Below are 144,179 nucleotides of genomic sequence, written 5' to 3'. Positions count from 1 at the left end.
GCGCACAATAACTGGCGCATCCCTGCTGATTTGCAGGGATGCGCCAGTTATTGTAAATATGCCCCTATATATTTAAAAAAAAATCCTGGACCATCTGTTGCACTCAGCAAAGAAACCCATAGTGTACATGTAAACCTCGGCCCATATTTAAGGTTTTGTGTCGCCCTTGCACCGTGCAAGGGGACACAAGGGCACCACAGAACATACATGGGATGTATCAAGCTATGAACTGCACCTTGCGTGGCCCTGAGTGGCTTGATAAATCTAGAGTAACACACGGCAGCGCAAATCGCTTCCTTGCGTTACTCTACGGCAGGAAGGCGTGCATGGGTGGAGCGGGTTGTTCACATGTATCCACCCATGGATGCTGACACATTCTCAGATTTATCAACATTGGTAGATTTAGGAATACATCAGAAATATACCCCTCACCATCAGAGGCGCTCAAGGAGAAGTATCTTTATTTCTCCTCGTGGTTTCCACACTTAGAAAGAGGAAAATGTCTCTGAGGATTGCTTTTGAGCAGAAAGGGCCCCTTCCTGCATAGAAACAACCCTGCCTGAATGGCAAGCACCCTTGCAACGTAAGACAAGGGTGCCTGCTTTGGTGCTAGGCAGTCAAAGGTGCGCCAGCACTAGGAAAGGACAGAAATGTTCTGTATAATGGTAAAATACAGCACATTCATGCCCATTTCCTTTCATGCAGCACATTGCATGACTTTTCGATAACTATGGCCCCCCTGTATTTAATTGTATCTTTTCAATGTCAAATGTGTCATCAATAGATGGTAGCTTAGTAGCTGACAAGCTTAACTACACTTCTCCAAATGCCACATTCCAGCCTTACCAGAAAGGTGTGCCAATTTTGCTAACTCCCTGTGCTCCGTTTTATCAACAGACACAACATGGCATGCAGCAGGCATAGCACAGGGATGTGTGCATCAAGCATTCCACACTCCCATGCCTAGGACGGCAGTGGATATGGCATGCATTCAACATGCTCATTAAAAGTATGCCGCAATCAGTCTTTTTGTGTGCCAGTGAGTACAGGGGTTGGAAATCTTTTTTTAGTGCGTCCGATACACATGCTAGACAATATTTTCCTATATAAGCCTGGGCACAAAGTTCAAGAGAATGGTGCTGAAGGGAAGCTATGTCAAAAAAGGTGAAGGGCAAGAAACCCAGATAAACAGAAGGCCTCCACAAAAGGGAGTTTGTGGCACGAAAGGCTATGGTGGTGGCCAAACTGGTCAATGGTTTTCAAAGTTCCCTACACAGCTAGGAGTCATTTAAACTGACCAACCTACTGGCACTGCATCAATTGTGTCAAGAGGATGTCAGACCCACATCTGCAAAGGGATGAAGGAGCAATTGGCAAGTAAACATTCTAGTAACAGTAGGATTTGTATGACTGGCACAAGGGTGTTTAGAATGGCAGTAATCAGGAGACCATACGATAACTATGGCAATATTATGCCGTCGGTCTTAAGGATGGCAGGATGGGTGGCATGTGATGTGGTGTTACTTGGGATCCTAAACGGTGGGCCAGCTAGGGAGGCAAATGGATCGAGACTAATTTGGATATAGCTGGGTCCAACCTGAGGTGGCATGGTGTGCAGATTAACAATGGATTGGGATGAGGCCCAAGTGTTTACCAGTGGCTGAGATCAATTCAATCATTCCATCCATCAATGTTTTATATACTACTTGTCTCACCCTAAGTGGGACAGGTATGCTCAGATGTGGGTTCCATGCACACTACGTCACTGGAACCAAGCTGTACCTACTGATGAGCCCATAACTAGAGAGAAACCAGTCCTGGGTTGCTTGTGTTCCGGTTCAGCGAGGATCTGGCTTGGCAGTTTGGCTGAACTGCTCCGATTGGAGCAGGGTTGAGACATATATACATCTAGCTGGGTCCAAACTGAGGTGGCATGGCGTACGAATAATGATTTATTGGGATGTGGCTCGAGTGATTGCCAATGGCTGAGATTAATTCAAACATTCCATCCATCTCTGTTTTCTATACATATTGTGTTGTCCTAACTGGGGCGGGTATGCCCAGATGTGGGTCTTCCGCAGACTGTGTCACTGGAACCAAGCTGTACCCAGCTGATGATCCTATAACTAGGGTGAAATCAGTCCTGAGTCGCTTGTGTTTCAGTTCATTGAGGACCTGGCTTGGCAGTTCGGGCTGGACTGTTCTGATTGGAGTATGGTCAAGCCTAAATTGCATGTAGCTAGGACTAAGCTGAGGGGCATGGTGTGCATAATAATGATGGATTGGGATGCGGCCCCAAGTGATTACCAGTGGCTGAGATTAATTCAAGCATTCCATCCATCACTGTTTTGTATACTACTTGTGTCGGTCTTGTGTCTCACCAGACACTCCCTGCACCTTTATTTCATGGTTGCAGGTTCCTGTTTCCCCCTTTGTCATGTTTTTTCCTGTCTTTCTCTCCCCCCTCCTTTCCCTCTTGTGTGTTCTCGCATTTTTGCTCTGGGTCAAAGCCTGATGAGGAAAACTAAGTGACGGTGCCCAAAGATTAGTGCTGGTGGGCCTCAACTGTAACCACCCCCTCACATTAAGAACTGATTTTGTGGCTGCGAGTATCATATTACAATTGTTAATAAGCTGTGGCTGTAGAACTCCCAAAAATAACTACTTGTCTAGGTATGTGAATGGAAGGGGTTTGGATTCAGTGATCTGAGTGGCCTGAGTGCAAAGGTTCAAAGCACTATTTCTAACTGCCTAAAACTGAAGATCCATACTGGAGAGTAGTTATAGAAGAATGTGAGATGGGCTCTCTTTTCAATGATTGTGCTCAAACTCTCCCACCAGCAAAACATCCACACATTTTGTTCACAAACATTTTGTTCGTAGACCTTATGAACCAAAAGGTGACAGGTAGTGGTATCTAAAACTCCTTAACAAACAACTTACTAAATACGTAAATACATTCATTTTACTGCTATGGTCAGAAGCATTTTCCTGGTCCTCTGGTAAGAGGCCATGCCGTCTGTTGAGGTGATTGTATGTTCCCAGTGTGGCATATACAGGGCCGGACTGGGAACCCAAAGCCAACCTGGAAATTTTCTGGGACCAGCCTCTGGGGAAAGAGTGGCCTGGCCCCGGGAGGTTGGAAATGCTTGCTTGCTTCTTTTGTTTTGATACTTGGGGCTGATATTGCAGCACCCATGCAGAACCGGCCCCCAGTAACAAAATCGGCCCCCACCGTTGCAAAACCGGCCTCCATCCTTCCAGTATCCCGGGGAAACACCCAATGTCCAGTATGGCCAGTCCGGCCCTGGGCATATATGGCAGACATCAATGAGAATGAAAGGGACACTCCAGTTTTATTTCTGTGATCTTGTAGCTGCACCTCAGCAGACACTGCAGCTGAAGGGTGTGAGACAAATGGGGCAGCCTACATTTGCTATTTATGGTACATTGGCGCTCTAAAAAAACTGTAGCACCACGCTGTGCAAATAAACAAAAACTCTATAGTGCAGAGTTTACAAAGCGTCGCAATGATGTCATCGGTGGTGCTAGGGACAACAAAAGGATCCTCACGTGCACATTCCTATGCAATGGCAACTAGCAAAGGATAAGGCATGTAAAATGTTGCATATTTTAGAAACACATAACATGTTGTAGCTGAGAGTATCATGCAATAATGCGCTTGCCCGTTTGAGTTTGGTTTGCTTTACAGTAGGAGTTTGATATTTGATATTTGTGATATTTGTGGGGTATTTGTAGAGCGCGACGTTCGCTCCGGAGGGAGCATCTTGGCGCTTGGGAACCTAAATGAACCAATCAAGGAGGGCTAGATGGAAGCTTTGGAGTAATCGTCCGGGAGATTAAAGATCCATGTCTTTAGCAGCTTTCTAAAGGGTTTTTCCTGGGTTTGTTGTCTGAGGGTTTTGGGCAGTTTGTTCCAAGCTTTAGATGCAAGGAAGCTGAGGGTCTTCTCACCCTTCGTTTTCAGATTGTATTTCGGGAGAAGAATGAGGTTGTCATCGGTTGACAAGGTCATGCATAGCCTGACCTTGTCTTTAGGTCAAATCCTTTTGCGCTGGCAACTCTAAGTTACGCCCCTCTGCTAAAAATGATACAAAGAATTGGTCTGAGCAATCCATGGCTTTGTGGTCATGTCAAATTTTGAATGAGAAAGATGATTGCCACTGCTTTTGAGCCTCTTTGGATTGCACACTGAAGTGTGATGTCACATGCACAGTAATGGAAAGCTGTGATATATTTGGGCTATAGCAGCTCCTTATGGTCTGATCATCAGGTGATCATCTCCACCTTGTGGTTGTTCCGGATGTTGTGTCACATGTTTGGGAACAACCAGTTCTTTAATGATCTTTGGACTTCGAGGTGGTTGTGGAGGTTCCATATTCTTTCTGTGAGTGAGTTTAAGAACATGCCCATTTATACCAAGTATGATACAACAACGAGGTGAGACTTTCGTAATATAGGTGTGGCCAGAAACAGCACCAGTGGGATCTGGGGTTCCTTTGCTGGTAGTTGGTGTGCAGTTTGAGTTGCAAGGACATCAGCCCAGTGCTACGATGGCCCGATGGGCAACACGGACAGTCTTAAATAAAGCAAATTTAAGACTGTCCATAGTGATGACAGATGTAGATGTGTAGAAGTTGTCTGTATGACACATTCTGTTATACTGGAACTTGCAGAAATGAAAGGTAATGGCCCTTTAAAAAATTCTGTGGCCATCATCTTAAAGAAACAGGAGCCAGTCTATGCTGGCTCATACCCTGTGTCAAAACCCAAGGTTTTCGAAAAATACAACACAGGGTTCACATATTGAAGAAGGAGGATTTTGGTCTTTTCATTTACTTGTGGAAAGGGTGAGGCCAGGATCCATGGTCCTTCACAGAGTGTGGAAACAGATGGTGGTTTTCCAAGTTTTTGATGGAAGAGCAATCAGGTGGTGGGGGTTGGCATTATTTAGAGTCCACCTATACTCGGAGTGCTTATTGTTAGGTTGAGTGTAGCGAGGCATGTAGTATCTCCTCTCTGGGATTAATCACGCCTCTTGCCCCCCATTTCTTTCTTTTGCCTGCTTGTATGAATTCATTTGGGTTCATTGGACAATTATTACATGTGTCCCTCCTTTCTGTGGGTGGTTCCTCTCTCTGGCGACTGGCCCTGTTGCAAGTATTATTGGTCCTTTGTAATCATGTTACGTTTTTGGCACTTTTTTTTTCGTTGGAGTTTCTGTCGGTGAACCCCGACGGTGGGAGCTTTATGTAATGGTTTGGTTTGCATTAAACCTTTGTTGCTGCATTGGTTTGATCCGCGAAAATTCGGGGAAACCGACAGTGGGATGCTCCGCATTATTCCTACATCAGTGTGGCACATCTCTTTATCTTTAAACATGGTGGTCTCAACAGAACATACAGGGCTGTGCACACTGCTGCAGATTAAAAAATACGGCTCTCACTATTGGGGAGAGTCTTGGTTAGATTGGTGTGTGTTTCATTCTGCCCCCCCCCCCCCGTAGTCCTAATTTGCGACCTCTGCTTTCCGGTTGGTCAGTCTGGGGTGTATGAACAATTTTAGGGGCATCTGCCTCTTCTCCTCCACAAGATATGTGTACCTCTCTGGTACTTTACCCATAAGAAGGTAAAACACAGAAGTACTGTGCTACCATTTGGTATTCAGACAGAATATCGAGTTGGAAATATTGTGACAGAAATATCAACAGCAAGAATATTGTGGTCAAGAGTATCGAATTTAAGGTAAGAAATATAGATTAAAAAAATATAAAAGTCATTAATATAGTTTGCAAAAATATAGTTGTTTAAAATATCAATTTTTTAATTAGTGTTATGCATTTTAGTTTATATTTTAAATGTGTGTGTTTTTTTTTGTATAAGTATTGCTTATGTTTTTTAATATATGTGTTACTTTTTTTGTCGTTATCAATATTATTTTATTTAAATTGTGGGTTTAAAGGGGAATAGGGTGGGAAGTAATTTATTTATAAATAAATTAATGATTATTTTTCATTTGTTATTGTTTATTCAATTGCGATTTTACAGTGTTAATTGTGGGAAGTAATTTAGTTGTAAATAATTATTAATTGGTTGTTAATTTATACTAATTCATTGATAATTAATTATGGCCTTTGTGTAATGTATTTTTGATGCGGGTTGTTGGGTTTATAGAAGTAAAGGGTGGGAAGTAATTTATTTTTGATGAATTAATAATTAGTTGTTAATTTTTATTAATTAATTGATTGAAAATTAATTATGGAAATTGTGCAATTAATATCAGGTGTGGGTCTTAAAGGAGTAACGGGTGATAAGTAATTGTGTTTAATTAATTAATGATTAGTTGTTAATTTATGTTAATTCATTGATTGTAAATTAAATATGTAAATTGAGTAATTCATTTTAGATGTGGTGTGTGGGGTTTATAGGGGTAAAGGGTGGGAAGGAACATTTTGTTTCATTAATTAATAATTAGTTGATCATTAATATGAATTAATTAATTGATATTTAATTAAGGTAATTGTTTTCATTTTATTGTGTGTGGGTTTTAACTTTTATAGGAGCAAAGGGTGGGGAGTAATTACATTTTACTTACTTTATAATTAGTTGCTAAATACTATTAGGTTTTTTTAATTGAAAATAAGTTTTAATTGTGTAATTAATTTTTTTGCAGTTCAATTTTAGCTGTGGTTTGAGGGGGTCATAGGGGTAAAGTGTGGGGAGTATATACATTTCTATGAGTTTTGATTTGCTTTTTTAAATACTAATATTTCTTTAATTGGTAATTAATTATGTTAATTATGTAAGTACATTATATATATATGTACATTTTTAAAATGATAAAAATAAATTAGAATTAATAGTTTAATAATTGTATTAAAGTAAATATATATATTTATTTATTATTATGTATATGTGTTTAACCTTTTTAATTAAGTTTAGTTGCTATATTTGTTAAAATGAATATTACATCTACTTCATTTTTTAAAATTAATTTTATTATTTCATATATTTAATATTTATTATTTTATTTTATATTTAAATGAAAATCGATATTTTATACAGCTATATTTTTTACATCTATATTTTTCTCTCGATATTTTTGTATTTACCTGTGTAAGTATAGGGAGTCGATATTTTAGAATTCTATATTTTTTACATCTATATTTTTTACATTGATATTCTGTCAGTGAACCCTACCATTTATTTTGAAAGAGATACGGTCTTTATGTTTATACTAAATAGCATTCTGAAAGGAAACACGTAATGTTCACGTTTGACCAAGTTGGCTAGTTGTACTGAGAACGCCCACAGTATTAAAAAAACGTTCACTACACTCTCTAACGCCCTGCACTCACCCTGGTTTCGCTTCGATAAAGCCCCTGCCGCCATTCTTCGTACCACAATGAAAACATGATCCCGGAAGTGCTTCTTTCCCCTCTAGGATATGTTTGCACTAAAGTGGGCTCGGTGCACGGGTACAGCACAGCAGGATATGTTTGCCCATGATGCCAGCACTTTCTCGGAATCACAAGGCTGAGCACTTTGGAGGACCCACCTGCTGCTGCACCATCTCCTGGACAACGTTTCAAAACACTTTCCTGCGTCTGCTCTGAATAGCAGGGGAGGGCAGATACCCGCATAGCACTCCCACAGTCTAAAGGCATATTCCCCAACTAGTGATTATGATTATTGTAAAAATATTGTTTGCAAATCGGCACATATTAAACTTGGTTTACTGTTTTATATTGTTAGTAATTCGCTTCCTAATTGACACCTGGGTGACAGACGGCTTGCATATTGAAACAAGAACTGGGCCCAGTTTTAGAAAGGTGACCAGTTGCTATAGAAACCGCCCTGGGCCCAACAAAGTTGTTTTTTAAGTTTCTGGTGACATTAACAGGAAGCTTTCTCCGGGTCTAGCCAGCACTCAACTCTTTACTCTTCCTAAAGTGTATCAGTCGTATGATTTTGGACCCACTTGACTCTTTACTCCTCCTGAAGAGAATCAGCCCTGTGATTTTGGACACACGGGTTAGCCTTCACTCTTATCAGTGCTCAGCCCAGTGCATGAGAATAGGGCCAAAACGTTTTCTTGGTAACATGCTTTTCTTTTGTTTTGCGTGACCTCAATACAAAAGCATTGAACCTCTTTGAACAAACACAAGTTACATTACAGAGGCTCACATTCAAATAATTATTTTTCGAACAATAAATTGGAACATAACCTCGACTGCAAACAGTGCCAGACTGCAAATCTATCTGATCAGTAAAAAGGGAAAGGTAAGAGGCACACTTTAGTAAAGACTTTAATTCCCCAATTTGTAGATTAAGCTAACATAACCAATCCCTTAGGGACCCTTCCGGTTCCTAGAAAGCACACAACTTTATACAGCAATGCTCCTAGAGGCAGGTGCCTGACCTACCAGTCCTGAGTGAATGTTGTGGAGGCTTCACCCGAGATCAAAGATGACAGCTGGTGCAAAAGGCACCATTAGCTTGGGGGAGAGTCCGGCCCCCAAAGAGCCAAATTCGCTGCTTGTCCGAGATATGTTTGGCTATCAGTGACTGCTGCCTTTACCAAGGATTTCCCCACACCATGGCAGACAAAGACACGCTATCTTTTAGCGAAAATCACATTCAGAATTTAATAGACTCCTCTCCCTTCGCCAATATGACACTCAGCACCACTGCCAAACAGCAGAATGAATCAGACAGACTATTAAGATTGCAGAAAAAACATGTAAGAACAGAGTTGCACGGGCATTTCCTCCTGAGGCACCTCATGGGAGGCACCATCCCTTAGGGTCTACAGGTGAAAAATGTCCCTGTAATCTTTATCGAAGACACAGAGTACAAAAGAGGTTTCAGCTTTATAAACACAAAGTGTAGTCGGGACCTGATGGTCCATACTATAGGCTTGTTAAAAAGGAGTAACTGTGACAAAGTCCTTTATACCAGCAACTGCTGGCTTTATTAGCGGTCATAGATTGACTTTGCTCCTCTCATTCCATTCATTTTCATTCGTGCTTCACTTGTTATTTTCACTGGTACAGAGTTAATGTCTTCAATGCACATGTCTATATTTTGTTCTGTTCAAACGAATGTATTGTTTTCATGTGGGAGGTATTTGATGTAGACACTTGACTTATTCTTTGGTCTATTTTCATTTGATTCTTCACTGCTAAGTCGGAAATACACTTGTGTAGATAGATTTGTAAAAATGTGTTGTAAATATGTTATGTAGATATTTGTCTTTCTCTGCCCAAAATTACCCTTTTTTGAAAAATCATTGAATAAATATGAAATAAACGGTATAAATAAAAGTACCTTGTCGATCTTGACAGATAGCGGTTTCGACACTCCTTAAGTGTGGATGTAAATGTAGGTGGCCAGGCACTTTCATGTGTTTTCTCATTTAAATAGGGTCCAGCCTGCCCACCTGTCCTCGAGGGCCTGACTCCTTAGGTTTCCCAAATTTACCAAAGAACCAGGCATTTGAAACAGTTTAAAGCCTCAGCAATATAATAAGTAATTCTGTATTCACTGCAGTAAAAATCACATTAGAAATGCAAAATCAGTTAGTGGGCTTCCATTAAAGGTAACTTACAGCAGTTTCTAGGTCTTTTGAGGTGCTTCTCTCTAATCAGAAGTGGGTAGTTTCCGATATTTATCTCTTTACATGGACCTTATTCCTTGGTTTCATTTGTGAGAAATTGTCACCCAAGGTGTCAACATTTGGAACTACAATGTCACTCATAAACGCAATTAGCACTTGGAAATGTCACACGTAATCTGGAAACTTGGCAGGCATGTGGGCTTGATTTCTGATATTTATGTTTCCCTCATCTTCAGTACTTTGTTTTCCTCACGACAAAGTGTCACTCATAGTCGTTGAATGCCACTCACAATTACTCAGAAATTATTCAAATGTCACACATAAGCATTCTGAAACCTTGACAGCCATGGGACTGGTAAGCTTTACTCTATTACACTCAACTGTTTGGCCACAAACCGGTCTGAACTTTGGTCATGTGTTTTAGGTAATGTAAATGTATTTATATAGCGCAAATCACCGACACGGTATCTAAGCGCTTGCTTAGGGAACCCGTCCTGGTATTCCCCTGTGAGATACCCCTGCAGGGTATCCACAAGGTGAAAGCCAGGCATCCCGCCGCGAGGGGCCGTAGTGGAGATTAAGCAAGCTATTGCCCAGAGTCGCAGAGTGTGACCCCGTGAGCCGAGTAGGCACCGGAGCGAGAATTATCGAGTCCGTGGAATTTTAGAGCCCGAGACCCACCTGAGGCGGGGAATCGAACCCTGGTCCACGGCCGATCTCACCTTCCGGGTCTGCCGCCTCTAACCACTGAGCCACACTTCTCCAAGTGAACTCTGACATGAACCAATGTACTCCCAGATTAGGTACGTGCAGTGTGCATCAAGGGAGTCAACCCTCTCTGCTTTGAGTAGATTCAACATCATTTACTCGTTCAGTCTTCTGAGCATGGCCATTGCTCTGACTGTAATACCTTCCTTTTGACTCCTGGAGCATTGCCTGTGCATTCTGTTGGAGTAGGGGGAGGGAAGTTGCAGCCCTGTGGGAACCCCCTCAAATGTGCTCCCGTTTTGACCAGCCTTCTTATTTTTGTTTGGGCCAAGGCTTGGCCTGATATTTGGTACAATTTCTCTGTGCATGACCCCATTTTTAATTTGGCTTCTATTCTGTCTTCAATCGTTGTGCGGCAGAACCAAGAGCTGGGTAAAGCCGTGTCTATCTTGAAAGAGAACACCATATTATTTTTGGGCCTTACAGAATTCCTGGGAGTATATCTTGTGCGTTAAGGTGATCTGGCACTGTGAGCTTTTTAGGTTTCAGGCAAGCATGTATTCCTGAATCACACTGCATGACCCATGCTGCATGGCTGCTCACTTACAAGGTCCCAAAGGCGAGACCTATTGGCTATGCCAATGCTTGTGTATCAGACGAGAAACTAGGAGCCCGAGGGTGCCGCAGCTGCATTCATGTTACACCTCCTACAGTGGGTGATCACCTTTAAAGGTGGAGGCCCGCTCCAGTCTGTAGAGGAATGCGAAGACAGCACTTCAAAGATGGGAGAGGATTGCTCTCTGAGAATGAATTCTACGACATAAAGACAAAATGGTTTACAAGTTGTCTTGAAAGAATCATTGGTTACACATTGTGATAAATGGCATTTGATTTATCGAAAAACCTTGGCCTCACACCCAGGATAGTTATTCCCAGCTGTGTGGATAGCCTTGGAAGGGAGTGGTTAAGAACACCCAATCCACACTATTCCACACCATTCACCTGCAGACTAACATCGCACACAAAAACATGAAAACGCTTGCTGTCCTTGATGCCAAATCTTCATTCCTTGCACGGTGGCTTGAAGTCATTTCTTAGGGCTTCTGAGAGCTATGTAACAAGCCTTCCATGAAAGATTTACAGGTTGGTTTGGTAAACTGTCTTCCAATTCTCAACTAGAGGGGCAGGGTACTTTAAAGCTTATGGAAGTTACTAATCAAGCCTTTTTGTCACAGATGTTCCAGCAGATAGGAGAACCGAAAGGCACCAATATCACAGTAAAATGGCTCATAATGTCCCTTGTGACCAGGTGATAAGGTGACATATTGCAGAATACGAACCAAACTCGGCATATTTATGCTAAAGTTTCTCTTTATAATGTTTACAACACTTATTTTTGTACTTATTTCTAAGTTATGGTTTTGTGTCACATGCAATATATAAACTAAAATTTATTTCATAACAATTAAAGCCTTTATACCCTGATTATTTTGACACAAGAAATATATTTGTAATTGTTTGATAAATACTAAAATAGTTTTTTTATGGAGTCAATTTCAATTATATAAGCTTGCCATGAAGTAATAGCCGCTTGTTGGAACTGGCAATTTCTGGTTTGTTGAGACAATGCCCTAGCCTACCACTTCCGTCAGTGGTGGGTGATTACACTCACTGTATAACCTGTGCTCACCCTTGGGTAGCTTGCCACTGAGCAGTTAGGCTTATCACAGAGGCAATGTGTAAAGCATTGGCACAGCACTCACTCACAATAAATGCAATTAGCATCACAAAAAAGACCGCACGTAATGTATGTGTAACATTTGTATTTAACACACACAATTATCAACACAACATGAACATAATGTATTTCTGGGCATACGTCACACTTGGAAATATTACTAGCGGTATTAGGCCCAACCATGTTGAAATGACATCGGTAGTGTGCACACTTGGGAAAGATCTTTTTCTAAACCCCCCAGCAGATTTGTGCAATGCAAGACGTTGTCAAACCTAGGCCCACTGTGGCAATTCTTAAAATTCAATACCACGCAGTTATAGGGTGCACCCCAGGTCACAATAATATCAGAAATATGTACTTGTAAGTGATTATAAAACTGTGGGCCGAGGCTGCATAGATAAAACCAATGTTAAATGTAGCGTTCTTCTGGCAAGAAATCAGCGTGTAAGTCAACACTGCTGGACAGTGTCGTTAATCAGAGGCGGTCTGCAGACTGCCACTCCCACACACACACACATATACACCTATTCTGCACCAATATATGGTGCAACGGATATCAGGCAGTTCCGTACGGAACATGCTTGCACACATGTGCACACAGGACTGTAGTGCGGTGTAACTGATATATCCGGCAGGTCATTTGATATCACACTACAGACCCCGTGGGCCCAAGCCTCGGTCCATCCTCTAACTCACCTCCACCAGCATTTGCTCATGGATTGGAGATAACCAGCCCTCCCCCGGATGCAAGGCCGCACGTGGCTGAAGTCACTCTTTTTTTTTAAAGTTCAATAGAAGTTTATTAATCATAATATATAAGGTATCAATAGATAATACAATAAATAGACAATAAAAGAATTATGGGAAAAAACGGGGAGGAAAGGGGAAGCAGGGGAAGAAAAGTCAGAATGTCCTTTATAATTGAGGAAATAACAACAAACATACCATGGGCATTAATAAATAAAAAGGAGGAACATAATGATTATACAACAGAGCAAATACAAATGAAAGTATGCAGGTAAAAAAAAAAAAATGTTGAAAAAGAAAGGAAATGACATGGGCATCATGGAGGTTTGGAAACCTCCTGCTGAGCAGGTCGTGGACAAAATGAACGAGTAGTACAAGTATCTAAATACACCATAACAGGAAGCCATAGGTCTACACGTTTGGCTGCCATCTGGGCGGGAAAGACAAAAGCAGTATCAAGCCTATGATTATGACATACATTATTCCACCATGCTTTGAAAGAAATAGTAGAGGCAGTCTTCCAATTAAGAGTAATTTGTTGAAATGCAACAGCCAGTAACAAATCAACAATACGAACATTGAGATCAGTGTCGTCCCAACAAGGGGAAAGACTCCCCAGAAAAAGATGAGTGGTAGATAAGGGAATACAGGTACGGAAAATGACATTAATTTGAACCCAGACCTGTAACCAAAAAGCATGTACACGCTGGCAGAGAAACAACATATGAAACAGGGTGGCATTAGGCAGGGAGCAAGACCAACAAACATCCGGAGTAGTAGAGAATCGCTTGTTAAGGGTAGAAGGAGAGTGGAGCATTCGGTTGTAGATGAAAAACATGGATTGCGTCAAAGACGCCGCCCTGGATGTTTTACGAACCTTTGTCCAAATTTTGTCCCAAAAGGGAACCGGCCATGATACAGAAAGGTCATGTTCCCACTGCTCCTCCACTCTAGACTTGGGCCGGGGATCTGTGTGTGCATGAAGATGTTTGTAAAGAGTAGAGGCTTTAGGAGTAGCTCGTAAGGTAGAATGAAGTTGAAGAGTAAGGTGAGGAGAAAGAGGGGAAAGTGGAGATGATGCCTGCGCGAGTGTTGTGTAGACCTCCATGACCGCTGCCTTAAGTAAGAGATATTTGGGAGCAAAGGATAGGGGTAAAGCAAAGGCAGAGCATAGGATGGGAAAAGGTAAAAAGGTGGAGTGTGAGAAGAGTTGTGAAATCCAGAGCAATCCTTTGGACCTCCAAGATTTCCAGTAAAAAGGTTTACCACGAATTAAAAGGTACTTGTTATGCCAAATAGTGGATGAGAGAAAATCTGCAACAGTCGTAGGAGGGGGAGGATTAGAGGATAAAAGGAGTTTGACAGTAAATTTATGAATGAGAGTAGGAATCGAGGAGGGTTTGCGTGAGAAAGAGATATATTCAGCGAAGGAGAAAGGGGAAAGGAAGAAGCGCTCGACCTTAGTCCACAAAGGGCAAGGTGAAGCAGGGTCTAGTAACCAAAAGGAGGCTTGACGTAGCAAAAAGGCTTTCTGGTAGGCTGGGAAATCTGGAAAGTTAACTCCACCTTCAGAAGCGGGACGAATGAGCCTAGCAAGGGACATTCTGGGCCTTTTGTTTTGCCAGAGAAAGGAGGAAAGGACCGAATTAATTTTCTTTAAAAATTTGTCTGGGATAGGGACAGGGATATTAGAAATTGTGTATAGAATGATGGGGGATAACATCATCTTAATGGTATCTAAACAACCCCACCAAGAGAGGAAGAGAGGGTGCCACCTAGCTGTAAGATCAGATATTTTCTGAATACATTTAGACAAGCACAGGGAGACGGTGTCGGGATGGAAGGGGTGATGTGCAAACCTAAATATTTAATGTGGGAGGGACTCCAGGCAAAGGTGGAGGTGTTGAAATCAGGTTTAAAGGTGAACTTTGTCAAGGGTAGAATTTCACATTTATCGTTTTATCGCCAGAAATTAAAGAATAGTTCCGCACCTCCTCCAAGAAAGCAGGGATGGAGGTACTGGGATTCGAAATAAAGAGCAAAATATCATCGGCGTAGGCAGCAAGTTTAACGGAAGACTCTGCAGTCTGAAATCCGTGAATGTCGGGATTCTGGCGGAGCTTGGACAGGAAAGGTTCTAAGGCGAGATTGAAAAGGAAAGGGGAGAGGGGGAAGCCTTGGCAAACTCCTCTACCAAGGTCAAAGTAAGGGAAAATTTGACCGTTTGCATAAACTGCGGCTCGTGGGTGAGAGTACAGTAATGAGACTAGGGAAACAAATTTAGGACCAAATCCAAACCAACCGAGAGTGTGAAAGAGATAAGTCCACTCGACCCTATCAAACGCCTTCTCGGCATCCAGGGCTATCACTGCAAGGGAATGGTTGAAATGGGATGATTTTGACAAGATGTTAAATAAAAGTCTGGTGTTGTCAGTGATAAAACGACCTTTAAAAAAACCAAATTGCTCTTCGCCCAAGAGATCAGGAAGCAAATGGTCCAGCCTGATCGCCAAAGACTTAGCGAAGAGTTCATAGTCAATGTTGACAAGGGAAATGGGCCTGTAATTCTTGCAGTACTGCACATCTTTTCCGGGTTTAGGTATTAAACAGATGTGTGCGTTGGAAAAGGTCCCGGAAGAGGCACCTGATACAACAAAAGTGTGAAGAAGGGAGTGCAATTTGGGAATCAACAGCTTGGAGAGGTGAAGATCGAACTCCACAGTGAAACGGTCTGGTCCGGGGGCTTTATTGAGTTTGAGACGGTGGAGCGCAGTAAGCAATTCTTTCTGTGAGATGTCAGTCTCTAAAGAAGAAAGATCAAGAGGAAAGTGTGCAGGCTTTTGGATAGTCGAGAAAGAATGTGTGAGAGAGTGGAGGGAAGGTTGGGTGTCTGAGGTATATAAAGTTTCATAGAAGTGAGAGAATGTAGCAAGGATATCGGCATCTTTATGCTGTAAGCGAGCACTGGTGTCAAAAACAGATTAAATATTCATCTTATTATGCTTGACCTTTAAATAATTGGCAAGGAGTTTTCCAGCTTTATTCCTACCACCGTAAAACTTAGCACCTGATTTAAGCAAATTTAAGGAAGCATCTTCTGTAGACTTTTCATTATATTTAATCTTAGCTGCAACCAAAGCTGTCAGACTATCTTGAGAATAAGAAGTGAAATAGGCGTGTTCCAATTGCTTAATGTCATGAAGGAGATTTTTTGTGAATTGGCGAGCAGTCCTGCGTTTCTTTGCGACATAACCAATAATGAAATTGCGTGCAGCTGCTTTGAAGGCGTCCCAAACAGTATGTTTCGAAATGGGTGGGACATCATTAAACAAGAAAAATTCATAAAAAAAGGCAGCAAAGGAAGAGGAAAATTTGGGATCCAAGAGGAGAAACGCCATCTCCTAGGCCCTTCAACCTTAGGGATCACGTCAAGGCTGACTACAACAGGGCATGATCCGAGAGTAAGATTGGACCAATTTCGGCCGTAGTAAGGGTTTGTGCAAGGTTATGGGAAACAAATATGTAGTCAATCCGCAATTGGGATCTGTGGAACGGAGAATAGAAGGTAAACTCCCTCAAGGATGGATTACAAAGTCTCCAAGAATCAACAAGTTTATGCTGGGATATGGCTTGGGTAAAAAGTTTGTGCGATTTAGTGGGGACATACGTGGCATCAGATTTTCTATCTATAAATGGATCTAGGGGTTGGTTACAGTCCCCAGCAAGGATAAGATTGTCATCCATGAATTGGGCGATACGTGGAGAGAATTCAGCCCAAAAAAGGGGTTCGCCATTGGTGGGTCCATATACATTAAGCAGAGAGATTGAAACACCTCTGAGTGATAGTCTGACATGTGTCCATCTACCATTAGTATCTGATTCCTGGGAAAGGACTGTAAAGGGAAGAGACCTGCGGCATAAAATTGCAACACCATTGCGTTTACCGTCACCCTGCGAATAAAAGACTTCACCTACCCATCCTCTTCTAAGCTTAGCAGACTCTATATCAGAAAGATGGGTTTCTTGGAGGAACGCAACATCAACATTCAATTTGGCAAGGTGCGATAGAATGCGTTGCCGCTTAATTGGGGAATTTATACCCTTGATATTCCATGAAACTATATTCAAGGACATAGCATGTACATTAAATTAATAAATGCACGTAAAATGGAACAAGAATAGCAACCCATGAATAAGAACAAATAGAGAAAAGAGAAATGCCCAATAGAAAAGAGGAAGAGAACAAGAAAGAAAAAATTGACTAAAAAGGAATAATGCGCAAGAAGAGAGGGTAAAATAGAAAGCAGAGAAAGAATCAGGAAAGTCAAAATAAAACAAGAGATAAAATAAAGAAAAATACAACCTGAGGTAAGCATAAGAAAAAGGAAGAGGGGGAAGAGAAAGAGGAGAGAGAGAAGGAGAAAAGGAATAAAAAACTTGTAAGTAAAAACATCAGCCATGAATAAACAAGGGAGAAAAGAGACAAGAGAGAAAAAACAAATCAGAACAAAACAACTGAGGGAAGAAGCAAGTAGAGAACATACCTACAAAAGGAAAAAACGAGAAGGAACCGGGGAGGGTTAGGGCCACACGGGTGAGGGGACACATCCAGGGTCAGCTCGACGGGAAACCAGGGAGACACCTTAGAGTAGGGAAAATGTCCTGCAAGGGCAAGAAGAAAGAACAAAAAGGTGAACCATGGACAAAGGTAGGAACTAAAAGAAAAACGTCAACAAACGTTAATGCATTCTAGAACAAGAACAGGAAAGGTAACAAGAGATTATAGAAGTAAGGAACAACAAAGTGCAACTATCTTATGGAAAAACAGGCAAGAAAACAACTGGCAAAATAACAACTCAGCCAGGGGCAGAGGAAGATGACCCAGAGGCATCCATGGCAGAAGTCTTGTGAGCGTTAATAAAGCTTTGCAAGCGTACTGGGTCTTCATAGGTGGTGGTCTTGTAGTTGAAGGTGACTTTAAACAAACAGGGATGATAGAGGCCATATCTTGCACCCATTGAACGCAGATCATCTCTCAAATTCAAGAAGGCTTTTCGGCGGTTTGCAGTAGCTTTCGCATAATCCTGGGCAAAAAACAAAGTAGATCCGGACCATGACAACTTGGGGGCCGCTTTGGCGGCCGCCAGAACCTTCAGGAGATCTGTGTACTCCAGGAAATAAAGGATGACGCCTCTCGGTCTTTGTGAGGAAGAAGCCATCGAGGACAAACGCCCTAGCCGGTGAGCACGTTGTATATTAAGAGCGGTTCCTTCTGGAAGGCGAAGCAGTTTAGGAAGAAAGGAGGTAAAGAGGGCAATTGGATCTGAACCCTCAAGACCTTCCACCAGGCTGTAGATGTGAAGATTATTGCGTCTATTTCTGTTTTCTAACTCCTCCACCTGCCTCTGAACATTGGACACTTGGGCATTTAGGTTAGTCACTGTGGAGCAGGTTTCCTGGAGAGACGCAACCGAATGTTCAACAGTGGAGACTCTCGTGTCAATCTGTGACCAGTTATCAGAGAGCGCCTGGAGTTTGACATTGGTTTCTTCCATGAAGGGACGCAAGGTCCTAATTTCCTCCAAGAAAGGCCGGAAGGATCTTATCTCATCCAACAAGAGTTCCATAAAAACGCCCGAGGATCTTTTGGGTGGTGAGAGGGGATCCTTTTTTAGTCTCTTGACGTTGGTTTTCACCGGAACCGGTTGAGATGATTCCATCACTGTATAAGAGCCAGATGAGGCAAGAGAGTCCTCTATTTTGGAATAAGCTGAAAAAACTTTAGAGTTTTTCACATAAGCAGGCTTAGTGGTAGAGGGCAGGCGCAATGAAAACTTAAGCCTACCCATAAAGAGGATACCAGAGTGCAGCAATCACCAAATATATGCTAGGTGCCCAAAGGAGAAATAATAAGAAAGCAGGCACTCAAAAGCTTCTGCAGGCAAAGGAAGAATCACTATGTGCGTGAGGAAGAAAGTCCACTTGTAGTCAAGAGCAGCTCAATAGTAAAAGTATCCAACGCACACAAACGCTGGATAGCAAAGTAGACGAGGCTAGGATGCACAACGCAGGAATGACGGCACAACCATGAACCAGGCACAGGCAGAGGCAAGTGCATACACCTGAATGTAAACGCGAAGTCAGGAGTAATGAAAAAAGGCAACCTGTGTGAACACAAGTATAGTGCTTGAATATGTCCAATGCCATAAAAAGCTAAAGAGGCATAAATAACAGTGGTAACAGAACCAAGGGCGGGCGAGGTCCCATAAGAGCAGTAGTGGCAACCAGCTCAAATGAAGTTAGCTGAGATATGACCAAAAATAACTTAAAACTCTGCCTTCATAACATAATAAAGTAGGTGGGTCTTAGTTCACCCTATAAGTAACAGGGACATGAGCTTTGCCAGCATAGTCAAAACGAGTATTGAGCAGCTTCCACATACCTCCTCAGAGCCGCAAATGCGATCCAGCATGCAAAGTTGAAGGCAAGCAGCCTCACAAAATGGCGGCTAAGGTTTTCTGTGAGGTGATGCGAAGTGGGGCAGCAGAAGGCAAGCAAGAGGATAAAATGCCTTAATTATTAGGGGACAAAGTCAGGAGCAAACGCAGGCATTAATGAGGCATGGAGCGTGCACAGTACCGTGGAGGCTGCTGAACACCGGCAGATGAGAAAAGCGCTAACGAGTGCACTGGCAAACAAAATGGCGGCCGCGACATCGGCCGCTTCTCTGGCACACACTCCGGCAAAGTTCTCCGTCGGAAAAGCACGGAAAGCAGGTCAAAGCATCACCGCAGTATCCTGAAGTGTTCCGGTGAGGTGCTACGACGTTTAGGCAGGAAAAGTCGAAGCAGAATAGGTGAGCTCCCTGGGACCGCTGAGGAGCTTCACCCCAGCGCCGCCATAACCGACGAGCGCCAAGCCACGCCCCTCGGCTGAAGTCACTCTTAATCAGGGTCCCAGAGAGAAGGTAGTGGGAGGTAGCAGGACTAATTAGGAGTCAGTCATGAATTGGGGGTTTGGCCACCACTCGGGAAGTTCACCCACAGGATACAGTGCAGAAGGGGTCTGAGGGCAATAGTAGGTCACTGAAAAGTGTTCCTCAAGATGCCTTCTGACACCAGAATAAGTTCTGCGAAGGATGGTGGGAACACAAAGTCTCTTAACCGCTTCTGATCATTCTTAGAAGCGTCCCTTCAACCCTGTCAGTCAATCTCAATACCCAGGGCTAATCGGGGCATCAATTACCTGGCTGCATGATGTATTCCTGCCCAGGTGAAAAGAGGGCAGTCGGTCTGCCGCTCTGAGGGCCCAAAAGGGAGCAATCGATGAATGGGGATTGTAGGTTGGGAGCCTCTCAGAATAAAAAGGGGCACCCCATCAGGCACGCGTCGAACAGAGTAGCACTCAGGCAATCCAGGCACAACATCTGGTGCAGGGTGATAAGAGCTGCACCAGACAATTCTTGTCTCACACAATTAGGAGTTACAAGCTTTGTACCGCCCTGGAAATTAGGCATAACGTCCAGTGTGCATTGAGAACAGTCGCACCAGATAATACCGGCCACACACAAGGAAGAGTTGCAGATTCCGTATCTCCCTCAAAATGAGTCACAACGCGTTGATACTGGTCGTACCATGCAATTCCAGTCATACACACAGGCACAAGTTCAGCAGTGCCACGTGAGGTAGAATGAGGCACCACTACGGGTGCACCCTCATCTCCGAGGGTCGCAACCTGTGGATCGAACACCACATGCAATGAGCATACACTCAGAATGTCACACGAGAGAGATGTGGTATGATCAACGAAGCGGGCCACACAGGATCCTGCAACTGGTGAATCCGCTCACCTCAAACAAGATACTTATGTGTGCTGAGGTCCCCGTGATGCTGGGGTCCCACTACTTAGAAGTGGGCAATGCTTTGGAGCTCTGCACAAGGCAATCCAGTCTCCAGGCATAATTCTTAGTTCCGTGCACATGAAGTCAGGCCCGGACTGGCCATTGTGGGCACCGGGCAATCCCCCGGTGCGCCGCAAGGGTGGGGGCCGGTTTTGGACCCTTGGAGGCCGTTTTTGTTACAGGGCCGTTTTTGCTGCAAAATCGTCCGAAAACCGGCCCCGGCAAAGATCTCGGGCTCAAAATGCATTGGGTATAAGATAAAGAGCCCACTCTGATGTAGGAATGACCTTTACGTGTCACTGTAAAAAACCTGGATGGGTATGCAGGAGGCAAAGGAAAAAGTTGAATAAAGAATAAAGGAAAATCTTGCTGTCTCCGCAGTGATTATATAAGCTTGAAAGATGGGAGGAATAAGCAATAAGCATGTGTAGGAAGGGCCTGCACACTTTCCCACTGCATTTACAGTGAGAAAGTGCCCAGAAGCCCTAAGGTCACAATAAGAGAATCAGCAAAATATATGAGAAGAGCCAACCCCCCTAGGTAGGAAAAATGCACATGGGGGTTCTTTATGACCCGCATGTGTACATACCTAGCTTCGCACCTACTGTGGGCTGCACCCCTCAGGACTTTCCCTAGGGATTCTCTGGTGATAGTGAAAGGCCCACTCAGTATTGGCTAATGAGTGAAAAAGACCACCCTGAGCATACATGCTTGACAGGCTATTCTGGTGGGTTGCACAATTAGTGCTGCATCCCATTACTAGCCAGTGCAATACCCACCCTTGGTAAGTGATGGATCTTTTTACAGGGCACTCACAGGTACAACACTTAAACCAATCAAGTAAACACCCCTTCCTGGCATGTGTAGGAAGCATGCACACGCTTTGCCACTGGAGTACAGTGGGAAAGTGTCCAGCGTCCTAAGTCCACGAACAGAGATTTAGCAAAAACCTGTAGGGCAAAAAGCAAAAAGTTCATGGAAATCCCCTAAGAAGAGCCATGTTCAACACAGCTCATTCCCATATTTTCATAAACTTTTTAAATGTGAAACCTGTTTATACACAAATTCCATCATTTGCTGTATATGGGCATTGTATAAATTATTACTAAATGCAGCCCCTTTTAATGTTTAACAAGTAATTATTTACAGATCTGGGGATTTGGAAACCCCTACAGACTATGATGCATTATTCACATGGACGCGGAGCCCTGTGTAGGAAGCTCATGCTTTCACCATGCAATGCTTTTGGCTGGCAAAAGGGCTCAGTAGGCCCAAAGAAGATCCAAGGTCCAGACCCACAGCAGGTGTTATTATAAGGAAGTCAGCTAAATGGAATGTGAGTGCAAAGGGGATTGCTTTCCACCAAGTTGAGGTACCTTTTTAAATTCTGTGGAAAACTGAGCAACTAACAGGATTAGTAAGGGTTCCAATCTGGATACAATGGACCCAGTTTCCAGTGTGTGCGGTTCACTATGAAAAATCATATGACAACTATTAAATACAAGGTGAAGAATAGGCAAAGGTAACCATAAAAACAGAATATTCTTCTTAAAGATCAATTTTTGTAGTTATGGTCTGGGTCCTATAGCCACCTGGAGGAGAAATAGGGCCGCTCTTGCAGACCTAGATTATCCCTCATAGTAATAGATTTTTTTGGGACACAGCCAGCATTAAAATATATACATTGGTAATGTTTTATTTAAATAATTACGCTATAGTATATTGTATTGCTACCTTTAATGCTATTTTCGTAACATTCACACGAGCTTGCTTTCATGAAATTTCCCCCGAATTAATAAGTGCTGAATAGGTATTTAAGGACACAATATTTCAACAACAAAGTCAAGCTCCTGTGCTGTGGAAAATGCTGGCTGAGGAGATTGCAGAGGTGAAAGCAAAAAAACATCTTCGCCGGTCCCTGTGCATCCCCACTGAGAGATTTATACGCCAGCGGGGGCCTCGGCTTCAAAGGTTGTCGCTCTCCTAGCCTTCAGCCTTCTGAGGACGGAGTGAGAAAAAATGAGAAATTGCTTAAACTGAATTTTACAACGTCATGGATTTCATTTTAGGTTATCCTGTACATTGACGTGCACCGACCGAAGCTCAACACCTCCGAATGAGAGAGGAAGATGTGGGCCTTATTTGTTTGCTACAGCCCACCTGGCACATCTGGAAATTTCACCTCGTTACGGAAACACATAATTTCCAAGGCCTGAGGCCAGGGTGGCCAGATCAAGAAAGCCAAACACAAACATAGAAGTAGGACTACACCTTTACATCGACCGAGGGCCGTAGACACACTTAACTGACAATGTTCACCAACATGGAAAACAAGGACAACAAGATACTTAGGGGGATTAAACGCAACGTTTAAACACAGTGCCGCCATCTGTGTTAAATAAATCGCTTTTTCTAGGTGCTGCTCACTAATTCTGAAGTGGAAGACATTAACAGGAAATAATCGGTCTGCTGAATTCTGTTCATGCCATTGGCTCCCTGCCCCACCCCAAAAATAAATTACCCTATGAGTGTGAGGTATGGTTAGCAGTCCAGCGGTGATTTTTTTTATGAGGCTTTTTTTTATACACAGCATGAAAGCTCAGTTTTATTCTTAAATAAATGAAGGCAAAATATTTTTCGACCATGGGAGCATTTCGCAAACTGTTATCCTATCTTTTTTAAATGTTTTATTGTATTATATTTACTAATATCAAAAAGAAGTAAGACTAAATGAAGCATGTTTAGAACATTGAAGGTAACACATTGCATGTAAGACTTATTGAACATTAAGCTCATAGCATATGAAGAACGTTACTAACCAAAAATCTGAGGTTTCAGAATGAGTATCTATGACACATAACCAAAACACGATTACGTTACTCCAGGTAAGTTAAATATGCAACGCCTTAAAAGGAGATCATAGGGGGTCATTTTAGATCTTGGCGGAAAGACAACATTGGTATAAATTGGTGATACTGCTACCCTAGAAGACTCAGGCATCCCCATTTCTGTTTAGTAGGGTGAAGCACTGGGTTTGGAAGCTGGCTCTGCTGAGGTAAACCAATGTCCTTACAGCCTGTGGGACACATGGTGATCATGTTGCAGTGACTCTCGCCTCCCTCAGTATAGGACGACCATCAGTAGGCATCCAGAGGTGGCTGGTAAGTGTACACATCGGTGGGGTGGGCAACTAAGTGGTGGGTGGGTGGGTGCATGCAGGCAAGGCAAGTGGCAAATAATAAAAAATAAAGTCAATTACCTGCTTACTGCACATCCAACGTCCTCCTCTGACCCTCTTCTTTCAGCTCTGCGGGCTCCAGCCTCCAGGAAATTTCAATAAACAATCCTGGTGCTACTCTCACCAACATGAAAACAGCACCAGGATTGGCTGGAACATCCTGGCTGGTCCTCCTCTGTCCCTCTTCTGTCAGCTCTGTGGGCGCCAGCGTCAAGGAAACTCCAATAAACAATCCTGGCACTACTCTCACCAACATGAAAACAGCACCAGGATTGGCTGGAAAGTACTGGCTGGATGCTCCTTCAGTCCTTTTAGGCTTGTGCTTGGTCTCTACCCACCTGTCTGAGCTTCAAAGTGCGCATGCCATTTTGGCCAGGGCAAGTCAAAGTGACATGCGCACTTTGGAGTGTCGAGTCAGGCCTGCTTCAGACCTCCTCTGCTGCCAATCATCAGCAGAGGAGGACATGCCCCTGTTTCTCCCAGCTGGAGGCAAGCTGGCAGCTGATGCACGCTAAACGTAAAAAATAAAATGGCAATGAAATCATATCATTGCCATTTTATTTTTCATGTTTGGCGCTGCTGCAGTGGGCGTGGGAAGCAAACCAAGGAGATGATGGACGGAGCACTGAAACTTTTCAGACACTCACCCCCAGTCACTGATTTGCGTTGAATCCATCATCATTCTTTAGCTCACTTAGCCACCTCAGTTCAGACCCAGCTATATGCAAATCAGTCTTGACCCTGTGCCGCATGGGAACATTCCAGCCGCCTGAACTGCCAAGCCAGGTCTTCCCTGAACCGGAAACAAGCATCCTGAGACTGAGTTCTGGGTAACACCCTTCATCAGCCAGACTAGCTTGAATCCAGTGGCAAAGTGAACAAGGGACCCACGTCTGGGCATACTCTGCCAACTTAGGACAAACAAAGGAAACACAATGAGATGATGGACGGAGCGCTGAAACTTTTCAGACACTCACCCCCAGTCACAGATCTTCGTTGAATCCATCATCATTCTTTAGCTTACTTCGCCACCTCAGTTCAGACCCAGCTATATGCAACTCAGTCTTGACCCTGTGCCTCATGGGAACAGTCCTGCCTGAACTGCCAATCCATGTCTTCCCTGAACCGGAAACAAGCATCCTGGGACTGGTTTCTGGGTAACACCCTTCATCAGCCAGGCTAGCTTGAATCCAGTGGCAAAGTGAGCAAGGGACCCACGTCTGGGCATACCCTGCTAACTTAGGGCAAACAAAGCAAACACAAGGAGACACCCCACCCTCACAAAGAAACCGCTGCTGTAGGTATCCAAATCCTTGATGGTCAAGCAGGGTATGGCAGTCCTGGGTAGGGAAAGGCACAATGGTCTCGACACACAGTGAGAAAATTCCATGGGGTCAATTCACAAAGGGCCTCTGCACTCGTGGCGGAGGCCCCACAGTCATGGCGGATGCGGTGGTCCTGCCAGGTGTGTGGGGCCCCGGCCACAACTGCGGCACCTCTACCACAAGTGTGGAGGGTCTTTGTGAAGTGGGCTGCCTGTGAGTAAGGGCCATTGTTGTTTTAATGTTCTGAAAACAAATTAATGTTTTCGAAGTTTGTTTTCAGAAAACAAAAATCTTTGTTAAGCAGGTGCATCAGATATATTGCTTTCTTGGCAAAAGACGAGTGCCTTTAGACAGGTTACTGCAGCGGTGGGCCATCTGCCAGGTTCTAAATGATCCCGTATGTATTTTCCAGCAACACAGATCTACCTGTCACGGAGCAAATGTATTGTCTACCTTTGAAATTCATGTGCTGCACCACATTTATATGCAGAATCTACCCCCACTCGAGAGGCCTCATTAGTGATGACCTACGGGTCTTCTTGGGGCCATGAAAAAACACCTCATGCATAAGCCTCTGTTGCAAAATGAAATAATACGTTCCCCAGGACATAGGAATAGTTAAGGGAGTTAGGTATTAACAGTGTTTCTCTTTTGGGAAAGCCTCCCGTTCAAAGCAAGAGAGGTCCTGAGCAGTGCTTAATTTGAGCCAGTGGTTTCCAGTGCTCAACACACCAACACTTTTCTTGAGCACCAGCTAAGGACACACTTATTTACATGATTTGCCCAGACTCACAGGAGCCAATGCTTAGGCTTGAACATAGATCCTCAGCTCTGAAGTCGGCAGCTCTGGCCATTACACCTCACCCAGCTTTCATGGTTAGTTGTTGTGTCATGTAGTTCCTATAAACTTATATAGGATCTGCGCGCTTAGACAACATACACAGCAGGCTTGGTGTCCAAACTGATTCTGGACACCCCCACCGAGTACGTCAGCCTGTATACCAGCGAGCTCACAGTGCCACTAGAAACCCCTCTTACCAAGGAGAGAATAGTTCTTGGCAACTATCAGACAAGACAACCCTGATCCTGATAAGGCTGGGCTGTTTTTGTGTGGAGCAATAACAGCTACCATTATCTGTCCATCTATTCTAGTTTTTGAACAAGTGATTGCAGCTACGGAGCGGTACGTACTGCCCACTATGTGGCTTCATCAACCAATGAATTCCCTTCAACGTGAACGTCATCATGTTGATGACTCAGCGTGTGTACCACATGAGCTCTTGGTAGTTTGTTTCTCAGCTACTTGTTCCCAAACCATTGTATGCTTTATTGTGCCACCCTTTGAGTCCTTAAACACATTTTGACCCCAGTAGTGAAGATATTCGTTGTATGACTGAACACAATGAAATGAATCACAGGCAATGAGTGTGGGGAATTCCTGATCCATAGTTAGTGCCAGTAAGAAGGCTTTTAATTCTGCCAGCTGAGCCGTGCAGTGTCCTAGAGACTGTGTCTTTGTATCACTGGGATGGAACTTGCCTTTCCGCATACAACCTTGTACAATCGCACAAGTGGTGCTGTATTGTTGTTTACTCCCTATGGCCGGCTGAGCAGATACATCAGTGTAAATAATAAATTCATACTGATCTAGAGGTGTGTTTTCATTTGGCAGAGGATTTTCTTCATATTGCAGGAATGCTTGTGTTTTTAGCCATGGATCATATCTGTATTCTACATCCATTGCAGTGAGAGAATTAGCCCATTTTATCCATCCTGGATGCAGAGCTTTAGCATTAGGAATGCTGGACTTTGTAACAGCCTCTAGAGCTGGTACTGGAGTTTGCACAATTATGCATTTTCCCTGAGCCAGTGCTCTTTCTTTCGCTACAGCGGTCTGTACTGCTTTCAGAATTTGTTCTGTAGATGTAAAACGCATTTCCATGTTTGTGTACAAATGTGATTTGTATGCTATGGGTACCGTTTCGCCTTCATTGAAGGTTAGGTAAGTATACCCGGATTAACCCGCTACAAAGCGGATCACCAATTTGCGTATGTTTACACTTGTCTGCAAGTGTTCCGAAGCTATCATGTCAACTTATAGGGAACAAAGGATATCTGTGTGTTCCTGGGTCCATTGCGTAACCGAGAAATCAGGTCTTATTAAGTTGTAAGAAGGTTGTACTCTTTCTGCGTAATCCCAAATGTGTGTTCTGCCAACATTTTAAAATCCCAATGTGGATTGTAAGTTTTTTAAAGATTTAGGAGGTTGTAGCAGCACGCACTTTTCTCAGAATTTAGCTGCCAGGCTTTTACCTTCACTTGATAACTCCTATTCCAAAAAGAGGATATTGAGGTGGGCTATTTTTGATTTTTTAAAGTTGAATTTGTAGCCCTAATTGGGGAACCCTGAAATGATGTTGCTCACCTTGGTCAAGTGTTCCTTTAAATCATCATCCATCAGATAAATATCATCTACATAGGACAATACCTCTTCATCCAATTTCTGAAGTAACTCTGTAATCCTAGCACTGAACAACCTGGGTCTACAAAATTGACGCTGGAAACATAACACAGAGAATATGGTCAAATGCCTACTTTCAGGCGCTATGTTTTGGCAGAAGAATCCATTTGAAATGTCTAGTGTTGTCTTGTATTTTTTCCGCACAATGTTATTCATTAATGCGCCACTATGTGCATTCTGAACTGCAAATGTTTTAGTGCATGTGTTCAGATGTCTGTAATCTAAAACCAGCCGATATGAATTATCGGGTTTCATTACGGGAAACAAAGGATTATTCATTGAGGTGGTACACTCTGGTATTCAAGTTGATCTAAGACCTGCCTGACCTGTTTTTAGGTCTCGTCCTTTACCATTCCGAAGGAATGGGAAATGGCGAGAATTCAAGTGCTCGAACTGATTGTCAAACCACCGCATTTTTTCGTGGCGTTTTCTTCGAGTGCACGTGGCCACAGGCACGCGCTTTTGGCCCATACACTTTCATGGCCATCTGTTCCTCAATGTCCCTCCCACCATTCGTTTGATCTTGCCGCGAGTTCAGGCTAATGGCCCTCCCCCCTCCCCCAGTACAGAGCGCGCATCGCGGCCGCACAGCACATCAAAGGGCTTCTCCCAGCGTGTGCTGTGCGGCTTCTCCTCCCCTAATTATGTGGCCGGCCGTACTTGTGTTTCCCGGCCGCTTCCCGGCCGCTCTTGTATTTAATTAGCAGCAGCAGCATTTCTCCTGCGCCAGGCCACATCAAAGGCTCTGTGCCACTTTCACCCACACAGCAACACTTACAGACACGCAACGCCACTCACACCCATGCAAGCCCACTATCATCCACGCAACACCACACTCACCCACGCAACGCCACTCACCCAAGCAACACCACTCACACACGCAACGCAACTCATCCACGCAACCCCACTCATCCACGCAACCCCACTCATCCACGCAACGCCACTCACACACGAAACGCCCCTCACACACGCAACGCCACTCACCCACACAACGCCACTCACCCACGCAACGCCACTCATCCACGCAACGCCACTCACACACGCAACGCCACTCACACACGCAACGCCACTCACACACGCAATGCCACTCACACACGCAACGCCACTCACACACGCAACGCCACTCACACACGCAATGCCACTCACACACGCAATGCCACTCACACACGCAACGCCACTCACACACGCAATGCCACTCACACACGCAACGCCACTCACACCCACGCAAGCCCACTATCATCCACGCAACACCACACTCACCCACGCAACGCCACTCACCCAAGCAACGCCACTCACCCAAGCAACACCACTCACACACGCAACGCAACTCATCCACGCAACCCCACTCATCCACGCAACCCCACTCATCCACGCAACCCCACTCATCCACGCAACCCCACTCATCCACGCAACCCCACTCACACACGCAGCGCCACTCACACACACAACGCCACTCACACACGCAACGCCACTCACACACGCAACGCCACTCACACACGCAACGCCACTCACACACGCAATGCCACTCACACACGCAACGCCACTCACACACGCAACCCCACTCACACACGCAACCCCACTCATCCACGCAACCCCACTCATCCACGCAACGCCACTCACACACGCAACGCCACTCACACATTGTGGGTGCAGATTGTGGGTGCAGATTGTGGGTGCAGATTGTGGGTGCAGATTGTGGGTGCAGATTCAGAGTGCAGATTGTGGGTGCAGATTGTGGGTGCAGATTGTGGGTGCAGATTGTGGGTGCAGATTCAGAGTGCAGATTGTGGGTGCAGATTCAGAGTGCAGATTGTGGGTGCAGATTCAGAGTGCAGATTGTGGGTGCAGATTCAGAGTGCAGATTGTGGGTGCAGATTGTGGGTGCAGATTGTGGGTGCAGATTGTGGGTGCAGATTGTGGGTGCAGATTCAGAGTGCAGATTGTGGGTGCAGATTCAGAGTGCAGATTGTGGGTGCAGATTCAGAGTGCAGATTGTGGGTGCAGATTCAGAGTGCAGATTGTGGGTGCAGATTCAGGGTGCAGATTGTGGGTGCAGATTGTGGGTGCAGATTGTGGGTGCAGATTCAGGGTGCAGATTCAGGGTGCAGATTCAGGGTGCAGATTCAGGGTGCAGATTGTGGGTGCAGATTGTGGGTGCAGATTGTGGGTGCAGATTCAGAGTGCAGATTCAGAGTGCTGATTCAGAGTGCAGATTCAGAGTGCAGATTGTGGGTGCAGATTCAGAGAAAACTCAGCAGCACCACCACCATTGCAATGCAATAGGTCTCGTTTTAACGCAAATTTAAGCTATAGGCCTTGTAAATGACAAAGCCTTTTATTTATGTTCCAAAAACCAGAACGCAAAAATAAAGGGCATTATCATTTATTATTATTATTATTATTATATAAAATTTATAATGCGCTCAGTTACCCAGGGGCATCCCGGCGCAGTACAGAACAAGAAGAAGCGCACTTTATCACTACACTGGAAACAAATAGGTCTTCAGAAGTTTCCTAAAAGGTAGGATCTTAGGCTCTGAACGGATCTTAAAAGGAAGGGAGTTCCACAGTGCCGCCACTTGCACTGAGAACCGCCTCCCCCCAGAGCGAGCTGTCTTTACTCTGGTTTACTGCAAGAGATGTCTTTGGTCCGACCGCAGTAGACGTGTGGGCTTATAGGGACGAACCATGGGGGCAAGGAGCGGAGGGCCCTTACCATGAAGAATTTTATGGGCCGTACACAGCGCCTTAAATTTCACCCGTTCCCTAACGGGAAGCCAATGAAGCATTTTCAAGGCCGGGGCAGCTGAATGTCTTCTGGGGACATCCATCAACACTCTAGCAGCTGCATTTTGTACCTGTTGGAGGGTCTTCAGAGTTCCTTCGGGGGCACCAAGAAACACCACGTTCCCATAATCAAGCCTCGACAAGATTAAGCCACGAATCAAGAGCTTCCTCGCTAAATCAGGGAGCAGTGGCAAAACCTTGCGAGCTGACCGAAGCAGGCCGAAGCACACCCCTGCGGTCTTCCTGGCGTGAGTCCTCAGGGACAAGTCTTCCTCCAGCCATATTCCCAAGGTTTTGATCTCCTTCTTGGGAGATGGAGGATCACCCAGAGACCGGGGCCAGCAGCTAGTAATAATAGAGGGACTGGACTTTCCCAGGAGCATCAGCTCAGTTTTCTCCCCGTTCAGCTTGAGGGCGGAGTGGGACATCCAACGATGAACATTGGCAAGGCAGTCATGAAGGACTTCAGGTTGTTCCGCCAACTGGGTAAGCCCCACAACCAGCTGTGTATCATCAGCATAGCTGATGATCTTGACTCCTGAAGGGGCGACCACTCTTTCAAGCGGAGTCATATAGGTATTAAATAAGGTAGGGCTCAAAGATGAGCCCTGCGGAACTCCACATTGAAGAGGGAACCTGGCTGACTGCTCTCCCCCTTCCCATACTTGGTAACAACGATTAGAGAGGAAGGATTCGAGCCATTTCAACGCCAGCCCTGTCACGCCAACCTCTGACAGTCGTTGGAGGAGCACCTGATGACTTACGGTGTCAAAGGCAGCACTCAAGTCCAGGAGGATCACTGCCACTGATCCTCCTGAATCAAGAATGCTCCTAGCTTCCTCCACCACAGCCAGTAAAGCTGTATCTGTTCCCTGACCAGGGCGGAAGCCCATCTGGGAGTCTCCCAGGAGATGCTGGGACTCAAGATGGTGGGAAAGCTGACGATTGACCAACTTTTCGGCAATTTTAGAAAAGCCGGGCAGAAGTGAAATCGGCCTATAGTTGGCCAAGTTAGTAGAGTCTAAACCTGGTTTCTTCAGTAATGCCTTTACCACCGCCTCTTTCCATCTCTGAGGTACTGTGCCCTGAGAAAGTGAGAGATTAATGAGATCCGACAGCGGGGAGGACAAAGAGTCTGCCACTAATTTAAGATATTTCATGGGCACTGGGTCGCTAGGGGACCCACTCTTCATCCCCTTCAAGACGTTTGTGACCTCTTCCTCTGAGAAGGGGCCAAAGGAGGTTAACTCAACAGGGCATATTGCCGGTCTAAGGTACAGCTCCGGATGTTGGGAGGTCGTCGGCAGAGAGAGTAGGATCTTGTCTATTTTCGAGTGAAAAAAACCCGCAAGTTCTTCACATTTTTCCTGGGGGTTATTGTGAACAACTGGGGGGACAGGGGCCTTCAAGAGTTCCTTAAAATTTTTAAAAGATTCCCCTGGACAGTTGCTTGCTTTCTCGATCCTATCACTGAAGAAGCTCCTTTTGGCATTCTTCAGCGCATTTTTGTATTTCCTCATCGCTCTCTTGTAATCTGATCTAAAGTCTTCCGTCTGCTTCCTTCTCCATGCACGTTCTAATCTCTTGCAAAGAGTTCTAAGAATCCTGAGTTCGGGGGAGTACCAGGGGGCAGAGCCCACTCTTCTTTTTCTAATAGGCCTTCTCTTTTTGGGAATTAGTGAATCCAAAGAATTTGTCAACCAATTCCCTATATGTTGATCAGCGGTAATGGGATCTGTGGCAGGAGGAGGACAAGTTCTAGATAATTCTGCCACCCAAGTATCCACTGGCAGCCTCGACCAGAGTCGTTCCACTATGTGCTGCCTAGGGACAGGGTTTATCCACTTCCCCAGCTGCCATCTAAAAGAGACTAAGTAATGATCAGTCCAGGGAAGCGCTAGCAGCTGGAGGGCTAGCAAGTTCTCAAAATTAGCAAAAACCACATCCAACTGATGACCCCTCTGATGGGTGCTACCGACATTTACAATCTGAAGATCTAGTGCAGCCAGCGTACTTTGAAGGTCTCTTGCTACATTATCAGAGGGATCGTCAAAATGTAAATTGAGGTCCCCAAGGACAACAAAATTGGAGGATGCGGCAGCCAATGGTATCACTGCCTCCATAAAGGAGTCTACAAAATTACCTAACGTTGCGGGAGGCCGGTACACCAGTAGGCCAGATAAAGAGATGGTAGAGGATATGCGTATGGAAAACTGACAGCTTTCCGAGTTTATAATGCAGCAGTCTTTTGCTTTACATACATAATCATCTCTGTATATTATAGCCACTCCTCCGCCTCTTCCATCCGGCCTGTCCAGGTGATACATAATATATCGCGAAGGAAGGGCTTTAATAATATCTGGATCTGAACTGAAGTCCAGCCAAGTTTCCGTAAGGAACAGGGCATCCAGATTATGATCTAAAATCATACAATACAATGCTAATAGTTCAGACTCGCGTTATTGCGAGACCTATTGCATTTCCAATGCTTGTTTTTGCTTCCTTTTTTATTGGGTACTCTCTCTGTGGAACTGGATTAGTTTTTACTGGGATTATATGGTGAGGTGACTCAGTATCCCACACAGTATGGGTGTGATAAAGTGCTGGATCAAGGGCTACGGTCCACTCCCGTGCATATGGATGTTTTAAGTAAATCGGAACGTGGTCAGAAAAAGATGGTAAAATTACTGTTTCTCACTTTGGGCAACTCCCAACAATTGCAGGCGGCCAATCTTGTTCAGCTAGTAAGATGTCCTAGCCAAAAGTCAAGTTCTCCCAAAAGAGACCTTTAACTTGTCTGGGTTTGTCCCCCTCCATTTGGAGTGTTATTTCATGTAACCTATGTGGGGCACTTACCCTCTTATCAGGTGTTTCCAACATGCTGTACCCATTCAACTCTGCTGTCACCAGAAATTCCATCAGGTATTGTTACTTCTGCTGCACTGTCTGGCATTGTCAGACCTCATTCCCTGTTCCGAAGTTTTTAAATCGAGGTTTAAATTGTGGCCTGTTTCTTTTTTTGAAGAATAGCTTGAAGGGCTTAGCGTGTCTCTTGAATTCATACGCTCTTCTTGCCTGTATTCTGACCGTCCTTCTCTCTCTGAGTTTCTTGGTGAACCCTGAAAGGAACAGGAAGAACATGTATCAGTATCCTGATACCTGTCAGGTTTTCTTATATTATCTCTATTCCTAAGATCATACCTCTTTTCAGAGGGCTCCTGTTGAGGGCGACCCACTCCTGGACTGAGATCTATTTTTTTTTAATTGCTATTATCTCATTTCTTCTAAGAAGAATCATGGGCTTGTTTTGTCTTTTCCTTCTCAGGAGCACTTAATTAGTTGAGGTTGTGATGCCCCAGCTCCCAAACTATCTCTACCTAATTCAGCATAGGTTTTTGCAATAATTTTAGGTAATACACGTTCCTGTTGTAAAGGAGTGAATTCCCTCAGGCGTTGGCGTATTGCCACAGCTTCTGCCTCCCCTTTAATATTTGCTAATATTATAGATGACACCTGGGAAAATTGCCTAGCAATTTCATCTCCAAGTTCAGAGCAGGTTCTGCTCCATACTCAGTCTGTATTTGTATTAATACGTCTGGTATTGCTGCTAATGATGGGACACTATGAGTTCTGGTATATATGGCACCGAAAACTGTACCCAAGTGGTACAATCCTCTATCTGGGGGGCTATCCCCATTGGCAAGCACATTGTTAGCATTCTGTGATTTTCTTGAGGGCTGGTGTGTGGAAATACCACCTCTAGCTATGTTATTTTCGGAGCTATCCAGAATGGCATTTGTACCCGTTTAGTGAGCATTTTACCCATAACGGGTGTGTAGCGTTTGTGGTGTAATTTTAGTTGCAATTCCTTGAATGGGTCCTGCTTGTGTTGCTTTTGTTGGCTGAATCGTGAGTGTCCTCATCACAAACTGCATTAAGTTTCTGTAAAGTTTTATTATTTCTTTATGAAGTGGACCTAAGTCTGCTACTGGCATTGTGTCAATGTCTGGATGCATTGTGTAAGCCGCAAGGACAAGCCCAGTGGCTCCATCTCTCCTGAGCTGACCCAGTCTTGCTTCATTTATTGTATGGCGAATGGCTCCTTTAAACCGGTTTATGTGCTCCTGGTAGGTGAGCAGAATTTCAATGTCCTCATATGAACTGTATTCGTCTGGCGGTTCTTCTTCAGTATAAGAATGAAATGTATGCGTTTGTGCATCTGCTGGCGTGAATGTAAACCCTGAATAGAATACCTCTGTTCTATAGCGACCCTTGACCCCACCAGGTAGGTCGCTTCCCCTCAGCACAGCACTGCCTGTGTCTCCCTGCCCCAGCTGCCGTTGCTGAGGAAGTTCGAGGCCCTCCACTACCCACAGGCTACCACCTGAGCCTCATCCCTGGTGGCCAGTGGTAGGCCGTTGGTAGGTTTGTTCATCCTCCGCTTTATTGCTATTATTGTATTGCCTGTATTTTCATTGTTGTGTCTCTGACTGCTGTTGTCTGTCTTCCCCCGCTGCCTGTACGTGGTCCTTGCCCATTTTTCTTCCCTCTGTTCCCCTCTCTGTCCCCGTGCTCTCTCTGCACAGACTTTCCTTCTGTACCCCTCGCTGCCCCTGTGTCTCTGCCCGGTTTTCCCTTCTGCTCCCCTCGCTGCCCCCGTGCCTCTCTGCCCATTCTGCCTTCTGTTCTTAGCTGCCCCTGTATTTCTGTGTTCTACATTTTGACGGTGTGCCACTCGTTTTTCTGGTATTTCTGTGCCCTTTTGCCTTCTGTGCCACTCGTTTTTCCCTCATTTTTGTGTCCCTTTTGCCTTCTGTTCCACTCGTTGTTTGTGCCCGTCTGCCTTCTGTGCCACTTGTTTTTTCCCCTCGTTTTGTGCCCCCTTTGCTTTCGATTCCACTCGTTTTTGTGCCCTTCTGCCCTTGTTCCACTCGTTTTTTTGTGCCCTTTTGCTCTCTGTGCCACTCGTTTTCCCTCGTTTTTGTGCCCCTTTTGTTTTCTGTTCCACTTGTTTTTTGTGCCCTTCTGCCTTCTGTTTCACTCATATTTTGTGCCCTTCTGCCCTCTGTTCCACTCATTTTTGTGTGCCCTTCTGCCCTCTGTGCCACTCATTTTCACCTTGTTTTTGTGCCCCTTTTGCCTTCTGTTCCACTCGTTTTTTGTGCCCCTCTGTTCCACTCATTTTTTTGTCCCCTTCTGCCCTCGTTTTTACCGTCATTTCTGTGCCCCTTTTGCCTTCTGTTCCACTTGTTTTTTGTGCCCTTTTTCCTTCTGTGGTACTTGTTTTTGCCTCGATTTTGTGCCCCTTTTTCCTTCTGTTACTTTTGTTGTCCCACACCACCCTCGCTGCTGCGTCCCCTGCAGCCCACCCCCTGACAGCCCACTACCCATTCCCTGCCCCCGCCTCCAGCCTTCCAGCTGCTCCTACCTCCCACCTCCCCGTATATGCCGGTCACTGCGCGGCCGCGCCACTAGCGTGCCGAAGGCGCACCTGAGGCAAGCCTGTCTGCGCCCGTCCGCGTCTGGACCACGCCCAGCACCAGAACCCCTGGCCCCCGCACCCGCCACGATGACCGCCGCCACTATGACGCCAGCACTCTGCACGCTCTCAACTCCGGACGGAGCCACACCTGCTTCAAGGCCGCCCCGAAACGCACACACAGCCCCTTCACCTGCCGGAGCTGCAGCTACACCAGCCTCAGAGCCGACGAAACACCCACCAAGAAAGACCCCAACCACCTCCAATGCATACTACTGAACACCCGCTCCGCACGCAAGCATGCCGTTGAACTCTGGAAACTGCTCGACACAACATCCCCGGACGTCACCTTCCTGACAAAGACCTGGTTTAACGACTCCTCCTCATCCGACATCGCCTTAGCCATCCCAGAGGGCTACAAGATCACCCGCAGAGACCGCACCAACGGAGTCAGAGGAGGAATCGCCATCATCCACAAGAACAGCATCAGGGTCTCGACTAGCACCGACGACGCGCTCAGCACCGCCGAACACATGCATTTCCAGATCCACACAGACCCTAACTCCACCCTCAGAGGCACCCTCGTCTACTGACCCCCCGGACCCCACCCCCAGTTTAGCGACTCCATTGCCGACTTGATCAGCACGCACGCCCTGACCTCCACCAACTACATCCTCCTCGGAGACCTAAACTTTCACCTTGAGAACAACAACAACAACAACTCCAGGACCCTGTTCGATAACCTCGCCAACCTCGGACTGAAGCAACTCGTCACAACACCCACCCACTCCGCTGGCCACACGCTCAACCCCGTCTCCTCCTCAAGCCCGCACGTCTCCGTCGGCCACACCACCGAACTCCTCTGGACCAACCACTGCTGCATCCACTTCGCCTTCCAGAAGCCCACCACACACCACCGACTACACTCAACCCACTCTCAGCCCACCCTCCCAAACCCTCCAACACGGACGACGCTGCCCACAGCCTCAGATGCTGGATCGAGGACTGTGCCAACACCCTCGCCCCAATGAAGAAACCCCCTCACAGAGACACCAGCAAGAGGGCCAGTTGGTTCACCCCAGAACTCCTAGCCTCCAAGCAAGCTTGCCGGAAACTAGAGAAGAAATGGCACAGTGAACAAACTCTGGACAGCCACGCAGCACACAAGGACGCCGTCGTGACCACCACCACCTCATCAGGGCTGCCGAGAGGACCTCCTTCAAAGACCGCCTCGACAACAATGCACACAATAGCAAGGAGCTCTTCAACATCATGAAGGAACTCTCCAACCCCAGCTCCAACACCAACGACATCCCGCCGACGCAAGCCCTGTGCGACTACCTCGCCACCTTCTTCCACCGCAAGATAGCAGACATCCACAACAACTTCAACACCCAGACAGCCCCAACAGACAGCAACACAACTGACCCTCTGCACACCATCGACCATGACCCCCTGCAAGCCTAGGCCAGCGTGAGCATCGATGACACCATCAAGACCATGCGCACAATCCACTCCGGCTCTCCGTCAGTCCCATTCCCGCACCACATCTTCAACAGAGGAAGCAGCTCCATCGCACCCCACCTGTGCAATGTCATCAATCTCTCCCTCGAGACCGCGACCTTCCCAGAGATCTGGAAACACGCCGAGATCAACACCCTCCTCAAAAAACCTAAGGCAGACCCAAGAGACGTCAAGAACTTCTGGCCCATCTCTCTGCTCCCCTTCCCAGCCAAGGTCATCGAGAAAACCGTCAACAGACAGCTAACCTGATACCTCGAAGAAAACAGAATCCGGGACCCTTCCCAGTCAGGGTTCCGCAGCAACGACAGCACCGAGACTGCCCTCATCGCCGCCACCGATGACATCAGGACCCTTCTGGACAACAGCGAGACCACAGCCCTCATCCTCCTAGACCTCTCTTCCGCCTTCGACACCATCTGCCACCGCACACTACGCGCACGCCTCCACGCTGCAGGGATCCGAGACAAGGTTCTGGATTGGACCACCTCCTTCCTCTCCGGCAGAACCCAGAGCGTCCGCCTCCCCCCATTCTGTTCCAAAGCCCCCGAGATCATCTGCGGCGTACCCCAGGGATCCTCCCTCTGCCCGACGCTGTTCAACATTTACATGGCCCCGCTCACACACGTAGCCCGACAGCACGACCTCAACATAATCTCCTATGCCGACGACACTCAGCTGATCCTCTCCCTCACCAAGGACCCCATCACCGCCAAAGCCAACCACCACGAAGGAATGAAGGCAGTTGCCGACTGGATGAAGACTAGCCATATGTAGCTGAACTCAGACAAGATGGCTCCAACCCCTCAGCCTGGGACGACTCCTGGTGGCCGACGGTACTGGGGACAGCCCCGACACCGACCGACCATGCACGCAACCTGGGAATAATCCTCGACTCAACGCTCTCAATGACCAAGTAAGCCAACGCCGTCTCCACCTCCTGCTTCAACACCCTCTGCATGCTCCGCAAGATCTACCAATGGATCCCGACAGATACAAGAAAGACAGTCACCCAGGCCCTCGTCAGCAACAGGCTTGACTATGGAAAGGCCCTCTATGCGGTAGCCGCGACCAAGCTCATCAAATGACTACAACGCATCCAAACTGCCTCGGCACAACTGATCCTCGACGTACCACGCCACGGCCACATCACACTCCACCTGAGAAACCTGCACTGGCTCCCCGTCAACAAGAGGATATCCTTCAAGCTCCTCACCCATGCACACAAGGCACTCCACAAGACCAGCCCCGCCTACCTCAACAGACGGCGCTCCTTCTACATCCCCAACCACCAGCTACGCTCTGCCGACCTCTCACTCGCCACCGTCCCGCGCATCCGAAGAACAACCACCGTTGGGAGATCCTTCTCCCACCTCGCCGCCAAGACATGGAACACCCCCCCACTGAGCCTACGACAGACCCAAGACCTGCTGACCTTCAGGAGGATACTCAAGACCTGGCTGTTCGATCAGTAGCGCCCCCCACCCCAGCGCCTTAAGACCCTCGCAGGTATGTAGTGCACTTTACAAATGATTGATTGATATGATTCATGAGCCTCAATCACGAAAGCTACTGTCCCACCTCTAGCTGGGAAATTGCATTCAGCTAATTTTAGGGAAAGGGCAGTTGTAACATTTTTGGAAATGTTAATTTCCCCTTCTTCTACCTGAAAAGACAAGAGATAAGGTTTTATGCACAATAGGAACTGTTTGTCCCTCAAGCTTGATAAACCTACAGCAAATAAATAGGAATTTAGCCTGCTCAGCTGTGGCAGGATAGTTCCCTTCTCACTTCAGACATCCCTGAAGTAATGTGAGTCGGGCTCTCGGAGAAAGCACAACTGAACTACTCAGATTTTACTGTTAAATAAGTGCCAAAACCAAAGTTGGGTGCCATGTCGTGTAGTTCCTATAAACTATATAGGATCTGCGCGTTTAGACAACATACACTGCGGGCTTGGTCTCCAAACTGATTCTGGACACCCCCACCGAGTATGTTGGCCTGTATAGCAGCTAGCTCTCAGTGCCACTAGAAACCTCTCTTACCAAGGAGAGAACAGTTCTTGGCAACTATCGAACATGACAACCCTGATCCCTCAGAATCATGAAAACATTGCTAATAGTCGCTCAGTCATTCGTTCTCACTTTGTCTCGGAGAGAGATACACAGAATAAACGGTGGGGAAGTTTCTCAATAAGTATGTATTGAACCAGCGTCATTCTAGTGTAAAATAGATGTGCTGAAACAACCATTAGACAGTAACAGATATAAATGATTATAAGCACTAGCGGAGAAAACCCTAGGTCCTTTAGTCATCACCTCAACTAGGTAAAAGATCAGACCTAAGAACCGTTATGTAGTGAAATATGAGGACAATGCAGGTGAAAGGTGCATTTAGTACCTAAGCCGATATTGGGGTACCTATACGGAACATAACAGTTGGTTCCATTTTAGGCAGAGCTACCAGGAGAAATAGACTGGTGCAAGCTGCCCCTATTTTTTATTAAATTACCCACTGGTCCTGAGGTATGATGGATAGGCGCCTTACATAACATTTTGCCACCCATCTACTCAGGGTTCAAGTGGTAGTGAGTTGGTGATTAATACGATGCAAACCGAGAGCTATCCACCACTTGGCACTGCATGCCAGAAAGAGGTTTACAGAAATAGTAACCTCTCTGCACTTCCAAAGGCCTGGAAAAATCACCTTAAATTGTTCTGCAGAGCTCAGTGTGTGAAGGGCAAGAAGTAATGTAGACACTGACAGCTCCTGGATGCTCAGGGCGCTCAGTAGGCCCAAAGGCAATCCCAAACCTCTTAGTATAGTGTACCTCCCCATTGCCATTATATTATTAGCTTTCTCTGGTTTTCAGTTTCATAGCAAGGGTGGCTCGGACCCTAATGCAAGCAAAGTAATAAGTTGTCACATCACTCGATGTTTCTGAATCCCTTGAAGAAGTTTGTTCTTGGTTTCACAACCGGTAATGTTTCACCTATTTCCAAGATCTTAATATATTTTCAATCAATCAATCAATCATGCCATTTGTATAGCGCACTACTCACCCGGGAGGGTCTCAAGGCGCTTGGGGGGAGGGGTATGCTACTGCTCGAACAGCCAGGTCTTGAGTTGTTTCCCGAAGGCAAGATGGTCCTGGGTCAGCCGAAGGTGGATGGGGAGGGAGTTCCAAGTCTTGGCAGCCAGGTAAGAGAAGGATCTTCCTCCGGCGGTGGCTCTTCGGATGCGTGGTACGGCTGCGAGGGCGAGGCTGGTGGACCATAGCTGGCGGGTGGGCGTGTAGAAGGTCAGGCGGTCAGGCGGTCGTTGAGGTACTTGGGGCCCAGGTCGTGGAGAGACTTGTGTGCATGGGTGAGGAGCCGGAACGTGATCCTCTTGTCGACGGGGAGCCAGTGCAGGTTCCTCAGGCTGGAGATGTGGCTGCGTCGGGGGACATCCAAGATGAGTCGGGCGGAGGCGTTCTGGATGCGCTGGAGTCTTTTCTGTAGCTTGGCTGTGGTTCTGGCATAGAGGGCGTTTCCGTAGTCCAGTCGGCTGGTGACGAGTGCCTGGGTGACAGTCTTCCTGGTCTCGGTCGGGATCCAGCGGAAGATCTTGCGAAGCATACGCAGGGTGTTGATGCACGATGAGGAGACGGCGATGACTTGTCTGGTCATCGAGAGGGAGGGGTCCAGGATGAAGCCCAGGTTGCGTGCGTGGTCGGTTGGCTTGGGTGCGGTGCCCAGGGCTGGGGGCCACCAGGAGTCGTCCCAGGTGGAGGGCGAAGATCCCAGGATGAGGACTTCTGTCTTGTCCGAGTTCAGTTTCAGGCGGCTGTCCTTCATCCACTCGGCGACGTCTTTCATCCCTTCGTGTAGGCAGGTTCTGGCGGTGTCGGGGTCTCTGGTGAGGGAGAGGATCAGCTGGGTGTCGTCGGCGTAGGAGATGATGTTGAGGTTGTGCTGGCGTGCGATGGCTGCGAGAGGTTTCATGTAGATGTTGAAGAGGGTGGGGCTGAGTGAAGATCCTTGCGGGACGCCGCAGATGACTTCGGTGGCCTCGGAGCGAAACGGGGTGTTCTTCCGGCGAGGAACGAGATGGAACGAGATGATCCACTCCAGTGCCTTCTCTTGGATACCGATGTTGCTGAGGTGCTGGACTAGGGTGCGGTGGCAGACCGTGTCGAACGCAGCGGAGAGGTCCAGGAGGATGAGGGCCACTGTTTCCCCCTTGTCGAGCAGGGTCCGGATGTCGTCGTCCATGAAAAGGGACGCATTTAAAGCATTTTGAGCTGTTAATATTGGCGGAAAACAGAAGGAATTTATTGCTAAATATATAAATGTTTTAAAAAAAATACTGGATGTATTTGTATTTATGTTTTTGTACAGTGCTTTATCACCCTTTCTTGGGTACCATAATGCAAAAACCCAAAGATTCGTAAAAAATGCACAAAACTACCCAAGTACCCACAGGCTATTAGGTTTATTGGCATAGTCAGGTTTTTAATAGCCTCCTGAACGTTACTTACATATGTTCAGAATGGAGATAAAAAGCTGGATATTCCATCTCGCTGCAGCTTGAATCGAAAAGCTTTGTCTCATACAGATTTTAGATGGGATTTTTGGATTGTGAAAAGATCTTAGTGTACAGAAGTTATGATATTGCCCAAAATGAATGGCAAATGGTGAGCTGTTGGGACAATAAAAGATTTTGGTCCTCATGTATTTACTTTTGGCGAAGGACAGGGCCACAAGCCTTCCTGCTGCTCTGCCCTACATCAAAAGAAAAGGTCAGGAATGCGTAGTATCTATGAGATACAGCGCAGTCCTTTCCTCTTTTACTGCACTGGTGCTCAAATGTCTGCCTAGCGCCAATGCAGGCACACTTGCACTGTCTTGCAAGGGTGCTTGTGTTGAAATCAGGTTGTTTTTGTGCAGTAAGGGACACCTTCCTTCACAAAAACAATGTTTACTCCACCCTTGAGGAGGCATAGGATTTTGACACATTCCCACGTTCACAGCATGTTGTAAATCTGGGAATGTGTCAAATGCCATCGGTCTTACCTGGAAACAACCACGTAACGCTCATGGCATGCCTCCCTTTGCTTCACACCATTTCTACAAGGTCATGAAAAGCTATGGAGGGTGGCTTGACACGGCCTCATAGATATTGCTTTGCAGTGTGTGCTGCAGGAGCATAATTAAAAGTGAAATTCCGGTGGAGCAATGGGCTTGCAAAAGGGAATACGGGGCATATTTACAAGATGATTGCTCTACCTGTTCCGTTGGCGCAATGCCCTGCATCATATTCACAAAGTGGCATTAAACCACTTTTTGTGGCTTAACGTCGCTTTGTAAATATTGTACCTTTTCCCGCTGGTACTTGCATTAAAGGGTCACACAATGGGGGTTGCTGTGGCCGTTCCACCTCAACACCTATTGGTTTTTGGCGCTGCCCCAAGGAGGTGTAAATCTTAGGCAAAGTTAAAAACTAATGCCAAGCAATAGCAGGTGTTGGAATGGTGCAACAAGGGGAAATGCTTTGATTTCCCCTTGTTTTTGCTTTTTCTATGTGTTCTGCATTCTGCAACACACATAGAAAGAGCAAAATGCCATTAATCATTGTTTATGTGCAGGAAGGTGTCCCATTATGCACATAAAAAATCATTAAATAATGACTTGCTACTCCTATGTGTGCTGCAGAATTCAGCACATATAGAAGTAACAAATTGCCATTATTGATTGTTTATGTGCAGGTAGGGACACCTTCCTGTACATAAATGATCATTCCCTGCAATGCATCACCCTTGCACTATGGCTCATGGGTGTCTGTGTTGGCACTAGGCAGCTATTTTTAGCAGCAGTGCTAGGGAAAACAGAGACGTGCGCCGTATTGTTGTAATTAAGGTGCATCCCTGCGTTTTGGAAATGTGGGAGCATGACGCTGCAAAATGTTCTGTAGCTCCGCTCTCCATAATTTTGTTGCAAAAACGCCCCTATGTTCCTTCACCAGAAGCCAACATAGATAAAAAAGAACAGGGAAGATTTTTCCCAAAGTTGATGCAGATATTCAGTTTGACTGTATAAATCCAGATCAACTACAATTTGTTAATCAAACAAGAGGGCAAACCCAGGTAAATAGCATTCCACAAATCTAAACGAGAGGACAGAAAAGCATTCAGATTTAAAATTGTTTCGGCCGGACCAAAAAATATAAACACATGCCTCAGCAAGTGGAGTTGGAAAACACAATATTTCACCACCTCTCATTACTGCTGCACTGCTAGATTTAGAATTGAGTACATTTTTATTCTGAAATTGTTTGTCACTTTCACTGGGACAAGGCTGGACACAGTGAGGAAGGCCAGCATGAAGCATTCAGAAATTCAGTTTTTAATGAGCATAACATCACAGTCTTGCTTCCATTCAGTTTGAGAGCATTTATGCTGATCCTTCACTGAACCTTCAAAAGGCATTCATGCAATGTTGGCTGTCACAGTCAAAGGGTCACCTTCAAATATGATGATAATTTGAGTATCATCTGTGTATAGAAAGAAGTTAAACCCAGAAGACTCAATAAGGTGAGCAGAATGAATACAATAAAGGTTAAAAAGAAGTGGGATAAGATGGAACCCTGAGGCACCCCTCAGGGACAATGTCTTTCTTGGGACTCAAAGGAGGCCTGGCCATCCGGAAAGATCTCTGGAATAGATAGCCTGCAATCCAGAGTAATGCCTGGGCAGTAATGCTCTTTTTTTTGTGAAACAACAACGGTCCATGCAAAAGAATTATATGCAAAGCAATGAATATAGACTGAATCAGTTCTATATTTGGGGCGACATGTCCAGCCGGACAGAGGTCTTCAATTTTTTACTCAATTGAAATTTTCTTATACACAGGAATACCTTCAACAATTCACCAGTGTGGGGCACAAGCCTGTACCCAAACACAGTCAGATCAGTACAAAAGGTAAACAGAGGAAAAGAGCAGGGCTTTTCAAGGCAAAAGCAGCGACTTCTGTAAAGTTTTGAGTGTACAGAAATATCAGTTAAACACCATTACATATAACATATAAATCAAGCATTTGTATATGGTGTACAATAAGTCGACGGCGTTTCGGTCCCACTACTTAGTCATGGGGACCATCATCAGGACATTTATATTTGCCTTTAACATTATAAGCCTCTAATGCCGGGGGGGGGGAAGAGAAAGGGTTACCCCGGTCGGTGCGGGCAAGGGCTAAGGAATGGAGGCCTGGGGAAGCAACCCAGAGTCGGGCGCTATTGAGTTGGGCCGCGCTTCATTGATTAAAATCCGCGGTACCAGGAGAAGACCGGTTCAGTCGGTAGTAGAATCTATTTCCTGGTTTGCAGTAATGCTCAGCTCAGAAAGCCTGGCTCAAGGAATGCTGTGATTGAATGATTTGAAGGCAACTGTAAGAGATAACAAGCATTTGCAATGCAGTAAGTCTCGCATTTACGCAAGTTTATGCTATTGGCATTGTAAATGACATTGGTTTTTATTTAGGTTTTAAAAACCAAAACATAAATAAAAGGCATTGTCATTTACAATGCCAATAGCTCAAACTTGTGTAAATGCGTGACCTATTGCAATGCAAATGCTTGTTCTTCATTATCACATCTGAGAGCACTGACAGATATGTATGTCCAGGGTAGGGGGTAAGCAGCACAAAAACCTTTCTGTTTTATTTAATAGCCTACAATTCTTCACCACCTACAATAGGAACATAGGCTACATTTAGGGTGTATATGACAACTGACTTGCCTCTTGGTTAACTAAGGGCATTGTCATCGATACAGTGCTGGTGAAGATATTTTCTAAATTCATATTTAAAAACTATCACTTTCAATAAGTACTCCTCAATGCGCTTTTATCATCTGTTGAAAAAAATTTGATAAATACATTTTTGAGTGTTGAAGAGGCTTTGGAATTATTTTAGATGATGTTTTTTGCAGGTTGTACAGGGCAAATATTTTCATGGACTCTGCTCGTGCACAGCTCTTGGAGCTGGAGCTGCCCTTGGCTCGGCTCTGGCTTGGCTCTCTCAGTTAATTTGCTGGCTCGGGCGCATATAGTTTTAGCCTTATTCCAGATACAGGTACCGAGGCTCCTACTCAAGAAATGAGTGCAACAAAACTATGAATAAATTATAAAAACAACGAAAGCCACCCCACTGCCGCACCCCTTACCAGACACTTCACTGAAGAAAGATTGCCACAGTGGTGACATGTGTACCCACGGCGACGCAGCAAAGTTCGGCTGCTTTGAAGACTTTTGTCCTGTGTGAATGTCTTTTATAGGTTCACAGCCGTAAAGAAGTCTAGGGCTGGGCCCTGCTGAATGCTGGCGGTACTGACCCAGTCTGACTCGCCCGGGGACGCGTGTAGGTTTCCTAGGAATTTTTGTTCTATTTACTGCTGCGCTGTGAAAGGCGTTAAGGGAGGGGTTGTGTGGTGGCCGAGGCAGATTCTTAGATCTTAATCAGAAAAGCCCCATGCATGCACACCCAGGCAGACTTAGATAGAGTGGCACAGACATCCATATGCCCATGCACTTTCAAAGAAATACACAAACCCACAAACTCAGCTAGAAGGGAATTCACACACAAAGGCAGCCAAAAAGATCACATTATGGACTTGGCCCATTTAGAGGTGCTGGCAATGGTAAAATCGACTGAAAATTAGGTTTTCACTAAATGTAAAAGAAAGGTACGTAGCTTCAGATGGGCTGTATGGGGCGGGACACCCCCTTACGATTTCTCAGTTCGGTCATGCTGCTAATTGCCAAGCCAGGGTGCAAGGCGGACGATCAATGGGCAGGCACCGCCGCCGTGGCACCTCATTTACGAAGAGTCAAGAGGACAGTTAATGCAATTTACAACCAGCTCTAAAAATATTAAAAGACAAGCGTAGCCAAGGCGGACCGTACTGAAAGCGGACCGCGCTGAAAATAAAGATGCACCGTACCATCTCAAAACACTCCTTTCATGGTTTTTCCCCTTTAGGCAAACACGTTATACAATCCAGTAAACAAAAAGAAGCTCAGGCTAAATTCGCAAAACACTTGAGGTAAAATAGCTCTTAATCGGCTGGGTAGGGGTGCTACAAAGGCATGGAGTTACAAACTGGCAGCAAAACACAACACGCACGTGTCTGCCTTGTAGTGGGAGCATGTGAGGCAGAGGAGACACCATGCAAGCGCACATCTCCAGTCCGTGCGCGCACATGGTTTGTCTCTCTTCACTCACCAAAGGCACAACAATAGAGGCACGCCAAGCGAAGCAGCGCATACGCTGCATTCGCTGGGCGAGACCTAAAAGGTAGTGGGAATACCAGTTTTTCCATCAAAACTGTCTGTAGAGAAGAAGCCAAGAAGAGGACTCATTTCCATCATCTATCTGCACAGGAAGTGACATCACTGGATTTCCCATCATCCATCTGCATGGGAATTGACATCACTCCTCCCCCTTCCAGGGCCTTCGGAATGGCAACCGCCGCACTGACGAAGGGCAGGTGAGCCACTAGAGCACTAAAGGCAAGCCTGTCTGTGCCTGACAGTACCTGGACCATGTCCAGCACCAGGAACCCTGGTTGTCCCCTCTCTTGCTGCTACTCCACAGAGACTCTTCATGCCATCAACCGCCACACGCAGCTGCCTTGTGGGAAACAGTTTTTTCAACTCGATTTTTACATCGAGTGCCTATACCACTCATTTATTACCACAGTCGTTTTTACAATGCATTTAAGGTAAATATGGGGGTTTGATCAAAATTATAAATATATATATATATATATATATATATATATATATGCCACAAACTTCCCTTCCCCTGGAACAGAAGAGGCAGGAGCCCAGAGGGGATCAGGTAAACAGGTTTAATTAGGCTGCAGATACATCCAGTGGCGGTGAATGCATTTCGGCATATCCGCCTTCCTCAGCGCCCAACACCGGATAGATTCATCAGGGTAAGTTGTTTCCTGAGTGTTCAAATAAATGGTGCGGCTTCCGCTCCTCCCCCTAGCTTTGTAGCACACCTGTTGTCAGTCCTCTTAATATTCAGTACTGCAACTCCCAGGATGCTTCATGTTTAAACAAAGTGGGTCGGTGAAAATGTGGGGAGTGATCGAGTGAAACTTGCTGCGGAGTCCGCCATATTCAGTCCTTGGCCCAAAACGCCTGTACTCTGATCCCCTCCTGACCACCACAGCCACGTCAGCAAAGACTTTGTGTGAGCAGGGGCTTAAGATACCAAAGGCACAGTGCCCATGACGAGGTGCAATACCTCACTGCTCGAAGTCCTCGAACGACGTGGCGGGTGCCGGCAGATTCCCTCACGGAAGAACGAAAATGCTGTGAAGCGGTACCAGGTTTGTGCCGGACCCTTTGACGTGGCGGGGGCTCCCGAACTGTGCCTCTGGTTAGCACAGATAATATGCCACAAACTTCCCCTGGAACAGAAGAAGCAGGAGCCCAGAGGGGATCAGGTAAACAGGTTTAATTAGGCTGCAGATACATCCAGTGGCGGCGAATGCATTTCGGCATATCCGCCTTCCTCAGCGCCCAACACCGGATAGATTCATCAGAGTAAGTTGTTTCCTGAGTGTTCAAATAAATGGTGCGGCTTCCGCTCCTCCCCCTAGCTTTGTAGCACACCTGTTGTCAGTCCTCTTAATATTCAGTACTGCAACTCCCAGGATGCTTCATGTTTAAACAAAGTGGGTCGGTGAAAATGTGGGGAGTGATCGAGTGAAACTTGCTGCGGAGTCCGCCATATTCAGTCCTTGGCCCAAAACGCCTGTCCTCTGATCCCCTCCTGACCGCCACAGCCACGTCAGCAAAGACTTTGTGTGAGCAGGGGCTTAAGATGCCAAAGGCACAGTGCCCATGACGAGGTGCAATACCTCACTGCTCGAAGTCCTCGAACGACATGGCGGGTGCCGGCAGATTCCCTCACAGAAGAACGAAAATGCTGTGAAGCGGTACCAGGTTTGTGCCGGACCCTTTGACGTGGCGGGGGCTCCCGAACTGTGCCTCTGGTTAGCACAGATAATATGTCACAAACTTCCCCTATATATATATATATTTAAACTTACCTTACCAGTACTTACCGTAGTTAGATTAATAATGTGTGGTAATGGCAGGCGAGCTAAAAGCATATGTGTGGTAAAACAATGTGAGGTGAAAAATACTTTGTAAACGCATGCAATATTTTTACCTCATACTACCCTGCGTTGCCACACCACACAACATCAAGGGAACATTCTCTTGCACTTCCAGCAAGTTTTTATGCACTTACCCACACCCAACACTCACGCACCCGCACCAAAAGCACCCAGCACCCCCTCTCTCACACTCACACAATCCTGCAACCACCCACACAATACTCCACAGTTGCATGCGTGCTCCTCAGCACCTGCTCACTCACCAAACATGCCACAAAGATCTGGGGCCTGCTACACGACAATACCCCTGGCCCTACTTTTCTTCCCTCATGGAAACCCGGCTGAGTCCTGCTTCAGCAATTGACTTCGCCTCATCCATCTTACTTTGGCTACAAGATCAACAGGCAAGAGAGACTTCACAAGCCCGGAGGCGTAATCGTCATCAACCACAAGAACATCATCAAATGCACAACCTCCACGGATACTTCCCCCTCCAACAGGGAAAACGTCTTGTTCAAACCCCTTGCCACAGCCAACTTCAGTCTAAGCGATACTCTCAAGTACAGACTACTGGGACCACGCACCAACTTCACCAGCACTTTCGCTGACTTTGTTGCACCAAATGTCCTCGGCACTAGCAATATCATTCTACTCAGAGACCTGAACTTCCATCTGGAAGACCACACCAACTCCAACTCAAAAGCCCTCATCAAAGACCTTGGAAGCCAGGGCCTTACCCGATGAGTAAAGGGAACTACCCACATTGCTGGACACACCTTGGACCCTATTTTCACTATCTTTGCGAATATCAGAGTTGACAAACCCACACAAGTGTCCTAGACAGACCATGCCCTCATCTACTTCAGCATTTCCATCTCAATCCAATGCACACGTACCACCACCAGACCAGCCTACCAAAATTGCTGTAACAGAATCACTTCCAAGGACTGGAAAACCACTCTCAACACCCATAGACCCAAACACAACAACAGACTCCCTAAAGCCATCAAGTTTTTTAACTATTTGATCTCCTCCTGCTTCAACTCACTGCCCCTCTCAAACACAACAATGCAAAAGATCTAGGCCCAGGGTCAGTTTGGTACAGAGCAACTCAGACTGATGAAACACCACTGCAAACAATTGGAGCACAAATGGAAAATGACTCAGGACAATACAGACAGAAGAATGTTGAAATCCACACAGAGACGCTACCACCAAATGATCCTAACCACCAAACGTGCTGCCCTGGCAGACTGCAGCAATGCCAGTGCCAACAGAAGCAAAGAAAGCCTTTCGATGTGTAGGATTTAATTTCACCAGTGGCCGCCTGCAACTAGATCACCCACTCACAGGATCTCTGCAATAATCTCTCTCCATTCTTCAGCACGAAAATAACTGCCATTTGCAGCAAATTCAACCTGCAATCGCACCTGACTGACCTCGCCAAACACCTCCTGATCTCATCCAAAGAACCAATACTAACCACATGTCCTAATATCACCCCAACAGAAACTGCCACCACCATGTAGTCCGTCCTCCCAGGGCCCGCATTGGACCACTGTCCCCACCGCACCTACTCTGGAGGACTGCAACCCATCAGTGTCATACTCACACCCGTCCTGAATGTCTCTATCTATTCCACGACCTTCCCAAACCCTTGGAAACATGCAACTGTCCTCTCTGATGGAGACACCCTCTGTGGACCTTTAAAAGGGTGCCAACTACTGACCGATCTCCCTGCCAGATTCCTGGCCAAGGTCATAAAGAGAAAATCATCAACAGACACCTTGCTGAATACCCCAATGACCACCAACTCCTCAAAACCACTCAGTTTGGCTTTAGACCCAACCACGGCACAGAAACTGCTCTCATCGCTGTCACGGATGACATCTGCATGACTCTGGACAGAGGAGACACAGCGGTCTTCATCCTCCTGGACCGCTCTGCAGCATTTGACACAGACTTCCACTCCATCCTTATCTAATGCCTACATGAGATCAGAATCCAACTACATATCTCACTGAAAGGACTCAGTCAACGTGGCACCATACACTTAAAACACCCATGACATCATCTGCGCAGTTGTGCAAGGATCCTCCTTGAGCACAACACTCTTCAATGCATACATGATCCCTCTAGTCAGCATCATCTGCTCTCCTTACATCAATGTCCTCTGCACCTTCAACACACAGCTCCCTCAAAGACAAGATGCCCAGTACCCGGATCAAGTTAAATGCCTGAAAGACTGAAATCTCTAGAGGATGAAGACAAACTGTCTAAAGCAGAATACTAACATGACCAAAATCGTGATCTTTGGGAAGACCATTTCACCTTGGGACACCAGCTGGTAGCCAAAACAGCTAGAACCAACATCCACTTCCTCTCCGAAGCCGAGAACTCCAGGATCATCATTGACAGCGTACTCAACATGATCGCCCAAGTACAGCCACCACCGCCTCATGCTTCTATGCCTTGAAGATGCTGAGCAAGATTTTCAAATGGGTCCCAATCAGCACCTGGAAAACTGCTATGCATACCCCCCTCACAATTGAGCTGGACCACGGATACACCCTCTATGCTGGGATCAACATAAAACTTACCATAAGGTTGCAAACCATTTAGAACATGGCAGCCAGAATCACTCGCAACCTCCCAACCTGCAATCACATCCCACCACATCTGAAGGAGCTCCACTGGCTCCCCATTCATGAGCAAGCACAATTCAAACTCCTCACCCACACATTCAAGGCACTACATAACACTGGGCCAGCATACTCCAACAATCGCATCTGTTTTTACAAACCTTTCAGAGACATCTGCTCATCCAGACTCCTGTTTGCACATATTCCACACATACGGATAACCAGATCTGGCAGTTGAGCCTTCTTCTTTATTGCTCCTAAAGCATGTAACGACCTGCCACTACACATAAGAGCCTCCTGTCGACTTCCTGAATTCCACAAAAGCTGAAGACTTAGGTTTTCAAGTAGTCTCACTAAGCCTTAGGGTTGGCTAGGCTCACACTTGCTCAGCACCAGAATACCATCCTGGGTGATAGTGCACTCTACAAATCTGCATAACATTACATGACATAGCATAATATAACCTGACATGACATCAGTGGCGGTTCCTCCGCTAAAGCGGAGGAGTGTCGCCCCACTGCTCTGTGAGCTGTAGTTAGAGAAAACTAAAATGATAAAAACTAGTGTTATTATCATTTTAGTTTTCCTTTCCTGGTGCGGGTGGGTTGAGCCGGGGCTGGACTGCCAAAGCTGGGCAGGGAGGGAGTGGTTTGCGCACTCCAAGTTGCGCAATCACGATTTGACCGGCCCTCTCGGGCTGGCCAAACCGTCATGTGCACTTTGCATGTTCTGCACCCAGGCTGCATTATAGCCTGGGTGCAGAACATGCCCCAGGCTCCCATTCCCTGCCTGGATAGGAGAATCAGGAGACTGGGTACTTCCTGTTCCTGCTTACAGGAACGAGAGGTGGCGGTGGTGCGGAGCGGACTGAGAGGAGTGGGCAGCCGGCTGGCCGACCTGAAGGTAAGTGGTTGTTTTTTTCCATTAATAACCCTCCCCATCCTCTTGCACACCTGCCACTCGGGTAAATAGCATCCGCCACTACATGACATGACATAACATAGCACAACACAAGTTTCAGCAGCTCGAATCAGATCATCCAGAGATGAAATGAGGATCAGGTCAGTGCTGTAGTCTGCTTGTAAGAATATCTGAAAGGGATAAAAGAATTTGTTGTTGGTCACAAAGTAAAAAAAAAGTCTTGAAAGATTACCCTCAACTGAATGACAGCTGCAAAATGGATCTGTAACTTGATAATTTCTCGGGATTCAGAGTGAGTTTCTTCAGAAGGCGAGTTACATAAGCCTTTTTTTAAATATCCATGATCTTACCCTCTCTAAAAGAGGAGTCAATTATGGTTTTTGCCCATCTGACAACACTGAAATAGAGTCCAAAGGATGCCCTAAAGGTTTTTGCCACCAAAATAACATATTAGTTGTTGTTCAGAAGGGAAAAAGCCACTAAAGTAGAAGGATCAGGACGACACAAGACGATTAAGGTAGGTCAAAACTTCATGGGGCATAAATAATGCTTAAATAGCGGCAGTTTGCTGCTTCTCAAAGGACGTTTTAGGAAATAGTGTAGCAAATGGTACCCCTTTACAGTCTCTTAAAAAATCCAATATTGTATTACTTTTCAATGGATGCTTTATCACTTAAGCAATAACATGTTCAAAGTGCCAACCTTGGCAAAAATAAAGACACCAAACTACATATCCTACTCATATATGCATATATGTGACCAGAACCTCAGACAAATGGAGGATGGATATATTTATCTTCCAAATTCGTCTGTACTGAATGGTTATGCATAGTATTGACTGCTTCAAGTAGGGATGGAGGCCTCCTACCTCAATGCCCCCTAGACTAGGAGGTCAATACTCTGCTACACTATATAAGTACTATCAATTTGCAAGCCAGGAATACAGCACTACCCCAAAGTAAATGTAATGAGCTAACTTACTTATAGGAATTCTGATGAAGCCTATAGAGTAATGAATGACTACTTGCTGCAGGTTATACCGACTGCCAAACAGACCAGGCGCGAAAGACCACCACTTCTGCGTATCTTGGGTAAGTTTATGTATGGTGCCTCAGCTGTGGTTCTGGGTCTTTATTTCTGTTTTGACAGTTTGCTTCCAGGTATTTGTCTTGTGATGGAGTCTTATTCTCTTCTGATGGTGCGCCCTTCATCTTTGCCTCATAATGATGGTGTCCACACCCTCTAGCTTGCATCTTGTGACCAGTCTCTGGTTGGAAATGGTTCACTGCCAGAAACTGTGCAAGATTCTTCTCAGGGTACTGGTATGGTGTTCTTGCTTTTCATCATCCAACAACTTTCTGATCCATACAAGAGTGTGGACAGAACCCAGCTCTGGTAAAGCATCAGCTTGGTGTTAGCGCTATATTGAGATGACTTCCACACAATGCTCAGCATCCTGAAGGCATTCATGGCCTTGTTTAGTTTGCTCTATATGTCACTGCCTGCTCCTGCACCAGGATTGCCAGTAGTTCCTAGGAATATAAACTCTTCAGTCATGGCTAAGACCTCTCCATTCACCTTGATTTTTCAGGGGTTAAGGGTTGGCATGACTTCTGATTTCTTCCCGTTGATCTTCAGGGCCACTTGTTGTGCACTAATTTCGAGTTGAGACGTCTTTTTCTGCATATGATGGTGCATGTGAGAGAGCAGGGCTAGTTCGTCCGCACAGTCCTCCATGTCCATTTAATGCCCCTAGCTTGGTCTTCAGTTGCGTGTCCCATCACCCAGTTGATACCTAGGATGAAGAGCAACGCTGACATCACGCACCCCTGTCTCACACTGGTCTTGACTAACCCCAGGCATAGTTCGCAGAGTTGCACTACGCCGCACTACGCGAAATGCAAAAAAAACCTCTGCCGCACTACGCAGAGGTACGCGAGCGGCGGAGTACGATAGAAAAATGTCATTTGCACAGATTGCACAGTGCTAGATGCTTGTTCGCAATGTGCAATCATTGCGAACGGCACCATGCGCAGTGCAAGCAGTCCCTGATTTCCTTTTCTGCCGCTCGAGTAGATTTTTACTCGAGCGGCAGCTTTCTCACGGCAAACAGGCAGTTTGTCAACGCTGTCGCGAGCACACGCAACCACTCACAAAGAGAAACCTGACCCCCTGGCATTAAGAAATCTTGCCGGGATGTTAATTTTCCGCACTCGCGCTCGCCAACTTGATGTTGACGATCGCGAACGAGGAAAAATTTTGCCAGGAGGTTGATTTTCCTCTCTCTCGGTCGCCAACTTGACATTGACGAACGCGACAGAGGAAAAAAACTCCGCTACGTAACGTGAAGCGGAGTTTTTCAGAACTCCGCGATCTCTGCGTGACGCGGAGTGCAGGAAACTCTGCGAGCGGAGCGGAGTTCACCGCCCAGGGTTAGTCTTGTCTTCGAAGCTATACTCACTATCTCTCACCTTGCAGGTAAAAGTATCATAGAAGCTTTTGATGAGGAGAACTATCTGCTGTGGTATGCCATAGGCTCTCATTATAAGCCAAATGCCGTCAAGGTGGATACTGTCAAGCCTTTCTCAAAATCAATTACATTGATGTATAGTTGATTCTGTCACTTTGTGCACTGATCTATGATGTTGCGTAGAGCAAGGATTCGATCAACACACCCTCTGCCATTGCAGATCCCAGTCTGTTCGTTCTTTAACTCCTTGACCACAGCATCAGAAATGGGATTGACAGATGGGTGATTTCACACCATTTGTTACAGTTTGTAACTGAGCCCCTCTCTAGAAGCTTGATGATGATGCCTTGGTTCCAGTCATCAGGTACTTTGTTTCCCTCCCAAATTAATGTAAACACTGGTGGGAGGAACTTGGCTGATGTTTCAGGGGCTGCCTTGAACATTTCTGCATTCAGGTTGTCTTGGCTAGGAGCTGTTCTGTTCTTAAGAGATTAGATGGAAGTGACAATTTTTTTTTTCTTTGGTGGGCTGTGTTCATGAATGAATAGCCAAACATTAAAGGTGAACATCAGGTGACATCCACTCCAGCACTTTGTGGAATCTCTTTTTCACCGTTTGCATTATTTACCCCATGTACTCTATCATGTTGCTTTGATCATGCGTTTAATTGTGCCTTTAATTGCAGACTAAACCTCACAATATTTTCCCTATATATGTATCATGCAATTATCTTATGCTTTCAGCTCTTGAGCTTATCAGCTGTTCCTGTTAAAGTGGTGGTCTAACAGAAGCCTTTTGAGGGCAGACTGATCACCTGATTCTAGTGCTTATCAAAAGAACCCAATATAGCACTAGCCCGTATGCAAATACTGTTTTTTATATAGTGTTGTAAGCAACGTCAAAAACCTTCTTTGCATTTTTATGAAAAATGACCTTGACTTAAACCTTCGTCTCTTTTTCTTCCAAATTAACCTTTCCTTATCTGCACACCTCTTCTCTCTGAGCACAGGCTATCCTAAGTCACATGCATGTTTCCTAAATCTCTAATATAGTATTTCTGCAAATTGAACACTCCTCATTTCAAAGATCACAACCTTTCCTCTAAAAGTCATAGGGATGCAACTTAACAATACCTAATCTCTTATAGCTCATATATTAATACCACCAACTATTGGAATGGATTCACATAGCCCTTGCCACTAAAGATCACACTTATTATTAAATCTACCACATAGAAACTTGAATAAATGCATGGAATAATTTCCTTACCTGCACAGAACTAATCACAATAACCAAAAATAACCACTGGAAAAAAAATTAAGCTTGGATTCTGAAGCAGCACGCTGCCAGGTTTAAAGCACTTCAATGCCTCCTCGGGGGGCAGTAAGCACTACATTAATGCAATTACAATACAATACAAAATGTACATATGTAGAACTAGTGTTGCCTGAAATTAATTGCTAATGGTATCCCACAATAGACCGGGGAAGACTACTGAGTTGGCAAGGGAAAGTAGAGGGCACTTCTCCATAGTGAAAGCAAAGCAGTGATGTTTGGAATAATAAATGTTAAAAAACTGTTCGACAAACAGAGTGATACCTAATAATCTTAATTAGGTACTGAGCAGAGCAACTTCTAAAGGTACATAGTCACATACTATTAGGGTAGTGTTTGATCAGGAACATGATTCTTTGAAGGGCTTCTTTGTTGCATTACAGGTAAACCATTTAGCAGTGGCGGCTCCTCCGCTAATGCGGAGGAGCGTCACCCCCCCACACCCCAGAATTTAAATGATAATACCAGAACGTTATTATCATTTGGTTTTTTCCCCTGCTGCGGTAGTGAGTGAGGGGATGGGGTGGAGCTGGAGGGCACTCACTCCTGTGTGCAATGACTGATTGGTCGGCCCTCTGGGGTCGCCCAAAATAGTCAGGCGCACTCCTTTGTTCCCCATGAAGGCTGCATTACAGCCTGCATGGAGAGTATGCCCATCCCTACAGCCCCTGGCTGAGCGCTGTGTCAGGGCGCTCAGACCAATCACAACGCTCCATTGGAGCATTGTGATTAGCTTAGGGGTGGGAGCCTGGTTCCTGCTTCCTGTTGCCACCTGGAGTCGGACACAGACAGCAGGAGAGAAGACGTGGGACTCGACGGCAGCAAGGTACGTTTTATTTTTGTTATTATTTTGTTTTCAAGCAGCCTGCGTCCCCCTACCCCCCACCCGCGAGCCGTACCGTCTCCCCTGCCACTTACCTTTGAGTTAAAGCAGTACCTGTCTACTGAAAAGAAATGTGATGTTTGACCCCGTGCTATATTTAGAGGGAAATCCGTCAACCGCGCGACAAACACATGAACATATTTTATATATAACAGTTACTCTTTCAGAAGTGCTCTATTTGAATAGCTCACTGTGGCTAGGGTCCTCTCAGGGTGATATGAGTGGATTTTGGTGCTGACTGGAGCACTCTGGGCCTGAACCACACCCAAGCAGGGACAGATTCTCCCTCTGTTATCTAAGAGACATCTCATTGAGGCTTTCAGAATCTAAGAATTGCATTTCTTGTCTCTTTGCTGAGACAGAAAGAATATCCGCACATCAGCCAATTGGGGAAAATGTGAGGCCTTTCTGAATATTAAGGACTATTTCAGTAGACTTGGGGGTTACGGGCTAAAGCTAGTCAACATATGGGTAAACAAAAATAATTATCTGCTGATTGATAATTTGGTAGTATGGTGTTATTACCATTGCTTCCTACCCTGTTGACCGAAAGATAAATGATTTAATATTACTAAATTCATCACTCTGCATGACCCCTGGAATAAGTACTTTACTATTATAAAGGGCTGTCCTATGGCTAGTGTGGTTATCATATGCTAATGGCAATTCATATACCATAACACTCAGCAGTCAACATCAAATTGTATATTAACTTCCTTATACTGCTGAATTGCGATTCTCCTATTAACATGACCAGAGAATCTGGATTTCATTAAAGACACGGAGGCTAGCATTATGCATATAACTTTTAATGCAACTCCAAACAGCCGCATATGTCACAAAGCAATAGTTCCAATGGAACATTCTTAACAAAACAATTCTAGTAAGCACTAGGCAAACAGCCTCTTTTAAATAAGGAGTAAAGGAGAGAGAGGAAATGTCCCAATGAGAAACTTCAACGATGAGACTTCATAAAATCAGGGTAGATGGAGGACAAACGAAATCTCCAAGATCTGAAGAGAAACAATCAGGAATATGAGTTCACGAGAGGTTATCTGAAAAGAAAAGAAGTGTATATAAATTCAGAAATGTAAAGAAAGATTAATCTTGATAAGGACCAGTAAGAAATCAAATAAAATATTCCATTCATTAAAGTATGTTTATTGTCATAGAAAAGCAATAATGAACATTTTACCAGTTTTACAGAAGTAAACAGTAAGTAAAAGAATAATCATCAACCACCCAGGGAAGGGTGGGAGGGATAATGCTAGCCTCCGTGTCTTTAATGAAATCCAGATTCTCTGGTCATATTAATAGGAGAATCGCAATTTCATTACAAGACTGGAGGCTACCATTATGCATGTTGGTAGCCTTGTAAAACAACATCAGACATGTGAGATATAGGTTTGCAATAATGATGAGCAAAGGTTCTAGAATTTGACCAATCAGCAGCTTTTAGAATATCATCTAACTTACCTCCTGACCAAAAGGACTTACTGGCCATAGCACCTCTGATAGAATGTGGTTTGAAGATATTAAGATCAACACCAGCAAAATTCATAGCAATTTTAACCCATCTTGCAATAGAGGCAGAAGAGATACCTTTATGAGGTTTAACAAAGGATATAAGTAATTGATTAACACCAGAAGGGCGAAGAGCATGCATTCTCGAATCATATTGTTTCATACAATCTACAACACAAAGTTTTTTACAAATATCAAAACGAGGATAGAAAATAGAATCAGACATAGTTTTGGTCCTTCTGTGGAGTTCAAATTTAACACCAAACATATCATAAGATCTATAGGAAATATCTAGAGCTCTAACATCAGAAACTCTACGACATGAAATTAGACAAAGAAGAGTAGCTAGTTTGATAGAAAGGTTCTTTCTGTTCAAAAGTGAGTTATCTGGCCAACTACAGAAAAGGTCAAGAATTAATTTAACATCCCAGAGAGATTGATATCTAGGTTTTGGAGGTCTTCTAAGTCTTATACTTTTAAGGATTCTACAAATAATAGGATTTTTACCTACCGTTTTATTGTTGACCAAGGAATGACCGGCAGAAATAGCTGATCTATAGCAATTGATAGATCTGTAACTCAGACCTCTATCAAATTGTTCTCCAAGGAAATTGATTATATCAACGATAGGTGCTTCCATGGGATCCAAGTCCCTTTCCAAGCACCAACGTAACCAGACTTTCCAAATGTTGTTATACCGGTAGTGTGCTCCCGGGGCCCAAGATTCTCCGAGGAGAGTTGAAGCTGTTGACGAAAGTCTAGAGAGATCATTGGATCTCCTGACACTCTCCAGGCAAGAAGGTTCAACTTCCCTGTTTGAACAAGAGGGTGAATTAGACCGTCTATGTCGGTGAGAAGGTCGTTGAGAGAAGGAATTAGGAAAGGAAGGTCGTAAGACATCTCCAGAGTAGTTGGGAACCAGGCTTGGGAAGGCCAAAAGGGAGTTATCAGGACAATGGAAGCATGTTGATGTCTTATTTTCTGGAGGACCCTCTGAATCATTGCAAAGGGAGGGAAGGCATAAGCGTTGACTCCAACCCATGATTGGAGGAAAGCATTGACTGCTAGAGCACCCGAGTCGGGCATCCAGCTGTAATAGGGTTCCATTTGAAAGGTTAACCGGCTCGCAAAAAGGTCTATTTGAAAGGGACCCCAAAAGTAATTGAGGGAATTGAATACTAAGGTGTTCAGTTTCTAATCGGAATGATCCAGGAGGAATCTTGAGTTCCAATCTGCAGAGAGGTTGGATTCTCCTGGAAGGTATTCTGCTCTTAGAGAAATTTTGTGTTCCAGACAAAAGATCCAAAGTTTTTTGGCCAAATTTGACAAGTCTTCCGACTTTGTTCCACCCAGACGGTTTATATAGGCAACAGCGGACATATTGTCCATTTTTAAAACAACCAATCTGCCTTGAAGGGAGTGTTTGAAGCTGATTAGAGCATAAAGGCCTGCAGTTAGTTCTAGGTAGTTTATATGGTGAGAAGACTCCTCTTGAGACCAAACTCCACCAGTATTTTGATCTAGGAGACAGGCACCCCAGCCATGAAGGCTGGCATCTGATTCCAAAATAAAATCTGGTGTTGAGCCAAATATTGCTCTGCCGTTCCAAGCATCCAAATTCTCCAACCACCAGGTTAGTTCTGAAATGGACTCTTGGTTCAGGGAAACACGGTCTCCGTACCAGAGACCTGATCTTAAAGCTTTCCCTTTTATCCTTTGAAAGGCCCGATAATTTAGAGGCCCCGGAAAGATAGCCTGAATGGAGGACGAGAGAAGACCTAGAAGTCTGGCTAGTTCTCTTAAGGAAAGATTTTGATGTTTGAGGACATGTCTTATCTCTTTTTTGATTTTGGAAATCTTCTTCTGAGGAAGAAGGAGAAGACAATTGGTGGTATCTACGGTGAAACCTAGGAATTCCATGGACATTGAGGGAGACAGTATTGATTTTTCTTTGTTCACAATAAATCCCAGGTTTTCTAAAAGATCCATGACAGTTTTGAGATCTTGATGAATTTGAGTATAATCTTGGGACATAATAAGGATATCGTCTAGATATATAATCATACGAATACCCTTCTCTCTTAGAGATGAGGCGACTGCTCTCATTATTTTGGTGAAACACCAAGGGGCTGATGAGAGTCCGAAGGGGAGAGCTTGGAATTGATAAAGTCGATTCTTCCAAATAAATTGTAGGAAGGGTTGATCTTTCTCGGCCATAGGGATGGTAAAATAGGCGTCTTTGAGATCTAGTTTGACCAACCAGTCTCCTTCTAGCAAGAGATCTCTCAGAAGATGGATACCTTCCATCTTGAAATGTCTGTAAACAAGATATTTGTTGAGTTCTCTGAGATTTATGACGGGTCTCCAACCTTTGTCCTTTTTTTCTACCATAAAAAGAGTACTTACAAACCTCAGAGTTTCCATAGGGACTTCTATGATTGCGCCTTTCAGGAGCATTGAAGAGATCTCCTCTTCTATAATCTTTTCTTGATCCTGAGAGAGAGGCATTACTCTTGGGAAAGAAACCTGAATCGGAGTGTCTATGAAATCTATTGAAAAACCAGTAACAGTGTTCAGAACCCAAGGGTCTTGAGTAATTAATTTCCAGTTCTGGAGAAAGAATTTTAGTCGGCCTCCCACTTTTGTGGGAGGGGAAAAAGGCATCAAAGGATTCAAATGACTTACTTTGTGGGTTGGTGTCGTTAGATCCCCTTCTTGGTCTCGAACCTCTCGAACGGAAGCCTCTTCCTCTTGAAGGGTAGAATTGAGTTTGGTAGGACTGATAGTCGCCTCTTGCGTTATAACCTCTGGATCTACTGAAGGGCCTACGATTAAAGCGGCTGAAAGATTGGCCCCTTCTTCCGGCCCTGCCAAAAAGGTTATTGTTGTTGACATTGAAAACCTTTTTCATACTTTGGTGTGCTTTATCCAGGGCTGTAAAAGTGGACAAGTATTTGCCTAAAGTCTTGATTAGGTCTTCGCCAAAAAGAAGGCCTTTAGAATTAAGTGAAGGCTCCTTATCGGCTAAGTCGCTCAACTTTGGGCTAATCTTAATCAGAACGACTCTCCTTCTTTCCGAATTGAGACCAGCATTAGCGTTCACTAGAAGAACTAGTGCCCTTTGACTCCAACCACGTATAAGGTTAGTGTCTAGGCTGGAACCGTTGAGATGACTATTTTCAGCTGCATCAATAATTTTAGTGAGGGGACCTAAAATATCAAGAACTCTGTCTTGACAGATTTTAAGGGATCTCTCCATACCTTTTCTTGGATCCCTACCAAGCTTGAAAAGATATTTTATCAGTTCGGGATCAAGATTAGGAGTTTGGCAGACTTTACCTTCGATAAAAGGTCTTGAACATTCAGCTGGTAGGAGATTACGAGTGTCCCTCTCTAGAGGGTTCCTGATCCATTTAGTAATAAATTTGCTAACATGGTCCATGGGGACCCAATCAGAGCTTCTAGGGTGTCTGATGTTCAGAGGTGAAAACATCTCTTCACCTGAAGGGTCAAGAACGCTATCCTTAGATGAGGAAGCTAAATTATCATCATAGGATTCAAAATCTTGATTATCCTCGTCCAAGTCGAGGATGTATTCGTCGGGGAATTCTGAGGCATTGTCAGTATAATCATCATTGTTAAAGTTGTTAAAATCACCATGGATGAATTCATTATTCTGAGCACTTGGATAATTTGTGCCGTTGAGGACACCTTTATAATTTGTGCCGCGGGGGACTCCTTTATAATTTGTGCCGCTAGGGACACCCAAGGTACTAGGACCTGAAATAGTGCTCTTAGGGGTAGAGTCAATATTTTTATTTTTTTTTAGTTTTTTTACCCCTTAATTCATTGAGGTAAGTAACATTTTCAAAAATCATATTGAAATTCATCCTCCTCTTCGGAGGAAAGGGTCTTTTAGAAGCCATGACTTGAGAAAGTGTAGAGAACATACAGGACCTCATTTCTTTATGTATTAATGATTTAAATGCCTCATTTTCAATATTGGGGAGAGAAAGATCGTTTTGGTCTGAATCTGAGTCAGACATGATAAATGGTATAGGGATCTTTTTTCTCTAACCCCTCTTTTTTTTTTTATATATAAGAATGTAAAGTAATCAGATAAAGAGTAATCCCCCCTTTTTTATGCAGTGGGTAGTGATTAGATTAGGGTTATAAATCTATTTAGGTATAAAATAAATAATATAGCCCAGAATGGAAGAGTTTGTGAGTAGTAGCGAAGCAAAAACGATAAATTGGTGTAATTAGGCCGATCGCGTTGGGAAACTGACAGTTTCCCTGTGCGCGATCAGCCGGTTGCATGGACACGCTCATTGTGAGCATCGCGTTAGAGAAAGGGCGCTAGGCAACAACAACGCGCAGCGCGTGTGTTGCCAATGGCCCTTCCTCATTTTTTGGGTAAATGACGCGGCAGTACTGAGGGAAGACGTGCAAAGTCACGGGCGCTGCCGGGAGAGGGAAGAGGGCAACGAGGCAAGGTACTGTCTTCTCTTCCCGCAAAGGTATAACGCGCGAAGGCCAAAGCGCTCAGGCAGTTAGGAGACAAAGCAGCGCGCCTATGGGGAAACGAACAAAAAGGATATTGAGCCGACCTCCATACATTGGAGGACGGGTAAGGAACGAATGAGGGGTGAAAAGGGAGCTGAACGTCCCGCGTGTAGAAGGCAATCAAAGAAATAGGAAAACAGAAAAATATTACTCAATGTAGAACAAAATCATATGTATTTGCCAGAAGAGCAGGCTTCAGGTCAATATCGAAGACAATTCATAAATAGCAGTACAAATACAGCAAATAGATGATAAGTAATGAACAGTTTTAAGAGTAAGAAAAAACATGACTTATCTGCTTGGAGCCGCATTTAAAAGAGGCTGTTTGCCTAGTGCTTACTAGAATTGTTTTGTTAAGAATGTTCCATTGGAACTATTGCTTTGTGACATATGCGGCTGTTTGGAGTTGCATTAAAAGTTATATGCATAATGGTAGCCTCCGGTCTTGTAATGAAATCCTCTTACTCTAGCATAAGACATATCTGCTATGGGTCCTGTCCATCACCCAGTAATGTACGAGTGAATAAACCAGCCATCAACATCCATAGAATGAATGAAGAAAATCTGCCATACACTGTTGTCCAAACGGAGGACTCTAATTTGGTTCACCACTGCAGGTCCCAACTAGCTAGCTAGAAACCAGGACCGCTTCTTTACATCTCACAGTGACAATTGGATATGAGGTGATAGTAACAAGTCCATCCCAGCAGATAGATCTCCCCACCATTTCTCAGGACCATAATCTATGAACAAAATATCTTAGAATGGACAACTCAATGCAGTAGCCAGCAAACTTGACCATGAGCATATAAATACCATGATGGGACCTGCAGAGCTGTTCAAAGTGTCAGCTTACAGAAATCAAATCACAAACTGTGTGCCTATCTTTAGCACATCTTCATCCACCGCACTTCTAACCAAACCTAGTAGCTATTAAATGAAATTGATGAAAAAACGTCTACCTTAGAACCCTAGCTTCCAAGGCTCACATGGACACAATAGTTTCTATGAGACTGTGAAGATTGTAAGCTGATCTGTCTGTGTTCTGTTATTTCCTCTTATACCTTTCAGGATTGCTATATTGTAAAGCGCTCTGATACCCCCTGTGGTCATGTTCGTGATATAGAGTAAATCCCTCTATTGCATTTTTCTAAAAGGAAGTGGAAGCGATATTGATGAAGAAACGTCTGCCTTAGAACCATAGGTTCCAATTTTCTCGAGGACACGCTAGTGTTGATGAGACTGTGATGATTGTATGTTGCTCTGTTGGTTTTCTCTTACTTCCTCGTATACCTTTTGTGATTGCTAAATTGTAAAGTGCTCTGATACCCCCAGTGGTCATGTTTGTGCTATATAAAACCTTTTAAAATTAAAATAAATACATGTATCACTTAAGCACACTTTCCACAAAGGGTAAAGAAACAAAGACAACACCTTTTGCAATCACACACTTTGCAAGTCATAGCTTACTGCTCATGTAGGTAAGAGCTTGAGTGCCCCACATAGGGGCAAGAAGCACTATACAGCGGTTACAGTAAATGTAAATGTAGTGTACTTGTATAGCACACGAATCGACCCCAGCTGGGGTATCTCGGCGCTTGTACGAATACCGCTGTGGAACCCTTCCTGGCTTTTCCCTGTGAAGTGCCCACTCCTGGGCACCCCCAAGGTGTAGCCAGGCATCCTAGCGTTGTGGGGGCTGTTGTGGAGATTAAGCAAGCTATTGCCCAGATTTTCAGAGTGGGACCCATGATTAGAATAGGCACCGAGGCGAGAATTATCAGGTCCGAAAAAATTGAGCCCAAGACCTGCCGAGGCAGGAATTGAACCCTGGTCCCGGGCTAGACCTCTGCATCAGGGTCTGCCGCTCTAACCATTGAGCCACACTTCTCCACAGTACAATGCAATAACATCAATACCGTGAAATATAATGTTTGAAGGGACTGGTATTTCTGCAGCAATGTTCGCAAAACATACCGTTTTTGTATAGTGGCTTACATGTGTAGAAGTGTAAAGAAGAAGAATGTGGATTGGGCCATAGTAAATGTTTAACTTACTGTGAACCAATTTATTGTTGCATAGGAAGGAATTAGCAGACCAGAACTGCTGAGTGCAGTAAATTTCACAGGTTTTAATGTGATAAGTCACACAATCAGAGAAGCAAACTTTCAAACAATGTGTCAGCCTGAGTAAAGCATTGCTAATCATTAACTTAAATTTAAACAATGACAATTAATTTAAGAACAATGTGTATGTTATAACACAATTGGGCTTTGGTCTAGCACCTTGTTCAAAGTTAAATGATTAATGTTAAACTGTTTTTCTTTGTCAATTGACTAGAAAATAGAGCGTGTTCACTTAGACTGATTGATGTTGGTCTAAACATATAACTGAAAGTAGCTAAGTTATTTTGTCACATATGAATATTTGGTCATTTTTACTATAATTTAAACATTTCAGACCGCTAAAAGATTTTTTTTCTACTTCTCTATCTACTAAAATGTATCTATAAAACACGCACACAAATCCAATCTTAGATCGTGCTTTTCGGAATGGTGCCAGTCGGGCTTCAGAGTTTTCTAGGTTCATGGACTTTACTGTCTACACCTGGCGCTGGCCAAGATCTAATGATTTTATTAAAACTATATGTATACTAATTTTACATGTAGGGTCACAAACCCAGCCCTCTCCATTCATTAGGCATGGGCAATGGATCAGTCCACTTCAACCACTGGCTAACTGCACTATGAGTGATGGCATTCTGCCCTCCACAAGGAGCACACCCACAAACAAAGTAATTCCCTACAGTTCCAGGTGCTGTTATGGCAATGAGTGCTTTTGAGAGTGAAAAATAATTTTTGCTTTCAGGCAATATTTTATTTAGGATTGACGAGGGCCTTGCAGCTTCCCAAGCATAGAGTTTTGAAATACAATAACAAAAACGTAACAGTTTGCGATGTATGCAGAGGAAGATCTCCTTCATCCAGTAGAACACACTGTCCAAGCACAAGGAAATGTTCAGTCCTTAATTTGAGCCACGGTGGCTGCTGGTGGGGTCCACTGGCAATTATTTTTGGAGACCAGTGCTTATTTTTCTGCATCAGACCTTTCCTGACAGCAAGAGAGGGTAAACAAATCCACACATTAGACAGACGGAGGAAGAAAAAGAATAATAAACTATCAAAAATGTAGAATGGAGGAAACAGTAAGAGTCAGGTAAAGGGGCAGGGAGTGTCTGGTGGTGGATTAAATAGGCATGAGGTAGATTTAGGACTACGCAGCCTTGGTATTTGGCACACCAACTTTTAATTGCACCATCCGTGGGCTTCTGAGCCGAGCTTGGGCACCAGCACTCAGTCTAGTACATATTAAACACTGGGAATGTTATTTGGATTTTCATGTCTGTTATGCTCTTGGAATTTTTTTTAGTGTCATCTGTGTATATATGAAAGTTCACCTTGTAAACTTATAAAGCAGCGCATGAGGGTGTATTCAGATACTGAGCATGAGAAAAAGAGAGAGCTGATCCTTGGGGCGTCACCCAAAGCACTGGATGTGCGGACAGCTTAAATCACCCTATTCTTGTGATCGGGGAGAAATAATTTAAACCAAAGTAGAACATGACCAGATATTTGTGCCAATTTGTTCTTCCATTTAAACAGAATTGCCTGGTCAACACAGCAAACACAGTGAGGAAGATTATTTTCGTGTCTTCATACAGAGAGACCTTGACTCATACCCTGATGTTTACTTGGGCAGATTTATGAACCTGATGTAGAGTTTAGCAGACAGGGTATTCTATACTAAATGTAACAGTATATCCTGTCCGCCAATCTCTCTGTCTACCCATCTCATTTAGAGGCAAGTAGACCGAAAGATTTCTGTCGACTGAACCTCTGTTGACTCCTTCGATGGAAAGCTTCCTCCAATGGCCCGAAAGTGTAGCAGCTGTCCGAGGAAGGGCATTACATCACTCATCCTATTTAAGGTGAATAGTGTGCTGCCCTTTTTGTCTTTCTGACACAGAAAAAACAATAATGACCTCCACACCTTGGGGGAGATTCTCTCAAGGTCTTGGTGTTAGTAGCATTTTGTTCTACAAAAACAAACTCCCACTTAGGGTGTTTGTTTTTGAGAAACTAAAAAAAGTTAAAAATGTAATGGATGGCCATCAAAACTGATGGCAGCCACCCACCAAAAGATTTATACCTTGAAGAGAACTACTATGATGGTGACTCCCTTCAAGGTACAGATATGATTTCTGGGCTGGCAATCATCTCTAATTTTGACAGATAGTAGTAAGGATGGCTAAACAAATGTCCCCTGCCAGCCTGATAGACATAGTACCATCCATCAAAGTCAAAATCAGGCCTTAATCCTTTACAGGCCTGAAATCTGACTAATGTTCATGGAGAGGATAGTTTAGTTTCACCATTATATTCTTTCTAAAGGAATCCTACCTTTTTAAATACCTTCACAATGATACTGTAGCCCTCATTCTGTTACCTATGGTAAATCAGACGCAGAGGCTCTTCAGGGTTCAAATACATTTTTGAGGCTCCAACATGCAGAAGATAGCTCATGACTACATGGTAAATTATGATATTTCGAGGTTACACAATTAGGAGAAAGTAGTGAGGCATGTCTAGATTCACACACTGGCAAATCACTTCATGGATTTCAAGGAGCCTTCTGTCCTCACATGTTAAGGGGTATTTGAGAAGGGAGTTAGAAACAATATTTTATCTTGATGAAACTGCCAAACTCTATAGCAGTGAAACTTGTCAACAGTGTCATAATGGGAATAAACGTGAAACTATTTAGTTCTTTATAGAACACGGTTTTAGCTGTCTGCCAGAACTCACTTCATAGAGTGTTTTTCATACTGATTTAAGCAAGTATGCTTTCAGAATTATGTTGTTGCTTTGGTGAAGTGGTTAAACAAGTAGCCCCTCCATGTGATAGCCCTACAGAGCTTTAATGATGCACGTACTGTCCCTGGTATTCTCCATGATATCAGGGCACATCAATTAAATGGACTACAGCAGCAATGACAACAGAGACCAAAGCAGAAAACAAAATTGCCATCAGGGACAAAAACCGCAACGCCAGTTGACACTACAGCACCAACCACAGCTAACCACAGGGTAATTCGTAATCCTCCTGAGGCACAGCCGGGAGACTGTATTTGTGTTCACGCTTTTGTTTTAAATACCTGAAAATCTGTCATTTTAGCTGCACGTTCCCCCTGTTTCCTGCACACGATTACTGTGTGCAGGCACCTGTCCCTGCCGAAAACGAGCGCTGGGAAGGCTACAGTTACATCTTTGTGGAAAGCCCATTTTCCCCGCCCGGAGCAGGACACGCCCACTCCGAGGCCACGCCCCCTAGCAGAACGCATATATAGCGCGCTGAGTCGCTAGTGCGCCGGTAATTCGTAATCCTCCTGAGGCACAGCCAGGAGACTGTATTTGTGTTCACGCTTTTGTTTTAAATACCTGAAAATTTGTAATTTTTAGCTGCACGTTGCCCCTGTTTCCTGCACACGATTACTGTGTGCAGGCACCTGTCCCTGCCGAAAACGAGCGCTGGGAAGGCTACAGTTACATCTTTGTGGAAAGCCCATTTTCCCCGCCCGGAGCAGGACACGCCCACTCCGAGGCCACGCCCCCTAGCAGAACGCATATATAGCGCGCTGAGTCGCTAGTGCGCCGGTAATTCGTAATCCTCCTGAGGCACACCCGGGAGACTGTATTTGTGTTCACGCTTTTGTTTTAAATACCTGAAAATCTGTAATTTTTAGCTGCATGTTCCCCCTGTTTCCTGCACACGATTACTGTGTGCAGGCACCTGTCCCTGCCGAAAACGAGCGCTGGGAAGGCTACAGTTACATCTTTGTGGAAAGCCCATTTTCCCCGCCCGGAGCAGGACACGCCCACTCCGAGGCCACGCCCCCTAGCAGAACGCATATATAGCGCGCTGAGTCGCTAGTGCGCCGGTAATTCGTAATCCTCCTGAGGCACAGCCGGGAGACTGTATTTGTGTTCACGCTTTTGTTTTAAATACCTGAAAATCTGTAATTTTTAGCTGCACGTTCCCCCTGTTTCCTGCACACGATTACTGTGTGCAGGCACCTGTCCCTGCCGAAAACGAGCGCTGGGAAGGCTACAGTTACATCTTTGTGGAAAGCCCATTTTCCCCGCCCGGAGCAGGACACGCCCACTCCGAGGCCACGCCCCCTAGCAGAACGCATATATAGCGCGCTGAGTCGCTAGTGCGCCGGTAATTCGTAATCCTCCTGAGGCACAGCCGGGAGACTGTATTTGTGTTCACGCTTTTGTTTTAAATACCTGAAAATCTGTAATTTTTAGCTGCACGTTCCCCCTGTTTCCTGCACACGATTACTGTGTGCAGGCACCTGTCCCTGCCGAAAACGAGCGCTGGGAAGGCTACAGTTACATCTTTGTGGAAAGCCCATTTTCCCCGCCCGGAGCAGGACACGGCCACTCCGAGGCCACGCCCCCTAGCAGAACGCATATATAGCGCGCTGAGTCGCTAGTGCGCCGGTAATTCGTAATCCTCCTGAGGTACAGCCGGGAGACTGTATTTGTGTTCACGCTTTTGTTTTAAATACCTGAAAATCTGTAATTTTTAGCTGCACGTTCCCCCTGTTTCCTGCACACGATTACTGTGTGCAGGCACCTGTCCCTGCCGAAAACGAGCGCTGGGAAGGCTACAGTTACATCTTTGTGGAAAGCCCATTTTCCCCGCCCGGAGCAGGACACGCCCACTCCGAGGCCACGCCCCCTAGCAGAACGCATATATAGCGCGCTGAGTTGCTAGTGCGCCGGTAATTCGTAATCCTCCTGAGGCACAGCCGGGAGACTGTATTTGTGTTCACGCTTTTGTTTTAAATACCTGAAAATCTGTAATTTTTAGCTGCACGTTCCCCCTGTTTCCTGCACACGATTACTGTGTGCAGGCACCTGTCCCTGCCGAAAACGAGCGCTGGGAAGGCTACAGTTACATCTTTGTGGAAAGCCCATTTTCCCCGCCCAGAGCAGGACACGCCCACTCCGAGGCCACGCCCCCTAGCAGAACGCATATATAGCGCGCTGAGTCGCTAGTGCGCCGGTAATTCGTAATCCTCCTGAGGCACAGCCGGGAGACTGTATTTGTGTTCACGCTTTTGTTTTAAATACCTGAAAATCTGTAATTTTTAGCTGCACGTTCCCCCTGTTTCCTGCACACGATTACTGTGTGCAGGCACCTGTCCCTGCCGAAAACGAGCGCTGGGAAGGCAACAGTTACATCTTCGTGGAAAGCCCATTTTCCTCGCCCGGAGCAGGACACGCCCACTCCGAGGCCACGCCCCCTAGCAGAACGCATATATAGCGCGCTGAGTCGCTAGTGCGCCGGTAATTCGTAATCCTCCTGAGGCACAGCCGGGAGACTGTATTTGTGTTCACGCTTTTGTTTTAAATACCTGAAAATCTGTCATTTTTAGCTGCACGTTCCCCCTGTTTCCTGCACACGATTACTGTGTGCAGGCACCTGTCCCTGCCGGAAACGAGCGCTGGGAAGGCTACAGTTACATCTTTGTGGAAAGCCCATTTTCCCCGCCCGGAGCAGGACACGCCCACTCCGAGGCCACGCCCCCTAGCAGAACGCATATATAGCGCGCTGAGTCGCTAGTGCGCCGGTAATTCGTAATCCTCCTGAGGCACAGCCGGGAGACTGTATTTGTGTTCACGCTTTTGTTTTAAATACCTGAAAATCTGTAATTTTTAGCTGCACGTTCCCCCTGTTTCCTGCACACGATTACTGTGTGCAGGCACCTGTCCCTGCCGAAAACGAGCGCTGGGAAGGCTACAGTTACATCTTTGTGGAAAGCCCATTTTCCCCGCCCGGAGCAGGACACGCCCACTCCGAGGCCACGCCCCCTAGCAGAACGCAAATATAGCGCGCTGAGTTGCTAGTGCGCCGGTAATTCGTAATCCTCCTGAGGCACAGCCGGGAGACTGTATTTGTGTTCACGCTTTTGTTTTAAATACCTGAAAATCTGTAATTTTTAGCTGCACGTTCCCCCTGTTTCCTGCACACGATTACTGTGTGCAGGCACCTGTCCCTGCCGAAAACGAGCGCTGGGAAGGCTACAGTTACATCTTTGTGGAAAGCCCATTTTCCCCGCCCAGAGCAGGACACGCCCACTCCGAGGCCACGCCCCCTAGCAGAACGCATATATAGCGCGCTGAGTCGCTAGTGCGCCGGTAATTCGTAATCCTCCTGAGGCACAGCCGGGAGACTGTATTTGTGTTCACGCTTTTGTTTTAAATACCTGAAAATCTGTAATTTTTAGCTGCACGTTCCCCCTGTTTCCTGCACACGATTACTGTGTGCAGGCACCTGTCCCTGCCGAAAACGAGCGCTGGGAAGGCAACAGTTACATCTTCGTGGAAAGCCCATTTTCCTCGCCCGGAGCAGGACACGCCCACTCCGAGGCCACGCCCCCTAGCAGAACGCATATATAGCGCGCTGAGTCGCTAGTGCGCCGGTAATTCGTAATCCTCCTGAGGCTCAGCCGGGAGACTGTATTTGTGTTCACGCTTTTGTTTTAAATACCTGAAAATCTGTAATTTTTAGCTGCACGTTCCCCCTGTTTCCTGCACACGATTACTGTGTGCAGGCACCTGTCCCTGCCGAAAACGAGCGCTGGGAAGGCTACAGTTACATCTTTGTGGAAAGCCCATTTTCCCCGCCCGGAGCAGGACACGCCCACTCCGAGGCCACGCCCCCTAGCAGAACGCATATATAGCGCGCTGAGTCGCTAGTGCGCCGGTAATTCGTAATCCTCCTGAGGCACAGCCGGGAGACTGTATTTGTGTTCACGCTTTTGTTTTAAATACCTGAAAATCTGTAATTTTTATCTGCACGTTCCCCCTGTTTCCTGCACACGATTACTGTGTGCAGGCACCTGTCCCTGCCGAAAACGAGCGCTGGGAAGGCTACAGTTACATCTTTGTGGAAAGCCCATTTTCCCCGCCCGGAGCAGGACACGCCCACTCCGAGGCCACGCCCCCTAGCAGAACGCATATATAGCGCGCTGAGTCGCTAGTGCGCCGGTAATTCGTAATCCTCCTGAGGCACAGCCGGGAGACTGTATTTGTGTTCACGCTTTTGTTTTAAATACCTGAAAATCTGTAATTTTTAGCTGCACGTTCCCCCTGTTTCCTGCACACGATTACTGTGTGCAGGCACCTGTCCCTGCCGAAAACGAGCGCTGGGAAGGCTACAGTTACATCTTTGTGGAAAGCCCATTTTCCCCGCCCGGAGCAGGACACGCCCACTCCGAGGCCACGCCCCCTAGCAGAACGCATATATAGCGCGCTGAGTCGCTAGTGCGCCGGTAATTCGTAATCCTCCTGAGGCACAGCCGGGAGACTGTATTTGTGTTCACGCTTTTGTTTTAAATACCTGAAAATCTGTAATTTTTAGCTGCACGTTCCCCCTGTTTCCTGCACACGATTACTGTGTGCAGGCACCTGTCCCTGCCGAAAACGAGCGCTGGGAAGGCTACAGTTACATCTTTGTGGAAAGCCCATTTTCCCCGCCCGGAGCAGGACACGCCCACTCCGAGGCCACGCCCCCTAGCAGAACGCATATATAGCGCGCTGAGTCGCTAGTGCGCCGGTAATTCGTAATCCTCCTGAGGCACAGCCGGGAGACTGTATTTGTGTTCACGCTTTTGTTTTAAATACCTGAACATCTGTAATTTTTAGCTGCACGTTCCCCCTGTTTCCTGCACACGATTACTGTGTGCAGGCACCTGTCCCTGCCGAAAACGAGCGCTGGGAAGGCTACAGTTACATCTTTGTGGAAAGCCCATTTCCCCCGCCCGGAGCAGGACATGCCCACTCCGAGGCCACGCCCCCTAGCAGAACGCATATATAGCGCGCTGAGTTGCTAGTGCGCCGGTAATTCGTAATCCTCCTGAGGCACAGCCGGGAGACTGTATTTGTGTTCACGCTTTTGTTTTAAATACCTGAAAATCTGTAATTTTTAGCTGCACGTTCCCCCTGTTTCCTGCACACGATTACTGTGTGCAGGCACCTGTCCCTGCCGAAAACGAGCGCTGGGAAGGCTACAGTTACATCTTTGTGGAAAGCCCATTTTCCCCGCCCGGAGCAGGACACGCCCACTCCGAGGCCACGCCCCCTAGCAGAACGCATATATAGCGCGCTGAGTCGCTAGTGCGCCGGTAATTCGTAATCCTCCTGAGGCACAGCCGGGAGACTGTATTTGTGTTCACGCTTTTGTTTTAAATACCTGAAAATCTGTAATTTTTAGCTGCACGTTCCCCCTGTTTCCTGCACACGATTACTGTGTGCAGGCACCTGTCCCTGCCGAAAACGAGCGCTGGGAAGGCTACAGTTACATCTTTGTGGAAAGCCCATTTTCCCCGCCCGGAGCAGGACACGCCCACTCCGAGGCCACGCCCCATAGCAGAACGCATATATAGCGCGCTGAGTCGCTAGTGCGCCGGTAATTCGTAATCCTCCTGAGGCACAGCCGGGAGACTGTATTTGTGTTCACGCTTTTGTTTTAAATACCTGAAAATCTGTAATTTTTAGCTGCACGTTCCCCCTGTTTCCTGTACACGATTACTGTGTGCAGGCACCTGTCCCTGCCAAAAACGAGCGCTGGGAAGGCTACAGTTACATCTTTGTGGAAAGCCCATTTTCCCCGCCCGGAGCAGGACACGCCCACTCCGAGGCCACGCCCCTAGCAGAACGCATATATAGCGCGCTGAGTCGCTAGTGTGCCGGTAATTCGTAATCCTCCTGAGGCACAGCCGGGAGACTGTATTTGTGTTCACGCTTTTGTTTTAAATACCTGAAAATCTGTAATTTTTATCTGCACGTTCCCCCTGTTTCCTGCACACGATTACTGTGTGCAGGCACCTGTCCCTGCCGAAAACGAGCGCTGGGAAGGCTACAGTTACATCTTTGTGGAAAGCCCATTTTCCCCGCCCGGAGCAGGACACGCCCACTCCGAGGCCACGCCCCCTAGCAGAACGCATATATAGCGCGCTGAGTCGCTAGTGCGCCGGTAATTCGTAATCCTCCTGAGGCACAGCCGGGAGACTGTATTTGTGTTCACGCTTTTGTTTTAAATACCTGAAAATCTGTAATTTTTAGCTGCACGTTCCCCCTGTTTCCTGCACACGATTACTGTGTGCAGGCACCTGTCCCTGCCGAAAACGAGCGCTGGGAAGGCTACAGTTACATCTTTGTGGAAAGCCCATTTTCCCCGCCCGGAGCAGGACACGGCCACTCCGAGGCCACGCCCCCTAGCAGAACGCATATATAGCGCGCTGAGTCGCTAGTGCGCCGGTAATTCGTAATCCTCCTGAGGTACAGCCGGGAGACTGTATTTGTGTTCACGCTTTTGTTTTAAATACCTGAAAATCTGTAATTTTTAGCTGCACGTTCCCCCTGTTTCCTGCACACGATTACTGTGTGCAGGCACCTGTCCCTGCCGAAAACGAGCGCTGGGAAGGCTACAGTTACATCTTTGTGGAAAGCCCATTTTCCCCGCCCGGAGCAGGACACGCCCACTCCGAGGCCACGCCCCCTAGCAGAACGCATATATAGCGCGCTGAGTTGCTAGTGCGCCGGTAATTCGTAATCCTCCTGAGGCACGGCCGGGAGACTGTATTTGTGTTCACGCTTTTGTTTTAAATACCTGAAAATCTGTAATTTTTAGCTGCACGTTCCCCCTGTTTCCTGCACACGATTACTGTGTGCAGGCACCTGTCCCTGCCGAAAACGAGCGCTGGGAAGGCTACAGTTACATCTTTGTGGAAAGCCCATTTTCCCCGCCCGGAGCAGGACACGCCCACTCCGAGGCCACGCCCCCTAGCAGAACGCATATATAGCGCGCTGAGTTGCTAGTGCGCCGGTAATTCGTAATCCTCCTGAGGCACGGCCGGGAGACTGTATTTGTGTTCACGCTTTTGTTTTAAATACCTGAAAATCTGTAATTTTTAGCTGCACGTTCCCCCTGTTTCCTGCACACGATTACTGTGTGCAGGCACCTGTCCCTGCCGAAAACGAGCGCTGGGAAGGCTACAGTTACATCTTTGTGGAAAGCCCATTTTCCCCGCCCGGAGCAGGACACGCCCACTCCGAGGCCACGCCCCATAGCAGAACGCATATATAGCGCGCTGAGTCGCTAGTGCGCCGGTAATTCGTAATCCTCCTGAGGCACAGCCGGGAGACTGTATTTGTGTTCACGCTTTTGTTTTAAATACCTGAAAATCTGTAATTTTTAGCTGCACGTTCCCCCTGTTTCCTGTACACGATTACTGTGTGCAGGCACCTGTCCCTGCCAAAAACGAGCGCTGGGAAGGCTACAGTTACATCTTTGTGGAAAGCCCATTTTCCCCGCCCGGAGCAGGACACGCCCACTCCGAGGCCACGCCCCTAGCAGAACGCATATATAGCGCGCTGAGTCGCTAGTGCGCCGGTAATTCGTAATCCTCCTGAGGCACAGCCGGGAGACTGTATTTGTGTTCACGCTTTTGTTTTAAATACCTGAAAATCTGTAATTTTTATCTGCACGTTCCCCCTGTTTCCTGCACACGATTACTGTGTGCAGGCACCTGTCCCTGCCGAAAACGAGCGCTGGGAAGGCTACAGTTACATCTTTGTGGAAAGCCCATTTTCCCCGCCCGGAGCAGGACACGCCCACTCCGAGGCCACGCCCCCTAGCAGAACGCATATATAGCGCGCTGAGTCGCTAGTGCGCCGGTAATTCGTAATCCTCCTGAGGCACAGCCGGGAGACTGTATTTGTGTTCACGCTTTTGTTTTAAATACCTGAAAATCTGTAATTTTTAGCTGCACGTTCCCCCTGTTTCCTGCACACGATTACTGTGTGCAGGCACCTGTCCCTGCCGAAAACGAGCGCTGGGAAGGCTACAGTTACATCTTTGTGGAAAGCCCATTTTCCCCGCCCGGAGCAGGACACGCCCACTCCGAGGCCACGCCCCCTAGCAGAACGCATATATAGCGCGCTGAGTCGCTAGTGCGCCGGTAATTCGTAATCCTCCTGAGGCACAGCCGGGAGACTGTATTTGTGTTCACGCTTTTGTTTTAAATACCTGAAAATCTGTAATTTTTAGCTGCACGTTCCCCCTGTTTCCTGCACACGATTACTGTGTGCAGGCACCTGTCCCTGCCGAAAACGAGCGCTGGGAAGGCTACAGTTACATCTTTGTGGAAAGCCCATTTTCCCCGCCCGGAGCAGGACACGGCCACTCCGAGGCCACGCCCCCTAGCAGAACGCATATATAGCGCGCTGAGTCGCTAGTGCGCCGGTAATTCGTAATCCTCCTGAGGTACAGCCGGGAGACTGTATTTGTGTTCACGCTTTTGTTTTAAATACCTGAAAATCTGTAATTTTTAGCTGCACGTTCCCCCTGTTTCCTGCACACGATTACTGTGTGCAGGCACCTGTCCCTGCCGAAAACGAGCGCTGGGAAGGCTACAGTTACATCTTTGTGGAAAGCCCATTTTCCCCGCCCGGAGCAGGACACGCCCACTCCGAGGCCACGCCCCCTAGCAGAACGCATATATAGCGCGCTGAGTCGCTAGTGCGCCGGTAATTCGTAATCCTCCTGAGGCACAGCCGGGAGACTGTATTTGTGTTCACGCTTTTGTTTTAAATACCTGAAAATCTGTAATTTTTAGCTGCACGTTCCCCCTGTTTCCTGCACACGATTACTGTGTGCAGGCACCTGTCCCTGCCGAAAACGAGCGCTGGGAAGGCTACAGTTACATCTTTGTGGAAAGCCCATTTTCCCCGCCCGGAGCAGGACACGGCCACTCCGAGGCCACGCCCCCTAGCAGAACGCATATATAGCGCGCTGAGTCGCTAGTGCGCCGGTAATTCGTAATCCTCCTGAGGTACAGCCGGGAGACTGTATTTGTGTTCACGCTTTTGTTTTAAATACCTGAAAATCTGTAATTTTTAGCTGCACGTTCCCCCTGTTTCCTGCACACGATTACTGTGTGCAGGCACCTGTCCCTGCCGAAAACGAGCGCTGGGAAGGCTACAGTTACATCTTTGTGGAAAGCCCATTTTCCCCGCCCGGAGCAGGACACGCCCACTCCGAGGCCACGCCCCCTAGCAGAACGCATATATAGCGCGCTGAGTTGCTAGTGCGCCGGTAATTCGTAATCCTCCTGAGGCACGGCCGGGAGACTGTATTTGTGTTCACGCTTTTGTTTTAAATACCTGAAAATCTGTAATTTTTAGCTGCACGTTCCCCCTGTTTCCTGCACACGATTACTGTGTGCAGGCACCTGTCCCTGCCGAAAACGAGCGCTGGGAAGGCTACAGTTACATCTTTGTGGAAAGCCCATTTTCCCCGCCCGGAGCAGGACACGCCCACTCCGAGGCCACGCCCCCTAGCAGAACGCATATATAGCGCGCTGAGTCGCTAGTGCGCCGGTAATTCGTAATCCTCCTGAGGCACAGCCGGGAGACTGTATTTGTGTTCACGCTTTTGTTTTAAATACCTGAAAATCTGTAATTTTTAGCTGCACGTTCCCCCTGTTTCCTGCACACGATTACTGTGTGCAGGCACCTGTCCCTGCCGAAAACGAGCGCTGGGAAGGCAACAGTTACATCTTCGTGGAAAGCCCATTTTCCCCGCCCGGAGCAGGACACGCCCACTCCGAGGCCACGCCCCGTAGCAGAACGCATATATAGCGCGCTGAGTCGCTAGTGCGCCGGTAATTCGTAATCCTCCTGAGGCACAGCCGGGAGACTGTATTTGTGTTCACGCTTTTGTTTTAAATACCTGAAAATCTGTAATTTTTAGCTGCACGTTCCCCCTGTTTCCTGCACACGATTACTGTGTGCAGGCACCTGTCCCTGCCGAAAACGAGCGCTGGGAAGGCTACAGTTACATCTTTGTGGAAAGCCCATTTTCCCCGCCCGGAGCAGGACACGCCCACTCCGAGGCCACGCCCCCTAGCAGAACGCATATATAGCGCGCTGAGTCGCTAGTGCGCCGGTAATTCGTAATCCTCCTGAGGCACAGCCGGGAGACTGTATTTGTGTTCACGCTTTTGTTTTAAATACCTGAAAATCTGTAATTTTTATCTGCACGTTCCCCCTGTTTCCTGCACACGATTACTGTGTGCAGGCACCTGTCCCTGCCGAAAACGAGCGCTGGGAAGGCTACAGTTACATCTTTGTGGAAAGCCCATTTTCCCCGCCCGGAGCAGGACACGCCCACTCCGAGGCCACGCCCCCTAGCAGAACGCATATATAGCGCGCTGAGTCGCTAGTGCGCCGGTAATTCGTAATCCTCCTGAGGCACAGCCGGGAGACTGTATTTGTGTTCACGCTTTTGTTTTAAATACCTGAAAATCTGTAATTTTTAGCTGCACGTTCCCCCTGTTTCCTGCACATGATTACTGTGTGCAGGCACCTGTCCCTGCCGAAAACGAGCGCTGGGAAGGCTACAGTTACATCTTTGTGGAAAGCCCATTTTCCCCGCCCGGAGCAGGACACGCCCACTCCGAGGCCACGCCCCCTAGCAGAACGCATATATAGCGCGCTGAGTCGCTAGTGCGCCGGTAATTCGTAATCCTCCTGAGGCACAGCCGGGAGACTGTATTTGTGTTCACGCTTTTGTTTTAAATACCTGAAAATCTGTAATTTTTAGCTGCACGTTCCCCCTGTTTCCTGCACACGATTACTGTGTGCAGGCACCTGTCCCTGCCGAAAACGAGCGCTGGGAAGGCTACAGTTACATCTTTGTGGAAAGCCCATTTTCCCCGCCCGGAGCAGGACACGCCCACTCCGAGGCCACGCCCCCTAGCAGAACGCATATATAGCGCGCTGAGTCGCTAGTGCGCCGGTAATTCGTAATCCTCCTGAGGCACAGCCGGGAGACTGTATTTGTGTTCACGCTTTTGTTTTAAATACCTGAACATCTGTAATTTTTAGCTGCACGTTCCCCCTGTTTCCTGCACACGATTACTGTGTGCAGGCACCTGTCCCTGCCGAAAACGAGCGCTGGGAAGGCTACAGTTACATCTTTGTGGAAAGCCCATTTTCCCCGCCCGGAGCAGGACATGCCCACTCCGAGGCCACGCCCCCTAGCAGAACGCATATATAGCGCGCTGAGTTGCTAGTGCGCCGGTAATTCGTAATCCTCCTGAGGCACAGCCGGGAGACTGTATTTGTGTTCACGCTTTTGTTTTAAATACCTGAAAATCTGTAATTTTTAGCTGCACGTTCCCCCTGTTTCCTGCACACGATTACTGTGTGCAGGCACCTGTCCCTGCCGAAAACGAGCGCTGGGAAGGCTACAGTTACATCTTTGTGGAAAGCCCATTTTCCCCGCCCGGAGCAGGACACGCCCACTCCGAGGCCACGCCCCCTAGCAGAACGCATATATAGCGCGCTGAGTCGCTAGTGCGCCGGTAATTCGTAATCCTCCTGAGGCACAGCCGGGAGACTGTATTTGTGTTCACGCTTTTGTTTTAAATACCTGAAAATCTGTAATTTTTAGCTGCACGTCCCCCCTGTTTCCTGCACACGATTACTGTGTGCAGGCACCTGTCCCTGCCGAAAACGAGCGCTGGGAAGGCTACAGTTACATCTTTGTGGAAAGCCCATTTTCCCCGCCCGGAGCAGGACACGCCCACTCCGAGGCCACGCCCCCTAGCAGAACGCATATATAGCGCGCTGAGTCGCTAGTGCGCCGGTAATTCGTAATCCTCCTGAGGCACAGCCGGGAGACTGTATTTGTGTTCACGCTTTTGTTTTAAATACCTGAAAATCTGTAATTTTTAGCTGCACGTTCCCCCTGTTTCCTGCACACGATTACTGTGTGCAGGCACCTGTCCCTGCCAAAAACGAGCGCTGGGAAGGCTACTGTTACATCTTTGTGGAAAGCCCATTTTCCCCGCCCGGAGCAGGACACGCCCACTCCAAGGCCACGCCCCCTAGCAGAACGCATATATAGCGCGCTGAGTCGCTAGTGCGCCGGTAATTCGTAATCCTCCTGAGGCACAGCCGGGAGACTGTATTTGTGTTCACGCTTTTGTTTTAAATACCTGAAAATCTGTAATTTTTATCTGCACGTTCCCCCTGTTTCCTGCACACGATTACTGTGTGCAGGCACCTGTCCCTGCCGAAAACGAGCGCTGGGAAGGCTACAGTTACATCTTTGTGGAAAGCCCATTTTCCCCGCCCGGAGCAGGACACGCCCACTCCGAGGCCACGCCCCCTAGCAGAACGCATATATAGCGCGCTGAGTCGCTAGTGCGCCGGTAATTCGTAATCCTCCTGAGGCACAGCCGGGAGACTGTATTTGTGTTCACGCTTTTGTTTTAAATACCTGAAAATCTGTAATTTTTAGCTGCACGTTCCCCCTGTTTCCTGCACACGATTACTGTGTGCAGGCACCTGTCCCTGCCGAAATTGAGCGCTGGGAAGGCTACAGTTACATCTTTGTGGAAAGCCCATTTTCCCCGCCCGGAGCAGGACACGCCCACTCCGAGGCCACGCCCCCTAGCAGAACGCATATATAGCGCGCTGAGTCGCTAGTGCGCCGGTAATTCGTAATCCTCCTGAGGCACAGCCGGGAGACTGTATTTGTGTTCACGCTTTTGTTTTAAATACCTGAAAATCTGTAATTTTTAGCTGCACGTTCCCCCTGTTTCCTGCACACGATTACTGTGTGCAGGCACCTGTCCCTGCCGAAAACGAGCGCTGGGAAGGCTACAGTTACATCTTTGTGGAAAGCCCATTTTCCCCGCCCGGAGCAGGACACGCCCACTCCGAGGCCACGCCCCCTAGCAGAACGCATATATAGCGCGCTGAGTTGCTAGTGCGCCGGTAATTCGTAATCCTCCTGAGGCACAGCCGGGAGACTGTATTTGTGTTCACGCTTTTGTTTTAAATACCTGAAAATCTGTAATTTTTAGCTGCACGTTCCCCCTGTTTCCTGCACACGATTACTGTGTGCAGGCACCTGTCCCTGCCGAAAACGAGCGCTGGGAAGGCTACAGTTACATCTTTGTGGAAAGCCCATTTTCCCCGCCCGGAGCAGGACACGCCCACTCCGAGGCCACGCCCCCTAGCAGAACGCACATATAGCGCGCTGAGTCGCTAGTGCGCCGGTAATTCGTAATCCTCCTGAGGCACAGCCGGGAGACTGTATTTGTGTTCACGCTTTTGTTTTAAATACCTGAAAATCTGTAATTTTTAGCTGCACGTTCCCCCTGTTTCCTGCACACGATTACTGTGTGCAGGCACCTGTCCCTGCCGAAAACGAGCGCTGGGAAGGCAACAGTTACATCTTCGTGGAAAGCCCATTTTTCCCGCCCGGAGCAGGACACGCCCACTCCGAGGCCACGCCCCCTAGCAGAACGCATATATAGCGCGCTGAGTCGCTAGTGCGCCGGTAATTCGTAATCCTCCTGAGGCACAGCCGGGAGACTGTATTTGTGTTCACGCTTTTGTTTTAAATACCTGAAAATCTGTAATTTTTAGCTGCACGTTCCCCCTGTTTCCTGCACACGATTACTGTGTGCAGGCACCTGTCCCTGCCGAAAACGAGCGCTGGGAAGGCTACAGTTACATCTTTGTGGAAAGCCCATTTTCCCCGCCCGGAGCAGGACACGCCCACTCCGAGGCCACCCCCCCTAGCAGAACGCATATATAGCGCGCTGAGTCGCTAGTGCGCCGGTAATTCGTAATCCTCCTGAGGCACAGCCGGGAGACTGTATTTGTGTTCACGCTTTTGTTTTAAATACCTTAAAATCTGTAATTTTTAGCTGCACGTTCCCCCTGTTTCCTGCACACGATTACTGTGTGCAGGCACCTGTCCCTGCCGAAAACGAGCGCTGGGAAGGCTACAGTTACATCTTTGTGGAAAGCCCATTTTCCCCGCCTGGAGCAGGACACGCCCACTCCGAGGCCACGCCCCCTAGCAGAACGCATATATAGCGCGCTGAGTCGCTAGTGCGCCGGTAATTCGTAATCCTCCTGAGGCACAGCCGGGAGACTGTATTTGTGTTCACGCTTTTGTTTTAAATACCTGAACATCTGTAATTTTAACTGCACGTTCCCCCTGTTTCCTGCACACGATTACTGTGTGCAGGCACCTGTCCCTGCCGAAAACGAGCGCTGGGAAGGCTACAGTTACATCTTTGTGGAAAGCCCATTTTCCCCGCCCGGAGCAGGACATGCCCACTCCGAGGCCACGCCCCCTAGCAGAACGCATATATAGCGCGCTGAGTTGCTAGTGCGCCGGTAATTCGTAATCCTCCTGAGGCACAGCCGGGAGACTGTATTTGTGTTCACGCTTTTGTTTTAAATACCTGAAAATCTGTAATTTTTAGCTGCACGTTCCCCCTGTTTCCTGCACACGATTACTGTGTGCAGGCACCTGTCCCTGCCGAAAACGAGCGCTGGGAAGGCTACAGTTACATCTTTGTGGAAAGCCCATTTTCCCCGCCCGGAGCAGGACACGCCCACTCCGAGGCCACGCCCCCTAGCAGAACGCATATATAGCGCGCTGAGTCGCTAGTGCGCCGGTAATTCGTAATCCTCCTGAGGCACAGCCGGGAGACTGTATTTGTGTTCACGCTTTTGTTTTAAATACCTGAAAATCTGTAATTTTTAGCTGCACGTTCCCCCTGTTTCCTGCACACGATTACTGTGTGCAGGCACCTGTCCCTGCCGAAAACGAGCGCTGGGAAGGCAACAGTTACATCTTTGTGGAAAGCCCATTTTCCCCGCCCGGAGCAGGACACGGCCACTCCGAGGCCACGCCCCCTAGCAGAACGCATATATAGCGCGCTGAGTCGCTAGTGCGCCGGTAATTCGTAATCCTCCTGAGGCACAGCCGGGAGACTGTATTTGTGTTCACGCTTTTGTTTTAAATACCTGAAAATCTGTAATTTTTAGCTGCACGTTCCCCCTGTTTCCTGCACACGATTACTGTGTGCAGGCACCTGTCCCTGCCGAAAACGAGCGCTGGGAAGGCTACAGTTACATCTTTGTGGAAAGCCCATTTTCCCCGCCCGGAGCAGGACACGCCCACTCCGAGGCCACGCCCCCTAGCAGAACGCATATATAGCGCGCTGAGTCGCTAGTGCGCCGGTAATTCGTAATCCTCCTGAGGCACAGCCGGGAGACTGTATTTGTGTTCACGCTTTTGTTTTAAATACCTGAAAATCTGTAATTTTTAGCTGCACGTTCCTCTGTTTCCTGCACACGATTACTGTGTGCAGGCACCTGTCCCTGCCGAAAACGAGCGCTGGGAAGGCTACAGTTACATCTTTGTGGAAAGCCCATTTTCCCCGCCCGGAGCAGGACACGCCCACTCCGAGGCCACGCCCCCTAGCAGAACGCATATATAGCGCGCTGAGTCGCTAGTGCGCCGGTAATTCGTAATCCTCCTGAGGCACAGCCGGGAGACTGTATTTGTGTTCACGCTTTTGTTTTAAATACCTGAAAATCTGTAATTTTTAGCTGCACGTTCCCCCTGTTTCCTGCACACGATTACTGTGTGCAGGCACCTGTCCCTGCCGAAAACGAGCGCTGGGAAGGCTATAGTTACATCTTTGTGGAAAGTCCATTTTCCCCGCCCGGAGCAGGACACGCCCACTCCGAGGCCACGCCCCCTAGCAGAACGCATATATAGCGCGCTGAGTCGCTAGTGCGCCGGTAATTCGTAATCCTCCTGAGGCACAGCCGGGAGACTGTATTTGTGTTCACGCTTTTGTTTTAAATACCTGAAAATCTGTAATTTTTAGCTGCACGTTCCCCCTGTTTCCTGCACACGATTACTGTGTGCAGGCACCTGTCCCTGCCGAAAACGAGCGCTGGGAAGGCTACAGTTACATCTTTGTGGAAAGCCCATTTTCCCCGCCCGGAGCAGGACACGCCCACTCCGAGGCCACGCCCCCTAGCAGAACGCATATATAGCGCGCTGAGTCGCTAGTGCGCCGGTAATTCGTAATCCTCCTGAGGCACAGCCGGGAGACTGTATTTGTGTTCACGCTTTTGTTTTAAATACCTGAACATCTGTAATTTTTAGCTGCACGTTCCCCCTGTTTCCTGCACACGATTACTGTGTGCAGGCACCTGTCCCTGCCGAAAACGAGCGCTGGGAAGGCTACAGTTACATCTTTGTGGAAAGCCCATTTTCCCCGCCCGGAGCAGGACATGCCCACTCCGAGGCCACGCCCCCTAGCAGAACGCATATATAGCGCGCTGAGTTGCTAGTGCGCCGGTAATTCGTAATCCTCCTGAGGCACAGCCGGGAGACTGTATTTGTGTTCACGCTTTTGTTTTAAATACCTGAAAATCTGTAATTTTTAGCTGCACGTTCCCCCTGTTTCCTGCACACGATTACTGTGTGCAGGCACCTGTCCCTGCCGAAAACGAGCGCTGGGAAGGCTACAGTTACATCTTTGTGGAAAGCCCATTTTCCCCGCCCGGAGCAGGACACGCCCACTCCGAGGCCACGCCCCCTAGCAGAACGCATATATAGCGCGCTGAGTCGCTAGTGCGCCGGTAATTCGTAATCCTCCTGAGGCACAGCCGGGAGACTGTATTTGTGTTCACGCTTTTGTTTTAAATACCTGAAAATCTGTAATTTTTAGCTGCACCTTCCCCCTGTTTCCTGCACACGATTACTGTGTGCAGGCACCTGTCCCTGCCGAAAACGAGCGCTGGGAAGGCAACAGTTACATCTTCGTGGAAAGCCCATTTTCCCCGCCCGGAGCAGGACACGCCCACTCCGAGGCCACGCCCCCTAGCAGAACGCATATATAGCGCGCTGAGTCGCTAGTGCGCCGGTAATTCGTAATCCTCCTGAGGCACAGCCGGGAGACTGTATTTGTGTTCACGCTTTTGTTTTAAATACCTGAAAATCTGTAATTTTTAGCTGCACGTTCCCCCTGTTTCCTGCACACGATTACTGTGTGCAGGCACCTGTCCCTGCCGAAAACGAGCGCTGGGAAGGCTACAGTTACATCTTTGTGGAAAGCCCATTTTCCCCGCCCGGAGCAGGACACGCCCACTCCGAGGCCACGCCCCCTAGCAGAACGCATATATAGCGCGCTGAGTCGCTAGTGCGCCGGTAATTCGTAATCCTCCTGAGGCACAGCCGGGAGACTGTATTTGTGTTCACGCTTTTGTTTTAAATACCTGAAAATCTGTAATTTTTAGCTGCACGTTCCCCCTGTTTCCTGCACACGATTACTGTGTGCAGGCACCTGTCCCTGCCGAAAACGAGCGCTGGGAAGGCTACAGTTACATCTTTGTGGAAAGCCCATTTTCCCCGCCCGGAGCAGGACACGCCCACTCCGAGGCCACGCCCCCTAGCAGAACGCATATATAGCGCGCTGAGTCGCTAGTGCGCCGGTAATTCGTAATCCTCCTGAGGCACAGCCGGGAGACTGTATTTGTGTTCACGCTTTTGTTTTAAATACCTGAAAATCTGTAATTTTTAGCTGCACGTTCCCCCTGTTTCCTGCACACGATTACTGTGTGCAGGCACCTGTCCCTGCCGAAAACGAGCGCTGGGAAGGCTACAGTTACATCTTTGTGGAAAGCCCATTTTCCCCGCCCGGAGCAGGACACGCCCACTCCGAGGCCACGCCCCCTAGCAGAACGTATATATAGCGCGCTGAGTCGCTAGTGCGCCGGTAATTCGTAATCCTCCTGAGGCACAGCCGGGAGACTGTATTTGTGTTCACGCTTTTGTTTTAAATACCTGAAAATCTGTAATTTTTATCTGCACGTTCCCCCTGTTTCCTGCACACGATTACTGTGTGCAGGCACCTGTCCCTGCCGAAAACGAGCGCTGGGAAGGCTACAGTTACATCTTTGTGGAAAGCCCATTTTCCCCGCCCGGAGCAGGACACGCCCACTCCGAGGCCACGCCCCCTAGCAGAACGCATATATAGCGCGCTGAGTCGCTAGTGCGCCGGTAATTCGTAATCCTCCTGAGGCACAGCCGGGAGACTGTATTTGTGTTCACGCTTTTGTTTTAAATACCTGAAAATCTGTAATTTTTAGCTGCACGTTCCCCCTGTTTCCTGCACACGATTACTGTGTGCAGGCACCTGTCCCTGCCGAAAACGAGCGCTGGGAAGGCTACAGTTACATCTTTGTGGAAAGCCCATTTTCCCCTCCCGGAACAGGACACGCCCACTCCGAGGCCACGCCCCCTAGCAGAACGCATATATAGCGCGCTGAGTCGCTAGTGCGCCGGTAATTCGTAATCCTCCTGAGGCACAGCCGGGAGACTGTATTTGTGTTCACGCTTTTGTTTTAAATACCTGAAAATCTGTAATTTTTAGCTGCACGTTCCCCCTGTTTCCTGCACACGATTACTGTGTGCTGGCACCTGTCCCTGCCGAAAACGAGCGCTGGGAAGGCTACAGTTACATCTTTGTGGAAAGCCCATTTTCCCCGCCCGGAGCAGGACACGCCCACTCCGAGGCCACGCCCCCTAGCAGAACGCATATATAGCGCGCTGAGTCGCTAGTGCGCCGGTAATTCGTAATCCTCCTGAGGCACAGCCGGGAGACTGTATTTGTGTTCACGCTTTTGTTTTAAATACCTGAACATCTGTAATTTTTAGCTGCACGTTCCCCCTGTTTCCTGCACACGATTACTGTGTGCAGGCACCTGTCCCTGCCGAAAACGAGCGCTGGGAAGGCTACAGTTACATCTTTGTGGAAAGCCCATTTTCCCCGCCCGGAGCAGGACATGCCCACTCCGAGGCCACGCCCCCTAGCAGAACGCATATATAGCGCGCTGAGTTGCTAGTGCGCCGGTAATTCGTAATCCTCCTGAGGCACAGCCGGGAGACTGTATTTGTGTTCACGCTTTTGTTTTAAATACCTGAAAATCTGTAATTTTTAGCTGCACGTTCCCCCTGTTTCCTGCACACGATTACTGTGTGCAGGCACCTGTCCCTGCCGAAAACGAGTGCTGGGAAGGCTACAGTTACATCTTTGTGGAAAGCCCATTTTCCCCGCCCGGAGCAGGACGCGCCCACTCCGAGGCCACGCCCCCTAGCAGAACGCATATATAGCGCGCTGAGTCGCTAGTGCGCCGGTAATTCGTAATCCTCCTGAGGCACAGCCGGGAGACTGTATTTGTGTTCACGCTTTTGTTTTAAATACCTGAAAATCTGTAATTTTTAGCTGCACGTTCCCCCTGTTTCCTGCACACGATTACTGTGTGCAGGCACCTGTCCCTGCCGAAAACGAGCGCTGGGAAGGCAACAGTTACATCTTCGTGGAAAGCCCATTTTCCCCGCCCGGAGCAGGACACGCCCACTCCGAGGCCACGCCCCCTAGCAGAACGCATATATAGCGCGCTGAGTCGCTAGTGCGCCGGTAATTCGTAATCCTCCTGAGGCACAGCCGGGAGACTGTATTTGTGTTCACGCTTTTGTTTTAAATACCTGAAAATCTGTAATTTTTAGCTGCACGTTCCCCCTGTTTCCTGCACACGATTACTGTGTGCAGGCACCTGTCCCTGCCGAAAACGAGCGCTGGGAAGGCTACAGTTACATCTTTGTGGAAAGCCCATTTTCCCCGCCTGGAGCAGGACACGCCCACTCCGAGGCCACGCCCCCTAGCAGAACGCATATATAGCGCGCTGAGTCGCTAGTGCGCCGGTAATTCGTAATCCTCCTGAGGCACAGCCGGGAGACTGTATTTGTGTTCACGCTTTTGTTTTAAATACCTGAAAATCTGTAATTTTTAGCTGCACGTTCCCCCTGTTTCCTGCACACGATTACTGTGTGCAGGCACCTGTCCCTGCCGAAAACGAGCGCTGGGAAGGCTACAGTTACATCTTTGTGGAAAGCCCATTTTCCCCGCCCGGAGCAGGACACGCCCAGTCCGAGGCCACGCCCCCTAGCAGAACGCATATATAGCGCGCTGAGTCGCTAGTGCGCCGGTAATTCGTAATCCTCCTGAGGCACAGCCGGGAGACTGTATTTGTGTTCACGCTTTTGTTTTAAATACCTGAAAATCTGTAATTTTTAGCTGCACGTTCCCCCTGTTTCCTGCACACGATTACTGTGTGCAGGCACCTGTCCCTGCCGAAAACGAGCGCTGGGAAGGCTACAGTTACATCTTTGTGGAAAGCCCATTTTCCCCGCCCGGAGCAGGACACGCCCACTCCGAGGCCACGCCCCCTAGCAGAACGCATATATAGCGCGCTGAGTCGCTAGTGCGCCGGTAATTCGTAATCCTCCTGAGGCACAGCCGGGAGACTGTATTTGTGTTCACGCTTTTGTTTTAAATACCTGAAAATCTGTAATTTTTAGCTGCACGTTCCCCCTGTTTCCTGCACACGATTACTGTGTGCAGGCACCTGTCCCTGCCGAAAACGAGCGCTGGGAAGGCTACAGTTACATCTTTGTGGAAAGCCCATTTTCCCCGCCCGGAGCAGGACACGCCCACTCCGAGGCCACGCCCCCTAGCAGAACGCATATATAGCGCGCTGAGTCGCTAGTGCGCCGGTAATTCGTAATCCTCCTGAGGCACAGCCGGGAGACTGTATTTGTGTTCACGCTTTTGTTTTAAATACCTGAAAATCTGTAATTTTTAGCTGCACGTTCCCCCTGTTTCCTGCACACGATTACTGTGTGCAGGCACCTGTCCCTGCCGAAAACGAGCGCTGGGAAGGCTACAGTTACATCTTTGTGGAAAGCCCATTTTCCCCGCCCGGAGCAGGACACGCCCACTCCGAGGCCACGCCCCCTAGCAGAACGCATATATAGCGCGCTGAGTCGCTAGTGCGCCGGTAATTCGTAATCCTCCTGAGGCACAGCCGGGAGACTGTATTTGTGTTCACGCTTTTGTTTTAAATACCTGAAAATCTGTAATTTTTAGCTGCACGTTCCCCCTGTTTCCTGCACACGATTACTGTGTGCAGGCACCTGTCCCTGCCGAAAACGAGCGCTGGGAAGGCTACAGTTACATCTTTGTGGAAAGCCCATTTTCCCCGCCAGGAGCAGGACACGCCCACTCCGAGGCCACGCCCCTTAGTATTCTCAGCCCATAAGAATGTGCATGTACAGGAAGCGCAGCGGACGAGCGCAGCGGGCGCGACGAATGCGCGCATAAGGCAAGCTCGTCTGCGCTCGTCCGCGCCGAGACCGGGCCTCGGGCCACTCCCCTTACCCCACAGTCGCCAGCTCATATACGCTACTCGCCAACCTGCCTATATAAACTAAGGCCCCCGGTTAACTCATGCCCTTGGCACTCCATCCAAGCCATGGACCTTCCTTTAATTTGCCCTATCTGCTCCGCGCCTCTCAAACCTAACCCGAACACAACAGCCGCACAGGAATTCAAAATGCTCCTGCTAAATTGCCGCTCGCTGCCTAAGCACAGCACAGAAATGGCCATATTGATAGAAGAGCACACTCCGGACTTAATCTTCCTTACGGAAACTTGGCTTACCAGTGAGTCCAACCCAGCGATAGTAGAGTCCCTCCCCACCGGCTATCAAATAACACGGCAAGACCGGCCAAAAGGGAGAGGAGGAGGCCTTGCTATCATTCACAAGGAGCAATACCTTTGTCGTTCTTCTCCGGAGACCATCTCGGACTGCGAGAGCATGGGCTTTAACATCAATCTCTCGCCCAACATCTGCTTCTCAGGCACTCTCATTTACCGTCCGCCCGGCCTCCCGAAGCAGTTTCTTCTATCCTTGCCATCGAATGTGGCCAGTAGAGTCAGCACCTCCTCGAGCTATACCGTGCTGGGTGACTTGAATCTACACTTCGACTCCCCCTCAGACCGTTCAGCTGCTATCCTATCAGACGACCTAGCAGCTCTACAACTCACTCAACGCGTCCCCTCCCCCACTCACGAAAAAGGTCATTTACTAGACCCAATTTTCTCAAACTGTTCTGAGATCACAGTGGACCCAGGCATCACTCTTCCATGGACGGACCATTTTTTAATCCCCTTCAAATGGACCACACTTAAAGTCTCTCCTCCGGCTCCCACCACCAAACTCAGGCGGGCCTGGACGCGCCTTGAGGTTGATAAATGGTGCACAAAACTGGCTAGCATACAACCAGAAATTCAGGATGATCCCGTCCTAGCAAACCAGGCATATACCAACTGGATCTCCCAAAATCTTGACTCTATTCTCCAAATGAGCAAGACTGTACTGAAGCGGCCTCAAAAAACCGCCCCATGGTACACCCAGTCCCTCAGAGAAAAAAAGCGTCTCTGTAGAAGGGCAGAAAGACGCTGGCGCTTAGACAAATTAGCGGGTAACAAAATCCGGTACCGTGAAACTATCAACGAGTACAAATCCCAAATAAAAGCAGCCCAGTCGACGTACTTTGCCGAAAAGATCCTGAATGCTAGATCCAAACCTAAAGAGATCTTTCAGATCATTAAAAAGCTAACGAATCCATCCCCAGCGGTGCATGGCGAGAAATCTGTCTCCCAGTGTGATGACACGCCGAATTTTTCTACCAGAAAATAAACAAAATCTATTCAGCCTTTTCCCCTCTAAACATCGACTGTCCACTCAACCTAATAACCCCTCCAGTCTGCCGCATCCCCCTACAGTTTAACTCACTTTCCCCCACTAGACCTCTCCACTTTAGAATCACTGGCCCTCAGTATTAAATCAGGTTCCCCATCTGATCCTGCCCCTCCTGACATCCTAATGGCAGCATCTCATATTATCTTGCCCGTCATCAGAGAGGTATTAAACTCTTCCATCTCCTCTGGCACTGTCCCATCGGCATGGAAGCGGGCCATGGTCAGGTCTCTGATCAAGAAACCCAATCTGGACCCGTCTGATCTGGTGAACTATCGCCCTATTTCTCTGCTCCCTTGGTTGAGCAAGGTTCTGGAGAAATATGTGAACCAACAGCTGTTGTCCTATCTAGAGGACTACCAAATACTTCATCCCACTCAGACGGGTTTCAGACCAAAGCACGGGACAGAGACCGCCCTCCTCATGGTCGTAGAGGAAGCGAGAAAAATCTTGGATCAGGGAGGATCAGTGGCAGTGATCCTCCTTGATCTAAGCGCGGCTTTCGACACAGTGTGTCATGACACCTTACTAAGCCGCCTGTCTAGTGTGGGGATTAAGGACGGAGCCTGGGCATGGTTTGAATCCTTTCTGAGGAACAGGTCTTTCAGGGTTTTTGACGGCGACTCAGTCTCCTCCAGTAGACCTCTAAATTGTGGAGTTCCTCAGGGCTCTTCTCTGAGCCCTGCTTTGTTCAACCTATACATGAGGCCACTGGCCAGTGTCGTCCGCCCTTTTGGAGTTAAAATCATCTCATATGCGGACGACACACAGCTGGTGGTCTCACTGGCGCAGGAGCCATCTCGAACTGCGCCAGGAGGGCTCAGAGAATGCCTGGAGGAAGTGAGGAGCTGGATGACGTCATCATCCCTGAAATTGAACGGAGAAAAAACTGAGCTAATGCTCCTAGGACCCTCAGAACCGGCACTTCCCCCTTCCCTATGGCCCCCAAGCCTAGGACCGCCGCCAACGCCAAAAAATTCCATCAAAAGCCTTGGGGTATGGCTGGATAGCTCACTCTCCTTCAACACCCAAGCCACTAAACTCTCAGCTACATGTTTTGCTATTCTGAGAGTGCTAAACAAAATCTTCCCTATCCTCCCCCTGGAAGCCAAACAGGCGGCCATTCAAGGACTCATCCACTCCCGGCTCGATTTTAATAACGCACTTTACCTGGGTGCACCTGAATATACCCTTCGAAGGCTGCAAACTGCTCAGAACAGCGCAGCTCGCCTTCTACTTAAAATCCCACACAGACACTCAGTTAGGACCGGGTTAATAAGCCTCCACTGGTTACCGGTCCGGCAGAGGGTTCTGTTCAAGGCGCTATGTATAGCCCATCAAGCCTTCTGGGACATGGGTCCTATCATCACCCATAACTTGATCACTCATTACATCCCAAATCGGAGTCTCCGCTCCAGCCAGACCCTCTTGGCAGTAGTCCCAAGAATAAAGAGATCCAGAACCGGCGGAATGACGTTCACGTACAACGCAGCTAAGGCCTGGAATGCTCTACCTCTCCATTTTAGAGCCACCCAGAACCTTACTATGTTCCGCAAACAATTGAAGACCCATCTTTACACATCTGCCTGCTAATCCGCTATCTTCTTCTCCCCTCCCTGTGCTCTGTAGGTTCACGATTTCCCTAGCGCTTGGACGCCCACGGGCATCAACTGCGCTCTACAAATCCCCAAGTTTACAAGTTTACAAGTTTACAGCTGCCACCACAGCAACTATAAGACAACCACAGAAACAATAGGCACAGCAGCAACAATAGATTCAAGCACAGGAAGGAACACAGCAGTGACTATAAATGGAATGAAAGCGGGGACAATAATAAGGAATAGAGCTGCTAAAATGGCAGGGACCAGATCTTCAACCAGACCTTCCCTAACAACAGCAGCAACAACAGTCACATTTTTTTCTACCACAATGTTAGACTTGGCATCTTATGGCATGGTCTCCCCTGACCTTTGTGACTTCAGACCTCCTTTTTCGACCTTGTTTTTCTGGCGTGGGACACTGCCATTCAGTGCCAAAGTCCTGAGCTTGTCATATACCGACTGGTGATTGATGTATACATGATTTGCTGCTTTGAGTTAGCTGTCAGTCCCTTGTCTAGGGGTAAGACATATACCTAGGCCATGTAACTCAAATACTCCTTCATGGGCCCGCAGCACAGGTTGTGCCACCCATGGAGGTAGCTCTTCAAACGTGCCACAGGTTTGCCATGGTGGGGCCTGTGTGTACCGGTTACTGTTACTTGGCTTGGCATTTATAAAGCTACTTACCAAGGTTCTGCATGTCTCTCGCTACATCTAAGTACTCCCGGGAGCAGGGTGCAGTGTCGGGAAGAGGTATGTCATGTGGGCGGGTGCAATATATGCACTGGTAGTGAATGGCACTAGAATGTGATTTCAGTACAATAGTGCTTGTTTCTCGCATTGGATTGGCATGAGGGATCTCTGGAAAGGCAATTGAGCTGTATTTCCTTTGTGCAGAAGAGTGGCAGTATACTTTGTGAAATTTATGAGTTACTGATGGAAAATCATCTCAGGTGGAGCGAGTGCATTCAACATTACTAACGTGGAAATCCTACTTTGGGAAAGAGGGCATTTCTGTGCTCGTGGCTCTGTGTGTCTGTCAGCCTATCTGCATCCACATCTGGGCGCAGAGGGGCCAGCTACATCTGTGCATTCCTGATAGAAGGCCATAAACTAGGGGCTCAATGGATAATTGCAGATCTCTGACTCTGAGGGGCCTTTCTGGGATGTATAAGTGGGGGTGGAATTAGCACCTGCATTTAAAGGTGAAGCATCTTGACCCAACTAAAGATATTGATTAAGCTTCCTGGGGTAGGATGGCAGACAGGACAAAATGTTGAAAGGGCCCTTGCGTTTCAAAGATGGCCTTCTGAACTGATCTCATCTTCAAAGGCCATTGGGGTACAACTACTGGGGCTGTGCTCTCACGTGTTAGAGATGCTTTCGGGATTGGAACCATACTGAGCTGGTTTGATGCTGGGACATTGACAAGAGGAACTATAAGGGCAGGAGGGAGTGCAACTGGATTATCCACAGACTTGTGGATGCCTGGGGCTTGTCGTGCTCTAGGTAGGGGACTATCACTTGGTTGATTTTGCCTGGATGTTGCTGGCCTGCAGCGAATTTCTGACTGTCGTGCCCCTGGTCCCTAAGCTTTCTCCAAGGGCCGGTTGGCTGGCCTCCTGTCCATGAGATCCCAGGGACAGAAAGGATCTCCTCGTTTATACGTAATAGTCAGGACCGCGCAGGTTGTGGTGGAAACAGGTGAAGTTATCGTCGGATGGGACAAGGACTGTCCTGACGTATGCCATAATCACACTGTGCTCATAAATATCAGTGGCCCACCTCGGGTGCCGGAACATGAAGTGGTTGAAGAGCACAGGGGAAGTTTGCCGATTCTGTGGGACCCATGCTTGCAACCACAAACCTGGCTAGCTTGCTCTCTGTAGCATGTGGTATCTGAGGAGTGTTGGTTGACTTTTGCTGAGTTCACAGGTCCTGAACTAGAAGCCTAGACATTCTCCGACCTCCAGATTTGGAGGACAACAGTGCCTAAAATCGCAGCCTCCATCCGAGCCTTCTCCCTCTCCCTGGATCCACTCCACAAAGTACTCTGTTGTGGAGAATATTGTGACTGGACCTGAGAGGTCTTGTTGTGCCTGGCTGGCACCCACGGTTGGCTGCCTGAAGTAACTGAAGTGATCCCATGCTTGTGAAAGTGCCCCGAAGTGCCTGAAGGCCTAATCTGGAGGGAAGAAACCCAGTAACTGTTTCCTTCCATTTTAGGTGATCCAGAAAATCTTATCAAAGTGTAGCCAGCAGGGGCAACATGTATCGTTGGCTGGTGCTGTTTGAGTGACTGAGGGGCTGGGTCACGAGGCATAGCCGAAACCTGTGATTTGTTGAATAATGCATTTGTATGGGGTGTGCGATATTGGGAATGTCGTGTATTATGAATACCTCTGAATAGTGCATATATGTTCATGCCATTTTGCTTCTAATGGGAGAGTTCTACAATTGCATATAACTGTAAAGTCTATATCCAATGTGTATGTCGTGTTGATTTCAATGTGTGTGTGTAATACAAAGACCAATGTTTTATATATATGGTGTGGAGTCTTTTTGTAGTGTGTTACGAGGGTGGCATCTTGCTAGTACTTTACACTTTAACCTTGAGGACAGGCCAGACTGCTCTGTGCCAAGCTACCCACGGGTGAGCACAGGTTATTGGACAAGTGTATTGTACTCATCCTATCTAAGCCAGTGGATTCTGTCTGGCTTCAATGTGTCCCAGCCAGCCAGGTACCGCTGGTCTAACACACAGCAGTTGGCACAGCATCAACAAAAGCTGTGACCACAGTCCCCACCATATTAGCAACAGCTACAATAGTTGTAAGTACAGCAGGCACCACAGAGGTTACAGTTTCCACCAAAGCAGTTACTGCAGCAGGTACCAACACAGCAACTACAGCTGACATTACGAAAGAGATATCAGCAGAACCTAAGCTGTAACCATAGTAGAGACAACCATTGCCACCAATGCAGGGAAAACAGCAATGACAACAGCTTTCACGTTAGCAGTAAACTCAGCAGCACCAACAGTTGCTTATACACAACGATGCACAGCATGGTTCATAGAATGAACTACATCTGCTACCATGACAGCTACCACAGCATCAACTGCCACAAGAACAGTGACCACAGCTGTGTCAACTTCAGTGATCACAGCTGGGACTCAGAAGGGGCCACAGCAGCCATCATAGTGGGGACAAAAGAATTGATCATAGTTGCAGCCAGAGCAGGGACAACAACACAAGCTGTCACCTTACCAAAAACAGCAACAGCTACAACCAAAGCAGGAATAGCAGCTGGCTGCATGGTTGGGACAACAGCAACAACTGTAACAAGAAGGAATGAAAAAAGCGATTAGTAGAATGCTTGAATTAATCTGAGCCACTGACAAATACTCTGGGCTGCATTCCAGTCCATCTTTTTTGCTTTTCTCATTCTGCCACTACAGACAATGAACAACGACATAAAATTCAGTTTAGGCCCTGCTTCAATTTGAGAAATCCAGCCATGCTGATAAGCCCTTTCACGAACATAAGCATTTCCAGACTGGTTTTGTACTGTTGGGACTCAGCGGTTAGGTTAAACTTGAAGTTTGTTTACACTCATTGAATTTAGTATGCCTCATAAGACAGGCAGTACTGTGCTTTTAATACAAACATTATTGTATTTTTGAATAGGCACAGTTAATAGTTTCTGGCAAACCACAGCAGTTCAAAACAGCATATTAAATTGGGAAAATAGAGGTCCCATTATGCGTTGTACGTCACAGTGGCATCTCAAATACAACAGCATTCATTCAACGACTCATTATCGAGGTGGAACCAAAAATACAAATAACAACATATTTAACCTACTAAACCCCAACCCTCCCACCCGTCAACTAGATATTGTCATAGTAAATGGCAAATGTGTCATTGTCTGTAGCCTTATCATAGTTGCGTGTGAGACTATAACCAACAGGAGCTAGGAGTATGTCAGACACTATCTGAAATGTGAGGTGGATAGCCCAGTTCTGCCCTAGTGATATGTTGCCTTCATGTGCTGCCGAGGTAGTGCAGTAGTCCCAGTTCGGTGTAAGTGACAGTGAAAATCTGCAGTGGCGCATGGGCAGTACAGTCTAATTAGCTGCAGGATCTAGGGCTTTGAAGGATTCCGAAATTGCATCCCATTCCAGTGCTATGGACTTTTTCCTTAGACCCCGGTACTCTTCTTGGCGCTGCGCTTCACTCTCTCCGCCAGTCCCCGTTTCTCTACTTCTGCCTACCACTGGGAAACCAAGTGTGCAGTTGAGGCCTTTCAGCATCTCATCATTAGGCGTTCCATCATTAAGAGCACCAGATCTACAAAACGTGCCATTACTTTTTGTCCTTTGGGTTTCGGAAACAGGCCCAAAATGCAGTGCTCCTTTGATTGCCTGTGGTTTTGTTCAGTGAGTTCCACCAGATTGGTACCAATGTGTGCCCAGTAAGAGCATATGAAAGTGCAGTCCTGTAACATGTGCAGGAGTCTGACGTCTGAGGCATGACATTGCAAACATGTGGGTGGGGCAGTAGGGAACATGGTGTGGAGTCTATAGGCCTGATTCACAGAACGAACTTAAGACAATATACTAAACTTACTACCATTTTGGTATTCACAGAAGCCACTTACTCATTTTGGAATTCACAGAAGGCACTTACTCATTTTGGAATTCACAGAAGGCACTTACAGCCAGATTTATCAAAGGTAAATCGGCTCGCAAAGGGCCAGATTCTGCGAATCTGGCCTTTTGCGAGCGCAATTTTTGCATTTGGGATTCATCATCCCAAATGCAAAAATCGCATTTGTAGAAATCGCAAATTTGCGAAGAATTGCATTTAAGGAATCTCAATTAGAGATTCCTTAAATGCAATTCATGAACCATTTAAAAATTGCGAATTCGCAATCCGGGGCCGCTATTTACCGCGAAGTCTGACTTCGTGGTAAATAGCGAAAACTTGTATGTTACAAACACACATGTCCTTTGGACATGTGTGTGCGCAACACCATGTACATGAGCATTTCAGGGGTGCTACAGGGTGTCCTTTGGACACCCTGGCACCCTTGAAATCGCATCCTTATTTGCGATTCGCTAATTGCGAATCGCAAATAAGGAATGACTCCCCATTCATTCCTATGGGCCTTTAGGCCCATAGGAATGAATGGGGCAGCTATTCCTTATTTGCGATTCGCAATTTGCGAATCGCAAATAAGGAGGCAGTAGAAATCGCTATAATTTTTGCGATTTCTACATGAATCCCGTTTTGCGAGTCTTTAATAGCGATTCCTTAATAATCGCTATTAAGGACTCGCAAAACGGGACTTTGATGAATCTGGGGGTAACTCATTTCGGTGTTCATAAAAGTTAGGAGTCCTAACTTTAGGACTCCTAAATGCCTTCCGTGAATACCGAAAGTCTTAAAATTAGGATTTTTCTCAGTTTAGGAGTAGTAAAGTTAGGACTCCTAACTTTAGGACTCCTAAATGCCTTCTGTGAATACCGAAAGTCTTAAAATTAGGATTTTTCTCAGTTTAGGAGTAGTAAAGTTTTACCTGTCTCTCACCAGTCTCCCCTTCAGTCTCTCCCCGTGACATTCTCTTTTTTTCCGCTTTCGCACATACTGTCTGATCTCTCTCTCTCTCTCTTTCCCTCACTAAGTTGTCTCTTTTGCACCACTCTCTTTATCACTCCTTTACCCTCCTGTCTCGTGCAACTTTCCTAGCCTATATATGTTTCTATCTCCTGCCTTTTACTCAACTTTCTTACACTTTTTTCCACCTCTTTCACTCTCTAAGCTGTCCCTTTATCACTTCACTCTCATTTTGACACTGCCCTCACTCCCTCTCTTTTTTCTACCTCACCTGTATCTCTGTAATTCCAAAATCCCTCTCCTCTGTCCTTCTTGCCACTGATCGACTGTCCTCTCTCCCACTCTAGACTGTGCCGTATTTTTCTTTTTGCTGAATAGTCAGTGACATTCACAGACCTGTGGGCGCTGTTTCAGGTGGGGGCCCTTACGTCCACCAGCAAATGAATATAATAATTCAACTTTGTATCTCGGGATTCATAAGAAAGGCGATGACTATATTCACTCTGCAGCAGGCTGATGCCCCAAAGCAGCTGCTCTGATACGCTTTACATGCCTATGCACACAGGCTGCAGGAAGGAATTAGTTTACATGCCTATGCACACAGGCTGCAGGAAGGAATTAGGGGCACCCTCCGGGGTGAATGCACCTGGCCCCCCTGCCCGTCTACTGTTTGGACTTCGGGGCCATTTGTTATGTCCCTGGGTTCGATTTAATATGTTTGCCATTCAACCGAAATTTTCAGTTTTCCTTTGGGTACCAATATTAGTAAGTCCCATGGTGCCTGCTCATAATCATGTCTGATGTTAATCACTTTTGGAAGACCAGTGTTAATTGGCTGCTTTAGTATATTTCAGTAGTCCACCATTTCCTGAATATAGTGCGGAGGAGTTAATGATAACGATGACGGCCATTTCTACTTTATGTTGCTCTGGCTTGCACACACATGAGATGCCTATGATGTGAAAAAATGTACTGGAGGTAATTGTTTGCCTCATAGATCTATGGTGCTGCAGTGAGATGTCCCACTGTACCTTGCTAGAGAGTGTTTTAATACAACTTTTTTAGCTTCCAGGAGAAGGCTTTTTAGGGTAGAAACTGGTATTCACTTCATGTTGATTTATTGTCTCAGTGGTTTCCTGTTTTTTGTGTACAAAAGGAGGCGTTTTGGTTCTCTACCTGTAAAGATGAGTGCGCCCTGTTCATCACTTGCCCCTTGGTCTCCCTGTTCCATACTTGTAATGTGATGCAGCCTGGTGTGAGATGCCAAGTGACATGTGCGCTCGTATATTGATTTGGTGATTTAGTTTGTGATTGTGTTTTACCAATGACCTTATACTTTATGTATGCGTAGGAAAAAAATGAATTTTATTGTTTTTTAATGTGTTGTGCATCGTTGTAATGTGCTGCGGATTTTATATGGTAAAAGACATGGATGGTTTTATAAGGTTTAAGTAAAGTTTTGTATTTAAGGAGAGCTCGAGTTAAGATATAATGTTGTCTGTTGGATAAAGGTGTGGTGTCTGGTTAGTTATAAGCTGAAGTTCGCGAGATCCTTAACAATCCAATTGTGATTGTAAACTAATGCAAATCAGTGGTTTTTATTCTATGTGCAAGGATAGACAACATTTCAGGGTAGGTTGTCGCTGGTCGAAAAAACCATCTCGGTGTATAATAGGTAGCTCTTTTAGGGCCAGATGTATGTAATTCCTATTTACCGACTCTTAAATACCGAATCATACCGATTCGGTATTTAAGAGTAGGTAAATAAGAAGGAGGCATATGTAGGTAAATCTTATTTTCCAATTACCGATTCGGTAAGATTCGGTATTTACCTGTCGGTAACGGCTGAAATCGGCCGTTACCGACCGGTATTTGGCTACCTACATCTGGCCCCAGATGTACTATTTCCCTGGTGAATTTGATTTCCGTCCTGTGTCTCACTAGGCAGACAAAGGGTTTATATGTTTTGGTTCATTGATATTACATATTATTTTAGGTATTGTTTTGAAATTGTATTTGATCGATTATCTGTGTATTACATTTATCACAAATTTTGGTCTATAATGGGTGCTCTTATGGCAAAATCTGAGAAACTGTTCTATGGAAGAAAGGTTCTGCCTCCAGTTCGAAGTGCCACGCATGAGGTTCTTTTAGATCACAGGTTACATAGATTACATAGGTGTTAGTGACTTAAAGAATGGCATAATTACAGGATATGATAAAACGTTGTAATACCCTGAGAATGGTATGCTTGATGTGAAGACTGCAGCCAATACCTTCGCAGTTCGAAGCACTGACTGTATTGGTGTTAGAAATTGGGATACTAGTTGACTCAGGTGTGAGTCCTGGTCAAGCAGTAACCACAATCCTAGTCAGAGTGAGGCACAATCAACCTCTAAAATTAACCTGTGCTAAAACCCCTCGTAGTTTGGCACAGAGCAGTCAGGCTTAACATAGAGACAATATGTAATTTAAAACAGTAAATAAGTGAAAATGCCACACAAAAAGTTCCCACACCAGGTCGAATAATAGAGCTTAAGTTAATTAATAAAACAGGACCAAAACAACAAAATTCCAAACAGTAGAACCGGAGTTATGAATTTTTAAAGAATAAACTGCAGTATAGCACCTAAAAGCATAAGCGACAATCACGGTTTTCTGATCGCTCTGGACCTGGTTAAAGTCAAATGTTCAGGGCACCCGCGATGGAGCGCAGTCAGATACAGTCCTAGATTAGTTCAGCTAAAGGTTTACCTTTTCAAGTTTTGTGCCAAGAGTCCTGTTCACATTGATTAGGACCACAGGGAGCAAGAAAGCATTGCAGGCAGGCGGGCTGCTACTTCTCGTTGGTGGTTTTCTGCCAGCAAACAATGCTTGATGGCAGCTCACTCTGAATTTCAGTGCAAGCAGCCCAATTCCTATGCAAACATGCCCGTTCACAGTCTCAAAGAGTCCAAAAGCTTGATTTGAAGAGCTGTGAGCCACAACAAGAGTCCAAGATCTGTGAGGCACCAGGAGTTGTTGGGAGCCTTTTATCTCTCTGAGGCTCAGAACAGGAGGCCTGCAGACTAGCCTTTTGAGTCACTCTGGAGTATAGGGTTCAAGATAAAGTTGCGGGTCCAGTTCTTCTTTCCAAGGCAAGAGGTCAGCAGGAACCAGGCAGCACAGCAGTTCCTTTAGAGCAGCAGTCCAGAATAGAGACAGCCTTTTTAGCAGCATAGATGTCCTTCTTCCTGGCATAGTATCTAACTGTCCAGAAGTGTACCGAAGAGTTGGTGCCTAAGGTCCTGCTTTTATATGCTGGTGCCCTGGTTCTGGAAGGTGGGAGAAGCTTCTAGACAGTGGATTTGAAGTGCATAGAATTTCCTGCTCCCCTGACCTGGTTGAAAGCTGGCTGAAGGGACAAGGCAGGGTTATTAGGCCCCATGTGTGACGGCAGATCACAGGTTAGTCAGGTGTAAGTGACGCAATGCTCAGCTCCGTCCCCCATCCTGCCAGCAGATGGCCCACTCAGGCACACCTAATCCCTCTATTGTGTGACTGTTTAGGAGGAATTCTATCTGTCAGTTGCACCCAGTCATGTGAACCAGGCTTGGCTAGAGGCACAAACGGGCTAAGGTCATAGAAATGCCAAATTTCTAAAAGTGGCATTTTTAAAATTGTGTTAAAAACCCGATTTCAAGACTGAATAGGGCTCTTTATCCCAATTCCAAAGACACCAAACTGTGATGATGTACACGTTCTAGTAGTTGGGATGGGAGGAGTCTAGGGGTTGGAGGAAGAGGAGGAGCAGTGACAGGAAAGGGGCAGATAGAGTAGGGACAGGGACTGGAACAGACATGTGAAATAAAGCTCCGTTAAGAGAAAGCACGTGTCTGTCATTATTCATGTCAGGACATGACAACTGGCGACGAGGGTGGGATGAGGTGACCTGCCGTCCCTGCTGAACTGAAAACTACCCTGTCCCGGGCACCAGCAAAGACGCGGTCGCTGTCGCGCCGTCTGTGCCCCACGAAACCGCCGCCTACAGCCCTAGGCCAGCGGTGGATGAGCCGCTCCACGATCAGGCGATCATGTACAGCCCCTCCGGAACAGCGTGACTGGAGCGCTGCCCCTCCGGCACCCGACGCGATCTTTCGCGCCAAAAGCAAATCGTGAGTGTACCCTGATACCTGGGCTAACAAAGAAGAAACTGAGAGCCCACCTGAGTCCTCCTGAAGTGTCCTGAAGGAGTGGGGAGCGTCCGGAGAAGCAAGTGACCCCCGCAGAGGCACCAGAAGAAAAGCGCCGATTTTGCCGCCATCGGGTCTCACCCCCGATGCGCGAGAGACGGCACGCAGCGGACGGAAGAAACCGGAGCTTGCCCCTGGCCTACCTGGATGGTGAAAGTGGCCTGGAAGTGGGAGCTGGGCTGCACGAGTCCTGCTGTTCGGAGAAGAGATCCTCGGTGAGTGTCCAGTGAGACCGAGTGAGCAAGAGGAATTAATGCAACCAAGCCTCGTGGGAGATGAGAGTTTTCTGTGTGGCGGCCATCTTGAAGTCAGGCGGTTGTGAAGAACATCCCTGTGAAATGCATGAGCGGCCATTTTGAAGTCAGGCATCCCAAGTTTGAAGCCAAACAAACATTGATACACGCAAAACAAGCATTGATGAGTGCAAGGACAAGTATTGATAATTGCAAAACAAGCATTGGTGAGTGCAAGTGCAAACAGTGACTCCTGCAGAAACAAGCATTGGACATTGCGAAAGCGAACACTAGCCAGCATATAGGTGCGTCGCTAACACTTCAGCCCAACCATGTCAACCTCGCCACATCGGAACGGAGGTGGTGCAGCGGTGGCTGCCCCCCGTCGTGCCCATCGTCTCACACCTACGCCCCCCGGAACCGCTGACCCTGGTGGCGGGCGGTAGTATGGGCCCTCGATGGCAGGAGTGGCTGGAGGATTTCGAAGATTACTTAGAGGGGTCGAAAGTCACAGGAGACAGAGAGAAACTAATTGCACTCCGCAATCTCGTTGGCAAGGAGATTAGAAAGGTGATTAAAGAACTATCGACGGATGACAAAGGCACTTATGACAAAGTGCGCAATGCACTCAACAGGAAGTTTGTGCACAAAAGAAATGTGGATTACGAGAGGTACGTGTTTCATCAGGCACGTCAAGACAAAGAGGAAATGAGGAGCACCTTCATATCACGACAGCGCCGACTGTCGCAGTACTGCAATTTTGACTCATTTTGAACGGAAGATGCTATCCGACTGAGAGTCATTGAAGGCTGTCATTCAGAGACACTCAGAAGGCGATTGCTAAGAAAGAGCCATAACCTTGATGAGATTGAGGAAATGACAAGGGTATACGACCAGGCAGAAGAGCACGCAAAAACCATGGAGACAGGGCGGAGCGAAAAAAAGGAACAAGCTTATTGGACGCAAAGCTCCAGCACTCAGAGAAGATCAGGTGATCCTCAGAGAAGGTCACGTCCAGGGTCCAGACACACACATCGAAGTCATCAACGCTACGAATCGAGAAGGAGAGAAAAGAGATCGAGTCACACCAAGAAGCCAGAACGTCCACGGAAATGCTACCGATGTGGGTATGACTTCCCGCACACAGACACCTGTCCAGCAATGGGCCAGCAATGCCGGAAATGTGGGCGCAAGAGTCATTTTGAAGTCATGTGTGGAGAATACAGCATAGAGAGAAGAAGTGAGACAACCAGATCTCGACCAGAGGAAAAGCGACACCACGCAAAAGCCGTACAAGACAGAGCACTGTCGTCTTCTGGCTCGTCACATTCCAGCAAGGAATCTCACAGGTCTCAATGGATCAGACGGTCACCGCAGAGGGAATCGAGGTCGACCTCTCAAGAGACAACATTCACGGATGAGTACATATGTATGGTGGCTGACCCGGACCAGCTAAAAAAGTATACTCCACTGGACATCAAAGTGGGAACTCATGCCACCAAATTTCTACTTGATAGTGGGACATTGTTAAATTACATGCCCGTGACCGAATACAACAAGATGAGACCACCGCCTATACTGAGTCCCGCACATGTTAGGGTGTTTACCTGGATGGCAAAGAAACCACTTCCCTGTCTGGGCAAGTTTGCAACGACGCTCAAACACGAGTCCACAGCAGTACCGGCTTACATCCACGTGATTGAGGGACCGGAGGCTAATTGCCTCCTCAGTTTGCCCACGGCAGAGAGGCTCAGACTGGTTGAAATCCTATACCGGGTACATGACAATCCAGACATTGTCCGGAAATTTCCTAAGTTGTTCAGCGGGCTCGGCAAGATGAACAAGCGTCTAATTCGTCTACACATAAATGACCAAGTGCGCCCTATTGCTCAGCACCCAAGGCGAGAACTGTTCCACCTTCAGCAGGCAGTAGAGGACGAAATTCAGGAACTACTTCAAGCGGACATTATCGAAAAAAACGGACGGTCCCACACCCTGGGTGTCACCAGTTGTAATTGTCCCCAAGAAGGGCACCCCGGAGAAAGTTCGGTTGTGTGTGGACATGAGGCTGCCCAACACAGCCATAGAATGGGAGCGGCATAAAGGTCCTCACCTGAGTGACATGATAGCGGCACTGAATGGAGCCAGAGTATTCTCAAAGCTAGATCTCAACAAGGGATATCATCAGTTGGAGTTGCACGAAAAATCAAGATACATTACAACATTTGCCACCCATCTGGGCCTGTTCCGCTACAAAAGACTGAGCTTCGGCATCTCCTCCGCAGCGGAAATATTCCAAGAGGTGATACGCCAAACCATCAGGCATATCCCGAATTCCCTAAACTACAGCGACGACATATTGGTATATGGATCAGACACACAAGAACATGACAAAGCCCTGAATCGAGTATGCCATGCTCTCCTGGAAGCAAATTTAACTTTGAACAAGGACAAGTGTGAATTCCATCAGTCCACTCCCAAGTTCTTTGGTCAAGTGTTCTCCGGGGCTGGAATGAAGCCTGACCCCGAGAAAGTAACTGCGCTCAACCCCACCAAGAGCCCTCAAGATGTCAGCGATGTCAGATCATTCCTGGGCATGGCCAGCTATTGCTCTAGATACATCAAAGACTATGCAGGGACTAAGTCACCCCCTTCGTGCCCTTACGAAGCAAGGCCAGCCGTTCGTGTGGAGCCCTCAGTGTGAGCGGGCTTTCCAGGAAATCAAGCAAGCAGTGGAATCGTCGAACAATCTGGCCTATTTCAACACCAAAAGCAAGACGGAGATCACGGTCGATGCCAGTCCAGTGGGTTTGGGTGCCATCTTGGCTCAATATGACAGTGACAATGAGCAGCGTCACATCGTGGCATACGCCAGTCGCAGCCTTTCTGACACTGAGAAGGCCTACTCTCAGCCCGAGAAAGAGAGCCTAGCAGTCGTGTGGGCGTGTGAACATTTCCATGTGTTCATCTTCGGCAAACACTTCACCATGATCACGGATCACCAGGCCCTTGTCACCATTTTCGGTAATCCCAAAGCCAAGATGCCACCCCGCATTGAAAGGTGGGGTCTGCGATTGCAGGAATACACGTTCACCATCATTCATAAACCCGGGAAAGATGAGAATCCGGCGGACTACATGTCCAGGCACCCTCAAACATCCCATGACTCACCCCCGTCAATGGCTGAGGAATATATCCACTTTGTGGTAAATGTAGCCGGACCACCGGCAGTCCCATTAGAAGCGATCAAGGACGCCACGGCGCAGGACAATGTCCTTCAGAAGGTAGTGCACCGGCTGCGCACACATCGCTGGAGAAAGGATAGTGAAGATGAAACAAGTGACCCACAAGTACGTCAGGAAATACAAGCCTTCCGACATGTCAGTGACGAGTTGTCAGCTACCCCAGAGGGGCTCCTGCTAAGGGACCATCGGATTGTCATCCCGAGGCAACTACGTCAAGGAGTGGTCAACCTCGCACACGAAGGTCATCGGGGAGTTGTTGCAACAAAGAGAGCTCCAAGGGAAAGAGTCTGGTTCCCGCAACTCGATCAAATGGTTGATCTCACCCTGAAGGACTGTCCCCAATGTCAACTGGTGAAGTCAGGAGAGCCTCCAGCTCCTCTTCAGATGACTCCATTGCCCAAAGGGGTCCATCATCCCCTTTTGTATCGCTTTGTTCGCCCTAAGTGTGGCAGGGTATGCTCAGACGTGAGTCCCTTGCTCACTTGGCCACTGGATTCAAGATAGCCTGGCTGATGAGGATTATGAATCCGAAACCGGTCCCAGGATGCTTGTTTCCGGTCCATGGAAGACATGGCTTGGCAGTTCGGGCTGGACTGTTCCCATGAGGCACAGGGTCAGACTGATTTGCATGTAGCCATGTCTGAAATGGGGTGGCTGAGTGGGCTAAAGAATGGTGATGGATTAAACCCAGATCAGTTGACTGGGGGTGAGTGTTTGATTTGCTCAAACGCTCCGTCCATCATCCCCTTTTGTATCGCTTTGTTCGCCCTAAGTGTGGCAGGGTATGCTCAGACATGAGTCCCTTGCTCACTTGGCCACTGGATTCAAGATAGCCTGGCTGATGAGGATTATGAATCCGAAACCGGTCCCAGGATGCTTGTTTCCGGTCCATGGAAGACATGGCTTGGCAGTTCGGGCTGGACTGTTCCCATGAGGCACAGGGTCAGACTGATTTGCATGTAGCCATGTCTGAAATGGGGTGGCTGAGTGGGCTAAAGAATGGTGATGGATTAAACCCAGATCAGTTGACTGGGGGTGAGTGTTTGATTTGCTCAAACGCTCCGTCCATCATCCCCTTTTGTATCGCTTTGTTCGCCCTAAGTGTGGCAGGGTATGCTCAGACGTGAGTCCCTTGCTCACTTGGCCACTGGATTCAAGATAGCCTGGCTGATGAGGATTATGAATCCGAAACCGGTCCCAGGATGCTTGTTTCCGGTCCATGGAAGACATGGCTTGGCAGTTCGGGCTGGACTGTTCCCATGAGGCACAGGGTCAGACTGATTTGCATATAGCCATGTCTGAAATGGGGTGGCTGAGTGGGCTAAAGAATGGTGATGGATTAAACCCAGATCAGTTGACTGGGGTGAGTGTTTGATTTGCTCAAACGCTCCGTCCATCATCCCCTTTTGTATCGCTTTGTTCGCCCTAAGTGTGGCAGGGTATGCTCAGACGTGAGTCCCTTGCTCTCTTGGCCACTGGATTCAAGATAGCCTGGCTGATGAGGATTATGAATCCGAAACCGGTCCCAGGATGCTTGTTTCCGGTCCATGGAAGACATGGCTTGGCAGTTCGGGCTGGACTGTTCCCATGAGGCACAGGGTCAGACTGATTTGCATATAGCCATGTCTGAAATGGGGTGGCTGAGTGGGCTAAAGAATGGTGATGGATTAAACCCAGATCAGTTGACTGGGGGTGAGTGTTTGATTTGCTCAAACGCTCCGTCCATCATCCCCTTTTGTATCGCTTTGTTCGCCCTAAGTGTGGCAGGGTATGCTCAGACGTGAGTCCCTTGCTCACTTGGCCACTGGATTCAAGATAGCCTGGCTGATGAGGATTATGAATCCAAAACCGGTCCCAGGATGCTTGTTTCCGGTCCATGGAAGACATGGCTTGGCAGTTCGGGCTGGACTGTTCCCATGAGGCACAGGGTCAGACTGATTTGCATGTAGCCATGTCTGAAATGGGGTGGCTGAGTGGGCTAAAGAATGATGATGGATTAAACCCAGATCAGTTGACTGGGGGTGAGTGTTTGATTTGCTCAAACGCTCCGTCCATCATCCCCTTTTGTATCGCTTTGTTCGCCCTAAGTGTGGCAGGGTATGCTCAGACGTGAGTCCCTTGCTCACTTGGCCACTGGATTCAAGATAGCCTGGCTGATGAGGATTATGAATCCGAGACCGGTCCCAGGATGCTTGTTTCCGGTCCATGGAAGACATGGCTTGGCAGTTCGGGCTGGACTGTTCCCATGAGGCACAGGGTCAGACTGATTTGCATATAGCCATGTCTGAAATGGGGTGGCTGAGTGGGCTAAAGGATGGTGATGGATTAAACCCAGATCAGTTAACTGGGGGTGAGTGTTTGATTTGCTCAAACGCTCCGTCCATCATCCCCTTTTGTATCGCTTTGTTCGCCCTAAGTGTGGCAGGGTATGCTCAGATGTGAGTCCCTTGCTCTCTTGGCCACTGGATTCAAGATAGCCTGGCTGATGAGGATTATGAATCCGAAACCGGTCCCAGGATGCTTGTTTCCGGTCCATGGAAGACATGGCTTGGCAGTTCGGGCTGGACTGTTCCCATGAGGCACAGGGTCAGACTGATTTGCATATAGCCATGTCTGAAATGGGGTGGCTGAGTGGGCTAAAGAATGGTGATGGATTAAACCCAGATCAGTTGACTGGGGGTGAGTGTTTGATTTGCTCAAACGCTCCGTCCATCATCCCCTTTTGTATCGCTTTGTTCGCCCTAAGTGTGGCAGGGTATGCTCAGACGTGAGTCCCTTGCTCACTTGGCCACTGGATTCAAGATAGCCTGGCTGATGAGGATTATGAATCCAAAACCGGTCCCAGGATGCTTGTTTCCGGTCCATGGAAGACATGGCTTGGCAGTTCGGGCTGGACTGTTCCCATGAGGCACAGGGTCAGACTGATTTGCATATAGCCATGTCTGAAATGGGGTGGCTGAGTGGGCTAAAGAATGGTGATGGATTAAACCCAGATCAGTTGACTGGGGGTGAGTGTTTGATTTGCTCAAACGCTCCGTCCATCATCCCCTTTTGTATCGCTTTGTTCGCCCTAAGTGTGGCAGGGTATGCTCAGACGTGAGTCCCTTGCTCACTTGGCCACTGGATTCAAGATAGCCTGGCTAATGAGGATTATGAATCCGAAACCGGTCCCAGGATGCTTGTTTCCGGTCCATGGAAGACATGGCTTGGCAGTTCGGGCTGGACTGTTCCCATGAGGCACAGGGTCAGACTGATTTGCATATAGCCATGTCTGAAATGGGGTGGCTGAGTGGGCTAAAGAATGGTGATGGATTCAACCCAGATCAGTTGACTGGGGGTGAGTGTTTGATTTGCTCAAACGCTCCGTCCATCATCCCCTTTTGTATCGCTTTGTTCGCCCTAAGTGTGGCAGGGTATGCTCAGACGTGAGTCCCTTGCTCACTTGGCCACTGGATTCAAGATAGCCTGGCTGATGAGGATTATGAATCCAAAATCGGTCCCAGGATGCTTGTTTCCGGTCCATGGAAGACATGGCTTGGCAGTTCGGGCTGGACTGTTCCCATGAGGCACAGGGTCAGACTGATTTGCATATAGCCATGTCTGAAATGGGGTGGCTGAGTGGGCTAAAGAATGGTGATGGATTAAACCCAGATCAGTTGACTGGGGGTGAGTGTTTGATTTGCTCAAACGCTCCGTCCATCATCCCCTTTTGTATCGCTTTGTTCGCCCTAAGTGTGGCAGGGTATGCTCAGACGTGAGTCCCTTGCTCACTTGGCCACTGGATTCAAGATAGCCTGGCTGATGAGGATTATGAATCCAAAACCGGTCCCAGGATGCTTGTTTCCGGTCCATGGAAGACATGGCTTGGCAGTTCGGGCTGGACTGTTCCCATGAGGCACAGGGTCAGACTGATTTGCATGTAGCCATGTCTGAAATGGGGTGGCTGAGTGGGCTAAAGAATGGTGATGGATTAAACCCAGATCAGTTGACTGGGGGTGAGTGTTTGATTTGCTCAAACGCTCTGTCCATCATCCCCTTTTGTATCGCTTTGTTCGCCCTAAGTGTGGCAGGGTATGCTCAGACGTGAGTCCCTTGCTCACTTGGCCACTGGATTCAAGATAGCCTGGCTGATGAGGATTATGAATCCGAAACCGGTCCCAGGATGCTTGTTTCGGGTCCATGGAAGACATGGCTTGGCAGTTCGGGCTGGACTGTTCCCATGAGGCACAGGGTCAGACTGATTTGCATATAGCCATGTCTGAAATGGGGTGGCTGAGTGGGCTAAAGAATGGTGATGGATTAAACCCAGATCAGTTGACTGGGGGTGAGTGTTTGATTTGCTCAAACGCTCCGTCCATCATCCCCTTTTGTATCGTTTTGTTCGCCCTAAGTGTGGCAGGAAAGCTCAGACGTGAGTCCCTTGCTCTCTTGGCCACTGGATTCAAGATAGCCTGGCTGATGAGGATTATGAATCCGAAACCGGTCCCAGGATGCTTGTTTCCGGTCCATGGAAGACATGGCTTGGCAGTTCGGGCTGGACTGTTCCCATGAGGCACAGGGTCAGACTGATTTGCATATAGCCATGTCTGAAATGGGGTGGCGGAGTGGGCTAAAGAATGGTGATGGATTAAACCCAGATCAGTTGACTGGGGGTGAGTGTTTGATTTGCTCAAACGCTCCGTCCATCATCCCCTTTTGTATCGCTTTGTTCGCCCTAAGTGTGGCAGGGTATGCTCAGACGTGAGTCCCTTGCTCACTTGGCCACTGGATTCAAGATAGCCTGGCTGATGAGGATTATGAATCCGAAACCGGTCCCAGGATGCTTGTTTCCGGTCCATGGAAGACATGGCTTGGCAGTTCGGGCTGGACTGTTCCCATGAGGCACAGGGTCAGACTGATTTGCATATAGCCATGTCTGAAATGGGGTGGCTGAGTGGGCTAAAGAATGGTGATGGATTAAACCCAGATCAGTTGACGGGGGGTGAGTGTTTGATTTGCTCAAACGCTCCGTCCATCATCCCCTTTTGTATCGCTTTGTTCGCCCTAAGTGTGGCAGGGTATGCTCAGACGTGAGTCCCTTGCTCACTTGGCCACTGGATTCAAGATAGCCTGGCTGATGAGGATTATGAATCCAAAATCGGTCCCAGGATGCTTGTTTCCGGTCCATGGAAGACATGGCTTGGCAGTTCGGGCTGGACTGTTCCCATGAGGCACAGGGTCAGACTGATTTGCATATAGCCATGTCTGAAATGGGGTGGCTGAGTGGGCTAAAGAATGGTGATGGATTAAACCCAGATCAGTTGACTGGGGGTGAGTGTTTGATTTGCTCAAACGCTCCGTCCATCATCCCCTTTTGTATCGCTTTGTTCGCCCTAAGTGTGGCAGGGTATGCTCAGACGTGAGTCCCTTGCTCACTTGGCCACTGGATTCAAGATAGCCTGGCTGATGAGGATTATGAATCCGAAATCGGTCCCAGGATGCTTGTTTCCGGTCCATGGAAGACATGGCTTGGCAGTTCGGGCTGGACTGTTCCCATGAGGCACAGGGTCAGACTGATTTGCATATAGCCATGTCTGAAATGGGGTGGCTGAGTGGGCTAAAGAATGGTGATGGATTAAACCCAGATCAGTTGACTGGGGGTGAGTGTTTGATTTGCTCAAACGCTCCGTCCATCATCCCCTTTTGTATCGCTTTGTTCGCCCTAAGTGTGGCAGGGTATGCTCAGACGTGAGTCCCTTGCTCACTTGGCCACTGGATTCAAGATAGCCTGGCTGATGAGGATTATGAATCCGAAACCGGTCCCAGGATGCTTGTTTCCGGTCCATGGAAGACATGGCTTGGCAGTTCGGGCTGGACTGTTCCCATGAGGCACAGGGTCAGACTGATTTGCATATAGCCATGTCTGAAATGGGTTGGCTGAGTGGGCTAAAGAATGGTGATGGATTAAACCCAGATCAGTTGACTGGGGGTGAGTGTTTGATTTGCTCAAACGCTCCGTCCATCATCCCCTTTTGTATCGCTTTGTTCGCCCTAAGTGTGGCAGGGTATGCTCAGACGTGAGTCCCTTGCTCACTTGGCCACTGGATTCAAGATAGCCTGGCTGATGAGGATTATGAATCCGAAACCGGTCCCAGGATGCTTGTTTCCGGTCCATGGAAGACATGGCTTGGCAGTTCGGGCTGGACTGTTCCCATGGGGCACAGGGTCAGACTGATTTGCATATAGCCATGTCTGAAATGGGGTGGCTGAGTGGGCTAAAGAATGGTGATGGATTAAACCCAGATCAGTTGACTGGGGGTGAGTGTTTGATTTGCTCAAACGCTCCGTCCATCATCCCCTTTTGTATCGGTATGGCAGGAACTCGCCATGGACTTCTACGGACCCCTCCAGTCAGGTCGTTACGTGGTGGCTATCATGGACGAATACTCGAGATTCCCGATAGCTCGGTTCGTGTCTTCAACCAACGCCTCCAGCTCGATTGCTGTGCTAGACGAAGTATTTGCCGCATGGGGTGTTCCCAAGGAACTCAAGACAGACAATGGTCCTCCTTTCAATAGTCATGAGTTCAGCAAATTTGCAAAACATCTAAACTTTCGACATAGGAAGGTTACACCGTTGTGGCCACAAGCCAATGGTACCATTGAGAGGTTCATGACCACCCTGAAAAAGACTTTTCAACAGGCCACGTTGGAAAAGAAAGATTTGCAAACAGCTCTGAATGAAGTGCTCAGAGCGTATCGGACTACTCCTCACGCCACCACTGGAAAGTGTCCTGCTACCCTCATGCTAGGGCGACCCATCAGGACCAGGATCCTGACGTGGGAAGGAGCTCTAGCACCGGTGCCCCCAACACGCACCCATCGAGAAACAGCAAGAGCTGACCGAGCAGGGAAGAGCAGGATGAAAGCATATGCTGACACCAGACGGCGCGCCAAGTCTCCCTCCCTTCGGACAGGAGACTGTGTAGTAGTCAAACAAGAGAAGACCAAGAAGACGGATTGTCGGTTCAAGGAAGAGCCATTGATCATCACTCAGCAAAAAGGCACCATGATCACTGCTGAGTCTGAGCAAAGAAGAATTACCCGAAACGTGTCTCATTGTCAGAAATGTACCCCGGGCATGAGAGAGACACTTGATGGGAATACAGCCCAAAGAAATGTTGAAGGACTGAGTCAACCGAGTCCAACCCTGAGACTTGACAGGCCACAGGAAGATGTGCCTACAGACGTTGGAACGCGTCTCAGACCACGAAGAGACATACTTAAGCCAAAGAGACTAATTGAAGAGATGGATTGAGAATGTTTAAAGTTACGTTGTTAACAAGGGGGGAGATGTGATGATGTACACGTTCTAGTAGTTGGGATGGGAGGAGTCTAGGGGTTGGAGGAAGAGGAGGAGCAGTGGCAGGAAATGGGCAGATAGGGTATGGACAGGGACTGGAACAGACGTGTGAAATAAAGCTCCGTTAAGAGAAAGCACGTGTCTGTCATTATTCATGTCAGGACATGACACAAACAAGAACAGGTTATCGCTTCCCATTTTGAAATGACACTTGTAATAAGCCAACTTGGGCCAAACTAGAGTGGCAAAGTGAGCAAAAGGACGATGGATTAAACCCAGCTCTCTTGACTGGGGGTGAGTGGTTGAAAAGTTTCAGCACTCTGTCCATCCTCTTGTTGTGTGTACAATAAAAATAAGACCCTCAAACCCACTATTAAGTTTACTTTCTGGACCCACCGCGGGACTGTCAAAGGGCAGCCTCTTGCTGTGGCTTTCTTTGTACCTCAGAAGACTAATTTTCAGCACTTGGAAGGACTGCTCTGCTGCTTGAAGCCTGCCTTGAACCCTCAGAGTCCTACCCTGATGCTTACAATCTGTTCCACTACATTAACTCAGATTTACCATAGTGAAGTTAAGGGCTAGTTGGCTGACCTCCTGATCAGAGCCTCAGGGGCAGAAAAGACTCCAACCATCTTGAACCCACATCTAGGCCTGAGTGAGATCTAACCCTACACGTGGTTCCTCTCTAGTCCTGGACCCTTGGAATTGATGCTAAAGGTGCCCAGATTGCCAAAACCCAAAACTTGGGACGTAAAACGTTTTCAGCTGTAAAGTGATATGAGAACCAAGAGAAGACTAGGACCAATCTGCTCGTCAACCCTGCCAAGGTGCATCGCCGGTCGGACTGACTTTGCGACAGCCGCTGCTACGTTCTTCTCAACAGCAGCAAATCCTGTTCAACGATCCTTTGCAGAAGGGGTATCCAGCCTCATGGAGCCCTCTTTGGCTACAGCTTCATCCCGCTGGAGGTTTTTGACTTCCAAAAAGAGACTTGTGGAATATTTATATCGGAGGGTTGCGTCATGCTTGCACCATGCAATGTGGTACAAGCCCAAAGCAAACCTCTATGACAGATTTATGAAGCCACACAAAGCCACTTTGCATGGCTCTTAATGGCCTAAGAAATCTGGAGTAGGCAGCGAAGTGCAAATGGCTGCGTTGCCTTACTCTGCCCTGGGTAGATGTGCCATGGGCGTTGCGGTGGGTGTTCCCATGCAGCTCTCATTGATTATGATTTGCACCATGGTGTAAAGGTGCCTGCATTGGGGCTTGGCTGCCAACTTTGTCCTCACAAATACGCATGCGCGGGCACCCGCGCGTGCGCATTTGTGAGGAAGAAGTCTTCGATAAACCAGGAAGAGGGAGCCCCGGGATGCTGTATCTCAGGTAAGTCTTTTTAATTACTTTTAAAATTTTTTTAATGATGGTAAGGGCATTTAAAAGAGGGCGGGAGGGAGGCGGGCAGCGCGTAGTGGGGTACGCGGAGTGTGCAGGTATGCATAGATTCCCCCCACTTTGTGATGCTCCGCATAGCCCCACTACACCCACTACACCAAGGGTTAGTTTTTACCTTACATTTTAAATAATTCACACCTCCGGATCCATTCATTGGATATTTTTTGATTTGATGTAAAATAATATATAAAAATGTACTCTATTGTTCTAAATTGGTTTGGAATTTTTCTTGTATTGTGCTTTCACTTTTGTACTTTTTGTATGGTGCATAAATACTTTACACATTGCCTCAAAGTTAAGCCAAGTTACCAGAGGGTTAAGCACAGGTTGTTTTAGTGGCTTTTGTAGTTCACCCTGACATGGATTGTGGCTGTTGCTTGAGTAGTGTTAACGCCTTACTCAACCCAGAACCCAATTTCTCACACAATGTCAGTTCAAACTCTTGAAGACCTTTGAAATTTACAAATGAAACATCACAGGATGAAAAGAAAAGTTGGGGGAAAAAGCAGGATGTACACGAGACAAAAATGGTTTGTGGCAATCAACTCATGGGAGCTATATTTTTCCAGACACCATGCTACTGCAGATTGTAAGATATATGAATAGACCTACATATGTAGAAAGCAGTGGCATGATAGATACACTCAAGAATTATTGGTTTGATCCTCATTTTCGAAATATTTCTAAAAATGTGTGTAAAAAGTGTGTAATATGCCAGCAGATAAATGTGGGGAGAAGGACACCAGGTCTATGAGCTACTTGGGTAAATCAGGAGGTCCATTCACAAGGCTGCAATGGGATTTCGTAGCAATGCCACCCTACAATGGCTTTATATACATTTTAGTAATCATTTGTTTGTTTTGAAAATCGCTGCATATCTATATAACAATTGAGATTCTTTCACGTAGCCAATTTGATATTGAGGTAGGTAATCCCAAGATTGTGTTTGACAACTCCTACTGAGTCACATAAGTCAACTCATTTTAAGGATGAGATTGTGAGGGTCCTATGCACAGCACTGACGATTGAACAAAAGCTCAATTGTAATTATCATCTTAAGACATCAAGTTATTTGGAAAAGGCTAATGGTATGCTGGAAGTGAAATTGGCTCCTTTGTTCTTCAACATCATTGTAATTATTTGCCTAGTTGTACTCAGCACGAGAAGTACTCTTTATAGAACAACAGAGTTACCACCACTTAAAATACTGATGAGGAGTGGCATGAGGGTTCCTGGGAATCCATCAGCTGTGCTTCTGATTATTACTGATGATCAGGTGCAGGATTACCGCAAGCGTTCACCTGATATGGTACGCTCTATCTCTCACCATTTGAACCATATTATTTCTTCAGAAAGCAATGAACCCTGCATGACCTAGAAGCTGGGGATTGGTCATGATGAAAAAGCACATTTGGAAGTCATGTCTTGAGCACAGGTGGAACAGGCCTTACCAAATCATATTTGTGACAAACACTGCTGTGAAGTGTGCAGGTTTGCAATATTGAATCCCCACATCTCACATGCAAAGAGTGTGGATCACAGATGAAGAAGTTGCTGATTCACAAAGTCAAGCTCAAGTTCGCTATGATCCAGATGGGGAAGAACACAGAGTTCAAGAAATACGAAAGAAAAACAAAAAAATAAAACTCATAAAAATAAAACTTTTAAAATTTGAATTCTAAAAACTCCAGGAGCTAATCAAAGTGTTCAAATGAAGATTAAAATATGACAGGTGAAGAAAATGAACCAGAATTTGAAAGTAGATACAAGCTGAATGGTTTGAAGGTGTAAGAGAAAGAAGGAGATAATTACAAAGATTTAAAAGTCTGAAGAGAAATTAATGAAGACCAGTTGAAGCAGTACCATATTTAAATGACAAAGAGACTCATAAATCAGTAATCAGAAGATCAAGAGGAGTAAGAGTGCCAAACAAGAAGTACACAGTTCCTAAATGGGCATATCTAACAAAAATTGCCAGAAGAAAAATACATTTATATCAATTTCTGCTGAAGAACCTCTGTGAATTGACACATGAACTGAAGATGAACAACAGGAAAAGGAACTACATTTTTTTTAAACTTTCGGAAGAGTTTTGGAATTTTGAGTTTTTGAGAATTTAACGTGGGCCTGCATAACTCTTTTAGATAGAGAATTTTTATTTTTGCCTGCATTTTTAGAAATATGCCTCAATCTTAACAAGACTAACTTTTGAGCCAGCATAGATAAGAGTTTATTTGTATGCCTGCATAGTTGAATAGTTTCCTACCTGCATAGCTTTGGAGAACGTTTAGACATAGATTATTGTTTTAAGAGGAAAGAAGATGGCTTTATGTGAAGAAAGATGTTGGGTCTTAGAATAAAGTATAAGATATTTATTGTAATAATGCCATATGGAATTTTATTGAGTCTATATTTTCCTACTTGATACTTTTTAAGTCAAACAAATGATACACTACATAATAATATTATTAAAGCTATTTAATCAATCAATCAAACAAGACTTGAATAGTGTGGTTAATCACCCGTGAGGGTATCCGGGCACTGGGAATCTTGCTGTTGAGGTGGGGCTCAGTTGAACAGCCAGGTCTTGAGTCCTTTCCTGAATTCCAGCAGAGGGTGAGGTTGAGAGGTGAAGGGGGAAGTTGTTCCAGGACTTGGCAGCGAATTAGGAGAAGAAACAACCTTAACTATAGCTTTGGCAAATGCGAGGGGTAGGAGTGAGGTAAAAGGAGGTAGAGAGCAGGTGTCTGGAGGGTTGCTGTAAGTTCAGACTGTGGTTGATGTATGCTGGTCCTAGGTTGTGCAGAGCTTTGTGTGTGTGTAAAATCATCTTGCAGGGAAATCTCTTCTAAATGGGGAGCCTGTGGAGTTTCTTGAGGTGGGAGATGATGTGGGTCTGCTTGGGGAGGTCGAGGATCAGTCTAGCTGAAGAATTCTGTGTTGTCGGTAGTCTCTTCAGGATGTACAAAGTGATTACTGTGTACAGTGCGTTGCCGCAGTCCAGCTGGCTTGTGACGAGGGCTTGTGTGATGGTACATCTGGTGTTAATGAGAATGATCTATTAGGTTAGATGATAGTGATAGTTTTAATGGAAAGGGTGGTGAAAACATCTATGCTAATGTGCTTACCACTTACATGAAGATAATGATTTCACATACATACAGCTTCCTCTATTGCATGGGCTACCATGTTCTGTTTATTTTAGTATTTTGATGAAAGACTTTTTAGAAGATTATGAGGTATATTATAATGTTTCTATAGATAATATACCTAAATTTATAAGGTTAGATTCCTACGTTACTAATAGAACATATGAGAAGAGAGTGTGTAAGTTGACTGACATAAAAAGTAATTTTGAAAGAAGATGGCCTTTTAGTATCAGTGGTGTTGAAGGAATGGAGTCTCCTTTGAGTGATGAGACCATGAGTAAGAATTCACAGATGCACCCTAGACTTAGGATTTCAAAAGAGAAGAAAGGATTTGTGTGTATGATGTGAATTAAGTGTGAGCGATGAATACTTAGGATATGATTGGAATGAATGTGTGTAGGTAGACTTTTATATAGCTGATAGAAACTTTATGTTGTTTCAAGATCCTCTATGTAGAGGGATTTATCACATCTGTAACAAGACAGTTTATTTTAATATATCAATTAATTTAATGGGTTCTTGTTATTTAGCACTGGCATTCCCTAATATATTCCATGAGAATAGGTTGAATGAAATGAGTGAAGTGTATTATGACAGGGTTCCGGGTTTTTTGTTTTTTCTGTTTACAGTTCCATCGTTTTTATTTTAATATTGTTTTATTTTTTGTGAAAACAATGAAGCTGAAATTAGTACATTTCCAGATGTGTTTAGCTCATAAATATCCACTCATACTTGGATGCCTGACAGTTTTCACTGCTATGAATTCCCACTGATGATAAATCAATGCACTTATATGAAAACGTGTACATTTTAGTATCAACCTTGTGCATGTCTACTGCCAATTGAGACTCATTACTGAAATTATTTTCTTTTTTAACACCCTTACCTGTCAATAAGCAAAGTTATTATCCTGACTGACTGCATTTAGAATTACTCAAAAAACAACCAAGTTGCCGTTTCATCCATATTGAAAAATAAATGCAGACAGGAAAATATATGATTTTCTATCAGTATTTATCTGTAAAATCTGTAACAATGGAAAACAGGGAGCCTTAATTATGAAACAGTAAAACTTGGAATGGGTCAGGCTATTTTGGCTGTGTTTGGTGTGCTGATTAAAAAGTTGTATTATGTGGTAGGACATTTGATTACTAATGCTGCAAGACACTAACTTAATTTAACAAAAAAAGTTCACCATTCATGCAATGGAGATTCAGAACAGTCTTGCTTTAACCATGTTTGCGGCAAAAGAAGGTGGTGTGTGTTGTGTAATTAATGCCCAGCAATGTTGTACATTTGTGCCACATATTAGCATGAACATTAAAAAGGTATATTGATGATTAAACTAAACTTTCCAGAGATATTCTTTCTTTGAGATATACTTGTGTGTGGGGAAACAGTTGGCGAATGGTTCACTGAAATTTATCAATGATTTATTAAAATGGGTTAATGGATTAGTGCGACTGGTGAAGGTTTACTAAAATATTAAATGTATGAATTATAATAACTTTAATCTTAATGGGACTTGCAAAACTGATGAAGGAAGAAGGAGATCAGACTTAATGAAATTAAATCCAGAGTGCACGATGATTTTAAGTCCTTACAGAAGAAGAAATCAGAGGATCTAACAATGATGACTGAAGTACAATGGTGTAGTATTGTGCAGTGTAGTGCGATAAATTCAGGAATTATCAAATGGTGGAATGTTTGTGTTTCAATAATTTAAAAAACAATGCCTTATTCATATAAGTTTAAATTTGCATGACTAGGCCCCAGACAGCTTCCATTGATATCCATTCAATCCATTCATATTTGCAGCAAGAAATATGCACTTTTATTTTATGTGAATAAGCTTTTCCATGTGTAGGTATATCTCTGTATGTGTTCCCATTTCAGAAAATAATCAAAAAATATGGTCTCTGTATTAATAAATTGGATTAATGTATGTTCCCGGAGACAAAGCCCTTTCCAGGATGTTCCTTCTCTGTAACGTTCAAGGTATTTACTTGAACCTTTCCTAGGGACTATTCCTTAGTTAAACTGTCTATTGCATTTCTGCAAACTGAGACTGTGGTTCATTCTGCAAGGTTTGTTTTCACACCCATAAGTGACACTAGTGAATTTAGTGCAATGCACAAAGGCTTGAATGTGAAAGACAGGTTATTGTAGCCCCGTAGAACCCCACCCAATGTACGGTTGAAGTAGAGTCAATGCTTTTGTGTTACAACAGTCCCTAAACAAGGATCCAGGGATCTGTGGTAATTGGAAACAACCCTATTATGCTCTCCTCAATATCACACACACAAACTGCACAAAGGAAAAGACACTTTAACAAAAAAGTGTTTATTTCAATAGGCTCACACTTTTGCTTAGCACATCTAAAACAACCACACAGAATATAATCAGAACAGAATAAATACATGTTGTGAACGTTTCTACCATGATTAAAATGTCATCTAAAAACCTAACACACTAAAACCTATTAATATGTGCAACACTAGAAAAGCATCGAATAGTATAACTTGCATGTAGAGTTTCTTAGGAAGAAGCAGTGCACTGCATCCCTGCTTACAGCAAAGCCCTCTAGTTGTCAAATGTCAGGGAGGCCTTGTTCCCCGTGAAAGGTAATCACATGTGGTATCAGCTCCTCTCCTCCCGGACTTGGGATTGAAAACCGCTTTCAGTAGAAAGCACAATGCAGCAGCATCTCTGGCAGTCAAGCTTGTCTATGGCAGTATCTTGTGTGATAACCTGGCACAGAGGAAGGACCTCTCCTAATAAGTGGTTAAGTGTCAGGCCTTATATTCTGTATCTTGTCTCAGATGAGAATTTCGGACATAATTGTAGGAATGACTGGTATAACTGATATGCATCAAGATGCTAGTCTAACATGCATTCTTATAAACAAATAAGATGAAAATACGTCAATTTAGATTACACTGTTATGGCTATTGTTCTTGTCTGATCTTGAACTAGAGATAACAAGGCACTTGTTCCAGGCTGATGCCACATCAGGTGTCTTATCAATATCATCGTCTGAGCGATTTGACACTTTCACTGGGTTCTTAGAAGCATAATGACAGACAATACCTACGTCAAAGCAGATATATGATGATTCTGCAAACAATAGAGAAAATAGAGGCTTGGCTTGCTCAAAATAGAGTCTTGGCCTCATGGTCTTCACATCAACGTTATGTATTTTCCATCCTTTGCTATGCACACCACATTCATTGTTATGCAGCAGAAGTAGGTATTTCTACATGTATCTTAATGAGTGTATCAGATTATTCATTGTCTTACTAGAATGATGTCATGTTATGTGTATTTTTACAGCGCGCTATCACCAGCGAGGATATCTTGATGCTGGGTTTAGAATTAAATAGTTTTTTATTGGCAGAATACATCACAAAAAAATACAGTGCTCTATTGCCTACAACCCTGCGGGCCGGCGAGTTCACGAACAAGAAATAAAAAGCAGAGTTTATGTTTAATGGAGCAACTAGACCGTTGAGTAACACAGCATGTCGCCTACAACCCATCTCGGGCCGGCCGCGTACAACATCTTGAATTTAGAGATAAATGTAACATTATAAGAATAGAACAAGAGCAAGTTCTAAGACACCAATTGTGGCTATATGACAGTGCTACCAGGGCACACCGTAGCTCATGGAGAGCAAGTACGTCTGCATTTAGGAAAGCAAAAGAGGGAAAAAAGAAAGAGAACTAACCAAATTTCTAAACATATAAACCTTGTGCCCTCCCCCACCCCACCCTCGCCTCCCTCTAGGTGAGCCACACACGGACTTTGGCCTTCACCTGCGTGCCTACAGTAATGGTACCAGTCCCCTGGGATTAAAGGTGATTACATTAGGGGCGCTTGCCCGGATCCACTGCCGGGCTCTCAGGGATCAACTTCGGGAGCCGCAAGTAGGCAGGACAAGTTAGTTCCCGGAATTCTGAAGATAAGATTGTGATAACGGGAGCCCATACTTTAGGGTATTCAGATTTATCCCCCAGTGTGGCCATGGACAATTGCTCCATGCCCAGAAGGGACCACAATTGTAGCAGCCAGTGGGAGTGGTCTGGGATTCTGTCAGTCTTCCAGCCCGCCAAGATAACCCGGTGAGCAGCATTCAAGGCTAGGGTGATCTGTTTGCCTTTGAGTGAGCGCAAAGGGAAGGTCAAAGCATTGGGAATACCTAGGACAGTGTAAGCGGGAAACCTCGGAGTAGCGGTATCAAAGGCCCTGTCAATCTCGTCGTGGATTGTCTACCAATATCGTGTTAATTTGGGGCAATTCCATAACAAGTGAAGAAGGGTTCCCAGACTCCCACAGCCACGCCCGCAGAGTCCATTGTTATGAGAGTTCCACTTAGCCAGTCGGCTGGGGTATAGTACCAGTAGGATACAATTTTAAATGCAGTTTCAGTGTGACCCATGGAGTGTGCAAAATGATGTGATCTATAAAAAATGTCCTCCCACTCTTTGTCAGACAGGGTGCAACCTATCTCTGCTTCCCACTGCTTCTGTCCCGCAGAGCGAGTCCCTTTCGCTCCAGGTGTAAGAAAGGCGTATAATTCGGAGATAAACCTCTGGTCGTCCTTTTTCAGGAAAAGCCACTTCTCGAATGGTAGCATCGGTCTACTGACCAGAGGACGCACAAGGGGGCTATATGTCCAGTGCAGCATTTGTGTTTCGAGAAAGAGGTCCATGCCCGCTAGATTATAATCCTCTTGGAGTTCCTTAAAAGAAATATGTCCTCTCAGGTCAAACAACTGCCCCGTCGCTAACATCCACCCACCACCCAGCAGGTGCCTACACCCTTGTCTATCCCAGGAGGGAAATCAGGGTGTGAGAAAATGGGAGACATGGGGAGGGATAAGTGGTAAGATTTGCATGTTTAGACACCTTGTTCCAAGCTAACATGGTAGGGCGGGTGACTGGCAAGGAGTAGAGTCCCCATGCATGCGCTGACCTAGGCAGCCAACACTCCCTCCAAATATACCGACCAGCTACTGTCTGGTCTATGAATACCCATTCCACAAAATAACGCAGAAGCGAGGCCTGGTAGTAGGCCTGGGCGGTAAATTCCGTTCCGCTCGCGGAATTTGGGTAATTTGGGTAATTTTACGTTCCCCGGAGAACGTGGAATTGCACAAAATTCTGTGTTCTGCGACTTTGCGAAATTGTGTGCTTGTTCGGGTTCTCAAATGCGTGTTTGCAAGATATTTCCCCCCGAGCATGCAAACAGCGATTGCAAACAGTAAAAAAGCATCGCGAACAAGCAATTCCGCGTGTTTGCGGAATTTCTGAGTGTTCGCGGAGATTTTTTACAGTTTCGCGGAGATTTGCGTAACGCGATTACACAAATTCCGCCCACCCCTACGGGGTAGTAACGAGTGAGATTAGGTAAGGCCAACCTTTCTTAGGGCACTGTAGCAGAGTTTTCTACAGTCTGGGCGAAATAGGACCCCAAATGAAGCGTTCAATCTCCATTTGGATCTGCTGGAGCGCATTCGGTGGGGGTAGTAGGGGAAGAGTCTGGAATATATTTAGAGCCCAGGGTAGGACATTAATTTTTATTGCAGCCAGTCTACCAAGCCAAGACAAGGGTAGCCGCCTCCAATGGGCAAGGTCTCTCCTGATGCGAGAGAGCAGAGAGGAGTAGTCCGCTTCTTCAGTTTTAACCAAGCTATTATGCAGAACCAATCCCAGATATGTAATGCCCCCTGTCACCCAGTCAAAATCGAATTGGGCCTGCAGGGTTTCCACAGTAGTGGGCTGCGCAGTGAGATTCAGCACCTGCGATTTTTGCAAATTAATTTTAAATCCAGAGACCTGGCTGAAGGTCTGCAAGTCTGCCACGATGGCGGGCATGGATGTTTGGGGGTGTGCTATCGAGAAAAAGACAATGTCAGCGTATAGGCTGATAAGAAGGCGATCGCCACCAAATGGCACCCCTGCGCCTGTGGATTATCCCCAAGCCGTTGGGCAAAGGGCTCCATATATAAGGCAGAAAGCAGTGGGGAGAGAGGACAGTCTTGTCTGGTGCCTCTCTCCACCGCAAAGCCTTCCATAAGTACGCCATTGACCCTGTGCAGTAGGAGCATAATAGATACTTACCACCCATCTGCGGGATTTTGGTCCTATGCCGAAGCGCTCCAGTGTGGCAAACAGGTATGGCCAGTGCACACGATTGAAGGCTTTCTCGGCGTCCACTGCCAGCAGTAGCGCCGCTTCCCCCGACTTGTACACTTTATCAATTAAAGGGCAAATCCTCTTCATGTTGTCCCCGTACTGCCTCCCCGGGATGAAGCCCGACTGATCCGGGTCGATCAATCCCGGCATAAGAGGGTTTAGCCTGTGGGCCAGGATGACAGCGAACAACTTTGCATCGATATTAAGCAGGGAAATGGGGCGGTATGAGCTACAGAGTGCCTGATCCTTCCCAGATTTGGGAATGACAGAGATTGTGGCCTGGAGCATAGAGGTCGGGAGAGTGCCTGTGTCCAGGATGGAGTTGAAAAGTAGGGTGAGTACCTGTGCCAGCTCTGTGCAGAATGTCTTAGAAAAGAGGGCGCTAAACCCATCTGGACCGGGTGCTTTCAAAGGTTTCAGCCAGGCAATGGCAGAGATCACCTCTTCAATTCGAATGGGGGTCTCCAGCCCTTCCACCTCAAGAACTGGGAGAGGAGTTACCTCTACGCCGCTTTAGTACTCGAGAGGGTCTGCAAGGCCTGAGGAATCTGCTGAATATAGTCCCTCATAGAAAGCCCGAAATGCCACAGCTATAGTAAGATCGTCTGTCACCTTCAACCCCTGGGTTTCCCGGATCACTTTCACTGCTTGGGCCTGCTGCTGGTAGCAGAGACAATGCACCAACATGCGACCACCCCTATCAGAGCCTACGTAGTACTTATGTTTCAGTCATAGCACCGCGTATTCGACTCTGTCAAGGTCCAATCATTTCAGTTGTAGCCGTTCCTTCTCCAACTGGCGTCAAATGTGGGGCACACCTGTACGCTTGTGATTGGCCTTTAGTTCCCTCACTCAGCCTTCGTGGTCTTGGCGCTTCTCACACCAAGTTTTATTATTGCAGGCCGCCCTAGAAATAAGAGTCCCTTGCGCGACTAACTTAAGCGCCTCCCAAACGGAGGCCAGAGGTGTGGTGCCATCGTCCTTGAGCGCTAGGTAGTCAGTCAGGGTACTTCGGAGACCCTCCACCACAGGCGGGGACCGCAGGAGTGAGTCTCGTAGGGGCCATTGGGAGGAGGACAATTGCGCGGGCTGGAGGCGCAGCGTTAGAGTGATATGAGCATGGTCCGAGATCGAGCAGGCCTCTATGGAAGAGGCCTGGGTACAGGCCCATGCCCCCTGGGTTACAAGGAAGTAGTCCAGTCGGGTGTATGTCTTTTGAGCAGCGGAGTAAAAGGTATAGTCCCTTTCATCAGGGTGCAAACAGCGCCATGCCTCTCTAACCCCACAATCGTCAAGCCATGCCCTCCCATTCCCTGATATGGCGCCCACGCCACCTGTTCTCAGGCAAGATCGATCTACCCCTGCGTCCATAACCAAATCCAGGCACCCCCCCCCACCACCACTAGGGAATCAGGCATACACAGCACCTCGGTCAGAGCATGCAGCAGGAATTTCTCTTGATGGTCATTGGGGGAATAGAGGGAAGCTTTTGTGATAGTGGTAGACACTCTACGTAGTTGCAGCACAAGCAGGTGCCCCTGAGTCTCCTCCACTGTTCCCACGACCGAGCCTCTAAAGTGTGTGGAAAGTAAAATGGCTACCCCACCTGTTTTTACATTTCCCCAAAGACCAAAATTGCACAGGAAATGCTCTGTGTTTCATGCAGTGGGTGTCACCATGGAGGAGGTGTGTTTCTTGGAGTAGGCACACATCCCCCTGTGTGTTTTCAAGCAAAGACAGCACAGCCTTCCTTTAAGTGGAATTTTTAAGGTCTTTGACATTATAACTAACAACCTGGACTGCCATCAGTGAGAGAAAGACTGCTAAGTGCCATAGCTAAGGCCCAGGAGCCGGAGTGAAGAGTGAAGCTCACCAAGGACTGAGTATGTATGTGCTGACAGGTAAAACTTATCACAGAGAGCATGGCTAAAAAGATCACAAGAGGGAGGACCCATCCCACCCTAGAACTACAAAAAAAAACATAACAATAAAGCAACACAAAGTCCAGCGTGAAGGTTGGGCAGTACTCAAAGGGGACTGCCAAGAGAGTGAGAGTCATCTCCAACGGGGGCTGTTTCGCCGAGTGCGGCCGCCGAACACCGGAGCGGCCAGAGCCGGAGGACGGAGGCGCCCAAGATGGCGACCGCGCTGAGAAGTAGAGGGCGTTGACACTGGCCTGGCCGCCCGCCGCACCGCGGCTCTATGATCGAGTGCGGCCGCCGGCCGCGAGGCATCCGGCGACCGCCTTCACTAGGGCTCGAGGGACCGGCGGACCTGGAGACTGCTGCTGCCTTAGCGGGAGGGGCCGCGCGCTGGAAGAGGCGGCCGCCCGGAGGCGTCTTTGCCGGCAGGAAGAAGGGGAGGCGGATTGCCCAAGAGCACCGGACTCTGCCCTGAGACCCCCCCCCCTGGCGAGATGAGAGGTGAGCGGAGGGAACCGCGCAGCAGGCCGGGGGCGGAGGACATTAGCCAGGAGGGGCCGGCGCCCCTACCCCCCCCGCGGGCAGCGGGCGACCGACGAAGATAGGAGCCGCTCAGGGGGCCAGGCGATCAAGGCACAAGGGGGCCGCGAGTGGCGGCTGTGACCTGCCGCGGAGCACCGGACGGGCCCCGAACTGCCTGGTGGCGGCTCCTAGGGGCATAGAGGCGCGCTCCGCCGGGGGCAGTCCCTGAAGGCCCAGGACGGAGGGGGCCGATTGTGACTCCTGATATCCCCCCCAGAGCCCACAGCAACGATCGCGGGAGGGGCGGTGGCAGCCGAGCAACAGGACCGCACCACCGATTAAGAGCCCGTAGGACAGCGAACGCCCAAGAGGGGCACCGGTCACTGCCCAGACGCTCTGGATGCAATGGGAAAGCCAAGAGGCAAGGTGGAGGGAGCAGCGACCTCGGATACAGCAGAGGGCGACCCTGTTGAGCCCACGGACCTGCAGCGGCTGCAGGATCGCATCCTAGAAGCCATAACGACCACGCGAGAGATGCTGCACAATGACATTGCCCAGGTAGCGTCGGGGCTGGGCCTGCTCCGGGCGGATCACGACAAGCTAAAGGACAGGGTCAGAAACAATGAGACCACGTTAAAGGCCCTGGAGCCCGCTCAGAAAGGGTTGGAGAGCAAACTCGCGGATGCCCTAGATCGCATTCAAGCCCTGGAGAGGCGGGCAGAAGATGCGGAAAATAGGAGCCGACGCAGTAATGTCCGGATAGTAGGCGTGCCGGAGACTGAGGGGGAGAGAGATATGGTGGCCTATCTTGATAACTGGCTGAGGACAGTGGTTGTACCGGAGGGGCTGTCGCCATTCTTCACATTGGAGCGAGCGCATAGGGTCCCGTCTGGTCCTCCTAAGCCGGGGCTGCCGCCCAGACCGATCATAGCCAAGCTACTTCATTACAAGGACAGGGACCTGCTCTTGCAAAAAGCCCGGGACACTGGCCCATTTCAGATCGCGAACAGTAAGGTAACGCTTTTTCCTGATTTCACCTTTGAGACGCAAAAGCAACGTGCCTCCTTCCTTACGATCATAAGGGAATTGCGTACCGAGGGCATTTCCTACTCCTTGCTCTTCCCGGCCAAGTTCCGGATTGTGGTGGATGACAAGACGCTCTTCTTCAATGCGGCAGCGGACGCTTGGGACTGGTGGGAAACATACAAAGCAGGGACGGATGGAGCCAAAGTTCGGGAGGAAAGGGAACAGGAGCGGGAGCGCTCGGCAGTGGGTCGACGGAAATCGAAGAGGCTGCGGAAACGGCAGCCGGGGTCGCGCAAGCCGACGGCCTCCCAAACCGAAGCTGAGCGGAAGGCCCTGCTGCTGGAGGTGGAGAAGCTGGCGCGGGCCGGGGACCCTGGCTCCAAACAAGACACGGACACGGACACGCATGTTTCGGCCTCAGGGTCGGATTCAGACCTATCTGGAATCCATCGTGCCAAGGGCCCATTGGTGACGCCACAGACGTCGGAGGAGATCCTGAATGTCTGATTTGCACACTGCAGGCAAGGGGTAGCAGTTGGGACACTGGGCGGGGGCTCATGACCTGGTGGACTTGAGGGCTGGAGAAGGTCGCTGGGCTCGCAGCCAGATCCATTCACGGGGATTGGGGAGGGGGCGGGAGTGCGGGCAGCGTAGCTCCCTTCTGGCCAAGGCCGCGCTCCATAGGCCCTTAAGGCACCCACGGCTACGGCCGTGTAGCAGCAACCTGGGTTACTCAGGTGCGGGAGTTTGGATGGGAGCTGATATCTCGGTATTGGGGCCTGTTCTGGGGGTTGAGGGGGGCGACACAGTTGGGGTTTGTTTGATCTCCTTACCACCGGTGACCCTGGGTGAGGTAGGGGGTGGGCAGTTGAGAGATCAAGGTTTGTTTGGGGGGGAACCACCATCGGCGAGGAGCTGGCATTGGAGGGCAGAGATCGATTTGACCAATGGGACAATGGCTAATGTGAATGTTTTGAACTGCATAACCTGGAACGTGAGGGGGCTACACACAATGCAGCGCAGACACAAAGTGCATGCCTTTTTATTGCGGAGGGGGGTGCATATTGCATTACTTCAGGAAACGCATCTCACGAAGCAGGAGGGGGCAGCGCTGCAGAGGAGGTGGAGGGGCCAGCTCTTTCACACCTGTTATTCAGCCTATGCTAGGGGAGTTTTGATCTGGATCAGAGCAGGCACACCGTTCCAACTCACACGCCAGCTGATAGACCAGGAGGGGAGGTATGTGGTGGTGGAGGGGAAGCTCAGGGGTAGAGACATCGTTCTGGCTAGTATATATGCCCCGAACATCGACCAACTAGCTTTCTTTGCGGTATTATCGGGGACACTGGCACACTCCCTAGCGGGCCCGATACTACTGGGGGGGACTTTAACTCCATAGTGGACGCTACCCTGGATAGGTCCCACCCTCCACTTAGGTATTCCCCGGTACATCGACTGACGAGGGGTAGGCGGGAGTGGCAGGAGCATTGGGAGCTGACGGATGTGTGGAGGGCGCAGCATCCAACTGACCGAGATTTTTCCTTTTTCTCTGGGCTCCATGATCTACATGTCCGATTAGATGCGGTGTTGTGTGCTCGGAGCGTCCTGCCGGCCGTCACCGGGTCGGAATACCTCTCGAGAACGATCTCGGACCACAACCCGCTCTTGGTTCGGCTGGCTTGGATGGCTGAAGCACCCAGGGTGCCGACCTGGAAACTTAGACCTGAAACGCTGGAGGACCCCCGGCTTGGCGCAGCCCTGGAGGAGGGGATGTCCCAGTACTTCGCGGAGAATGAGGGGTCGGCGACTTCTAGAGCTACGGAATGGGATGCCTTTAAGGTAGTGATGAGGGGCCTATGTATCACGAAGTACGTAGGCACGAGGAAGGTGTTGTTAGGCGACTTGGATAGGGCGGAAACTAGACTTAGGGAGGCAGAGAGGAGACGTCCGGGCCGTCCAGATCTCCAGGAGGCGGTCGGCTCAACTAGAGAGGCGGTGGCGGCCGAGGTGGAGAGGCTTCGTGCTTTTGACTATAGAACGTACACGCTGCGATCACACGTGGAAGGGGATAAGTCGGGCACCCTATTGGCATGGCTCTCGAACCCCACTAGACGCTGCTCTCCCATCCTACATATGCAGGATGAGGCTGGCCTCATGCGTTACACTCAATCAGATATAGTGGATGGTTTCCAACAGTATTATGAGGGTCTGTATAAAAGTGCCCCAAGGGACCGAGGAGGAGCGGCCGAGGCCTTTTTGGACGGCTTGACCCTCCCACGGCTGGAGGGGGAGCAGGCGAAGGAGCTGGGGGCAGAGATTGAATTGGGTGAGATTAGGAGGGCTGTGAAAAGAATGGCTCGCAATAAGTCGCCGGGGATAGACGGGCTGCCCATTGAATTTTACGGCAAGTATTTGGATATTTTAGCGCCTCGGCTCCAAATAGTTTACAAGGAGTCCAGGAAGGCTGGCCGCTTGCCACAGTCTATGCGCGAAGCAATAGTGGTGCCGCTCCTGAAGCCGGGCAGGGAGAGCAGCAGCCCCGCGTCTTACTGGCCGCTTTCTATGCTCACCACCGACTATAAAATTTTGAGTTCCATTCTGGCGGCGAGGCTCTTGCCACACATGTCGGGACTAATTCACGAAGACCAGAACGGGTTCATACCGGTCCGCAACACCACGCTTAACATTAGGCGACTTATCCGCCTAATGGATGGTCTAGGGGAGGAGGACAGGACAGCGCTGGTCCTTTCTGTTGACATAGAAAAGGCATTTGATAGTCTGGAGTGGGACTATTTATACACGGTTATGGAACGTTTCGGACTAGGCGCCGGCTACATTCAGTGGACGCGGGTTCTTTACGCGGAAGCGGTGGCTAGAGTGAGAATCGGGACAACGGTATCCCACCGATACCTGGTGGAGAGGGGCACCCGACAGGGATACTCCCTGTCCCCACTTTTGTTTGCGCTGGCAATTGAGCCCCTGGCGGCTGAAGCCCGAACGGGACGGCACTTCGCTGGGGTGCGAGCCAGGGATGGGCAGCAGTTCATCTCACTGTACGCCGACGACCTGCTGCTCTTCTTGAACGATGCGGTCGCGGTGTTGAAGGGTGCGGAGGTACTGCTGGAGCGGTTTGGAGCGCTATCAGGGTTAAAGGTTAACTGGAACAAGACAAGCCTGTTTCCACTGAGGAAGGGCACTGCTCGGCCGCACCACCGGCCGTCGATTGCCTGGGAACCTACCTGCATTAAATACCTAGGGGTCCACATCTATCACACGGCAGCGGACCTGCTCGAGGGTAATTTAGGGCGCTGCGTGCGGGGACTGAGGGGCTGCATGTCCTTCTGGGCCACGCTGCCGCTCTCTGTGGCCGGCAGAATATCCTTATTGAAGATGGTTGCCCTGCCACGACTGTTGTACTACTTCCGCACGCTCCCGATATGGATTCCCAGCTCCTTCTTCCGGCAGCTCAAGTCCCAGATAACAGCGTTTCTCTGGGGAGCTGGACGATGTAGGGTGGCGCTAGCAACGCTCATCCGCCCGAAGGACGAGGGAGGACTCGCAGTGCCAGACTACGAGCTTTATTATCTAGCTGCCCAACTGCAGGTCTTCACGCAGGAGGTAGCGCGAGTATACAGGGGCCCGGAAGACGGGAGGCATAAGGGTACACCCCGCCACATCTTGGCCTATATCACCCTACAACAGCGGATTGACGGCCGGGACTTGTCGCTAGAACAACGCACATACCGTCAGTGCTGGGACCGAGCGCAGAAGCGGGCAGGGATTCGGCACCCGTACGCCCCCGAGATCCCGCTGGGCATGCTGACGGCGCTGCCGCATGGAGGCGACTGGTCGCACCTACAGCGATGGGAAGACGCGGGTATGCAGGTTGTCGGTGACCTATACGAAAACGGAACGCTACTCCCGTTCCGGGAACTATTGGAGCGCTTCGACCTTCCAAGGGGAGGATATCTTTTCCACGCGGCGGTGAGCGGAGCGATCCAGACACACTGGGGAGCGGGGCTAGCGGAACCCGTGACGGCTGCGGCATGCCAATACACCATGATGGCAGCGGGTACAATCAAAGCAGTGACGTGCCTTTACAATAGGATGGTGCGTGACAACCTCCCACTCCTGGCGTCGTTGAAGGCCAAGTGGGAAGTTGACCTGGGTAGAGACATCCAGGACACGACGTGGGCGCAGCTCGTGCGTCGGGCCCGTAACAGCACGAGAAACGCCAGGTTTCAGATTATCCACTACTATATACTACATAGGGCATACATGACCCCGGTAAGGATAAAGAGATACTTTGGAGCGGAGGAAGCGACATGCCCGCGCTGTCTGGAGGAGGGGGCTGAATTGGTGCACATGCTGTGGGCGTGTCCGACCCTTCGGGACTATTGGCAGGCCATAGGGGAGACTCTGAACGAGGTGACTGACAGAACTGTAGATTTCGGCCCGGCGGAGTGTATACTGCACTGGTTCCCTCACACCCCCAAAAATAAACTCACGAGCAAATTCATTGATATGGGGTTGATAGTGGCTAAGCGCGAAATAACCAGGCATTGGAAGGCGAGGGTGGGCCCGACCCCTAGAAGGTGGCTCAACGAATTCTTGAAATGGGCGACCTCTGACAGCACACACAGGTACCAGATGGCGCGCAGGGCTCCTAACCCGGGGGTGACCGAGACAGCAACAGCGTGGGAGACGATGGTACAGGCCCTCAGAGATAGTGGGATGGATGAAGAGGAAGGGACCCTTGATACGGGCAGGGAAGGTAGGCTGAGCGGAATAGCTGACGAATAATCATTGGCCATTGGGGACTAGGGAACACGCCCTTAATGGGCAGGAACGGGTGTAGCCGGAGGCCCTCGAGCTGGTGGTGGGAGGGGGGGGGCAGGGGAGTTTATAGTTTGAGGGAAGGGAGGGGAGTTATTTATGTCATATAGGTGAGGGATAAAAGTAGTCATGCACACAATTCTACGGCACGGTACTCCTGCAACATTAGCATCTGGCATGGAGGGGCTGAGAACTTTTTGCCGCCCGACCCCCGGGTTGTGGGCTCACAGGCTGTGTGAAACGGAGCAGGAAATGATACGCAACAGCGCCCAGGTCACTGGGATACATGTATGTGCTTTGGCCTGATCTATGTATGACTACAATAAAAATTACTTAAAAAAAAAAAATGGGGCAGAAGTCTCTTCTCTTCTGGAGCGTACTAGCCGCCAAGTCCTGAAAAAGCTGTGGGGTATGGTCCTTGAAGTGGAGAGGTTGACTGGTACGAGCTGCTCTGAGAATCTCCTCCTTCACTGTGCAGTTATGGACTCATATCAGGATGTCTGCAGGAGGACGATTCAACTGGCGAGGGGAGCCAACTCGATGGCAGCGGTCTATCTTGACGGAGGATTCCGACGAGGAGCCCTAGATCGTGCGGAAGAGATCCTGCACATTGCCCATGAGGTCCTCCCCTCCCTCCCCGTGGGCACAGCCTGGATGCGCATATTGTTCCTCCGAGACCTATTCTCCAAGTCTTCGGAGTGTGTTTGGAGATCCAACTGTTGGTCCCGCAACCTCAGGACTTCCTGTTGGAGCGCTGCGATCTCCTTATCTCTCGCAGTCGCGGAGTCCTCCAAGTCGTCAACGCGCTCTCCCACCACATCCACATCTCTCCTGACCTCACGGAGATCTGCCTGCAGGTCAGTCTTGATGGCCAAGATGTGTTCCCTTTGCCAGGCAAATAGGGACTCCAGAAATTCCCTGGTGACAGCGCTGTCTGGACTGTCCTTTGCTGGTGTTGGGCCAGAGACTGAGGGTCTCCCGTCGCTCAGTAGGAGATCTTGCACAGATATCACAGATCTGTCTTTTTTACCTTTGGTGGCAGCCATCCTGAAGCCAGCGGGCAATGGGTGAGATAGGCAGTCACGCCCGACCCCAAGTTGAAAGCTTCTGAGTTGTATAAGTGGATAGTCCGTTCCGTGCCCTAGCCACAGTCAAGCTCTGGTCAACAGCTCACGCTACACGTGGCGACGGCACCTGTCAGGCTCCTCGCAGTACCCAAGGGCGGCTTGCATACAAGAGGAGTACCAATAGTATGACTCAGTCCAGGTCACGCTGCCCTGCTATGGGCATGTAGATCCACTAAGGTGACCCCAGCACTCAGAGGAATTGACCGTACGTCCTGAGCCTTCACTGGATCAACCCACAGAGAATAGGAAGGGGGCCGGTCAAGGACAGAAGGAACCAGTGGCTCTTCTGTACAGCAGGCCTCTTCCGTCGTAAGATCCCACGTGGCTCCCCTAGTAGCTGCACTTTTGATCAGTCACCTTCATGGCCTGAGCGTCCATGCTGCCCGGGGGCCCCCGAATCTCTCCTGAAGGTATTAACCCCCACACAATACGGCAGTGCCCCCGATGGGAACAAATCATAAGAGGAACCTCTCCATGCTCTAGGCCGCAAGTAGGACGCAGTCAGGCCGCAGGGAGAGGACCGATAAATCAGGTGTGGATAGGGTTGAGTGTTGTTGGGGCCTCTACGAGGCACTTGCTTGGCTCCTGGAGTACACAGATGGACACCCTCCACTGCAGCTGGCCAGAGTCGACACTCGCTGCAGGCTCGCGTAGATTTCTGTCTGGTGCGGTCTCGCCCGGTCCGGGAGCCTGCTACAACCTCAGTGCGGCGCTGGAGACAGAAAGTGGGTGCAGGAGTAGTCCATGAGTCTCCCGGCAGCACGCAAGGCGATCTCTGCTGGCCCAGTAATCAGGGCAACGCGACCGTCTCACGACTCCGATGTGCCCCAGAGAGCCGAGTAGCCAGGCCGGTCCCTCCGTCCTCAGACACCGGAGCCAAGGGCTGAGCAGGTGTCGCGCAGAGAGAGCCGTCACGGGCGGCAATGCGGCTCGTCACTTTCCGTTTCATGTGCTGGGCAGGAACAGAGCTTCGGACCAGGGATCTGGAGCCTTGGTGTGCCGTAGTAAATGCTGCAGGCCCGGCGGGAGCGGAGCTCAGGGAATGCACATCCGCTCACTCCGCCATCTTGGCCACATCCCCTGATGCTGGCGTTATAGTGTTCCCATAAAGTTATATGTCTAGAAGGGCAAAGAGGCCTTTACTTTGCTAGTTAAACCAGGTTATGTCACGTCAAACTTCTGAATGTGAGTGGCTTTTCAGTCGAAAACCCTATAAAAATTATGTGTTTGGGATATGTGCCTTGATTTACTTGGACTTTCTTTGACTTTTTTCCCTTTTTAACTTTGCAGACTCTACGCTAGTCTGTCATTTGATTTATATTTAGTCTTTCCTGGGTTTGTAGGCAGACTCTATGTTGGTCCTTTTGCTGAACTATACTTAGTTCTGGCTGCTTGTTTCTTTTGAGATAGACCTTATGCTGATCCGCTCACATATTTAATTTACAATTGAGACATTGATTGCTACTGATTAACCAACCACTTTTTGCCTTCTGTAATGGCGGTGCAGACATAAAATTGAGTTTTTTTTCAGACCTACAGAAATATCGGGTTGTAAATATTGGAGGGACAGAATATCGACATTAGGAATATTGGTGACCAGAATATCAAACTGAAGGTAAGAAATATCGTTTTTGTTAATATCGAAGTTAGTAAAATCGTTTGCAAAAATATTGTTGTTAATAATATCGATGTTTTTATTACTGTTATGTATTTTAGTATGTATTTTATATGTATGTGCTCCACATTTTTTGTTATATTTTTATTTTTTTAAGTATATGTATTACATTTTTAGAAGTTAGTAATTGTTTTAAAGTACATTTTACGTTTTAGTACTGTAGCAGGTTGTGGGTTTATAGGGCAATAGGGATGGAAGTAATTTAACTATAGTAAATGAAATAATAATTTTTAGAAATGATTAATTACTTTAATTACATTTTGCGTTTTAGTTCCGTAGCGGGTTGTGGGTTTATAGGAGAATAGGGTGGGAAGTAATTTAATAATAATAAAGTATTTATTTATTTTTATTTTTGGGTATTGATAATTAATGTATTGCTAATTAATTGTTAATTAATTTTTATTAGTTTATTAATTGATAATTATATTAATTGTGTTAATTTAGTTTAGGAGCAGGTTGTGGGTTTATAGGGGAATAGGGTGGGAAGTAATTTATTATAATTGAGTAATTATTAATTTTTATTTATTGGTATTGATAATTCATGTATTGTTAATTAACTATAAATGGGAAAATAATTGTTATTAATTGATAAATATATTAATTGTATAAAATGTTTATCGGAGCAGGTTGTGGGTTTATAAAGGAATAAGGTGGGAAGTAAATTAATGATAATAAATTATTTTTTATTTTTTATTTTTTGGTATTGATAATTTATTGTTTATTAATTATTAATTGGTAATTCATTTTTATTAAAAGATTAATTTATAAATCTATTAATTGTGTCAATTTAGGTTAGGAGTCGGTTGTGTGTTTTTGTAGGGTAATAGGGTGTGAAGTCATTTATTATAATTAAGTCATTATTAAGTTTTATTTATTAGTATTGATAATTAATTGATTGTTAATGTATTAATAATTCGTAAAGTATTTTTATTAATTGATTAATTGTTTATTATATTAATTGTGTTAATTTATTTTAGGAGTGAGGTGTGGGCTTATAGGGGAATAGGGTGGGAAGTAATTTGATGTCATTATAGTAATTCTTAATTTCAATTTATTGGTATTCATAATACATTTTTTGTTAATTAATTATTCATTTGTTCTTTTAATAAAAAAATATTTTATTGATAAACATGTTAATTTTAGCCCTCTGCTATCCAACACTTTCCCTACAGTTATGCTCTTTGGAGTGGGAATAATAATTTTTACCCCTACGCTATCCAACACTTTCTCTACTGTTGCACTTATTGGATTGGGAATGAGGTATTGAAATTCTGAACCTTGTTATAAAAGTCGTCGTATCATGACGATTTTGGTATCAGCAGACCGAATATGGCGAGCGCTAGATATGTGAGTATTTTCGTCCTATTCGAGTGACGAGATCACCATGAAATCAGGGAGTCCGTTCTGAACCCTCGGGTTCCATCTTGCGTACGGCAGCCATTTTGTGGTTGCCCTCACATAGGCCGGTGACAGTGGCCGAACGAGTCTCCAAACACACGTACACTTTAGCTGTCTTCTGAATGACCTGAACGAGCGACCCTCTTGCCTGAAGCCAAACTGGTTTAACCAGTCCCTTCCCCGGTAGCTGATCAAGATTACGGATCGAGACACAAAACACCATCAAACCTTTTATTGCGCATAACTATGTCTTATCTTGCTCACACCTGTCTCTACTCTTTTCTTTATGATCCGTTTACGATGGGGATGTGCCCGGTTTTATGGTGGGTTCGATCGACCTGTCTGATCAAGAATGTTGGGTTTGACCAATAATTGATTATGGGCTGGACAAACTGAAAAATGGGCTTGTCATCATGATCCTGCCTTTTTCTTTCTGTGAAAATATGTGAGTGGTCAACTGTAAATTAGGGATATTTGCCTGAAGCATAATATTTGGTATAAAAAGGGATGACTGGTTTTTGTGAGCGAGCAGTCTCCTGAGAACATACACCGTGTTGTACTTCTAGGATCTCTGTTACAGGCTGCAGCTAATAAAATTGATCTTTGACGTCACCAAGAATCACCCGTGTCTCTGTACTCTAAGACAGGTGGACCTGGAGACTAGGGCGTTTCCCCTGGTGCCGCTGGGTCTTAAATAACCCGGTTCTTCATTTGGCGCCCAACATGGGGCGACTTCAGCGGTACCGGTCCAAGCCTGAGGTTCGTGAGGAGCTTCGTGTGAAAATTCTGGAGGAAGGCCAACCACTTCATCGACCCCTGTATGTCGTCGTGGTCCGAAAGTCTTTGCTGCGAGGTTCCCCGCTTTCCGACGGCTACGAAGGACTGCTGCCCTGACTGTCACCCTGTCTTGGAGCCTTCGATGATTTGTAAAGCGAGACGATAGACGGGTCTCCTGGTGCCGACATCGATACCTCAGTTAAGTATGAGTGGAGCGTCTCCCAGTCCTTAGTTTAGTTTTTGGGTATCCCTTGGGATCTTTGATTTGGAACTCATGATCTTTGATTTGGGACTTGCAAGTACCAAAGCCGAGGGACTTGTGTATTCACGAGACTATCGTATTCGATATTCCCTTGAAGTTTGAAGCTAGACTAGTGAGCGAAGATGCCTGGTCTTAGCAGACTTGGAAGAATATTTTGTTGTGGTCGAAATAGGGATTCCCGATTGGAGGACTCGTGTCCGGTTCCTCCGATTGGAACTCCAACCTATGAGCTCTATGTGAAACATGGCGTGGGCCCCATCACATATAACGAAGTATGGATTCGTTACACGAAAAAGGACGGTGTCCTACAATGGCCCCAATATGGTAGTTTTGACAAGGAAATTTTAGACAATCTAGAGGTTAGACTTTTTAAGAAGAAAGCCCGGCCGGCGATGTTTGACTCTTTCCACCTATGGCGAAAGGAAGCCAAACAGAAAGAAATTGAATTAGCAAAGAAAAATAAAAGAGAAAGGGGTATCTCGATAATGCAAGCTGCAATGCAGTATAAAAATAATGAAGAAGAACAAGCGAGTGAGCAATTGCACAGGCAACGTAAAATGGCGATCGATAAATGCTATCCAGTTTTGCCGCTTCTTCAGCAAGATGCAGCGAAGGAGCTTGAGAAAGACCCTTTAATGTCACGTTTGTTGAGCTCGCCACCCCCTTATGCGCAGAGTGCTACAGCACCTCCGCAACCTTTAGTTGCGCAGCAACCTCTGGCTGCTTTGCCTCTTGCTATTGCACAGCCGCCAGCTCCTCTTCAGTTGGCTCCTACTCCTCTAGCGCAGCCTTCTCAAGGGCCGCCGACGTTGCTACCTGCTCCGCCACTAATTCCTACGACTTTTTCGCCTGTTCTCGCTGCCCCTTCTGCTACTGCTCCTACATTGGCTCTTACTCAGTCCGCTCTATCTCCTGCTCTGTCAACTTCTCCTTCTGTCCGACAGAGAATGACGGATACTGTCACTAGTCTCTTTTCTCCTTTCTTTGGGTCATTGAGCACGACCCCCAATTCAGAGCGTAAACAGTTGCGTAGCCAACTGCCTGATTCTAGAGAGAAGGGAGTATTGGATCATTTGGCGCATAAATGGGTTACTGACCCTACCAGATATGAGTTAGAGTCTGTTATGGATGTCTTCCGCCAATGGGAAGCACCGAAGCAGAGGTACATTTTTGACAGAATGTGTTATTTTCTTTATGAAGAATTGGAAGATGGTGATCGGGGACAAAATCCGCCTGAGTTGTGCCGTGTACGGTTCGAGTTTGCAAAAGGCACGATTGTGGGTCCCGACGTTGAAAGAGCGGTAGCGACGCTACTTTAGTTTAGGAACGAGTTTCCTTCTCAGTCCTTGTTTGAGCCTGATCCTTCTGTTAGGAGAAAAGTGCGACAATATCCAATGAGAGAGGTTCCTCCGGTATGGAAGGAAGAAGTACCTGCTGGTGCAAATAATAACCCCCCAGCTGTGCCAGCACATTTTCAACGTGTTTGGGTCCATGTTCCGTGGAAGCGAGCTGAAGTTTTGGCTCTTAAGCAGACTTTGCCTGACCCCCGTAAAAATCCCGCAGGGTACTATAAAGAATTATCACAGACTGCAGACTCATGTGTCATGAATCTAGCTGATATAGACATGTTCTTTGGAAATGTGGTTCCACAACCTTTATGGGGTTTGATTCGACACACGGACCATGCGCAGGAGTTATGTGATACCTGGGTCAATATTAGTGCTGCAGATGCGCGACAAGTTGGTGGTGCTAAAGCGGAGCCTGTAGTTGCAGAACGTCCTGGTAGGATCATTACTTACATGAAGACTTTAATGCCTGCTATGCGAGTAAACTGGGACAAATTATCTGCATGTAAGCAAAAGAAAGATGAAACTGTGTCCGATTTCTTCACTAGGTTTGAAGAAACATTTATTGACCACAGTGGTCAAGACATGAGTACTGAAGGTGGTCAACGGTTGTTTGTTGATAAGTTTGTGCATAATTTGCTTCCTGAGTCATGTACCAAGTTGAAGGATTCCGAGAGTTCGCGGGCTGTTTCCTCATCTGCACAGATATTGGCTACTGCACAATACTATGAAAATATGGATAAGGATGAGAAGGATAGGGCAGACAAAAAGACTAAAGAGCTAAAGACGAAGGTTCTTTTACAGCAAGCGTATCCGCCCCGTAGTAACCAGTGTGACTATCAGCAGCCTCCGCAGTTTTAGAGAAACTCGCAAAGGTTCGAGCCTTCTCAGCCGCGTTTTCCTATAGGCCCTAATCAGTGTGCATATTGCAAAGAAGAGGGCCATTTTAAGAGTAGTTGCCCTGTTTTGTCGCAGCGTATGAATGGTGTTACTAGCGTAAGAGGTCGGAATGTTCCACAAGCTCCTAGAGGTAGAGGACGTGGAGGGTTCCCCCAGAACGCACGTCCCTTTCCTCCACAAAAATCAATTCATAGTTTTGATCAGCAGAATCACACGTCTGGTAGGATGACTCAGTACTATGCTGACGACTACTATGTCGAATGTGGGAATATGGAAGGTAATGATTGCTAGGACAGCCATAGACAAAGAGAGGGAGTCGTTTCAGTTCCAGTAGATCAGAGTGGACCTTATGTTGAGGTGATTACATCAGGTGTGTCAGAGCCTTTTCTGTTGGATACTGGTGCTACAAAGAGTACTATTATGCACTCTAAACTCCCTGGCGCACCTTTGTCTGGCGAGATGAATGTTTCCGTAGGTTTTTCTGGCGCCCCGGTTAGGAACCCGATTTCTAGTCCTATATCTCTTTCTGTTGGACCTTGCGAATTTGAAGCACCCCTTATTCTGACGACAGGTTGTGGTGAGAACTTGTTGGGACTGGATCTGCTGAAAAGATTGTACACGACACTGTATTGCTCTCCTTCGGGAGTACAACGTACATTAGGTAAGAAAGTGGTCTCCCCGATGTATTTGTCAAAGGATAAACTTCCGACAGAATTGTCTTCTCTTCCTGATATTCTTTGGGCTACTGGTCCTAATGATGTTGGTCTGTTGGAGATACCGCCATATGTTGTGACGTTGAAAGCAAAAGTTAAAATGCCACGTATTCCCCAATACAAGATCTCTAGTGAAGGTGAAAAAGTGTTGCTAGCGATCGTTCATGACCTGATTGAGAAAGATGTAATTGAAGAAACGAGAGGTAATGTGTGCAATAGTCCGGTTTTGCCTGTTCTAAAAAGGACTGATTCATCACAACCACCTGTATATAGGTTCGTGATCGATCTTCGCGAGGTGAATAAGATTGTAGTTCCGCAATTTCCTGTTGTTCCAGACATTACTGCCTTACTGACCATGATGATTTAGCTTCAGCCACTTGGTTTTCGGTGATTGATTTGAAGAATGCTTTCTTCAGCATCCCGATTGCCGAGGAGAGTAGGGATATCTTTGGCTTCTCTTTAGGAGGCCGAAGCTTCCGGTTTAAGAGAGCTCCTCAAGGCTATTGCGAGAGTCCTTCTATCTATAGTCAGGCTTTAAAAACACAGCTTGATACGATTGCTTTACCTAATGGTGCTGCTCTTCTCCAGTACGTTGACGATTTATTAGTCGCTGCCGATACTGAGGAGATTTGTAAGGAAGCTACCTTGCTGTTGTTGCGTTATTTGTCTGATTTCCATCACAAAGTGTCTCTTTCGAAGTTGCAGTATTGTCGACAAGAAGTGACCTACTTAGGTCATCTCTTATCGAAGAAGGGAAGAAGACTGACTCCAGAACGAATTCAAGCAATTGCGAAAATGAGTGTGCCTACTACACAAAGAGAAGTGCGTGCTTTCTTGGGTATTACGTCATATTGCAGACAATGGATACCAAATTTTTCTTTGCCGGCCAAACCTCTGGTGATATTGACTTGTAAAGATACACCGAATCCCCTCCCGTGGTCTGACGACTGTCAGAAAAGTTTTTCTGAATTACGCGATGCATTGTGTTCGGCTCCTGTGTTGGGTACTCCCGACTACAGTTAGCCTTTTACGCTTTATGTCCACGAGAGAGAGGGATGCGCGTTGTCAGTGTTGACACAGTCTTTTGGGGACAAGCAACGTCCATGCGCGTATTTCTCGTCGACCTTGGATCCGGTAGCTAGAGCGTTGCCGAGTTTTTTGAGAGCCACAGCGGCAGCAGCTGTTTCTATTCGACAGTCTGCTGGGTTAGTGATGAATAATATGTTGATTGTAATGGTTCCACATGCAGTGGATACCTTGTTAAATAAGACTAAGACGCAGCACTTAACTAGTGCTCGATTGTCAGGTTATGAGTTGACACTCTTAGCGAGTCATGTGCACATAAAGAGATGCAATACGTTGAATCCAGCTACGTTGTTGCCAATTGTAGCAGAGACAGATGTTTCTGAACAGCATGATTGCTTTCTCAGGACAGAGGAAACGAAAGGGAGAGTGGATCTTCGTGACACTCCTCTTGAGAAGTGTGATGGTACCTTATGGGTGGATGGTTCATGCTTCAAGCTTCCAAATGGTTATGCGACTGCGGCATATGCTGTCACGACTTTACAGACGATTGTTGAAGCTGCACGTATCCCACATAATTCAGCTCAAGCAGCCGAGTTGATTGCACTTACGAGAGCGTGTGTGTTATCGAAAGGAAAGAGAGTGACCATATATACCGACAGCCAGTATGCGTTTGGTGTGGCTCATAGCTTTGGACGCTTGTGGAAGGAACGTGGGTTCCTCACGTCTCATGGAACGAAGATTCAGAATGGTCAGTTGGTGAATGAGCTTCTTGAATCACTTACCTTGCCGTTGCAAGTTGCGATTGTGAAATGCAGTGCACATAAGAAGGTTATTGACGACGTTGGTCGCGGTAATGCGTTTGCTGACGAAGTTGCAAAAGAAACAGCGAGGGATGTGATGAGTCGAATGTATGTTGCGGGCCCTGCAAGATGGATTGGTGATGTTGGAATGTGTGAGGATACGATAGAAAGTGTGAAGTCAATCCAAGCTGAAGCTACAGAGAAAGAGTTGAGCGTATGGAGAGAGAGTACGGGTAAATTGGATACGAATGGTTGCTGGGTTGAGTTGTCAGAGCATCAGCGATGGTTGTTACCCGATGCGTACGTGCTTGCAGTGGTTACAATGGAATGGCTCATATCAGTGTGAAAGGGATCTGTAAGTTGTTGGCTCCAGTATGGCAAAATACTGGAATTCCTAAGTGCGCAGAGAATGTGGTCAAGAATTGTATGGTTTGCCTGAAATACAATCCTGGTAAGGGAACTCCAACTCCAGCTGGTCATTTTGCACCTCTGACGTATCCGTTTGAGGTTTTGCAGCTAGATTTCATCCACATGGAGAGATTCAACAACCTAAAATACGTACTTGTGGTTGTTTGTGCCTTCTCAAGATGGGTAGAAGCATACCCCCTAAAAGATAATACTGCCTTGTCCACAGCTAAAGCACAAGGAGTTTTTCCCTAGGTATGGTTTGCCGAGAATGGTCTGGAGTGATAATGGGAGTGAATTTGTGGGTCAAGTGATGAAGAGAGTGTGTGAAGGGTTAGGAATCCGCCAAAAATTCCACGCTGCAAATCACCCCCAATCAGCTGGTCTAGTGGAGTGCTATAATGGCACCCTCAAATTGAAGCTGGCCAAGATACAAGCGAGCTCTGGTCTTAGATGGCCTGATGCTTTGCCATTAGCACTCTTGTCGACTAGGATGACTGTGCATTCACGAGTTGGACTTAGTCCTTATGAAATAATTTTTGGTCGCCCGGCAAACATATGGGGAGTACCGAGGCCGACGAAATTTAGCGAGATTGAACACCCTGTATTGCTTGACTATCTGCATGATTTGACGGCTAAATTGCGTGTCTTACACCAACAGGTTCATGATACACTGCCTCAGGCTTCTTAAGATCCAGGGCATGCAATCGATCCCGGATCGTGGGTGCTGATCAAGAACTTTCAACGGACAAAGAACGATCAGCCCCGCTGGACCGGTCCATACTTGGTGCTTTTATCTACGAGAACTGCAGTACGAGTGCAAGGGAAGAAAAACTGGATCCACGGCGTACATTGTAAGAGTGTTCCTCTGCCTCTACCGTACAACCGGTGGGTCCAGGAGGGCATTCCTGATTCTGAGACCGAAACTGTGCCTCGTTTTCTGCCTTTTAGCGATGCACGTTTAATTGGGACAAGTTCTGAGCGTGAAAGTGACGATCTTTTGCAAGAAGCCGTGCCACCACCAGTGCGGCTGGACACCACCGAACCTGAACTCTTATTCTGCGACCACACAACGCCCGGCAAAAAAAAAAAACGTTATAATTTGCGACCAAGAGTCATGGGACTAATAAAATAAAAATCCTTTTCTTTACTATTTTTGAAAGATCAGCTCTCCCATCTGAGAAACTGTTTTGACCGATTTTTGTTTTTCGAACCGCCATCCTTGGTTCAGCTGTAGGGTCGCGGCGCCAAGCCTTTGGAGTGCAAGCCGAAGACACAAGGTTGACGGTTCTGGTTGGTCCTAGGGCGTTCCCTGGACTGACAGACGCATTCCTTAGCATGGAACACCCTACCTCCGCGAGCAGCAAGGTTAGATGATGGAGTTTTTCGAGATGGAGAGACCTGTTGAAGAAACAAACTTTAGAGCCAAAATATGTGAAATAATGAGTGGAAAATGTTTTTTAATATTGTGCGTTTTCATGTTGCTTAGCTTAATGATGTTTTTAATGGGATACGTTATATTCGCTTTTCAAGTGACGTTTGCATCCACTACACAACCCATACCTTCTTCTACTGTTTCTTCGCATTCTTTTCATCCTCTGCCTGAACATG

Source organism: Lissotriton helveticus, chromosome 3_1 (assembly GCF_964261635.1).
Source record: "Lissotriton helveticus chromosome 3_1, aLisHel1.1, whole genome shotgun sequence".
NCBI lineage: Eukaryota > Metazoa > Chordata > Amphibia > Caudata > Salamandridae > Lissotriton > Lissotriton helveticus.
The sequence above is the reverse complement of the archived record's forward strand: the minus strand, read 5'-3'. Positions refer to the sequence as shown.